This window comes from Pseudopodoces humilis, chromosome 15 (genome assembly GCF_049639895.1).
Source record: "Pseudopodoces humilis isolate 2021_Gansu_Grassland_sample_001 chromosome 15, ASM4963989v1, whole genome shotgun sequence".
NCBI lineage: Eukaryota > Metazoa > Chordata > Aves > Passeriformes > Paridae > Pseudopodoces > Pseudopodoces humilis.
Window position 1 is genome coordinate 6570393 of NC_142214.1, and position 121171 is coordinate 6691563.

The following is a 121171-nucleotide window of genomic DNA, read 5'->3' on the forward strand; positions in this document are numbered from 1 at the left end:
AAATCAATTTTAGTTGCCTATTCTGTTTGCAAGCATCCCCTTCAGTGGGATTGCTCTCATGCCAGTTGTCTCATCTTTCTCAGAGGAACAAAAATGTATAAATAGACTCTGACCCCTTTTATTGCACAGCGTGTTAAATGGGAAAGTTAAGGAAAATAACTGTAACCTAATAAAAATTCAGAGGCACCTCAAAATATTAATGAACACTATTATTTCAGATATGGAAGTTACAGATACGTGTAGTACAGCCCCATAACTAGACATTACTTTGACCATTTTTCATACCATACCTATTGTACTTTATGCTGTTGAGAATGAATGCAAACCATTTTGGAGATATTTTCTGATAGCTGCTGATTAAAGGAAGATGGGAAAATACATGGACACAGAAAAAGGAATCAAGAAACCTGGGCCAGGCTTCTTTGCTGTGCTGTTTTGTTCATGACATAACCAGAGACTTTGATTTCAGTGACTCAGTCTTCTCATCTGAGGAAAATGAGGATAACATCCAAATGTCTCTCAGGGGAATGGTGAAATTTGATTTCACCATGTGTATAAAAGACATGGAGACTGCTAAGTGGCAAGGTGTTATTACCAAATGTTATAAACATAAACCTGTGAAATTTGGCATTGAATGTGTAGGGGTTTTTTTCCCTTTTAGCTGCCCTTTTGTTTTAATACTACTACTACTAATTGACATTCTATTAACACTGAGAGGAAACAACAGACAAAGGATTCTCTGCACATACATATAAGCAACATAACAAAAAAAGAACAAAGAACAGGGCAAGTCTGTGGTCTGAATATTCAAGCTAAAATGGAGCCTTGCTTGGAATATTTAAAAGGTTCCTTTTTCATTCTCTTGAAATACTACCTGATCTTACTGCTACTTTTTCTGCATTCATCACATTTATGGGATAATTTTTTGGCCCACTGGCAGGCAAACTTTCTGTTCATGATTGCAAAGGGAGTTTCCTTCACAAGGCCCAAGGAGCCTGCCCTTTAATATGGCCATGGATGCTGCTTTACCTTCACTCTTCTCAGAGCATAAACTCAAAGGCAAAATGAGATTATTCCCAAATTTATAGATAACCAACTAGAGCAGCATGTCTCCTTGAGAGTTCTCTAATGGAAGACAATTTATCATGGTTAACAACACATTAGTTTAGGTTGGAAGGGACCTTAAAGACCATCCAGTTCCAAGTATCTTGCAGTGTTGAGATGACATGTGCAGTTGTGGGGACACAAGTTACCCCTGGCCTATGAGATATCTGGGGAGCTGTCCTATGTCCACCCAGTTTGGAGCCGGCCAGCGGTGCCAGGCCCTCAGCACCGGCCATTGGAGACCACGATGGCTCCTGTGGGGAGGCCAATTCTAATGGCGCCTTTGGCAGATGTTCATAGAATATTCAAAATATTCAAGCCCTAAACCAAAGGCATATTTAAGAGGTTTCTGGATCTGGCACTGGGTGATGTGGTTTAGTGACTGCAGTGCCAGCGCTGAGTGGAGGGCTGGACGTGATCTTGAAGGTCTCTTCCAGCCTTGACAATTCCACGATCCCAAACCACATCACTCAGCGCCAGATCCAGACACCTCTTAAACACCTCCAGGGACGGTGACTCCACCGCCTCCCTCTGCAGCCTATTCCAAGACCTGGCCACCTGAACATTTATTTTTTTCTAATCTGAATCACTGCTGTGGCAGTCTGAGGCAGTTTCCTGCAGCCCTCTCCCTGCAGACACGGGAGACGAGACCGGCCCCACCTCACTACACGCTCCTGTCAGGGAGTGATGAGGTCCCCCCGAGCCCCCCGGTTCCCTCAGCCGCTGCTCCTCAGACTCGCTCCGCAGTCCTTGCAGGAGGCTCGGTGCCCCCGGCCGGACCCGCTGCAGCACCCCGGTCCCTGTGGCAGCGCAGCCCGAGGGCAGCGGCCGGCGCGGCCGCCCCGGATGGACGCGGGAGCGCTCCCGGTGCCGGCAGGGCGGGAGCGGGCGGAGCCTGCGCACTGCGCCCCGCGCTCCGCGGCCCGCCCGGCACTCCCGCGGCCCGGCGCTGAAGATGGCGGAGGGCGGTGCGGCGCCCCCGTCCTGCGCTTCCTCCTCCTCCTCCTCCTTGAAGGGGCTGCGGGAGCAGATGGGTGAGAGCGGGCAGGGAGGGGTAGCACGGGGGGTGCGTGGGGGGGGGTCCGGCGGCCCAAGGGCGCGGCTGGCGCCGGCTGCCCCCCCCCGCCGCCCCGCTGGACGTCCGGCCCCGTCCCGGGGCGGGGAAGGGGCACTGCGAGTGGAGGCCGCCGGGGCTGCCCGGCCCCGGCCCCGGCCCCGCTCGGTCCGTGCTTTCCCGCAGCTCCGGGTGGCGATTGCTGGCTCGGGACCTCCCGTAGCTCGTGGGCAGCAGCGGAGGCGGCTGCGGGGAGGCGGCGTTCCACCAGCCGCCCGTTTTTCACCGGTTCTCGAACTTGTCTGTGTTTGGGGGGGCTCTTGCTTTCAGAGGGTTTGTGTTCGGTCCCTGTTACAGAAGGCAGAGAGAGCCCCTGGCACTGATTTTTAATCAAAGATTGAATAATGCCCTATTTATTTTTTACTTTATTTTGTTTTTCTGGTCTTATAAAAGGGCTGAAGAAGCTCTGCTTTGGTTTTATCTTTGGCTGTGTTTATGTGCCTATTTATACTTAAGGTCCTTAATAATATACTCTGGACCGAGTATTGTGCATACATGATATGTGTTTGCAGCATAGTTTCATGGTACATCTCCACGCAAGAGCTTTGTGGGTGAGCCATTAGAAAAGATAAATATTTTCTTATCCCAGTCACAAAAAAAATAAGTAAAGAGGCTTGCGGTTTGGTCTAAGCTGACTAACTAGGACTAGGTGCAGAAACTACTGAGAGCCTCTTGCATGATTGTTTTCAGTGTGGCTGTGTAATTACATAAAGAAGAGTGCTGGCAAAGGATCCTGAATGCACAACTCTCATTTGGCATTCTTCAGTGTGTTGGGTGTCAAAAATACTAGTTAATTACTTCTTGTTTCTGTTTCAAAATTAAGACAATTTAGTGCTCCAGAAGGATGAAGATCTGCCAAAAGATAGCACTTCTCACCTACACAGGCTACGTGTTTGAACTTTAATCTTCCTGTTAGAGCTGCTGAATTTCATTTTGCATATTGGATGTGCTTACATGGTGGCTGCTAAGCTTTTCTAAGGATGGGCACCCATATCTGCTGATAGCTGTCATGACCTAGATTTAGTCCCAAAATCAGAGAGGAAATGCTCCTTGGGCCAGGCAGCTCCGTCTCCCTTCACATATGCACATGCTGTAATATGCATATCGTGTTGCAGAAACAACCCCCCTCACTACATCCTGGAAAGGCTAGACCTTGAATTTTTTTCCCCGAGGGGGTAGAAGTCACTGAACCAGAATCTGAACTTCAGTGTACACAGAATGCATTTGTAGCAGTTATGTGCTCAAAGATAAAACTCAGTGCTAAAGTGCAGTAAATCAATGCTGTCTGTGAGCTCACAGGCTACTCTGCAGTTCTGCTCCTGACTTCTAGTCAGTAGCACTCCCTGGAGAGAGCAAATGATGTTTAGAAATCATCCTTGCAATCCAGTGGTTGACAGTGGAATTTGCAGGATAATTTGCCACAGTATTTGCTGCTCTTTGGAGAACTTGTGAACAGCAACCAAGTCTGATATCGCAGCTGTTTGGAGAAGATGCAGGAAAAAAAAGACACCCGAAGGAACCTTGACATTCAGTCCCACGCTACCCTTTGGTGTGTTTGGGGAGAGATATAACTTCTTGCTTCTCTGAGCTCAGTTGGCTGCGTGGGGGGACTCCTCAGTTCCAAAATACCTGCTAACTAGAATGCTTGGATCCAGTTTGTGCTGCTCTGTGGGCAGTTGTGTACTTTACTGTCTTAATCAATCCGGAGAACAAACATCTATGCAAAATAAATAGTGTTGTGTGCCTTCAGCCGTTTGTCAGTTTGTCTGGGAAATCTCACATTTAAAGACAATAAATAAAGAGCATCTTGCTGAGAAACCACAGGCTGCTCTTTCTGGCAGCCTGGCTAAGACTAGTATTCATGCTGTTTGTATAGTCACCTTCTGCATAGGTATCTTTGTGGGTCTGTATTAAAGGACTCTTCTGGGTTCACTTCTGCTCTCTGTGACCAGCCTCTTGATACTGCTTTTCTCTATGGGTGATTGGTGTTTGTTAATTTTAGGCCTTAGACATGTAGAATCCCATAGTGCCACTTGTAACTAACTTCCATATCAATTTGGTACATTTGGCAAGAAAAATATTCTCTTAAAATCAGTCTGGTATTGAGGTGAGGAAAAGGTGTTTCTCCTTCTTTGAGTATCATCTGTAATTAAGATTCTGCAGGCCAACTCATGTCTGCCATGCCAGTTCTGCAGTTCCTTTGTAATAATTTTCTGCCCTGACACACTTGTCCAATCTTATTTCCTTTCTGTGGATGTCAAAAAGCAGAATTTGCTACCACAACTAGAAAGCAGTTGAGGTGCAACCAGAAGGCAGTTAAGGTTTCTGAACATCACTTAACATTAGAAATGAATTAGATTTGTACACTGAACCAGCAGTGTATAAGTGGCAGTTGCTTACCCCATTTTTGTTATCCATGCTTGCTGCTGTCATCCCTCAGGGATGAAGAGGAATTTTTGATCCTATTCTAATGCCATAAGTACTGCTGAGCTTGTTAAGATGTGAGAAGAGGGGAATAGTCGGGTACTTGTGGTTTATCCAGTAAGTGAGGTTTTCCTTGAGTGGTGTGAGTAATCAGAGGAAAAAGACCTGTAATTTAAGCTGCTGTAGCCTACATTTATTGTCTTGATTTTCACTGGAATACTGAATACTCCTGTCTTTTGTAGTATGGGTGGTAAAAAACATTGGGTTTGGTTTTTTTACCAGAGCTTGGTAATCCCGCGCTTGTTGACAGTGTATTTAAGTGCTGTTCATATGTATTTCCCTTTCCAAGACCTGCATCATCTTTTGGGAAACCTGTCTCAGGTTTGGGGAAAAAAATAAAGTGACTTTTTCAACAAATCTAGCTGCAGGCATAAATTCCATGACCTGCGGGTCCCAGTTTGGTCGGAAGTTTTCTAATAAAACAACAGCTCCTTTCCATGTAATCAGTTTTTTCTCCCTTAGTGACACTGTCCAGCTTTGTCCACCTTGCCCACAGTTCTTAGCAACAGCTTTTTACCAAGTGCATGTACGCAGAATTGGCATGAAAGGAAGGATGGGTAACTGATAGCATGTACCATCACTGCTCAAGCAAGTAATCAGGGACATGCACAGATTTACTTGGTCTCTAGGTAACAGTTATAAAACATAACTTAAGAACACAACCATGTACCAACACCTGTAGGAGTACTAGAGAACTCTTGGGTACAGTCTTGGTCCCACAACAGAAGATGGTCAGAGCTGTCTAGAGGAAGTTATTTGGGATCCAAAAGCATCTGTCAGTCTGACAATTGATGAATTGCCCTGTGCATCAGAGCTGCTTGCTGGAAGAGAGGAAGAATTTACTTACAAATTTGGATCCTTGAAAGCCTTTGGGATTTGCACTGTGGTTGTCAGTAGAGGTGGGCTTCAGATCTGGCCTGGGAAGCAGCAAGACAAGGAAACCATTCCTTTGCCAGGTTTCTCACAACGTGGGAGTGCTACATGAAAAGCATCTTGAGCATTCAGTTGTTGTCCTACTTGGTGATGTTTGAATGAGTGACTGCTGGTACAGGTTCCATCTGCAGAGCAAAGGCAGCCCATGACTGGGTTATTCAGCTGATGATCCCTGGGGCTGGCTTCAATTTCTTGTTTTGTCAGACTCCTCAGGACTTTGGAGAAAGCTTTAAGGGCTTTTTGTGCTTCATCTTTTTTTCCCTGCATGGAAGTGGTAAGACTGCTTTGCAGCATACCAAGGTGATAAATGCAAAGAGCTGCACAGAAATTTGATTTCACGTAGATCTCAGCAGTGAGAGAAAATTCCCAAATCAGGCTGAGAACTGAGTGTAATTGTATAGCTATGAGCCCTAATTTCATTTTCTTCTTGTTCAGGGAAATACAGTCGTACAGAGTAGGGATAATTTCATGCTAATTCATAAAGATGAACGCTATGTATTTAGGTGCTTAGCATTCTGAAGATTATTTCCAGTTGTAAGTCATTTATAAAAGGTTTTATTCGAATTTAAAACTTTAAATTCTTGAGATTTCTCCAAATGCATTTGGGAGAGATATCCTCCTTGCTGTAAGGAGAAAAAAGCAAGCAAGCAAACAAAACACCCAAACTATGTGCATATACAGCATATCTTTTTCATTTTCTTATGTAGAATGTTCCATTCTCTACATATTTTTTTTCATGTGTTGAAATTGCAAAATATGAATTTGGCTTCCATGCTTCAATTCAGATGAAACCATTTAGCAAATAATGACTTGCAAGGGTCATCAACTCCAATGGTGAGAGCCCAGAGATGCTGTGCCTTCCACTATCCCTAACTGTGCCTAGTCTTAAAATGTGACTGGAATTAAGGACTGCTACTTCTTCATACAGTTGTGTTTTTCAAAAAGAAAACAGAAATATTTAGAGGACTGATACGCTATTATTAATTTTCAGTTCTTAAAGATGATAAGAGAGTAAAGAAGGGTTACTCTGGGTTACTATAAGATAAATGCAATAAATAATCTAGGTTAGTCATAATAATAGGGGTATCAAAAGCTCCTGGTTGTCTTCAAATTTGATTAAATAATTGGAGATGCTTGCAGTCCTCTTGTGAAAGGACATCCTGACAAATAAAATTCTGAGCATGCAATTTTAATGTCTTCTATGAATATGACTTATCGGATTACTTGTGGTACTTTAAAATCCAGCTGGGACTGCAAATTTCTTGTCTGCCACAAATAAATTAGTGCCATTTAGCTTCCAATTACGCAGCTTACAACCAGGTTAATCTTAATTGATTATATGCTTTCAGTGTGTTTGCATATGCCTGTCCAATAATCAAAACCTTTCTAGATGCTGGTGTTTTTTGGAGTGCCGGGCTCATGGAAGGAAAAAATGTTGCTCAGAATTGTTTTTGTTTGAAAGAGAAAGAAACCTCCTCTGTTCTGCATAATGCCTGTGCATAAAGGGACACAACCCTTTGCATTTAAGGAAGGCTAACCTAGTGGCTTGACATTTGTTTTCATCTAAATTATTTTTATATTCCTGTCAGTTTGTAACTTCCACTTTCTAGGTGAAGGATTCCCAGCTGATGTTGCCTTTGAAGAAAACAGTTACTACTGGCCATGCTCAGAATACATCTTTCTATTCTCATAATGTTTTTTGCCTGCATAATTCACAGGGAACTTCTAAAATACTCTTTTATGAGTACTTAACTGACTCTTAATTTACAGACACTCTCTGTTGTTTAAATGCACTGACCTGAATCTTGGGAGGGAGCATAGATATTGTAGTGGCTTGTTCTCTGTGCAAGTGTTTCAAAGCTTCCAGGTGTTAAAATTCTTCTCCCAAGCCCAACAGAGCTTGGCTGCAAGAATATAGAAACACTGTAAGGATCTTTATACTTAAAGAACATAATATAATTTATTAATTGATTAATTTCAAACCTTGTCCTCTGTTTAGTTTTGCCAAGAGAAGTTCTTAGAGGAACGTTTTTGCAGCATAGAAGTGATTAATAATATGTATACTGTGTTCTGGACATTAAAACCAAGGACAGTCATCTCCAGACCAGATCAGTGAGTGTCACCTTAGAGAATTTCAGATTTCTTTAAAAAACTTTCTGCCACTGGGCAAGGAATTCAGAAAAAAAATATAGTCTCTTTATTTGTCTCTTTAGCTCTTTTTTCCTGCTTGCTTTTTTTACACCCTTTTGCCACTTTTCACTTATCCTTCAAGTTCTTTGGAGCAGGGACTGATTCATGGTTACTTTGCTGCAGTCTTACATTGCACGTAGTGGAGTGTCCCAGAGCCTTCATTTTATAATTAGCTGGGTGAACTGTACAGCTTTAAGAAAATCTGGAGTTTATTTCCTTTTACATTTTGCACCCCCTGTTCTGCTTTAGACAGAGGGTTTGCTGCATTAAACACTCTGTGGACCTGTCAGTGTCCTGCAGCACTTTTCTCTATTGAGTGATTGGATTTGAGACTGGCCTCTTGGGCGTAAATGCCGATACCAGTCTCTCTTGCTCTGAAACAGGCAGTGTTTGAATGAGCTCTAAATTTTCCATGAGAAATTCATCAAGTGTAAAAGGCAAAAGCAGTAGTTTTCACTGCTTTCTTGTAAAGGAGCTGCTATCTTTCCACCAAAAGAAGGCTCAAAATGGTGTTTTCACAGGGTTTGAAGAGTCCGTTGTGACTCACAGTGCTAGGCTGTGGTCTGGGCTGGCATTGTTTGGGCTGGGTGAATTAAACAATAGCCACAGCCTGCAAACAAGAGGACAAAAGCGTTTTCAAGGCCATGCTTCTAGCAAGCAAAAAAACCCCAGACTGTTCAGGAAAGAGGGAAGTGTTGGAGAGAAGTTAGCTATTGCCAGTGTTATGGATAGTGCACTGTAAGAGAAAGAAACAATACAATGAAAAAAACAGATGTGAAATAAGAGAACAGAGCAAGAGTTTGTCTTAAAGTTACTTTTTGCCATGGCTGAGCAGGAATGTGAAGAGGAGTCAGTGTTAGGCAGCCTCTGGAGTTGGAGGAGTAAAGCAAAGAGCTGATTTCTGCCTGTAGCTTTTGCCAATGCTTGAGCTAGAATTCCAGTGGGAACTGAGCTGTGCAAAGGAGGTTAAAGTGGGGCTGCTCTGGCATCTGTGAAGCCAGTCCAGCATTGAGGGACAACATACAAACTCCTGAGGCACTGCACAGTGCTATTAAATAGAGAAAATTTGTACAGCAGACTGGTTACTAATAATATTCCACTCTGTTTAAAATTCCACCATTTTACTTTTTGGGTCTTTCTGTAGCTGTTAAACCTATGTCTAATCCTGTCCAGTTGGGAGTATTAAATCTGTATACACCTATATATAAGCATTTATATCACATAACTAGGAAATTTCACAATTAATCCACTTGAAATTATGTAAGGGCATATTAATTGCATAGACTGCTTTCATTTTAGTCCTGTGTTTTAGGACACTTTGGAATTTCCAGTATGCAGAAACAGGTAAATATTTCTGCTAAACTTGAGAAGGTTCACAAGGGTCTTTGTAAGAGTAGAGTTTTTGCTATCATTCCACTCAATTTCTTTCAAGAGATGAATAATAATATACCTCACTAATAAAGAACCCCAAATTGTGGAAGCCAGGTGTCTTTTCCAGAGAAGGGGATAGATTTAGCTTGTCAGCCCTGTGTGCACAGTACAGACAGAGCTTCTTACTAACCTTGTGATGGCTTCTGTAAGAGTTGTGACATGTCTTTGTCTTTTCTGAGCATTGTGCTGGCAGTTGCTTTTTCCATTAAGTAGCAAGAGGCATAGCTCGTGGCTGAGCAGTGTAAGTGAGGTTGAGAGAATATTGTGTGAGACTCCACAGGTGTATTTTCAGTTGTGTTCAGACAACTGAAGGGTGGTACTTGTCTGATGTGGCTGTTGAGCAATGGTGTAGCATCTCTGACTGTAGAAAGTTTCTGGAGATGGCTGCCAATTCTATTAAGGACAGATTTCAATACCTTGGTCTGTGCTTGTGTTACAGTCATGTTTGGTTTAGATTGTGTGCTTCCCCTAGGGCAAAGTGTACAGAGATCAGTGCAAAAATCAACTAACAACCTTCCTGGTGCCTTTCTAGTCATGCCTTAGGCTGAATGAGTATCATAATATGTCTTTGAGATTACTTCAGCTGTATCTTTTCAGGTTTCCTTATAAGAAATAAGTAATTTTGATAATTATGTGATTTTTTAAAAAAATATTTCTAGGTCTTAATCTGAATGTGGATGTTTAAAGGTAAGTAAAAACTTAAGTTCTCACAGATACGTCTTAAAAAGTTACTCATGGAGTTGTTAATACATGTGTTGCAAAGGAATGCTTGTGTTGGGTTTTCCAGTGGGATCAAAACTTGTGATGAACTGAAGAAATCATCCTGAACTACCTTGAACTTCGGGAGCAAAACCAGATTATTGTACAGAATTAGCTGCAGAAGTGGTCTTAAAGGGAGGAAAGCACGTCAAGGTAGTAAAATAGGTATCCCATGTAGGGAATAAATTAGGACAAAGTCTGCAAATAGAGTCTGGGGTAGGGATAAGACAACAGGAAGCTCTTGTAGCCTGCTGAAGCTGAGAGCATGCACTGCTTTCTGGAGATCTGTGTGCTTCCCCATCTGGTGGCTGCCCAGACAAAACAGGAGAACCATCTGCCTTCCAGCTGGTCTGTCAGAAGGTGCCTACCGGGAAGCTCACGTGTTTGCTCCACCACGTTGTGGAGCCTGCCAGTCCTTGCAGCCCAGAGATAGGATGTGAGGATCAACAGGGAAAGACAGAAAAGGGAAAAACAGGGAACAGAGGAATGCACAGAGACAGGGCTCTCTTCATCATTAGAAACTTTCTATGTTGTCCGCTTGTTTGTATGAAGGTGCATCTTTCCACTGGTATCATCTGAATAAGCAGTGGTATGAATCCCAATACCTAATTTTTCTTAAATCTTCAAACATACAATCTTGCACCTGTTTGTTTTAACCTATGTTAATTAATGAGTGGAAATCAGCTTAAAAGGTGGTGCATGGAAATCTCAAACTTGAATGCTGACTTTCCTCATCTTTCCTGAAAGTATGTACAAAACTTATTAAAAGGATCTGAACACTCACTGGCAAACAGTAGCTCCCTGTAGTGGAGCAAGACAAAAATGGTGTCTTGCAGGTTTGTCAGTTTGTGATAAAATCAGAGATATTTTGCTGGAAAGTTCACTTTAGATTCATGGATTGCATATTGGCTTCTTGTTGCCACTTTAAACTTTTATGGAAACACTTAGAATCATAACAATGCTTAACATTCAGAAGCCCTCCTAACACCCTCTGTTTCAGAGGCTTAGTCTGGGATTTTTTTGTTTGCTTTGCATAACGAGTCATTAAATCATAAGAAGCAGAAGGATTGCTGTGAAAGTCAGCACATTCTGCTCTTCTCTGTAGTTCTGCAAAGGGAAGGGAAGAGCGAGAGAGGCAGCGCCCGGCCGGGTCACAGACCCTGGGGAGGAGACGGGATGGAAGCTGAACCTCGCTGGGTAGAGGGACAGAGTCACTTCAGTCCCTAATGAGGTTTACTAAGAACAGCATTGGGTTCTTTGCCAGTCTTGGCAGGGGCCAAGGGTATTAGCCATGTGCAGGGGTTGAAATAGAAATCAAGGTTATTTTTAGCACCGGTCTCTTTAGGGCATATTGGAAACCTGATCAGGGAAGGGAAGTACTGTCATGCTCAATGTGAGGGAGGCTCCTCAGCACCTGCACTGTCGGTGGATCGTGAGCTGGAAGTGAAATTGGGAGAGTTGGATTTATATAGAATGTCACCTCCTGGTGCTTCTGTGCATTTGGTTTATCTCTGATTTGCTTGGCCAGACCTGGGGTGCTAAATGGTGATGAGGGCGCAGAAGGAAAACCGCTTCCCAAATTACCTAATCGTTTCACGGCTCAAATAGCTCTATTTTATTATGCGTTAATGCAGATATTATTATTGGCCTGATGCATAGCTTATACTTTTACTAATTTTACCTGGAGCACTTAAAGATAGACTACTGTAAAATAAACATGCACATTATGCTGATCACAAAGTATTGTTGTGAAAGACTACTGTGGGAGGGCACACTCAGAATAGAAATGAGATTTAATTTGACTCTAAAAGAATTTTTCTTCTCCAGGGAGTTTGCTGAATATGTCCATGAAGGCACCCCCCCCCAATAATGCAACATGTGACACAGATTCTAGTGAAATGGTTGTTAACTGGTTTCCTGTTCTGGGGTATCCTGATTCATTACAGCAGTATTAGGCTTATTTTACAGAGATATATTTTGTGGAAAATTGTTTTCCATGAAGCTTCACTCCATAGCAGACTGCTACAATCATTATGGAAAACTAGGCAAAGAAATTACAGGTCTCTGTGCCAAAAAATCTAACTATATTATTTATTAAGGTTTCTTTTATCATATTTAAGCAAAATAAGATAGGTATTTTTTAAAGATTGCATAGCGCAACAATATGCAATGCATTTTCTTTTACTGCAGTAAAATGTGGACTTAGAAAATCCATTTGTATTTGTATTGTAAATTTACTATGAAATTGTCAAGGGCCATAGAACCTGTGTGTTGACCAGGGACTTGGTGAAATTGAGCTCACATTTCTTAGAGATGTATCTAATGCAATGTCCATTCCCTGTTTATTAATCTTCTGTTCAGATCCTCAGTTCACATTTGATTCTGGCTTTCTGTTGGTTAAATGGATCACATCCATGTGACACAAAGGTGCATGCCTTGTGCCTTAAATCTGCCACTTTCAAATGTGTAAGCACATTGTTTCGGTGCAAATAATGAAGCATTGAAGGAGTGAACATAAAATATTTTATGTGACATACAAAAAACCTTGATATGCAAAGTCATGTGGCTGGGTATTTCTAGAGTTGTTTCACCTCTGTGTCCTCTGCAAGCTGAACTGTTTCTGTAACCCACTTCCCTGTCTTATAGAACCCCAAGTAATCTTCTGCAACCTTAATTAATTAAAATAAACGAATTGCTTTGCAGATGTGACACATTTTTAAATCCGTGCCTTCTAATCATGAACATTATTCCAACTATATATTTATTTTTGATTGAGTAAATAAATACATAATCCCTCATATCCATTACGGCTTGTTTGTTCAGCAAGACTTCTAATAGTAAAATACTTCTGCAAGTAAAATAAAATTAATATTGTACCTGTTTGATTGCAGGTTGCTTCTTACTATAACTTCGTTATGGAAATTTGGGGATTTAAACTTGAGAGCTGAGGCAAAATTCCAGTGTTGGTCTTAACTGAAGCTGGTTCAGGTGCAGAGTGAATTTGTTCTGTTGTGATAATTTCCTGCCCGGGTTGTGTTGGCTCAAGCTGCCTGGGCACTTCTTTCTCCTCTCTTGAGGAAAGATGTACCTGTATTTCTGTATTTTTCTGAAATTGAAATGGTATTTGAAGAAGCTTAATGATCCTTCAGTCTTTGTGATGTACAAAGATGTCATTGGATATGAATGCCCTGGCTGTACATTTCTGCTCTCAGAGCACCTGCAGTGGGCTGCTTTTCCTCTGACTGTTTTCACTCCAGTTTGTGTTAGAATAGATAATTCTGTTGTTCTCCACTTGGTGTTTTTTTGGGCTGGATTCCCACCCATGTGACACGAAACAATGTACAAAAATTGGATTTTTGTCTGACTTGTCTGATCTAGATAGTGAAAATACAGTGAGCCCTTTTTAAGCTGTTTTTTTTTGCCAATTGCTAATCTCATCCTGTTGTAGTATATCTGGTCTCTGACTTGTGTGAAAGGAGCCTCAGAGATGTATAGGATGGGGTTGAGGAAGACTTTTGTTTGCTGCTGCAGTGAAAAATTAATTCAAGACATGGCAACAGCTGCGGGTGACAATTTAGAGTTGCTGAATAAGTATTGTAATCAGCATTTATCACTGAAATCACATGGGATTAAATACTTTGAGGCGATTGTTCTTGGGCACAGCCTTAGGGAGGGTTATTACCATGACACAACTAGTTGTCATGGCAATGCATGGAGAAGAGGGAGACTCTTCCTTCCTCTTTTGCATTCTGCACTACTCTTATTAAAGGGAAGTCAGATCATTGGCAAAGTTGTAGTCTTCTTTTTAAAAATATAACAGCAGTTTGTACTATTGGCCCTTCATGTTCTGGTTGAGATCACAGCACGTTACATGTTCCTTTTGTGGATTTGCCTTTTCTTTGTGGATTTTGCCTTTTTGAAACTGGCCTCAACTTTCTCATGTGTGGGTGGTTGTTTCGTTTGTTCCCTTGCTTCCCCTGAAGTTGGGCTTTTCCCTGGAACCCAGCTGAGCTCCCAGAGTCTGTCACAAGGTCAGAACAAGGTGGCAGCGTGTGAGGATGCTGTTGGAGCTGTGCAGGGCACTGGGGTAATGCTGTCTTACAGGTTACCCTGCCTGCTTTCCCTGCAATGCTTCACCTTCACACCCTGTCAGGTGATAAGTGAAGGTTGATACCAAAACAAAGAAAATCTGGGGAAAGTGATACAATAAATTAGTCTCCCTGACTTGTTAATGGGTTTTGTTATTCAGTGAAATTAATATTTGGTAGCATTTCCTTTCTATGTGATGATATGTGAGTTGTAGCCCTGCATTTTGCTGAAGTCACCTTGGTGAAACTCAGATAAGGTGAATGGGTCTTTGCACAAATGCTCAAATTACTGTTTTGGAGTCTAATTTATAATTAAAATTTATTTTTGAAGATCTAGTTTCAGAAGTATGTTGTAAGCATCCCTTAATGGTTTATTTTATGCATCTAAAGCCCTTTCTCTTTCATGTCATGAAGTAATGACAGGTCTTCACAGACCTCTCCCTGCTTGGGTCTCAACAGAATATGATTCTAGCAGTGCTAATGGACTATTACATATGTGTGTCCAGCCCACAAATGCTCATGTGGTAGCAAAGAGTTTTTATTAACTGTAAGTCAGACATAACTTTGCAAAACTGTGGTGTTTGTCTTAGAAGAGTTAATAAATAAGTTTGATCTTTGAAACTCTGTAGTCTTAAAACATAAAGTTTGGTAAATGTTTTTGCAGTGAAAAGCTATGCCAGCTCTCAAGTCTCATTTGACAAGTTTTTCCTTACAAGTTGAGCAGCCCCCAGTTAGTTTTTTAGTAAAAACATCAACAACCTCAAATAGAATTTTATGTATTTATTTTAGATATTTATTTAATGGGTGTCAGTTGTAGAGTTTTGCTTAATGTGGATTGATTTTTTTCTCACAGTTGCTGCAGCCCAAGCCATAGCAGAAGAAAGAAGAAGCCAAAGTGGCATTAGCCCTCTTGCAGTCCAGACCTCAATAAAGACAGCAACTAAACCAGGTATAATTACAGGTTATTGCTCTTAATGAAGTGCTGGGCTCACAAGGGAAAGTTAGTAGGGATTGAAACAAACATATTTAAAGAGAAGTTTGGTGCTCTTTCTTCAGGAAGCATCAGAGCATCTGGTAGATGGTTTGTAGGTCTGGGTTTGATGACAGATTTCTGCTTTTGACTGGCTCAGAATCCAGCTGAAGTTGCCTGTCTTGTAAGTAGGGTGTGACAACAAAGATAAATGATGGTAACTGGGCAAGTTACCAGCTCACTTCTTGCTGAAATTCAAGTTTTTATACCTGCAAAGACTGCTTAAGTCTTGGTTCTGCTTAGTCTGCAAATGAGCTGTCCTACAGTGCTCTGAATTTGTCATGACAGGTGAACTATTTGTTCCCAGATGACATTTTCCTAAATTCCTGTCATTCTTGTTCATGGGAGTTAATATGTGCAAGAATGAGGATCAGAGCTGAATTTGGAATAGGGTATATTCTCACATGTCTGACTTCTTAGGCTTTCTTTTGACTATACCTATTGAGCCTTTAATATGATGTGTGCTTTCTCTTGCACCTATTAAAAATAGAGTTGTGAGGGATTGGAAAGAGGGAAAAGGAGGCTGTTCAGCTTTCTATGAATTTTTCAGATAGTATCTTTAATCTCCATATAAAATGTGCAGTGATATGGGGGTGTGTGCATCTCTTAGGAAGTTTCATTCTCCTTTTGATAATAAAGACTTTTGACTTTTTGTTTCAATTTGAATGTTCAAAGTCATTGACAATTATGTGTCTTCCAATTTTTTTTTGACAGTGATAGATGGTTCCATGCTAAGAACAGAAGAAAGGCAAAGACTGGCCAGGGAGCGTAGAGAAGAGCGGGAAAAGCAACATGGTATTCTCATGTTTCACTTAAAATAAAATTTTCTAAAATGTTTCTGTTAAACGAATTACTGTCCCTCTTACTCCTTGTTCTGTCACTTTTTGTCAGCTTGCTGGTGACAAGAGACAAGGTCTGCTCTTGGTCTTCCATCAGTGTCCATCTGTGAACCTGAATGAGGAAGTTTTTGATTTGAGAGGAAAACACTGTAGAGAGATTTAGTTTGTTGAAGCTCTATGTCACTTCTGTCCTTCCATTTCCTAGTGACCACCCAGCAAATTTAGCCAATTCCTTATTGAAAGCCTTAACAAAAACACTTTGGAAAAGAAAAATTTTAGCTTAGAACTCCTTCCTATAAGCCTGAAGACTGACATTTGGAGAGTGCTGATTCAGAGAAAACCAAAAAAGATTTAGCTACTTGAATGGCTTGTTTGCCTTGAACACTGCTTCCCTTGTTACCCAGCACACTGAAATTACTCCTGTATTGAAGTGTCAGCAATATACACTTTATCTTAGCAGGGAGTCTGAGACTAGAGAACAGCAGAAAACTCTTGCCCAGCTTTATGCTGTTTGTGATGTGAATCAGTGCATGTGTGTGTAGCAGGAGATGAAATGGTCACGGTGGGCCCTGGGTCTTGGGCTCCCAGCTTGTGAGAAGAGATGTCTCTCTGAGCTGTATGTTTGTTTCTCAACATAAAAGCAAAGACCCCCAACAACAGGAATTATTGTGTCATCCTGATATGGGAACAGGGTAGTATTATGATGCATATAAAACTCAGAAATATTTTGGGGGCCCTGTGTGTAGATGCTGCCTGTGGTGTCATTATCTGTCATTATTGTTGGTGTCATTATCTGCTCTCCTGCTTCATTCTATCTGTCTGGCCATGGAAAATACCCTGTGCATTCTAGCTTTGTGTCACAGGACCTGAGGCTTCCTGTTGAACTGCACACAGCTGTTCCTTGGTGAAGGCTGCAGAGAATAGTGATATCACTGTTTTGAACTCCGATGCAGGAACTGTAGGGTCTTCCCATCTTGTCACTCAGTGCCTTAAAGATTACTATTTACTATATTTTGTTCTAAAAAATTAAATAAAGATACAACACAGAAAATTCAACTTTTTGATTTTTAATTTACTGCTTCCTTTCAGAGACATCATCATTATGTTGATAAGAAAAGTATATGCTTAATGTAGGGAATATACATATCCTGATATTCCTGTCTAGACAGTAGGGCCTAGTGGCAGGCAAAATTCGAATTCCACTTCCAACCTGGGGACATAATTAAAGATGAGTCTGACATCTGTGATGTCATCCACCTCTGCAAGCTCATCTTCCTGTACATTTCCATTTCAAGTGGTAAGAATTCTGCTTGGATAGTCTCTTGCTTGTAAGTTGCATTGCGATATCAATGAATGGCTAAGTTTGATTTTAGTTTTTTATTAAAAATATTCTTACAGCTGCCAAAGAGACACAAATCCTTGAAAAGGAGAGAAAAGCAAAACTCCAGTATGAAAAACAGTTAGAAGAAAGGCAGAGAAAGCTAAAAGAAATGAAGCAAAAAGAGGAACAACGGAGGGCAGCAGTGGAAGAAAAAAGGAAACAAAAAATAGAGGAGGAAAAGGTAACATTCATCAAAGTTCTATAGTTTAAAATAACTACATTGTTTTCCTACATTACCGTGCTCTGAAGTGGTGTGAATGAGAGACTTAGGGAAATGATGAATGTGTTAGAACATAAAAGTACTTTCCATGTCTATAGTGGGCTATGTAGGCGTATGTCCACGTTCTCCACAGAGCTTTAGCTACAGCTGAGGCACTTGGCATTTCACGAGCTGTGGCTGTTTGACTTCTGGCTATTTTTCACATGAGCAAAAACCCCACCCCATATTCTTAGATTTCCAGATGCCTTCAGAGCACTTTGTAGAGTATGTCTGTAAATCACCATGGGTGACAGCTCTTGGACTTACTTCTCTTATTCTGTGTCTTGCTTTCTTGGAGCTCTGCTGTGGCCTGAGACTCACATTCTCTTAGTTCTTCTTCATCAGAATTCATTCCTGTATGATGAAAGGTGGTGATGTTATCTGTGTGTTTGTCATTGGCTGCTTTGAACTGTGTAGTGACTGTTCTCATTGGCCTTTGCTCTGACTGCACATGGACAGGCAGAGCAGTGTGTGAATTTGGGACTCAGTGGATAGAAGCTGATAGCAGAAATAAATGCATGAAGTTATCCCATCCTTTTGACAAGTCACTCTTTTCGTGCATATTAAATGTGCAAGTTCTGAAAGGATTAATTTCCAGGGTGTCAGCAGTGGAAGCATCTCACATCTGTGCTTTCATAAGCTGGTTGTAAGAACTTGCTGTGGGTCATTGGTGAAGAGCCTGCAAGCCTGGCTAGCTGCTCCTTTGGAGTTCAGTGTTATGCTGTTCTAGCAATCCATCTTTGCTGCCCTTTTTGACTGGCAGTATTCTACGCTGGTGTTTGGTTTTCTGTAATCAGCTCCTGGGTATGATCAGATTGATAGTCCGTTTGAACTTCACGGAATGGTTTACATTGCTGGAGAACAGAAGTATTTGGGTGGTCTGTGACTGCAGTCCAGTGCAGTGTCATTTCTTCAAGCATCTACCCTGTGCAAACAGCATCCTTTGTGCTTCGAAAAGATGTTACCTTTAAATTTATTATATTTAGTCATGTAGTTTTGGGGATGGTAGATATGTTTTAAGTGGCCACCAGGACGAATAATCAAGGAAGACAAGGACTAGCAATGAGGTGTTAACCTTGTCTTTTACTCAGTCCCTGGAGATGACCTACATAGAGAATTACAGATGCAGAATCTGAAAGGTGGGAAGACAGTATGGATTTGACCTGTAAAACCTTGCCTTCAATCAGAAAGTGAAAACAGATCTTGACTTTGGTACTCTGACACGAGGAAAAGATACCAGCAAGATACCATCTACAACTGTAAATTTGGTAGATAGAAGTGCATCGGAATATATAGTCTCGAGCATTATTGTTAACTTATTCAGCCAAGTCTTATTTAGTTATACATCTAATAAGGTAGAAGCAGCAGCACAGTAGCAAATACTGTGGAAAAGGAAGTGGTTCTAAGAATCTTGAAGACTACAAGCCATGGTGAGGATTCAGATCCCTGTCTCCCCACAGCTCCTCAGTTATTCTGTACATTTCTGGAGCTCACTGTACTGTGACCTTGAGCTCATTTGTATGAGTGATAAAGTGAAACCTATGTCTTTAACTCTGACTGAAGAATTACTGCACTGCAGATACCTCCATGGAAATACAATCTACAGATTACATAATGTCTGGGTACTTTGGCACCTTAGGTAAACTAGTTCAGGTTTCTCTAACAGAGGGGAAGCTAAGCTTTTATTTCAAACAAAAACTTTAAGTTTTATCTTTTGTCAGTGAGCAGAATCCTCCCTTCCTTCCAGGTTTACGTTGTGTGTTTATCACGGCAACTTTTTTATTTTGTATTGTGAAATAATAATTGGTGTTGAAAGAAGGTGAAAGTCTTGTGTTCCCAAGTGGGACAAATGGCTGTATAATGAGTTCCCTTGACATCTTACTGCAGTGTATCTGCAGCAAATACTGCTTCAAAAGATCACTTGGGATATAACTATTCCAGAAGAGAAATGTGTTGTTGACACGTGTGGAAACCTGGCTGGCAAGAGAGTCTAGCGTGGTTACGGTTCATCTTTATGCACAAGAGCTAAAGCTCCCCTGCTGGCAGTTACTAGTTCTGGAGACAGCAGCAAAAGCTTCTTTCAGCCCCCTTTGTCCTGTCAGCAGTGGTTGCTGAGGCCTGAAGTTGATTTTTCTTCTTTTGCAGTTTTGCCTTAATGTCTTGGTGTTCCTGGTTTCATCGCATCTCTCATAATGTCAGTGTCCATTAATACCTGGGTCATTGTTTTTATAGTTCTTTGAAAACACAGATAACTTTATTCTTGGTATTTTATAATGGAAAATTTTTATCACCTTTTAGAAATAACTTCACATATAAATAGTTTCAAGGGTAATCAATTACTTTTGCTCAGTTTGGGATCCATCCCTATTTAGAAAAGAAGTAGTGCTGTTTACTGAATAGGAAATCTGTTTGGTGGCTATTTTAAGTAAAGAGTAGAATAGATTATCTGTGCTTTAGCTTGACCTAATCATGTTTGCAGTGTTTTGAAGCCATTGATTGCCTTCAATATTCTTTGCATGATAATTTTTGTAACAAAAGCCCGGTAAAACAGATTATAAATCATACTGGGGAGGGGGGGGGTCTATATTTTGCTTTCTGGTGTGGCTGTGGTTAACTGTTACAAGCTTCATGGAGATGTTGTCTGGTAGGAGCGCTATGAAGCAGTTCTGCATCGCACCTTGGAACGGAATCAGCGGCTGGAAACACGACAGAAGAGATGGTCATGGGGGGGGTCTGTAACTCCAGACTCAGAAGGCAAAGCAGGTAAGCAACACTGTTTTTAGCAGGACTAAAATCACAGAATATTCTGTGTGAATACTGGCAGATGTAGCACTATTCATAGGAACCTGGGGATCCTTTCCTATCTTGGATCTTAAAGCAGGATCCCTGGGTAGCTCATGGGAAAGTGTCATATCTGTACTTGCCCTGAAATGCTGCTCAGAGCTATTTTTGATCTTGGGAAGAGCCAGAGAGAAGCTCCATGGGAAATACAACACGTGACAGCACTGCCAGCCCTCAAACATCAGATAAGGGGAATTACGATCTTTAAGATAATTCAGAGTCCTTCAAATGCAGTTCGTGTAATGGAGTGCTAAGACTGGTGATAAAACCAAAAATACCCAGTTGTACTCTAATATCACATCTAAAATATTTTAAACACACCCATGGAGTTACAGAATGCTGACTGATTATTTGAATACCCAGAAGTGGGTAAGGAGATGCAGTGGATAGACCAGACTCCATGGAACATGGATTCTGTTCTGGATTTTAGCAGTCTTTAATTTGAACTCAGATAATTTCCTGTGTCACAGTTAATTGTTTCTGCTTGTAAACATTCTGAAATCAGACCAGCAAATAAAGATTGCAGTGGAAGGAATCTTTTCATGCACTACCTGACCACCAAAAAGTAACATGAGTTACTGGCCAGGAACAGAATAAATCAAAAAATGCTTCAATTCAGCCTATCTTCTGTATTGGTGGAATTATACTGAGTGTGGTACTGTCGTTTTCTGTCAGCTTGAGTGTGTGTATGTAGCATGTTTGAAAGTGCTTTGATATTAGTTGTCATTATGATATGCAGCATCCCCATTTTTGGGTTAACTTGCATTTTTTTGTTATTTGACCTCATGACTTAGCTTACAAACTTTCTTCTTCTTCAGAACAACAGAGCACAGATGAAGGTGGAACTGGTGGTATTGATTTCTAAAATTTTCTTCTGCTGTTGTTTTACACTCACTACTAACCTTTTAAGCTTGAGTTCTTCTCACACTTAGGAAAACCATCTTATAGATCTTTTCCTGGATCTTGGCCAGCTGTGCAACAAATGTGATCCCGAAGTAGAAAGCAGCCCCCCTCATTTTGGCTATCCTTCCCAGCTAATTCAACTACAGCTTAAGTCATGGCATCCTGAGGGAATTTTCAGGGAAAGGCTATGTGCATTTGGGTTTTTAAAGAGGCTTGAATACAGTACAGGGAGAAGAGAATTTCCTACTGGCAAGTATTTGAATATAAATTTGTTCAGTGGTCTAAGATTTGGAGGGTTTAAGGGCAATTTCAAACCATTTCATTGCTTCCTAATTTGCAAAAAGTACGTGGTAGGGCTTGGTTTGTTTCCTTCTTGCTTTGGTTTACCAGCAGTTGAAGTAACATTTGCAAAATCAAATGATATTTTGGTGAAACTTTGTCAAAGGGAATGGGTCTCTTGCTCAGTTCAATACTGTTTCCATGAAGGGTTTTACAAAATCAGAGCTGTCCCAATTATTTAAAGGTAATTCTATACATGAATGTGTTTTCATTGGATTTCCAGCACTTCCCAACGCACAGACTGAGCCATTCATAGAAATGCTTTGGATCACTGATACATATGTTTAATAAGCAAAATTATTTCTTATAGCTAGATTGAGATGAAAACTCTCAGCTGAGACCCAGCAGAATCTGAATCCTCACAGTCTGTGCGTGCCCACAACGTTACTAATGCAGTGCAGCTGTCTGTGACACAGACAAGTGAGGCTTGAAAATGCAGTGAAGGTCTGACTGTGATTTAACTACTCTGGCAGCACAGCAGAAGCATGTGTATTTTAGTTAACTTTTCCCTTACCCTGCACATCATGAGCCCCTAATTTTCTCCAAAATCAGCCAGTTTGTCTGGGTTGGTTTATCTGCTTTACATGTGTTCCTTGGATACAAATATAAATCCATTTACTGTATCTCACATTACCAAATATTATCTAACCTTGAAACTGGGAAATCACGTTTGCCTTACATGTTTAAGAAAGCACTGGGTTTTATTCTAAACAAACACAAAATAATGGTTTTTGCTCTCTTTTGATTTATATGAGGAAATGAGCCTTGTCTGTCCTTTCTGTTGTGGAGGAAAATCTTCAGTGCTGCTGAAGCACATTTAAGATAAAAAGTCTTCCAACACAAATGCTCCTGATATAATAATAGGTGCTTAAACTGTGATTTATGCATCATTAAAGTAACTATGCAGATAGTTCAGCAACAGTAGATCAATTTGGATAACTTGGCACAAATCTAGAAAAGAAATTGCTATGGAGATAAACAGGTTATGCAATGTCCTGGTCAAACCCCGGTGCACCCACATTGTTTTAAAATTGTGTTTGGTTTTATGTTATTGTTTCAAACGTTAAGCTATGATGTGTGGGTTGGATAATGTGGAACCATGACTGGCTTTACATTTCTCATATTTATTCCTATTTCAGGGTAGTTTTTTTTAACTTTGAGAGCTCATTATTTATTGTTAAAAATCTACCTAAGCCCTATGGGATACTAAAGTCCAACTGGCTTTCTAGAAAATCCTTATATGGTCCATTTTGCTTTATATTTGCATATTTTCTGGAAAGACAACAATTACCTTTTTTTTTTAACTCTGAAAAATGACACCATATGAGTTCTACTCCATTATATCATTGTGGCTGAATAGTGCACCTTCTCTAGCTGCATGCCTGGAGCAAATTTAAATGCAATATTATATTTCCACTATCAAATTCTGTGGCAGATATGGGATTAAAGCTATGTTTCTTAAAATGAGAACCATTTGGGGAACTGATTTAAAATATTCTTTAATTATTTTAGGACAAAAAGTGTTCATGTCTGTTGTAGTGCTGTGCAAAAAAATGCTGAATTAGATATGTCTTCCATGAACTGGGTGTGTCAGCAGTAATATTTAAGAACATTGAGTGGCAGAGCAGAAGTTTTGGGTGATGGTATGTTCTGGAAAGTGAAATCCATGTAATGGAACGTTTCCCCAGCCATTTCGGTGGTTCTGTGGGATGTTGAGTGTGATTCATGAGACCACAGCAGGGATCCTGCTGATGGTGAAATGGTAAAAATGGATGAAAGCCCCAGAGTCAAGTGTTACATTAATGGCATTGCTGTCAGTGCTAAGATGAAGCAGGCAGGGTGTGGCTGTGCCAAGAGAAATGGCCAGGCTGTGCAATAAAGCATCCTTGATGACAGTCCTGGTAAAGGGGGTGTTTTAGTGGTGCCTGCTGAGCAGAACTTGAGGTTCAGGTGTATCAGGACTGGAGATGTGCATTTGGGATAGAAATGGGGCTGCCAGAGTCTCTTCTTGCTAAATAAAGTGCTTCCTTGTTCCTTGGAAGGAAGTGAGAGACTGAAATAAGATAATCTTATTTCATGTAGCCTAATGTTATCAAGCCTCAGGCAATGCTGCAGCACCTTCTCTCAGTGAAACCCTGTGAAGATTGAAAGCTCCTCACTCTGAGTGATTTTCTTAAGATTCAAGCTTTCCCAGCTCCTTGCTGAGTTCCAAGTCCTGCTGTATGGCAGACGTGCTTTCTTCAGCTCTGCTGCAGTTTGCTGTCCCCCTTCCATCAGCAAAATAGAGAAGTTGATATCACATGGGCTGTGTGCTTCTTGCATTTCAAACTCCTTGATGGAGGTTTTCTGACTTTCTCCCAAAGAAGATATTTGAGGTACTTTTTCAAATGATGTTTCGTAAGTAGCTACATAACCAGACTGACTGGCTCAGGAATATCCTGCCTGTCTTCTAAAGCTTTTTCTTCCTAGAGAAAGGAGCTTTAAGTTTGCAGAAGCTGTTCTGTGAATGAGGTAGGGAAAAAGTTGAGGTCATCTGATTATGCAAATGTATTGATCAAAAAAGCATCAACCTCTGTACCTGGGTCCCAGTAGGTGACAGACCAAATCTCAGACTTCATGCAAGTGCAAAAGTGCTAAATTGAACCAAGAAAAATTTGTGTGAAGTGTCTCTGTGATGTTTGGAGGCCTTGGACGCAGTTGAGCTCAGGCAGGAGCCAGGATTTCTTTTAAAGAGCAGACACTAGAGGGTAGCCTTCCCCTTCAAAAGCACCTGAATGCATGAGTTATGAGCTTCCTGATTTTCGTATATGAAACCTCTTAAGATGTTTAGTTATTCCAGCTCTCAGACTCCATTCATAAAATGCCCCCCCTTTTTTTCCTTTTTCTTCTTCTTTTTGTTATGTTGGGAAAGCATCCACTAAGCTCAGATCCTAATTTCTAAACTAGATTCAGTAGATCTCACACTTATCCCATGAGGACTTTGCTCTTGTTCTCTGTCAGAAGAACTTCCCATAGGGCCATCCATAGGAATCCTTATGTCCTGGCTCTGGCTATAAGGAGCTGTTGTAGTATGCTGGCAAAGGGAAAAGATGTTGTCTCTGTGGTGAGTAGTGCTGCTGTGTCCTTTGGTACTTATGCACTAATGAGTTCAGATTAATCATCTTTGCTGTCCAGTATGTCAGTAAAATAGATTACTTGTGTTAGATGTATAGAATTTTGTCTGTTTGTTGAGCTGGTCTGTGCCCTGCTGTGTACATTAATGTTTTCTGCTTGCTGAGTTTCTATAGCAACAGGTACATGCTTCTCCAAGGCTTTCACACTCTGGAGTAGTTCCATCCTGAAAGTACATTATTTGAAATTAAAAAGCAGGTGTTTCTCTGCCTTGTAATAAACTTGCAGTTCTGCCACATGAGATGGGATTTTTATGTGTGTGTATGTGTCTGTATACACATGCAAAAAAAGTTAGTGCCTCTTGTGGCAGGGTTTTTTCTGAAAAATTGCAGATTTGATAGGAAACATTAACTTAAGAATAGTTTTTAGAAAAAAATTGGCAATTTCTAAAATACAGCAACCTTTGTGAAGCAATCAGAAATAGGAGTGCTTTCTTGCCTTTCCTTAGGACTTGGTTTTATCCCTCCAAAATAACTTGTTTTGATTTGGATTTATTAACTAGTGATTAAAATAACTGTTTTGACATACCTATGTGGCAGGAATGAAGAAAGAAGTTTTTTCCAGATTTTGTGGTTATTTTCTGTGTCTTGCCAGTCTGGTAAAACAGACCACCTCAGTAGCTTTTGTCTTTACATGTTGGGGGTGCATGGGTTTAAAAATCCCTTGTTTGCACACATATGCATGAATTCTGACATGACATCACTAAGCTCTACCTTTTCTGTCCCAACTGGTGCTAATGGTATCAGGCCTGTTCGAAGGAAAACAAAATCATTTGTGTTTCTCATCAAACAAAAGCGGAAATAGCTTTCAGGATGTAATACTTGGAGAGTGAGCTCTCAGCAAGGTGTGAAAGGCTCAGTATGAAGGTGTTTTCTAAAGTTATCACTTCTCTCCACAGCCAGCAAACGCTCGCCCTCCACAGCCAACCTCAAACAGGCAGAAGCTGCTGTGAGCAAATGCCTGCCGTCATCTGCAGCTCTTTCAAATGCCTCAGATCGAAGTAAGTGTGGGTGTGGGGCTGCTGGGAGCAGGGCACTGCTCAACTGTGGCTGGGGAGGAGACAGGAGGTGGAATGAAACTCCTTCCTCCTCCTCTGCTGTGTGACTCACTTCATATTTTGATCTCAGATGCATTTCATGCAATTTGTTAATCCAGCTTGACTGTTCAGGGCTTTGACCCAGTTGATGTGATCTCTGTTAGAGGAGAAGAGCAATGGTAAAAACTGTTGATTTTTTATTTTTTACTTCTGTAATTCTGTTACTAAGGTCAAATCTTGGTAAATGATTCACAGATAATTTCCCATGAATTTGCATGCCTTAATTTACACCTTAAAATTTCAGCAAAATAGAAATAGTATGCTAATAAAGTTTGCCTTGTTCTGTTAGACAGCTTTAGTAATTTGATTGCCAATGGTAAGGAAAAAATCAATTTTGACAAGGAATGTCCTAATACACTTGTTAAGATAAACAAAAACTATTTGTGGGAGAACATATTTTGGCTTGTTTTAGCATGAGATTTTGTTATTTGGAATCTTCCCAGAATTTCATAGGAACCTGCCTGCATCACAAATATGGAGGTTTTTGCTTTTGCTTTTGTTTCTTTGTTTTTCTAAAATGATGAATAAGCTAAAAGCTGTCTAATACAAAAGCAGATTCAGCTAGGTCTGTGCTGCAGTGTTCTGCCAGTTTGCAGCCTCTGATCAAGCAAACTGTGCTGAAAGAATCCCTGACACAGAAACAGCTAAAGGTGGTTTTGCTGGTTCATGTTGGAAGGTGATGCAGCAGAAAAAATTTGTGCTCATACACTGTATGCCTGGTGGGGAAATCAGCGACTATATTTATACTGGCAGGGGCTCTGAGTCACTGGAGGCTGCTTGTGATTTTAAATTATATTTATATATTATGTGTCTGCAGGGTTCAGCTCTGGATATGAGTCAGAAGCAGGGCTGCAAAGTACAAATTAAACCTCTTACAAAGGAAGTCACTAATTATCAACTAATTAGGATTACTTTCAAACTTATTGTCATACTCTGAAATCCTTTGTGAATCCTTAGTCTCTTTGGAGAAAATATTCTCAGGTTACCTGAAATAGAACAAATTTGGACAGGACTCCAAGTGATGTACATGGTCAGGATGTAGAGGTTGACTTAGAGTGATCCTGTGCTCTCAATCACAGGACATTAAATAGTTACAGAATTGCTTCTGTTGTGTGTGTGTGCCTGGGAGGGTGAAGGAGCAGAATGTGGAAATGAGAAGATGATGCTTGTCCTGGATCAGTGGAGTATCTCCACTTAACACTGTGTTCTGTGTTAATTCTAGGCTCACTCATACTCACAGGGAATGTGAGCAATTGTCTTTTAAAATTCTCTGTCGTTCTAATGAGGAACGGCGAAAAGAACGACATAGACTCTCAAGGGAGTTGTAACAGGAGAATCTTTTTGTTTATTGCTTCAGGACTGTTTTATAGACAGATACGTGGAAAGTACAGAAAGGAAACTCTTATTGGTTAGTTAACTGCTACATTACCATCATTGGTCAGTGGGGCTCACCACCCCCCTGACTTTCTCCTGCAAGGAAAACAAGGAATAGAAAACAACACCTGCAAGGCTGTTTTGTGTCCCTGAGGATTGTTTTAATTCCTTCTCATGTTTTTCCCAGACTACTTTCTCAGGCAAGCCTGAGGAGCTATGTGGCCTGTAATTTATACAGGCACTCTGGCTCAGATTTAGCATCCATAATTCTCATGTATTTTAAAAGGTGTACAAGAATGGCCTCAGTAGGTCAAACAAGAATTTGTTGTGGTTGATATCCTGCTGCTGTGATCAGAAACATGCAGAAATAAAAGAAATTATGCTTTACATAAAGTGGTTCTTCCCTGATCCAGTTTTTCTGCTTCTGAAGAACTCAATATTATAAAGCAACTTAATCATTCCTCTCTCTCTTAGGGAAGTGGGGCAGGTGTTGGAGGGGACCTCTGAGCTTTTCAGTGTAATTAATCCATGCACTTTCACTTCCAGGTACCACAAAGAGAAGTGCCTCATTAAACAGACTGAATAACAAAGTCCCTCCACATTCCCAGCAATCAGCACCCAAAGGTTTGCAGGTGGAACAGAAAGGTGCTAGAAACCAGTTTGTTTTGAGAATTGGGAGGCAGTAAATGGGATAATTGAAGATGACTTTAAACCATGTCCCACTTCCATTAGAAATGTTTTCACTCAGGCATTCATGGAGTCATTGTGGCATAAATATTATGCACATTGCAGTGCCAGATATTGGGTAACTGTCTCTAAACCAATCTTATTCCTCTGAAAAGTGGAAGGGAGGGGGGAAAGTAGACAAATGGTAGCCAAACCATCTCATGAGAAAATAGTGCTTCATAATGATATGTTGATGGTTTTAGCTGATTAGTAAAAGCAAAGCATGGGATGGCAATTTAGAAAATCATATCTTGTTAAAAATAATCTTCCTTACACTTGGTCTCTAGGAGGAAACGAAAAGAAGAGGAGCACATCTTTGAGTAGAATGAGTAGTAAACCCCAATCCTCTCCAGAGCTAGAAAAAGTGAAAAAGGAAGAAAAACCAGGTGGTTGTTTCATAAATCTGAGTATTCTTTTAAAGCCTTTGAAGTTTGGATAGGCTTGATTTCACTGGTTTCCTAGGTCCTTAAATTTCTAGGACTTTTTAATGGCGTTTTAGTTACCCAGTATTAAAGTGGTAAAAGTTAAATTTTTACTTCTGGACAAAAAAATAAATCATCTAAGAAGGCCTGTGTCTTTGTTAAATGGCACTGCAAGCAGATAGCAGTATGTCTCTCTGCTTAAGAAAGCAATCTGTTTGAGAGCTGGTAGGTTTAAGGGTCAGAAATGGTAAAAATGTCGCTGATCTGTCCACTTCTTAGATAAATCTTATCTTTGCTTTTTTAAGTTCCCTTTCATTATTCAGTTTAAAAGCAGCTTCTCTGTTCCTGCTGCTGGCATTAACTATGTGCATGCAGAAGGAAGAAACCTGTTCTCACTTCAGGCTCTTTTGGTCTGTGTATTCCCACTAGGTTACAAATAACCTCTTTCCCAGGAGCTCCTAAACCTGAAGAACAGCACCTTGTCTAACATGTTTTTCCCTCTGAGTTAACAATTCTGAAACTTTCCTTTTTAGCAGCTGTTGCCAGCAGTTGAAATTATTTTTGCTTCAGACTCTTTCCTGTATGAGAGAATGATGGGTGCTGTCCATGTGAATGTGTGTGTGCAGGCAGTGCTTGACCATAACTGCTCGCTTTGACTTGCAAGTCTCTGTTTATTACGTCAAAATGCCCTTTCCTGCAATCAGAGAATGTAGCTCTGAAGAGCTCAGTCAAAAACATCTCATACTTTGACTGGATTCAGCATTCACCTCTGTTGTACATGTGCCAGTCTCTGCACATGAAAATGACTTGTACTAAGCAAGACAAGAACAAGAAGTGCAACAAAAAGAGATTGCAGTGTTTAACCCTTCTGTGCTTTTAGTTTGGAATTCCCCCTCCATGACTTCAGTATTGCTCTTCCAAAACTGTTACGATTCGCAACAATGCTCAGTCTTCCTTTGCTTTGTACTGCTTGTCTTTTCCACGATATGATTTCATGTTGGATCCTTTTTGATTTGTTCCTGTCATCCAGCTCGTCGCTCCCAGCTCAGTCCCCTGGACAGTAGCGTAATCAGCCGCCTCCTCGCCCCCACACAGGCCTCCCTAGCTAGGAGTAAAAGTGCTGCTACCTTGTCGGCTGATGGACAGGACCCCTCAGGTAACAGGAGGGCAGCAAAGCCTCTGAGTCTTACACAGTTGCTCTTCAAGCAAGAGCTTAGATGATAGCTGCTAACTGTGCTACACTTTTGTCTGAATCAGACAGTTAATACATGGTTGTGTGTAATTTTACTTACCCAGTATTTTCTGTGGTCATTAATACCCAATTCATATGCTATGTTGCATGTTTACTTTACAAAACCATTGAGTAATATTGGCTTTTAAACTCCAGTGCTGGTTTACTTGCTCTGCAGAGAACCAGATGCTGGTGTTCGTTCTGGGGCTTTTGTGTGTGGTTTTTTTAACTGACAGAGATCTGCTTTTGTACCCTTAACTCAATCTGAGACACTCTGGTTAGAGTAGTACTAGGTAATGAAAAGAAAAAAGAACCCAAACAAACCTATAATTTCAAAGTGCAAAACCTAAATTTCTTTAGGGGAAGAAACTCTTGCAGGAACATGACAATAGGTTTACCTTAAGATAAGTACAGGAAACCCTGAGCTGGCTTCATTCTGCTGATAGGAGAAGTCAGGGTATAATAGGAGAGGAGAGAAACCCTGGCTAACTCAAGCAGTTTTGTGTTGGTCCAGACTGACCTGATATGTCCACACCAGCAAGGTGTGGACAGGCCCCCCAAGCTGCATCCCACATGTCCTGGAATTGTTACTGGTTAATTTATAATGCCCTAGTAAATGCATCTCTGGAAACGATGTGGAGTCATTTCTCTTTTACCTTCCAACTTGTGTTCCCTGTTTTGCTTGTTTCTTTTTAAGTATGAAATCCCATCTTTATTTTTTATCTTACACCATTTCACTTGGTCCTTGCCAGTAACGGTGACATTTCCACACGTTACCCCTTGTCTAATGATCAGTTTTTATTTTTTGGTTTGTAGTCAATAGTCGTATTTTTACATACCTGTGTATGTGCTGCTTTTATTTTACCATGAATACTTCAGTTCATGTCATGTGGGGAAATGCCATCTTTTTTTCTCTTACTGCTGGCGTGTGACATTCACTATTGCTGAATTAAAAATACATTTTTATAAGTTTAGAGGTACTTCTTTCATTTCAGTAGAAAAGTACCTGTGCACACACAGAATGCAACCTGTGCACAAACAGAATGCAGGTCTCCTTGCACAAATGCTGCAAATACAAAAATAAAATGTATTTTCCATAAAGTTACAAAACTACGTGCTGCATTTGTCACAATTTACTTGAATTCTAGAAGAATCCAATATCTAGTTTTAGAATATATTTGCATCTATGTGTGCTTATCTGTCTGTGATCATGTTAGTTAAAAAGTAATAAGATAAAATTTCTTTCAATACCTTATATGTGAAGAGATTGACACATCAGGTAGGAAAGGTATCATAGTTATATAGTTGACCTTTTTCTCTTGATAGATCTTTTATACCACATTTGAAAAGAAGGGCAGTTTCCTCCTTGACTATAGAGGAAACATGCTTAAAATCTGAACCTCTCATGAAGAAATTCTCAGGAAATAAGCTAAGCCATTAAAACTGAAGCATTTGTGATCAAATGCAACTTGACTAAAATTAAAGTAATTTGGTCAATTTTTGGAAAAGCATTTTATTTTTATCTACTCCAGACTGCTGCTTTCAGAGTGTTTATTCTTGGTGCTGTTGCTTCCCAAGTACTAATGGTGTGGTGGTGTCTGTCCGTGACCCGTTGCACTGTGCACTGCCTGCGGTGTTTCCCTTTATGGTTTCTAACACACACAATCTCTCTTTCTCTTTTTCTCCCTCTTCCTTCTCTCGTTCTTATGCTATGCACTTGGTTCTCGTTTTGTCTTGTCAAATTCCTAACTTTTATAGAATCTCACCTCTGTCCTCGTTCAGCTTCAGCCAGTTCCATCAATTCCCCAGTCCCAGCTCCTAAAGTGCCGGTGCGCAGCCGTAGCATCGACAGGTTGAAGTCCTCTGTGTCTTCATCTGATGCAAGTTCACCTGACTCAACCCAGGTTTGTTGGAAACTCACAGGAATTAAGTTTCTAATAATCTGGGGGGCTGGAACAGCTCAGGATGGGATTCTGTTTCACCTCTTTGCTGCTGCTTTCAATAAGCATTAATGAAATGTACCATAGCATTTGCCTGAAAAATACAGAGTATTAAAATCAAATTGGAATTTAATGATCTCTCTTGCATCTTGAAGGCATATTGTTTTCTGCTTATGGTTCCCGAAGTTTAATTTATGTGAAAATTAAACACAGACCAGTGTTAACCAGGTCTGTGTTTTGGAACATAAAGGAAAATTCAAAGTGCATCTTGTTAAGCACTTGCTTGTTTGTTGGAATAGCAGCTCTTTTGTCTGCAATGTATTCTAGAGAGTCAGCAGTATTTTGTTTTTGTGTATCTTCTAGAAATCAGAGACAGAAAAACCATCTCCAGGTTCTGGTTTGAGGCGCCCTCCCTCACCGTCCTTGTCTGCCCGTAGAAGATCCCCCTCTCCGGCTAATTTGGTGAAGCGTCCTCCATCCCCTTCTGCAGTTAGGTACGTGTCCAGGTTAAACCCTTTCTGCAGTCAGGTATGTGTAAACACCTTTTATTCTGCACAAAATGAAGGCTTCTTCCTGTCTCAAGACAGCTGAGCTGTTAGAGTTTGGGTGACCTATGCTCTGCCTTGTTTGTACAGAAAAGACTTAATTTTCAATCCAATTTCCCTTTCCCAAAGTAGGGATGCATCTTTTACTTCAGCCTTTGTTGTGCAGACAAAACACACCCTAATTTTCTATGTAGTCTGTGCACTAAAATGCCTGGAAGCCTCTGAATAAACTGATCCACCTATATTAGCATAGCAAGTTTCTTGATTGGAATCATCAGGTTCATCCTAGATGGGGAGTAAATGGAGATCTGGGCTAGCAGTCCTGTTTTATTGTTAGCCCCAAGTAGCAAGGCTGGGTGCTCAAGGTCTTGGAATTCTGGTTTGAGTTTTATGAGAAAGGCACCAGTAATTTGTGGGTGGCTTTATTTTTAAAAGTGAGGTATATAATATAAACTAAACAAAGGAGGCTACTCTCCTCAGATGCGTGGTTGAGGTTTTCATTGTTAGTTCTGAAAAATATTCTTTGTTTCAACAGACAGAAGACTCGCCCACCTTCACCTGGTGTGTCGAAACAAAGGCCACCATCTCCTACTCCAGTCTCTAAATCAGCACCCATCCAGCGTCCATCTCTCACACCAGGTGTTATAAACATTACCAAAAAGAAAACTGAAGCAGAGAGCAAACCAAAGGATAAGAGCACAGAAGGAATAGGACAAGAGCAAGGTGCTTCCCCAGCCTTGGAGAGGGATGCAGGAACAGCTAGCACAAAGACCAAAGAAGGTGGGTGTTCCTCAGTGTCTGACTCACTCCTGCTCGTGGCCTCTCCAGTGTATTCTAGGACTGGGAAAACAATTGGCTCGTGAGGCAGAGCACTGGAGGGTAGGATGCTTTAAGGCAGAAGCTGCACATTGCTGATTATATAATAATTCTACATGGTGTGACTCTGGGATGTGAATTTTAATGTAGTAGTTGGTTTATTTGACTTGGAGATTTAAGTCAGGAGTTTTCAATATTACTAGTTGTATGTACTTTTAAGAAAAGCAGAAATCCTCTGCCTTTTGGGCTTCAGCTGCTCTAGCTGAGGGATCTACTAGCTTAGATTTATAAAGTCAGTAGTTAAACTACAAAAAGGTTTTTCAGTTCAGCTGGTAGTTCTTAAAATGCTTCTGTAGAGACCTTCTTGGAGGACAAAATCATCTCCTGGTCATCACAGGATGAGAGAGAGTTTTCACAATGCTTGAAGGCTGCCCTGGCCTAAGTTCCAGTGAATGTGTAATCATTGCTGCCTTGGGAAGAGTGATCAGTTCACAAATCACACTGAGAAATGATCCTGGTAGATTAAGGAGAGCCATATACCAGATAAGCAATTAGTGTTCTAGTCCTCTTCATTGTGCCATGTGAGCCTGGCCTCTGTCCCTCACTGGGAAAAAATGCCATCTGCCATCTCCAGCAGAATCTGGGAGAGCCTTCTGATGAGGTCTGGCAGGCAGTTCACTGTGCAGAAGGACTTAGGGGACCCTTGACAGGAAAAGGAGGGATCTTTAGAATGTAAGTTACAGCCAGTGGGCAGTACGGGGGGTGAATCCCTCAGACACACCAGGTAAGTAGGAACATGTGCTTGCTGCACGTTACTGCATGTGTGGTTCCTGTGTGCTTTCCTGGGCTGCTCCTGTTCCCTGCCACTTCTGAGGCTCCTCCTGGTACTGCTTTTGTTGGATGTGAAGAAGTGTCATTCAGCTGAAGAACTTGTGGTGCAGCTCTCTGGGTATGTGTTCCTGTGGAAGGAAGCCTGGCTGTCAGAGGTGGATGTTTGTACGAAGCCACACATCTGTCTTTGGTGTCACGTCCTTTGTCTTTGCAGTCAGAATGTCCATCCCTCAATGGATGCCATACTACTGATAAATGTCCTGTGTGCCTCAGAGAATCATCACTTCTGATCAATGTTGTTGGTTGGTTGAAGCCTCCATAACAATGTGTCCTAGTCCTGTATCTTCCAGTTGTTCTGGAACAAGAACATCTGTCCTTTTTCCTTGGATGCCTGATCTGTCTACTCTTTACACTGACTTCTGAAACTGTATTAACCCAATTTATCTGTTTCCCTTTTAGTTTATTTCTAATCTCAAATAGTCATATTTGTGGTGATTCCTGCTGGGGCTGGGCAAAGCTCTTTTTCTTTGACACATAGAACAGAAGGAAATAGTGGGCATGTTCTTCAAAATAAGATATTATTTCATTTCTCTCTGAATATTTAGGTACACTGCTGTATTGCTATGTGAGGCAAAATCTTTTTTCTTAAAAAGTTGCTTTCAGTTTTCAAGGCAATTTTCATTTTACACATCTGTGTCAGCAGTTCACCCCGTGGGTTGGTGCAATTCCCTGTCCCAGACAGCTTCTGAAGTCAGAGCACACCAGTGAATGGCATGTGGCAAATCAGTCTCTAGGTCTTCTAGGTTTAGCCTAATTCCAGCTTTGTGCACTTGTATCTTCATCCCATCTCTTCTTCAAACTGAACTTGTTTGCCTGTTGCTGACAGCAATCAAGTTTTTGTCTTGTTTTTTGTGTCTTCCTACTGCAATATACTGTTCCGCAGTAAAACACTTTTTATTTTTCAGTGACTGGAGCAGTTGTCATTTCTGGCAGCAGCCTCTCGCAGCTTCTCTGAGAATTAAAAGGCTTGTTCAACTTAAAGCATAAGAAGTGCTCCTTCATGAGCTCTCACCTTATGCATGATGATAGGTAATAAACTATCATGGAGCCTCACATTTTGTATCTGGGTATTGAAGGCTTTGAAATATGATTCCTAGATTAATTGTGAATTAATTACTTACCTTCAAATCTGTTGGAATCTTCCCTCCATCCAGCTAGTACTACATTTTGCACATGTTCAGAGATTGTTTCTCTTGCCTCTTTCTCTTTCCCCTTCCCTTACAAAAAGATCCTTTGATAAAATGACTGTTCTTACTGGTATTGACTAGGAGTACAAGGAAAGGAAGCTGAGTGTAAAAGACTGTCAGAATTTTCTTAAGGCATCTTAGCAATCATGTTGGGAAGTCTCGTATCCTGCCCTGTGGAAAAAGGCTGTACAGGAGTACATGGAGATTAAAACAGTATTGAGGTACCCATATGGAAAACATCAATAAAACTGCAGAAGTGAAAATGCAGTGGGAAGGTCCCCAGCCCTTTCTTCTTGTTTCCCCCCACTTTCCATATCTGCAGTGTTCTGAAGTGTTGTGGCTAATTTTCTTCTGTCAATACTAGATATCTTATTTAAGCTGTCATTATCATGTTGTAACCCTAGAAACTTAAAAGTCTAAAACCTTTAGGCTTCTTGCTGAGCATTAGGTTGTCTTATTTAGGTTCAGTTTTGGGGAGGAGAAATAGGTTAAACCTGACATTAAATGTCAACCAGATTTGATACTGCTGGGAGAGATTGCAAACACGCAACAGAAAATGGCCTCTGCTGTAAAAAGTGAGTAGTCTGAGCAGAAAGTACACTCATATGTCAGAGGAAGAAAGACATTTTGACTTCTTCATGGCTGTACAATGGCAACAGCAAATGAAACCTACTAAGTTACAGAATACAGGAAGAAAAGCATCTGCCTGTCTTGTATAGGCAGATCTGCTGATGGATTTTATAAATGCAAAATGGTCTTTCTTGCTCAAGGAGGAGGAGAACCCCTTTTGACTGAGTTCAAATTTGGAACAGTCATGCCTGATTTTTGTTAGTACCAACATGACTGCAACTTTTTCCCACAACAGAAGCGATGTGTTGTTGTCTGTAGAGGTGGTGTTTCCTCAGCTTTGGATAAATCTAAATGTTAGAATACTCTCTATGCCTGCACTACATCGGTGCTGAAATGCTTTTCCTAGGACTGCAAGAATAATTGTTATGCACAAAAGACAGTCATGATTCAGCTGCTGAGACTTTGCTGTGTGTAATTATACCCTGCAGCTGCAGGTAGCGATGATGTGTCCATGGGACCTAAGCAGTTTTTCAGGTATTAAAGTTCCTAATGATGACATTGTGTTTTGAATAATTTGTCTTCAGGTCAGAAGTAAAACAAGTGGTCAAACCCTGATGTTACAGTTCATTAAAATTACCTTGACTTCAAGGCTTTATAAATCTTAAGCAAACATATATGTGCTGATTTGTGAAATGTTTGGGAGAAGGGCAGGTCCTCACCAACATTATGATACTGCTGCTCTACTGACATCAAGAGTTGATGCTCTGAATATTCAGATGATGAATTCCTAAATCACATTCAAACAAATATTTCTAGGGAATGGGAATAACTAATAGAAATCAGAGTTCTTTTAATATTTATATTGAGAGCAGCTGGATGGCAAGATGGTTCTGTTTTGACTTTTTTCCTGACATTAATTTGTAATAGTACCTCTGAACACCAGAACACCAGGCATGCCATGAAGAGACATAAACAGCAGGACCTGCAAAGATCTACTCACCTGGTGGTTGAAGCTGTTTTGATCTCCATGTAATTTGGAAATTGATTTTTTGATAATGTATAGAAATACGGTATTAGTATGTGCCTTCAGGGCCAGATAAAATGATGAGTATTTGCAGTCTAAGATACTCTATAAATATAAAGGCATGAACGTTAATGTTATGAAACAAGAAAAATAAAAGAAAGATAATTTGTTCTTTAGGGTCCTATGTGTTCAGTTTAATGAGAAGGAAGTGAAAGATTTTCCTAAAGCAGTTTTTTTTCCAGTTTTCTTCTCAGTGTTCAGACATTACAGAAATAAGGGTGTCTTGTCAGAGGCATGTTTTTAAGCACGGTGATAATTGGAGAGTATCTTTAAGCGTATCATCTGGAATATGGCTGGATCAGTGTTGAAATGAGCTGTTACTGTTTCAGTGGCAGGGAGATACTGTGGCTCTGTATCTTTAGGGCTCCCCTTTGACTCTTGGTGGCCTTTAGATCAGGGTGCAATCACTGTGTGATGAGCACTGATTGAAAAGATAGTGAATCAGTTGGCCATCTCATCTCACAGCAGTAACATCTTTCATAATTTTAAGTTCCTGGAGCTTTCTAACAGCAGATTCTTTTAACCTTTGCAGAATCAGGTAGCAAAACAGTAGCAGGGACCACCACAGCTGAAGAAGCTGCTAAAATCTTGACAGAGAAACGACGTCTGGCACGGGAGCAAAGGGAGCGTGAAGACCAAGAAAGAATTCAGAGACAAGAAGAAGAAAGGTAACACTTGAGGGGGAAAGGAAGGGATGCTTTCAGTGGTGGGGAAGGAACCACTCCAGCTGTTCATATTTTCTAAGTTCCTGCAAATGTTAATGCAGTTCCTGAAGCTGAGAGGCACTGGCACCAACCTGGGACAGGTTAGTGTGTGTAACATTAGTTTGTATCTCAATATATATGTAATGCACAGTCCCTGTGAAATCACTTTTTCCTTCCAGACACCAGTGGGGCATTTGTTTCAAAACTAGAATGTGCTTTTTGCACCACTTGTGTTTGGTTTGTTTGTATTTGGTTTGAAAGAGTTGACCTCTCTGTATTAAACTTCCCTCTGATCAGCTTAGGCAGTGGTTTGATGGTACATTAAATCTCACTTTAGTGATATGAAATATCAATCAGGAATGTTGCAGGCAACTAATTGAAAGTATTAAATCAATGTGCATTTGGTTCACTGCATAGAAGTTGTTAAAAATAAATGGCTAAGTTAGTGCTGACTAACTTTATTCCAGATCAGGGTTCACATGTCTGCTGTTAAGAACACAGTGGAATGTCAGATTTTGTCTGCTTCACAGTTGTGAATATGAAGCTGTCAGAAACTTGCATGTAGTCTTCTCTAGGTTTTTTATCAGAAATATGTCATCAGATCTGTTCTGTATGTCTACAAGAGCTGGCAGTGTGCACCTTCAGTGTATCTGTGAATTCAGGCTGTAGAAGAAACGGTCTTTTAGGAAATCCCGGTAAATTTATGTTTGACAGTCGTTATAAGTTTCATTCATGTCATGATTGCAGATGGTTTTTATTAAATGGTCGTTGCTTAATCCAGTTCTCAATCAAACATTCCATTATTGGAACAACCTTGACTTAATCAGCAAAGAGCATTTACTCACAGATAAATTTCTTCCAAGTTATTCTGATTTTCCTTTTGACAAGTCTGGATGGTAGCATTTGTAAATCCACATCAGAAATTGTCTTTATGCAGTCTTTTTTTGATTGGACTGCCTAGAACTTTCTTGCTTTTCTACTCTGTTATGCATGCACACTTCAAAAGAAATAAATACCCAGTAATCTATACCTTGGAAATCTAGAATCAGAGAAGAAGAGATGGCCAGGAGAGCAGCTGAGGAAAAAGCACAACAGGAGGAGGAGCTCCGGAAGCAGGAGGAGGAAAAGAGACTGATTTATGAAGAGCAGCAAAGACAAGCTGAAGAGGAGAGGATCCGCCGGGAACAGGAAGAGCAGGAAAAACTTGCAGAGCTTCAACAGCAGGTCTGTTCCTCCAGCTGTGCTTCTGGGAGAAGCTGTTGCTGTGGCTCCAAGAGGGTTGTATTTGATTTTTCTTTCACAGAATGGTTTTGACAAATCTCTGTCAGGCATGACGTGAGGCTGAGTTCATCCTGTCTGAGATGGATTTGAGGCTGGCTGTAGGTGCTTTCCTTGCCCTGGTCTCTGTGATTTATATTTTTTTCCTATCAGTTAATAAATTCAACTGTGGGCAGAAGCAGCTATTTTGGAATACCTTCTTTTAGCCATCAGGGATGCTCTTTTGCATATGTAAAATATTTGCACTGAGCCCACTTTATCAGCAGTCTGCTATGAGTTACAAGGAGATGGTCTGTCTGGAAAGTAACCTGGATTACTCTGATTCTTCTCAAAGAAATATTGGTAGCATTTCCAAGTCTGCTTTTCCTGTTGTTGAATAGTCTTCCACAGCAAGTATCTGTGTACCTTTACAAAGGCAGCCTTTGAACTGAAGGGAGCAGTTCTGCAGAAAGCAGGCTTTCCTTAAATTAGATTAATTCTGAAAACAAAAGCAGTTTTACACTGAAGTTATTGGTGTTCAAAGAGCTCTATCTTAGGAATGGCTTTGCCATGTGTCTGGATATTTTTTTAAATGTTTCTTAACAACAATTACTCAGAGTGTTAATTACGTTTCTGTCTTCTTTCCAGTTATACTGGAAAAGATTTTCCAGTATAGAAGGAATAGATGTTCAGCACCAAGTGTCTTGGTAGCAATACCCGATTGCCAAGATTTTTAAGTTAACCTTGGCACATGTAGAATTTAATTTCTGTCTTGTTACTTTATAGATTGTTCTTGTTATCTAAATATTCATCCCAAAGCGCGGTCTGAACAAGAACATTCAGTAGCTCAGCAGCATTCAGAACATTTGCATTATCTCAGTATCGTTGGTTTCAGTTTCTGAATGTCATAGTGATATGTATTTCATGTCAGTAACTGGGTAATTGACATTTAGTTGTAATGTGTGGTCATATTAAATAGCGATTGTCTGGTGTTCCTGTCTGTTTTGAACCAGATTCTGGAACTGCTTTGCTTTTTACTGTTGGGAATGAGTTATGCACTGGGTGCTCTCTTGTTTTTGTTTTATTTTCAGAGAGAAGAAGCTGAAGCAAAAGCTCAAGAAGAAGCTGAAAGACAGCGCCTAGAAAGAGAGAGGATTATGCAGCAAAATATGCAGGAAAGGCTTGAAAGAAAAAAGGTAGCCTGTTTTGAATTCTCAGCCTAAAATGAACAGGCAAAGATTCTCAGATGTGATTAAATAGAAGTGTGTTTTTTTAAGCAACTCTGCTTTTTTTGCCAACTCTGGTTTGTGAAATTTAAAAACAGTGATGAAAATAGCACACTCATGAAATATGAAAATATATTATGACAGATAAATTTTAACCAGAATGCTGAAGTGTAAAGCTCTGTATGTCATTGTAAATGTTCTCCATGTTTTAACAGAGAATCGAAGAAATAATGAAAAGAACACGAAAATCGGATCAAAACGAATCCAAGGTACTTTTTTGATTGGTTCTGTATAATGACAGAATAGGACTTTTTGCCTTGTATCCTGTCTTCCTATGTTATCCTTACACAAAATGGCTTCCACAGAAAGTGCAAAGTTCTGGTGCACCAGAATAATTTCCAGTAGCTTGCCACTGCACACATTCTGCTGCTTTGCTTTCTGCGTGAGGAGTCTCTGTTACATTTTTGTTTAAGGCCTATAGACACAATGTTATCTGGTGTTACCACTTCCAGATTGATTTTTAAACCTCTGTTTTAACCAAACACTGGTTAGTAATGGATTTTTTTTTAACTGCGTGCATTCTGCCAGGACTGGTTTTTCCCCAAAAACTTAGATTTCTGGCATCATGTGTTTGCTTAAAGCAAGTCTTGGGTTATCTTTGGATTGCTGTTGCTACAGTAAACTGGATGTATTTTTGTTAATGCAGTGACCTAAGCTTTGTGAAAAATTGTGCATATTGAAGAACAGTTGTTCTTCTTTGAACATTAAAATATTCAAGTCTTCCAATAGCTGAAAATCAATAAAAATTTAATACACACATTGGAGAAACAACGGGAAAAGGAACTGGGAAATAATAGGTAAGAGGTGGAAGTGGGTCCCACAGACTCTGGCTCAGCAGTTGCTTGGTGACCTGGTTGTCTGTGAGCCTTTGAACTAATGTGGCCTCACTTCTGGGCACAGAATGGTCTTGTGTGGGAGCTGTGACTGAATTTGTGAAACTGCAGAGGACCGGGAATTGTTCCAAGTAACACTGTGGCAATTCAGTTGCAGAATGAAGGGAAATCTACCTTGGAGGTGATGGAGGGAGAGGATATTGAAGAGGAGGAAGAGTTAGGACTTGAGAAGACTGACCAACCAGGTAAGGAAGCTGAGTGAGTCAGGCCTGGGTGGCAGTGAGTCTCAGTGATGTTTAAGCTCTGTTGAAAAGGTCAGTCCTAACAGCACTGGGATGGTCTGAGACACCAGTCCCAGAGATGCCAGGGGGACTCCCTTCTTGAACAGAGAATCAGTCAAAATTATTTGAGAGTGAAACACAGGCAGCATGCTTTCATTTTACAAGTGGATTTTAAAAGATGAACAAATTTCATGTTGGTTTAGTCAGCTTTTCTATAGACAAATTAATCTATTGAAGCCAAGTGCCTTGGGTTTTGGCTAGAAATGGTTATTTCGATATTTTATTCATTTAGAATAGCAATTCTACTATTCTTGCTACTCAAGTTCTTCTTTTCCCTTGTATTTCATTTTTTCTGCCCCTACCTCCCCCAATATTCAGGAAAGCTAAATGGTGTTGACTTGCTCCAGGAAGTCAAAGGGGAGACAGAGGATTGTTTAGAGACTGCACAAGGCATGATCTCTGCAGAATCTGAGGCACAAGCTGAGTCAGAGTTGAAGGCCAGTGAAGTGTTCATGAATGGAAGTGACTTGAAAAGTGACGAGGGATCTCTGTCTGTTACTGAACTAAAGGATTCCAGGTGAGTCTGCTGTACTGTGGGAGCACTTAGCTCTCACACAATAAGGCTCTTCTTAACTTGAACATAGGTTCAAGTTAAATGCAGTGCTGTCTGCAGCACCTTGCTGGCTTTGTGGTGTCTGTGTACCTTTCTCCAGCCATGTGGTGTGTGCTGTCAGCTCACAGCCTCACACAGATCAGCTAGCTCAGGATAATTCTTTGTTTAGATGGCACCATGTTAACCTTGCTGCCTTTGCTGAGAAGGGAGACACACAGCCAGCACCATGGCAGTGTTGATTATAAAAGCTGACATTGGCTTGAAACCTTTTCCATTGAAATGCCCAGCAGTTCTTCTCATTAACACAACATTAAACAAGAGGGAGGAGGATAACCCTGGAAAGGAAAAATAACTTACAGAAAGCTCTAGAGCGCTTTTGGTTGTACTGGAGCACCAGATACAATGCAGAAGCCTCCCTTAGTAAGGAATTTGGGTTTTTTACTATTTCAGATTTTAATTTTTTGAACGTAAAGCATTTTCATCTACTGCTGGAAAATTTGTCCTCTGGTGCATGTTCCATTTGCTCATCTAAATCCTAACAATGGTTTAGAAATGACATTGTGAACACTTTCTTAGAGTGATGATAGATGAATGTCATTCCTCCTGATCGAAGTTTGTCCTAGGAATGAATGAAAATTGATCTGTAATTTGAGTTTAGCTTTTAAATCTGTTTTAAATATTGCTGGTCTTCTGAGACCTAGTTTTGTGTGTTCAAAAAGTCTTAGCTGGAGAAAAAAAAGGAAAAATGCACCCTACAAAAATCAAGACTTAATGATCAAGGCTTTAAACTTGTTACTTTCTTACATCAAAATTCTAGAGCCAGAAACCTTACCTGAGAGCTGTTAGTGTAGTAAAAAGTGGGTATATATTGCTGAGTTTTTCTTCCCCATTGGCTCTTGGAGGGGAAATCTTGTGTGGCAGCTGGAGCTTGTCTCAAAATGCCCTGTGGGATATTCAGTGCTTTGCAGAGTATGCAGACTGTTAATTGTCTGTCCTGTAATCAATGTAAAGGTTAAACATGTGGAAACTGCAATACAAGTACTCATTCTCTTTTTTTTTGTAGCCATCCTGCAAAAGAAATTGTTTTCGATGACTCGGGGAAGCTGGATGTTCATGAAGCTGATCACACAATTGGACTTATTCAGAATCTTAATGGAAAATCTGGTTCGTGGACTTTTGAGGAGTTCATTGACGTTGGAGTACATTCCAAGTCAACCAAACTGAGCTCAGACAGCATCTCTGCTGGTAACTGTAATCAAAACTTGAATGATGCTGCTACAATACCTTCTAGTCCCAAATTGGCTTTTGAGGAAGATGGTGCAGTGAATTCATTGACCAAACCTATAGATGCTTCATCAGGTAATCCAAGCTGACTTCCCTGTCTGTCTCTTCCCCTGGCTAGGCAGTTCACTTCCTTGCATTTTGTTCTCCTTGCCTTAACTACAGCTTCTTATTTTCAAGGCACTTTTTCCAATGTGTAGACTTGGAGGGAAGGCTCTTTCTTTAGTACTTTTAACTTGAATTCTTTCAAAAGGAGTCACCAACTGATGCCTTTTTAGGGACTTGCTAAGGCCCAACATTAAGGCTCTTCCAAAGACACGGCTGAGCCCTTGTGAAGTTCCAAACAGCATTGAAGCTCATATATTGTACTTCAAGGTTTTTCTAAGATATGTTAAATGGCACATGTTACTTTGCAAGATACAGAACAGTTCAAAAGGTGTCTGATGTAATGCTACACACCAGACCTTTCCACTCCTAAGCATGTTATGTTTTTGATGCTGACCTGCGTGGTCTTACAAGGTCTCTTCAGACTCTTAGCAGTGTATTGGCTGTCCTCTCTACTTACTGTACAACACTCTTTCACTTCACCAAGGCAAGTAACACCAACCTGAAATTCCACAGGTGGTTGTGTTACATTTTGGGAGGAGTAATAAAGCTGTACACACACAAAATATTCTGAGTTTTCTGGAAGAGGCAGGGCTGCATCTCAAGCCACATGTACTTGAGAAGCCAAGCCCTGATGCAGTACAGTGCATAGAAGAGATATGTGTCAGAGAAGCTTCAGGAAGTCAGTTTGTGTAAGAATGGACTTTCTGGTGTTGGAGGCAAACCCCAAAGGGCCATTTTCAGGAGATCTCTTTCTTTGGGATAAATGACTGTGTGATCAGTTGAAGTGAATGCTAGTGGGAAAACAAGCCTTGCTATCCATATTTCCTTCCAGTGATGTGTAGCACTTTCTTTGATTAAAGTGTAGCACTTTTCTAGACTGAGCTGTATCCTGAGTCTCTGAGTCTCCTCTGTCGCTCTGCGTCTTAGGAATTTTAGTTCCATGGGCGTGCCCTGATGGAGGTTTCCCTTGAGGCCACAACAGACTGGGCCATGGGAATAGACAAATTTATTGTGGTTCTGCTGATCCCTTTCTGTTGTGATCAGACTCATTAACTTTTTAATGAAGGAAATGTGGCCTTTTAATTTTGAGCTTGAAAATTTTTAGACTTAATGCAGTTGAAGAATTCTGTACATAACTTTGGAAACTAATATTCCTGTAAAAAGAAAGAAAACCTACAGTGCTAGTTTGGACTGTAAGTGGCCAAGTGGTTCTGTGCTCACTCCTGGATGTAGACTGACAGTGATGATGGATACATGTGGCATACATGCAGTTACGATGGTTAAATGTTTTCTTCTCTTTGGACAGAACTGTGAACACTAGAGACCTGGAAATAATCTGATTGCACTTCAGTAATCCAGTGTTTTGTCAAGTACCGAAGGCCTTGTTTTGAAAAGCTGCTTGTTTACCTTTATCCATCTTCAAGTTTGCAAAAAACACCAGGGGAGGGATGATAAACTAATTTGCACCTTGAAACATTTCAGGGAAACTGTTGTGCTAATGTTCTTTTTCCGTTTGTTTAGCTATTGTTAGATAAGGTTTCCTAGTTCAAATATTCCTTGTTTCCCCTTTACAGACTTTACAGTAACCTGATTGAGTCTTTTTTTTCAATTTTCCTATCAGTATCATGTAGAACATGCCACTGGAGGCTCCCCACTTAGCCCCAGACTTTGCATATTTCTAAAATGATCTTGATAAAATAAAAGACTCACTCAGTGTATGTTAAAGCTGAACTCCCTTTTTAATGTCTAGAAAAAATGTTGTTGCTTGTTGGTTCATGTGCTATTTAAAAATGCAAAATTGAGTATCTTCACTTTTGAATGGAGAAGAAAAATTCCTTGTTATCTAATATGAAAATATTGGCAGTTTCAAAATGGAAGTGTTCATCACTAATATGTTTTAATCTATTGGCAAACATCAAAACATTTTTCAGCATGTGCTCTAATATATTACAAAAATGTTGAGTCCATAGATTTGTCTGTCCGTGCAGTTTAAGGTGTCAGGCTTTTAAAAAGTGTTTTCCTTTTGAATTACTTATTTATCTACACTTACTGAAGTATTATTTTATTGTGTACATAACAGTATTAGACCATTGAAGTCACATTTTGTTCATGTTAATTATTCTAAGTGTTCCAGTTCCAGCTCTATAACAGCGGCTGCAAGCTGCATAGATATTTCCCTTCCTTTAAAACCTGCATTAAATAATCTATTTAACCTGAACTTGCCTGCTTTTTTCAGCATGAAGAGATTAACGAAGCATCTTCTGAAAATTGCTACTAAAAGTAATAATGCAGCCTTGTTCTGATGTCTCCTGTAACAGATAGACTGGATAGGTGATTACTTTAAAGAGTAGCTGTCTCAAAACCTGCTACCATTGGCTGATCCCTCAATTCCAGTGATGCATCCAAGAGCAGCTGTGTTTGCAGTGGGTTTGCTGGAACTACACCCGTTCTTTCCTCAACACCTCATTGCGACAGGAGCCCTCAGCCTTCTCCCTCTTGCTGTTCAGAAATACCGTAGAACTGTTTTAGACTTTAGAGCAGTGCCTTAGGTAAAAGGAGAACTGTATTTTTGTATGATAGCTGTTTGTTCTGGCAGAGACAATCATTCTAACAAAGATGCCGATATTTTTTTCTGTGCTGAGATTTGTTGGATGGTCTGATCCAGCCCTGTGTAAATACGTGCACACAGTTAAATAAACTTTGCAGTTGAACAATGCTTTATTTCTGTAATGTTCAATGTGACCTTACTAAGGCCTCTCCACCCCTTGCCATGCTGACCTGCCTTGGGATGCAGTCTGGTGCTGCTCTAACTGCTCCAGCTGCGGATTCCCAAACTAGCAGCCTCTGTGTGGTTGAGAGGGGATTTGCACTAACACCTTCAGCTCTTGCTGTGTTTGTCCGTGCTTATGGCATGTTCTGAACTGAGGAATTCTTTAACATGCTTTTCCCTGCCAGCCTTTGCCTGTTCCCTGCAGCAGCAGCATCTCTGTGTTGTGAGGGTGAGTCCAGCAGTGGAGCAGTGACCAGCAAGATGCTGCCTGTTCATTTTCTTGCAAGGGTTCTTTATCAGTAGTTAAAAGAGAATGGCTGGGCCAGATCCAGTTGATAAAGTATTTCACTACTGTGGAAAAAACCCCACCTCCTTAAACCAGCATTCAGGTTGCTGAAGCCTGGTAGATCTGTGCACGAACAGTGGCTGTACATATGCTCTCCAAAAGGCTTTTTCACACAGGCTGTTTCTGGCAGATGGTCCAGTGTCAGTTATCTATTTCAAAAATTAATTAGTTTATGGAAATTGTTGCTTTAGTCCTCAGATATTTAAGGGTGTAATGACAGCACAGCTGACTCTTACTTTGCCAGTATCAGTGTAGTAGACTTGGTTTCAATAGCTCAGCCCTTAGACACATCAATCATGTGAGATGGCACAATGAAAAAAAAAAATAATTTCCAGACTATAGATTCCAAGCAGGCACTAGTGTCACTTTATTCAGTCACTAAACATACACTGACATGATAGGAGAGCTAGCCTTGTCTGAGCTATTTTTAAGGCACTTGTAAATGCATGTGCATGTTGTAGGTGAAAGATTTACTACTTGTTAATGGATTAATAATTGTACATAGACAGCCTTGTTTAAACAATGATATAAAAAAAGCTGATGAGGAAAACTTGCAGGCAAACCATGCGGAAATCAAGACTGAAACAAGTTTATGGAAACTTAACTAAGTTAAATGTCACTGCCAAAACATTGTTATCTGTAAGATGAAGCCATTCCGTACATATGCTGCAATGTGGTGTTGTAGAGTAAGCTAAGGTATTTATTACTTATTAGTGGTGTGGGGTTTGTTGTGTATCTGTACTTGCAGAAGCATAACAATGGATCCCTCTGATCCCAGGTGCAATCTTTGTATCTCTGTGTCGGAGGTGCATGCCTTGTCAAACCCACTTCAGTTAAGTGCCAAGCTTAATCATATACCAGATTAGTTTAAAATTAAATTTGTTTAAGCCACACACAGATGATGCAGTGTGTGGATCTCTAAATCTAACAGCATTTCAAGACTTTATACTAGGAGTTACTTGGAAACAAGGTTAGATTTTTGCAAGGCTACGTGCTTTTGTACTGCAGGAGCTTCAAAAGTCAAACCCAGTATATTGAGGCTAATTTAGTTCTTACACTAAAATGGAAAAAGTTAAAATTCTCAACATGCAAAAACCTGCTCTTTTACCAGGACTGTTTGGGAAAGCAGGGCTTTAAAATCCATCTTACATCTGCTCATTTACAGTCGTTTGGGACACTCAGCACAATAAATTTTTCCATTATGGCAAACAAAGCGCTTGTTGGCCAGACCACGGGCACACTTTGTGCATTTGAAACAGTAATCGTGCCAGGATTCATCTTCGTAGTTAACCACACTGGTTCCTCTTCCAAATCCTGCTAGGAGAGAACACAATTATAGGACGGCGATAGTAGCTTTGCCTTGGCTGGGTTATCCCACCAAACAGCACAGCTTGTTCCTGCTGCCCCAGTGCTTCCCTAGGCTTGCAGGCCACAGGGGGTGCCTGAAACACCAAACTGGCAACTGAGGCATGGTTTTGTTGCATCTCCTGATGTTTCTTGGAGAAGAAACATAAGCATAAGGCTTGTATAGCTTGTCTCTGCAATAAACTTTTTTCTTTGGCTCCTTTCTCCAGCAAACAGTCATGGAGAGAGGTGGAGCAAGGACAGGTTGGGCTAAATACTTCTGGGCTCAGATCCGTGCTCCAAAATGCAGGATGGAATGTGAGCCTCATGAGACTGCCAGGACAGTGCCCACATTTCAGGGCTGAGCTCTGTAGCCCAGCAAGTTTTAAGTGTAAAATACGTCAGAAGGGGTACAAATGTCCCTTTGGGACAATAAAACACCACTTGTTTTAGACTTAAGGGTCCCAAACTAAGATATGGGTGGGAACAGTTCTGGCTGGGGGAGTTTTGAAGGTAAACTTGGGACTTGCAGAGGCTGAAGAGCTCAGTTACTAGCTCAGCCTCCATCCAGCACAAGCACATGGCTCAGAGTCAGATCACATGTAAAATCCTAGGATTGGGCTTGGGTTACCAGACCTGCTTCTGATGTTACCCATCCCTGGGCTCCTGACTTTGGGGGATCACTGTCCTGACCTTCAGCACCCACTGCCCTTGAGCTGCATGTAACCCAACATACCTGTAATAGGATTCTTGCATCCAGCACACTTCTTGGCAACACACTCCTTGTAGCATTCAACACAGTAAAACTGATCCTCCACAGCTGTGAAGCGCTTCCCACCCAGTTGCTTCTTGCAGTTGGAGCAAATGAAACACTCGGAATGCCAAGGCTGTTCCTGGTAAGTGAGGCCTCCAGAAGTGATGGGCTGGGAGAGAAAGAGCAGAGGTGTGGTTTAGAATCAGCAAAGGAGAAAAGAGGTGACACAGGCATGGTGTCTAGGGTAGGAAGTCTTTGTCATGGAGGAGATCTTTCTGAAGTTTGCATCAAAATTTAGTTGCACAGTGCAGTTGAGTCACTAACCTGAAACCCCACATACCTGGCACTTTAATAATACTTTATTTTACCTGCAGTAACTGAAATTCCACAATAATCAGTTGCAGAAGTTGTAAACAGTTACTGTTTCACTTCTTGAATATTCAGTGCCACTACAGAGCTTAAACTATCCCCAAGGCAAGTGCGAGAGTGGTATCACTTGGTTTCTGCCATCAGCTAACCCAACCACCGCTGCCCAGATCCTGTAATGTACAGGAACCATTGGCTCTCCCATAACTCCCCCAGCTGCTGGCACCAATATCTCAGGGGAAGAACATCAGCACTGGTACAGCTTCAGCATGGTCTGTCTGCTGGTTCACCCTCCCAGCTCCCAAAAGACACACGAGGGCTCGTTCTGGCAGCTGCCTCTGCAGAGGGGAAGGACTTACATTCTTGCACTTAGCACAGGTCTTGGCAAACTTGTGCTCATGGCAGGAGACACAGTAGAATTCATCACCCTTGGGGAAGAAGCTTCCAGATCCAATCACTTGCTTGCACTGGCTGCAGGTGAAGCAGTCCTTGTGCCAGACCATCTTCTTGTACTCAACATTTTGGTCTCCTACAACAGATAAAAATAACTTGTCCTGTCAGATTTAAGGCCTGTGGCAAACCCTTGCCCCTGTGCAGTCTAATGTCTGTGGGCAAGACCTGTCCATAGCTGTGCCCAGGATTCCACTGGAATGCAGACAAGGGATGAGCTGTAATTTCTGTATCTGATTTTACCCAGGGCCTGCAAAATTTTCTTAAAATAGTTACCAGATCAGCTGCCTGAGCCTTTTAGGACTTCAATTTACCAAGCAAAGCTTTTAGTAGAAATGGTTTAAGACTGACATAAGAGTTAATTATCCATATGAGGGTTAACTGCAAAGCAGTCTTTCAACACTTGAATAAAATGGACAGGTGAGAGCGACAGTCAAAATGTACTATCCTGAGGTGCTCCAGCCTTCCACTGTGATGCCCAAACCCCTAACTGCAGCCTCCACAGCCTGAGAAACCACCCTGGTTATGCCCTAAAGCAGAGCATGGCCCTCAGACCCCTGTGACTGGCACAGTACCTGCAATAATGGGCTTGAAGCAGCCCTTGCACCTGGGTGCATCCGCAGCAGCAGTGCAGTTGCTGCACCAAACCTTGTTGTTCTCCCGCAGCATGAAGGGCTCATTGACCAGGGACGTGTAGCACTTGAAGCAGCGGAAGCAGCTGTCGTGCCAGTAGCGGTTCTTGAAATGCAGCTCCTGCAATGAGCAGAAAGGGAGGAAGGGAGTGAAAAGTTTTTCTCTCCCCCTGAGCAGCTCTAAAGCAAAGCTCCTGTCTCACCTGCCTGGGCAGTAAAGGATGGATTTGTCATTTCTAAGTTTGTCTGATTCAGTGGGTAGAGCTACAGCTCCTCTTCAAGCACTTAAGGGAAGGACATTTAACCAAAGTCACTGACACAATCACATTCACTTTGGAATTTCATGGGGGGCAGAATATTCTTCAAACCAACAGCTTGGAGATTTGAAGTTCTGCAAGTGTGGGCTTCTCTGGTTCTTACATTCCCTCTAGTTCAGGTGTGCATTATTATTACCATAAACATTTGTCAGGCCCTGAAGGTATATGCTAATGACTTCTGTAACATCATATTTCTATACATAAGCAACAAGCCAATTTCCAGTTTTCATGGAGATCAAAACAGTTTCAATCACTAGGCTTGCAAATATTTTCAGGTCCTGTAATTTGTGTATCTTCATGTCCTGCCTGGTGTTACAGTGTCTGAACATCTGAGATATTATAAATTAACATAAAAAAAACAAACAGCAGAACCATCTTACCATCCAGCTGATCTCAATATATATATATAGATATATATAGAGAAAGAACTCTTGATTTCCATCATGAAGCAATAAGCATCTGACAAACTGACAAAAATGAGACCTCAGTGCTTTGCCCAGAAGATGAGTTTTGCAGGCCCTGTGCAGGCTGGCTCCCTGCAATTCTCTCTCCAGGGAATTCAGCATTTGTAGCAGTTCGTGTGGCTGAATCTAGACCCTGAAATGAGATCCTGTGCCAAAGCAGCCCACCATGAGCATCCCTGTGCACGCCCCTGCGCCGCTCTTTGCCCGATGAGCACACGGCTGGCAGCCAGAGGACTCCCAAAGAACTGCTCTTTCACACTAGCTCAGAGCCAGACCAGGGCAAGCAGGAGGGTGATCAGCATCTGCCTCTCCTCATCACCCACTGAGGTGCTCAGCACTGACCTTGGAGTCGGCCCCGATGGGTTTCTTGCACTCGGTGCAGGTGTTGGCGCAGATCTTCTCGAAGCACTTGACGCAGCAGTGCCGCCCCTCCTTCTGCACGTACTTCTTGCCCTGCAAGGGGTCGCGGCAGTAGTGGCAGTCGAAGCGCTCCGACATCGTGCCCACGGTGTAGCTGCCAGGCCCTGCAAGAGCACAGCAGCTGAGGGGACAGCACTGAGGCCCTGAAAGCTGCTCCAGCTTCTCAGGGCTGTGTGGATCAGTAGGGGGAACGTGGGTCAGGAATGAGAATGTGGTGGCGTTATCACACTCCTCGAGGGCTCCTTGATAGAGAAAGCAGCTCCAATCGGAGTGGAGTCTCAAACCAGACTTTTCCCCCTTCCCTTGTTAAGTGGAAGGATGCTAGGCTGGTTTATTTACATACTGCACATCGAGCAAGGGTAATGACACCTAACCACTCCCTGGGAGTCCCTTAGCTGATTACTGCAGGCCTCAGTGAGGTCCTGGCTGAGGCACCACATCCCTTGTGTGCAGAAATCACCAACAAACATGAGCAGAATGGAACTGTTTCCATGTTTCCAGTCTGGACCCACAGCCAGCTGCAGCCCTCCAAGGCCTTTTGTGCTGGATAGTTGTGCAGCTTCCAGCTGCCTCTTTTCACCAGGCTTTCACATATAAAATCATAGGGGGAAAAAAAAGAAAAAGGAAAAAACTTCCTCCATGAAGAGATATTTTTCAGTTCACACCATCAAGGCTCTGCCAAGGTCTGATGCTCCACCATGGCCAGGGAGCTGTCAGTAGGTGTGGGGAATCTTGACTGGAGCATTTTCCGCTTTGGCTCACCCTTTCTCTTCCTGCACTCCCATTAGTCTCAGGCTAATGGCTCACTCCATTCCATGCACCTTTCCTCAGCAGAAGGCACCAGCGCTCCTGTGAGGGGATTACAAGGGCTCTGTCAGGATTCAGAGAATCCTGGACTGGTTTGGATTTGAAGGAACCTTAAAGATCATCTTGTTCCAAACCCCCTGCTATGGACAGGGGTACCAGTCACTACATCAGGTTGCTTAAAGCTCCGTCCAGCCTGGTCTGGAGAATTCCAGGGAGGGAACATAAGAGTTACAGGAGCCATGGAGTCCCAGAGAGGCAGCTCCATCCCTGTCTCTGCCACTCATGTCCCCAGAGCTGCAGCACTGCAGAGCCCATTTCCCTGCATGGCAACACCCGGGGACACAGCCTTGAACTCTGCATGATCACCAACCGGATGGGAAACGTGGCTGTGCTCAGGCAACAGGGACTGCCAAGAGGAAATGTCCTCTCTTCCTGGCAGAGCAGCAGCATCAGCACAGAGCAAGGAAGGGAGAGGACAGAGTCAGGCCATACAAATTGCTGCTGCCTCCATCGTGGCCTCGCCTTGAACCACCCCAGCCAGCCCTGGCAGCTGTTCCTCACAGAGCGCAGTGGTACAACAGTGCTTATTCCTGCTGTGCTGCTCCAAGCCCAGCACAATGTGCCTTTATAAACCAAACCAGTAGGGGTTTTGGGGTGCAGAGAGGGTGTGTCACTCCTGCCTGTGCCCTCACAACAAAGCAGAGTCAGTGGGGCCCTGTTGGGCTCACCCGTGGCTGCAGGATGCTCTTAGTCTGCCCTGCTATGGGCTAAGGGCCTGTTCATAGAATTTTCATGGACACTTTTGACCCCAGTAATTCCAGATGTATCATCAGCTACAGGGCTGAACCTCACCAGGCCACTGCAGCACACCAAGAGCAGCCCAACACTGCTGGGTACAAAGCCAGAGGAGCCTGTGCATGACATTACTATCAGAGAAGAGCACCTGCCTCATCTGGGCTCAGGAAGAGAGGGACTCGCGCTGTTACCTTGCAGGCTTTAAAATCCAAGAGTCATGACACTGTCTCCTCTTTGTCACCCTCTCAGTAACACGGGGCCAGAACAAATTGGAGGATTTATATTTCAGAAAGCAGGACAGAGAGTCCCAAAGAAATGTATCATATGGGGAGGCTGCAGCAGAGGTGGAGGCTCTGTTCACACCCTATTCCTTCCCCTAAAACTGACAGAGGCAGGCTGGAGGCCAAGCTGGTAGGAACTGTACTTTGTGGGGGGACCAAGATCTGGGAATATTCCCTTGGCAAGGCCAGGGGCTGCCATGTCCTGCTGACAACTGCACCAAGGGCTTTGAGGTACCTGTTCAAGCAAATGACACAGATAAACAGCTGGAAAACATGGAAACTGTGTGAGCCACCACTAGGTCTGCAGAGCTCTAGCAAGCAGTTGGGTTTTATTTGGAAGAAATGCAATTGCAGGCTCCAGGGCAAATGGTGTTGAAACATCCCTGACCTCAGGTTTAGGGTTGTTTTCAACCTGAACACATAGTCTTGAAAGCATGGCTCAGGGAGCAACATAACCCGGTGTTCCCATGTAACACATCACCTGCTAATGTGAGACACATTTATCACAGCAGCTTTGGAGCTCCACAGGCAAATTAACACTGGGCCTGGCAGCCCCCAGACAGGGCTGTGCAAGCAGCTTCTGCCTGCCTCCTGCCACCTCACACACCAGAAAGCCCATCTCATACACAGGGAGGGGCAGGAGTTTGCTTCCAGGTTTTCCAGAGGCTTTCTGCCCTCAGCGCTATCATTCCTGAATTCCTGATCTGGAGCCAGGAAAGGCACCTCTGTCCCCTTGCCTGCAGTGAAGATGCAGTGGTCTCATTGTCCCTGCAAATGTGCTGGGCTCTGCTCACCTGTGCCATGGCTAGAGCCCACATCAGCCAGAGCATCTCCCACGACCCTCCCACAGGAGCAGGACCAGCCCACACAGGATATGGTGCAGAAGAGCCCTAAAAGCCATCAGTGTGTGGCAAAGTGGAGCCCCAAGCCAGTAGCAGCTGTGCTGGGACCACCAGATTATTTTCCCCAAATGGAGCAAACATCTGTGGACACTTCACAGCTCAGCTTCATTTAGTATCCTACAGCTGGTCCCCTCAGCAGTCCTGTCCCCTATCATGGAAGGCAAACAAAGCAGATATTTCCTGTGCTCTGTATAAAAATAAATGTATTTCTAAAGCCTGCTTGACAGAAGGTCATGGGTTTGGTGTTATCTCCTCAATAACCTGTTCACCCTCCAGCTGCACTAAGTATCCACACCATAACTTTCCCAAGCTTCCAGGTGTATTAACCCTGGCCTGTCTTTACTGTCTGAAAAGCAGGCAAGTTATGAAACAAAGGGTACACTGGGTATATGGAAAAATGGTTACTTCCTCGGGGTCTTTATTTAGTGCCCTCATCATCACTTCCCGTATGAGCAGTGCAGCAGCTGCTGAGCACGGGGTAGGGATTCACACCAGGGGTGCAACAGTGCTACAGCAACACAAAACCAGGGAAAGCACTCACCAAACTACCACTAAAACCCAGAGCACTGAACTTCTGCACTTCTTTTCACACTGCTCTGCTTAAAATGAGAGCAGAACATGCAGATGTTTTAGGTTGGAAGTCACTTGAGCACGAGTTTCTGTGGCTGTGCCTTTACACCAAGCTATGGCATCTCTGAGGTGGCAGCCTGGTCAACTGGCTCTTGCTTAGCACCAGGAGAATCACGTACCCTGAGGACATGCACTGATCCAAACCCCATGTCAGCTTGACACAAGCCACAGAATAGGATTTAGAAGGCAGAGGAAAAGTATGGACAGGCTGAAACTATTCCCCCTCCCAGGAACGTGCAGAGAGTTGTTCTTCTGGAGAGAAGCAGGTGAAAACAGCAAGCACAGGCAGCTGGGGAGAGGGGTAAATGCAGAATGTGTCCATCCTTAAATAGCCTAGAGGGCCCTCAATAAGAGATGAAGAAAAATACAGCTTTACTTCCAGAAAGTAATCTCACTCTAAGCAAGGGATCCCTGTCCCACCAGCCCTGGCAGGGTGTTCTCTAAATGTAGCTCCCTGATGGATTTGGCTACAGCTGGAGGGCAGAAGGCCAGGCCAGTGGCCTTCTCAGATATCAGGGTATTTGGCACAAAGACCCGCTGGAATACAACCCTAATATTTACCTGACCACAGGGGTGCCAGTCCACCACTTGTCCCCTGAAAGCATCTTCTACTTTACAAAAACAGCCCTTGGACAACCACATCTTCCATCTTTCAGAGATCTCAAACACTTGGGCCCCAGGGGCTTCCACACACCTCAACTGGTACCAACACCAAGCAGTCACAGGGCTGAGGGTCAGGGTCACATCTGCACCCTGCAGCATGGCCAGCTTTAGGGTGGAAAGGGTACAGACCTAAGAAGTGTCACCCCACAAAAGCTGCTGCATCCACACAACCCCTGCCTCCCCCTGGGCTCCTGCCATCACCCTGGGCTGGGTCATCCCAGTTCAGCCAAAAACCCAAAGCAGCATCACAGCGGTTTGCACAATAAACGGAACCAAAGCATCCAGAGAAGGGAGCTGAAGCACAGCTGATAAGCAAAGCACTTAGCACAGGCTGTGTGCTAATGTCTCTGGGGAATATGTTTAAATGTGATAAACCACCAAGAAAGAACTTGAAGTGTAGTCTCTAAACTCAACTAGAGAAACTGCACTTACACTTTACAGATTATTCTGCCACTTAAGAAAGGAGATGAGGTTGGAGTTGTTAACCCTGTGCACTACACACAGTTGCATATGGAAGAAAAAGAGCTATTGCTTTTCAACACTCCATTAGTTTTATTTTTTCTCAGCAGACTGAGTACACAGCCCCACACTGCCAGGCACTGGCTACACCTGCCTGTTTCAGATCAGTCCTGGCAGTCCTGGTCTGTCACCTGAGTTACTATTCTCAGCATTCCTCTATGCAATGTAGCATGGTTTGCTATAAATACCTGGGAAACCCTTAAAAGAGGGGTCCTGTTAATCCCAAATGCAAAGTGATACTCAGGACTGCACTGGCACAATGCCCTGGGCAACAAACATTTGCAGAGCCCAAGGAAAGACGGAAAAGAAATCTGTAGTAGGCTGATTTTGCTGGGAGGGCTGAAAATACCAGAGCTGTGCTCTCCTATTGCCAGGCTGGGGCACGTGCAAGGCTCATACTCTATAATTCAAAAATTAATCTGTTGATAAAATGAAAGCTTCTTTATTTAGAGCAAGAACAGCTCCAAGTTCCTCAGGCAGTTGCCAAAAACATTCCCTACGGTCCTATTGCCACCACGTCTGAGCACATCCCAGTCATTACTAAATCTTCACAATTCCCCAGGGAAGTAAGGACATGCTATTTATTAAAAATCACTGGCCCAGCCCCACAAACACTTTCCCCAGGGATTGCTTTGGCACTCAGTGCAGAGCTCAGCGAAGGCTAACAAGGCACCACTGCCTCGAGTGAGGCTGAGCACTTTAGGCAGAGTTTAAGCAACAAAGTCCAAGCCTTTCAAAACTTAACAAATCCTGTTCAGTAACCAGCTCTGTGGCTGCATTAAGTTCTGTCCTTTGAGACTCTCCTATTATGTCCCCAGCTAAGCACTGGTCTGCCCCACCAGCAGCTGGATGCCTTTCTCACACCCAGGTGCTCCCAAGTGCCAAAATGAGATTTCCTCCTGCTCTGGAGGATTCAGCCCCACCCTGAGCAGGCACTGTCATATCCCCACAGCTGCCCTGGGCTTCCCAGTGGTCTGCAGGATCAGACATCATGCTGTGACTGTTTGGCAGCAGCACTCCAGCCTCAGTGTCTGCTCAGAACACGCTGCAGCATTTTATATTACAGCACAGAATCAAGTCTGTGAGTTCTTACCCCAGGCCACATCCCCTGAGGAAGATGAGAAAGAAAAAATTATATAGCTGGGAGTATAATGGAAGGAAGCTACAGCATTGATCAGTCTTGTGGGCCAAAGTTAAACATCTTCTTACATCAAATTATACCAAAGAAATCAGATTTTACTCACAATGGTGCCCTACATAATGTATATGTGCATCCCACAAGCAAATCCTGAGCAGTTACGTGCTGTGCAAGCAGCCCCACCTGTGTGCCTTGTCCTGGGAAGTTGAGCAGGCAGCTGAGCAGTGAACTGTGCCTTTTCTCCTCAGTTTTGTGGAGTCTCTCTGTTCCCAAGTCTCTGTCTCCCAAGTTCTCCCAAGTCTCATGAGCAGCCCTAGCCCCTGGTGTGCAGCAGCTCAGTTTGATGCCCACAGGACCTGTGCCCCAAACTGACACCCTCTGCCCAGCACATCTCCCCCAGGGCTGTCTCACCAAGAGATGTAGTGGCACTGCCACTGTACTGAGCTGTAGGGCTGTGAACACGCCCTGGATATGCACAAAAACAGCCTCTAAGAGAGAAACAGGCTTTCAAAAATCCCAGAGACCTTCTGATTGTCTTCAGCTGCAGGGCTAGAGGAATGAGTCAGGATGGGAAGACACCATGGAGCTGCATGCCATGGAGACATGTAACATGTGATCTCAAGATTCCTGTCAGTGTTAATGGAAAAATGAACATTTTCCTATCACTGGTAAGGGTCAGCCCATCTGAACTAAAAGACAGACAAGAGGGACTAACCACAAACTTCCCACCAGAGCAGAGCAAACCATCTGGGTTTACACGCTGGTCTCACCTCTGCTCTGGGTTTCTCTGCTCACTGCAATAAAGGAAGGCTCCTCAATTGCAGCAAGGAGGAGCACTGTCCCCCATTTTCATCAAGTCTTGCTCAAATAACAGCTGAGCCCCAGCCCTCCCACAGCAGCAGAGCAGATACAAAAACATTTACCATCCAATGCATTTTACAACATAAAGGAGTCCACCACCACCACCACCACTCTGCTCCAGCCCCAGTCTCCCACACTGGTTACCAGCCCATTTGTCATCAGGAGTTACAGCTGCAGATTGCTGAGGTTTAAGTCTGCATTCAAAGGTATTTCTCTGGCACAGGAGCCTTTTAGCAAAACCTTCCTCCCCATTTACCAGGCCTACTCCCACAACACCTGGCAGCACATCCACTTTACCTGTGTGCCTGTGGAAAGCCATGGTCAGCAGCCCAGAGTCCCCAGGAGCCCCTCAGGTAATGGAGTTCACAGTCTCTAGGCTGATAAGGAGCTGCCCCATTTGATAACATACATTTAAACGGAGGCTATTAATATGGACAGGACTCCTACCAGATGTCCACTCCCCTCCCCAGAGATCACAACCTTAATCCCCCTTGGAAATTCTTACCATTTTAGGTGATCTGAGGGAGAAGAATAGGATCCTGAGACCTCTAGGTCTCTGCAGGCAACAGTCAAATACCTGCCCCGCTACTCAGCACCCAAATTAGTCCCAAAGGCAGAATGAACTCACGAACTTGACCCCATGCTGGTACTATTTGGCCTTGGCTTTAGAGTAAGGTTGTGTCTCGTAACAGTCCTGAGCTGAATTGCAGGCCCAACATTAATGCTGCTCTGCCATGGCTGAAGGGAAGAGGTGGATCACAGCCCTGTGGGGGCTGCAGCCCCAGGAACCAGCAAGAACCTGTCTTCTGGCCCAAAAGGATGTGGCTGTACCCCAGGAGACTCAGCTGACAGCCCACAGAAGTACCAGCACATACATTCATGGGTGGGTTGGATTTGCTCTCAGCATGGAGGTCACGCTGAAGTTTCACTGCCAGTAAAACTACCATCCCTGGTCCTTCCCCAGCTTCTCCCTTAAGGAAGCTCACAGCATTAACTGCTCAAAGGGAACAAATCCCTGAAGAGCAGCATTAGAAACATGGGTGTCATGATATGGGCTTCTCTAGCATCTAGCATGGCTTCACAGGCACTGGCTCATGCCTCTGTCCTCTTGACTCAGGTGTCCACAAAGCTCTCAGGAAGATCCCAGCTCCATGGCTCCAGCCGAGCTGTTTCCACCCAAGTCACAGCAGGAGGAGTGGGAGCTCTGGAGTGTCACTCCTGTGGGGACCCCCAGGCTGCAGCAGCTCCACAGCCCCACACTCACTCTGGGTTATGCAACTGCTGCCGGCGACGCTCAGGGCCGGGGGCCAGGGACGCCCAGCTGCTAATCCTGCCTCCCCACTGACGCACTGCACGGCCGTGGGAAAGTCACTGAACCTCCCTGACAGCCACTGGGAAGAGCCAATGTTTATCATTCCTTCCAGGGAGCCCATCGTGGTGGCGTCTGGCCTCTGAAGAGCAACCCTGCTACAGCCAGGAACATCTCTGCTTCCTGCTTGCAGAGGTCCCAAGAGCTCCTCAGGCACACACACGTGCACAGCCTCCAGCCTCAGCACTGGGCTTGGTGAGCCCCTGAGCCTTCACACCCATCTCTGCCCCCCAGGCAGCACGTGCACAAGCTCAGCATCTCACCAGCATCCTGACATCTCCAAGTTTCCAATGTGGCCTGGAAAAGGCCACTCTTGACAGCACGCCACTCCAAAAGAGCACAGCATGGATCCACTGGTGCAGCAGATTGAGGCTGGGAAATGTGCTAAAATACTGATGCACTGAAACACTTTGGCAAGGAAAACTCAATGTTATTCTGCCCCAGCTCATCTATAAACTCCAGCAAATTGTTTGCATAATTCAGATGGCAACAGGAACCCTAACAACTGGTATTTTCCTGTTCTAATCTTGCCGTGCACAGTGTAATATTTACAGACATGAGTTCATTTTTTGGCAATGCACGTAGAGCTTCCACCATTAACCATTCTCATTCCTTTCTAGTTCCCTACACAAAGCTCTGGCACCCTCCCACCCAGCTGTCATTTCCTCCTTTCCCCAGAATTCCCAGGTGTTTCCATCAGAAGCCTTTGCTCCCATCCTGGGTGATGGAGCAGTGTCTCTGCTCGGTGCCAGCGGCTGCCACGCCCCGACTGAGGTGGCTGCAATCAGCAGCAGTTTGGCAGCTGCAGAGGGGTGTGGAGAGCAGGGATGGACACTTGGATGTCACAACATGTGCACAAACACACGTCTGTTCACAGCACAACAGGCCTGGGGGGGAGAGGAGAGGGATAAAGCTTGGCCAAGTTACACAGGAAGGCCCAGACCTGCAGATGCCTATGGAGCTCCCTGGCACAGCTCACCCTGCAAAGCCCCTGCAGATCCCCAGAGTAGACTTTAATTAAAATGCCATTTTGTTTGAATCTCTGGCCTCCTGGCCCAGTAGCAGGAATGGAACAACCTTACTGCTGCTCTTGGTTTCTTGCCTGGTTTTAGCCAGATAACTTTGGACAATTTTCCGTTCCTTCCCAAGCCCCTCCTCATCCACACAAGCCCAGGTGATTAAACACAGCGGTGGTGCAGGTGTAGCACAGGTGCCAAGGAGAGACATCAATGCTCCATGAAATGTGTCAGGGGGCAGACACCACCAGGTAGGAAAAGGTGCCCCAGAATGGAGCTATGGCAGCCCTGCCTGAGCCCTTGTCTATACACCAGACATCCACAGCTCCCAGAGGGAAGAGTGCTACACCAGTGAGTGCACAGCAGGGCATAGCAAGCTTGGGATGTCATGTTTTTAACATTAAACCTGTCCTGTAGGTTTTCCAGGGAACTGCCCTGGACACACTGATCCCACCCAGTGGGTCTGACTGCAGAGCAGCATGGCTGGGGCATAGTGTCATCCACCCGGATAAACAAATGATTCACGTTCTGATTTCCAGAGTATTTTCTTGTCCTAAGAATCCTGCCAGAAAAGGTCTGGGTCTCTCAGCTTGCTCACACATCCTGCTGTCATTCAACAGGCAGAAACTCCTAAAGAGAGCTGCTCTAACCCAGGCATTGACGAACTATTAGTCACCATCATCAAAGAAAGCAGCAGTAAATACCAGCAGCAGAGCACCTGTGCATCTCCTAAAGTAATGTTGTGCCTCCTGCTTCCATACATGCTGCTGGCAATGCACAGTGCACCTGCACAGAAGAGCACACTGCCATTCACCAGGCTCCCCACAAAATGAGAGTCACACATTTCTCCCTACCCTTCCTGTCCTGAGGGCAGATCAATTTTTTAAATTTTTTTAAATTTTATTTTATATGTCTCAGGTTGCATGCATATGTCTTCCCACAGCAGAGCATTCCTGCCCAACAGATCCCAGCTATAAACTTCCTTGTCTCTTCTGAGGCAGAAATAAAACAATTTTTAAAGAAATGTTTCTTTGTTTGTTTCAGTATAAAGACAAAGTTTTCAGGAAGACCACCAATAAGAGTGTTGGGTTTGAGAGGAGAGAGTACACAGATACAGCTCTCTCCAAGGAAAACATCTTTGCAGTTGTAGCTGATCCATCAGAGAGAGAGAGAGAGACAGCAGTCCCCATGTCACAGAAATGCTGGTTTGGCACGAGGACTGACACTGGGGGCTGATCCAGATCTCCAAGCACTCAGTATCCAACATGCTTCCTGCTCCCAGCACTGGCAGCAGGCACTGCAGAGCAGATTTTGTGGATCATGTGGAGAGGGCTGCCAGGGGATGGTGGCCCCCCTACCCCCAGCCAGAGACCCTGCGTGACACAATCACACCTGAACGGGAATTTTCCACCTCATCCTATCAAAACTGGACAGCTTCTCTTTGAAGTATCCCAAAAATGCTCAAGAAGTCTCAAATGCAGCTCTGTGTACAAGGACGAGCCTCTGCACCCCTGAAGCATCCCACAGGCACTCACAGGAACCTGAGGCAGAGACAGCTGGGATGTTCCCACATCCAAGGGACTGCAGTGGCAGGGGAAAGAACACCACAGGCACCACGTCAGCCCCTGGTGCTCTCAGTGAACCAGCTCAGAGGGGCAGTAGAGAAGGAATGAGGGAAGACGTGGCAAAGGCACAATCCTTGCATGCTGAGCTCCAGTTCACAGCTGGGTCACAGCGGTGAGCTCAGCTTTTCAGTGCCAAGGGAAGCTTTTTGGAGCAGCTGTGAAGGTCAGGGTAAAGAAACTGGGAATAGATTTATAAGGAAGCATTTGCAGGGTGGGCAACATTCAGGAGCTCAGATACAGTATGAGTAGAAACAAAAGGTTTCTACTCTTTCTTTCAAAATGGAAAGAAGTCAAGATAAGAAGAGAAATAAAATGGGATAAGAGCATAGTAATAGGAAGGAATGATCAAGAGATAACAGAGCTGGAAATAAAGGCACCTGAAAAAAAGCAAAACCAGGAAGATATATAAACCAAGTCTTTCCCCATCTTCCTCCATACACAGGCTGGACTGTCTCCAGGACATGGCAGCTCCAAATTTATTTCCCTGCTGCCATCTGCTTTGTGGCTCCCCTCCACACATGCTCCTGACTGGCACTTCTTCCCATCACCTGTTGCTGACATGGCAGACCTCTCACTGCTGCTGAGAGCCAAGTGACACCGAGGCCTGGGGGGAGTATCTGCACATAAATCAGGAGCTGCTTTGTACTCCTAAAGCTTTGTTCAGCTCCTGTTCCCCATCCTGGCTATGGGATGTGGTGGGGTGGAGGCATCAAAGTGTCCCATGGTAGCTCCACGCTCCAGAGGAGACTGGGGAGAGAAGAGGCTGCAGCAGGTGCTGAGCAGAGCTGGTTTTGAATCAGCTTCAAAATAAAGTCAATTTCCTCCTACCCCTGCTTCTCTTTCTTGCATTTCAGATAAGATGCCAAGGCTGTATCTCCCAGCACCAAGGATGCTGAGTGTCTGCTGTAGTCCCAACAGTTAGATTTAGACCTTCAGTGCAAACTCAAAAAGGGATAGCCCCAAAATGCTGAGTATTTTTAAAAAATCTCTTAGAAAGACATATGTCTTAGTCTTTAAATGCACTTGATTAAACCTGAGCCATGTTTCTCTTCCCAGCTCTGTCTCCCACATCCTTCTGCTGTGAGTGTGCAGGCAGTGGACTGGGAGGCTCAGCAGGATGGGTGATCTTGCCCTTCATGATCTGCAGGATGAAGACCACAGGTGTGAAAATGCCTATGAAGGTCATACAACCCTAAAGGGAGACAAAGACTTCCTCTACTCCTCTTGGGAGACAGGTCCACATGTACTGCCAAGTCTGGTCTAATTCAGAAGCCTCATAAGAGCACCAGGCCCATAATTGGGCTAGAAATCTTCAAATACTGCATTTACCTCTTCCTCCCCGGCAGCCCTACAGCTGGGTCATGCACAGACCCACCCAACAGGGCTGTGATTACTCTCAGTCACTTCTGCCAGGTGATGTGTCCTGGGAGGAGCCATGGGGCTGACCAGCTGCACCACAACCCAGTTATTCCCCAGTTTATTACCCCAAAGCTTCACACTTATGGCAGTGGAGCTCCTCAGGGCCATCTTGGCCAACTTCAGATCTTTCTTGGTTCAAGTTTAGTTGCACTCATGTGCAGGGGGAATAATCAGTAGAGCCAAACGTGAGGCAAATATTTGCCAGTCACAGCTTTCCCCTCATGGCTTAGCCCTGGCTTCAGAGCTGAGAAAAGTAACTCAAGTCCCTGTCAAATAAATACCACAGTGATCCAGCTGGGCAGCACGGCAGTCTTTCCCAGGACAGATGAGGTGTGAGGAACAGGCACAGCAATATAATCCTGCCATACCCACACAATAAATGCTCATGTCATGGCTTCACCAAGTAGTGAGTGAGCTATCACTGAAATAATATTTCACAGTGTCCATCAGGCTCTTTGCACTTCTAATAGCTCCCAATTCCTTCTCATGGGCACAGCAGCTGGCTGGACAATGCTCTGCCTCAGTGAGGTTAAACAGCTCACTGTGGAGCTCATGGAAGGAAGTTCAGCTACCAGTTTGGATCATTCCTTGGAAATCTACCCACTAGGAGTCAGAAACTAGCAGCTACCCAGACATCAGCTACAGCACTCTCCAGCATCTCCTGACACTCTTCTGTGCTCATTCAACAGGACCTGGCAGCAAGGAAAACTCACAAAGTAGGTGCTGCAAGCTCTGCCCAAGCTCTTCCTCAAAGCCTGGGAATGCTTTCCATGTGATGTTTTCTAGCTAAATACCACATTCCCAGGAAGCTGCTGGGCAGATGGTTCTGCAGACCTCTGTACTCTGCCCATACAGGACAGTGGCCAAGCCAAATCCCAGCAGTGCTCTGTGGCACCAAGGAGCCTTGGTATTTCTCCTTAAAGATCTCGATTTTCAAGGGAGGAGAAGAAAGGGCTGTTTGTGGATGAAGTGTGATTCTGGCAAAACATTCCTCAGAAATTCAGCACGTGAGAGACACTGAGGATAGAAAACTTCAGCTCAGGTGGTCAGAGAAGGGCACAGCAAAAGCCCTCAGAAAAGGGCTGCCTGGCTAAGGGTGAAGGCAGGCCACCCCTTCGATGAGGACGTGCCCTTCCAAGCATTGGCACGCCAGTTGGGAAGACTCCCTGGCATCCAGCACACCATCAAAGCACTGCCTGAACTTGGCACAGGCCACAGGGCCATGCCCTCAGCACTGATTTAGAGCTGACTGAGCCAGCACTGGCACATGCTTTAGCAGGAGAAGCAGCCCAATACCCTGGACAGGACAGTTGCCTCGAGCAAGATTAACATTTGGCTGTCTGCACCCTCAGTTGTTAGCCAGAGCTGGTGGCTGAAAGGACCAAATCACCCTTGTTATGTGGCCATTTTAAAAATAACCTTTCCCAAAGCCCCACAGTGCATAACCCTGTGTCTGTCTCAGCTCCAGGAGCTGAAGGGGATCAGCTTGCAGGGCTGACGGGTATTTTTGGGCACTCTGACTAATTGTCAGGACATATGCTGAGCATTCTTTACAGGGAAAAACAAAGTTACAAAGTCTCCTCCAGCAAGGCCTGAGGGGTTGGATTAGTCTCAAGAGTTATTTTCATAAATCTCTGCTTTAGGCAGGTTTGATTGAACTTCCAGCTTCAGATAAGTTCAGTTTAAAATGGAAGAAGAGGTCAAATTCCTTGCACCCCAACACTCACCACAAAGGCCGGGCCAGTCTGGGCCACATTGCAACAGCAAGGGCAGGAGAAGTGGAAACTCTTCACCTTGGAGTGACTTCAGATTCACAAGTGCTTCTTTGGCACCACATTGAGTATTTTGCCAGTTGTGTCCCTCTTCCTCCCTCCGTTCTCAGGAGCAAGAGCTCCCAGCTCAGAGGCTCCAGATGTCCTGCAGCCCAATGTGAAGTGCTCCTCAAAGGCCACAGATCAGCCAGTTCTTGCAAGTTTATTCACCACTAAAAAGACTTTGTCATAAAAGCAACCTGTTTTGAGTGGGTTTCTTTGTTGCAGCTCCTTGCTGCTTCTCTCACCAACCTGAGCCCCTCAGCAGCACTTCACTCACATGCCAATTTAAGGCAGCACTCATCCAGTTCCCTTTCTCTACACTTACAGCAAATAAAGCATCTTTGTGCAACACCTCCACAACACCCTGTGACACACAAGCCAGAGCAGCCCCTGTATCCCCACCACTTTGCTCTCCCTTCAGCCCAGAGGATTTTTAGGATGTCTGAAACCCCACTGCTGTCTCAGCCCCTCCTGTTGGCCCATGGACTTTCCCCTTTCTCTGGCATATATCAAATCTTGCTTTTCTCATTCAGCAGACACTGCACCAGAAGCACACATATCTCAAGATGACAAGAGCTCTCTGAAGTCTCCACCAGTGCTCTCTATACATTTTCCCCTGAGCTGCAGAGAAATTTCCACTGAGGATAAGTGTTGTCAATTCAATTTCTAATAACGGCATTAAAATGTATGAGCCATTTCTCTGGAGTCAGGGATAATATTTTCAAAGTGCCTGTGTGATACAGGAATGTAAATCCTGTAAATCTCATTTTTCATATAGTGATAATGATCCCAAGTCTCTCTGGAAATACATCACATCAGAGCTGGGCCACACAGGAAAGCTTTACCTGTGGAGTCAGTCAGAAAATAGATTCAAATATTCAAACAAAAGGAACAAATATCTTTAAATCTTTCATCAGGGTTAGGTTTCAATTTCAGCCAAAACCAGAGAGCCCCAGCCCAGAATGGTTTTCAGAGCCCTGCCCTGGTTTGTGGTATCCCAGCTGAGTGTCATTATCTCCAGGATAGAGGCTGTTTTGAAGAGGGAAGTAGGGGAATTCTCCTCCCCAGCATACTCCCACTCCAGTTTTTTGGTAACCTAGCAAAATTTGAGTTCCTTTAGTGTCTTGGAAATGTTGAGATCAGTAGACTAATACTTGGTAAGAGACAGCTTGGGCCAAAGGAGGGTGGGGTGGTGAGGTTACTGAAACTGCTACATTTAATTCCTTCATCCCCCTCCTCCACAAGGCCAGGGCATTCAGAGCCAAGGGAAGTCTCTCCAATGCTCCTCCAAGGGTCTCACAGCAGCTCTGCATGTTACAGCATTTCTACCAGTGCTGACTCTTGAAGCAATGGGCAAAGTCTGTGTGTAGATACGTTAATTAAATATAAACTCTGGAATAAGGGAAGTGAGATGCTTAGAAGAGTGATTTTAAACATAGAAATAAACCAGCTGGAGTTGGTTAAAGTGCTTGTGTGTTTGATTAAGCCATCCCCTGCTCTGGGGCTGGATTCAGGCCCAAAAAATTATTTTGTTTTCAAGTAGCAGAGAGACAATAAATTCGGACAACGAACAGCCCACAGCCCTTCTCAATACAATCACTGGAAGCTCTGCAACTGCTGCCCACATCCAGCTATTAGAGGATGGGCTCCATGTGACAGAAAAGCAGTACTAATTGCACACAAATGCCAGAGAAAACTGTCAAAAAGCTAAACCAGATGTGAAACAGTGGTTTGCTTTCTTTTAAAACCAGCTTGTGCAAACGCACTTCATGAGAGCCCGCAAGCACCGCGTCCCCCTGGGAATGCTGCAGGACAATGGGGAAAGGGTGAGGTTTCCAAATCATGGAGGGCTTTTCCTGCAATAGCAAGGACTCTGCTGTCCCTTTGGTAAAGTTGTACCCCTTGAGACAAATTCTCAGCTGTGCTAAAAGGAGGCCTGTTAGGAGGCCTTGCCTGCTTTGTGCCAGTGCTCAGCAAGGTTAGGCTTGGTCCTGGATCTGCAAAGAACAGCAGTGGGTTTAGTCACCCAGAGACAACCAAAAGGCAAACACACCTTGATACCAAGAAGGTGAAACACCAGGGGAGGACTCAGGGAAGACCTGCAGGGATGCCTGTCCTGCTCCCAAATGTTATCCAGTGCTGCACCCCACAGAAAAGAGGCGACACAAAGGAGCATCAGACACCACATGCAAACAGTTCACATCAGACAAGCAGCATCTCATCTCCAAAGAGATGCTGGAAACAGAAGATAAAATGCTTTCACGTGGCATTTGTAGGTTTTAAAGTTTCTTAGCATCCTGCCCAGCTCAGTTATGGGCAGTTTGGGGTCAGAATGGCTGGGGCACAGGGCTGTGCTGTGCAGCAGGGTCACACAGACTCCACCCCAGGCACACCAGAGCGCTGCCCACCCTGCAGCTATAAAAGGTGAACTAGTGTCTGTCTCACCCAGATCTCACTCAGCTCTAAGTCCTCACATGAAAATCACCTTCTTTCAGATGCCAGACTGCTCCATGGACCAGTCTTTCCTGACACCTCTCCCTGAAGCTTATGGCTGAATGCACTGGTGGCACTGAGAGCTGCCCGTGATGCTGAGGGGCTTGGTCATGTCACCAAAACATTCCCCACATGGATCCAGAAAGGATCTGGAAAAAAATCCACCCACAGCCCTGGAAGGGACTTGCAAGAACACATAATTTACAGATCTCAGATCTCTCATGATTGTAAAATTATAATGAAAGACTTCCAAAATACAAAATACCCATGGTGAAACCAATCTCTTTTTATAGATACAACCTCCATGCCTTGTTTCAGAAAACTATGAAGTTAATCCAAAAAAGGATCATGTTTTTCATCATGTGAGTAGGTTCACGGATCACTTTTCAGGGGCTCAGCTTTTGTTTGCATTTGTGCTGTTGATAATTGTTCCCTGTTTTCACTCACTGGTAATTACATCTTAAAAGATTTGCTGAAATCTATCAGTGGGCCTCTGGTAAGGGGCTCATACATTGCTTCATCAAGACAGCTGCCAGGTGATGTTCTCATGTATTTCTACACAACTTCATGTATTTGATAATTCAACAATGGGGAGGAAAACCCAAGCAGAGACCACTGCCACAACTTTGTCAGCCTTCCCCCCTGCAGCACCATGGTGCAGAGGGACAGGCAGTGCTTCTTCCTACAGACAGAGCTTTTCAATTAAAAGTTGTACTTCTTCAGAAAATGCTGGTCCATTGAATGAAGTGCTTCTGGAAACATCTCTGTCCTAGCAGAGAAAGGTACAGGATGATACAGGAGCCCTTCCTGCCATGAGACTGAGTGCAGCACAGCCTCCTTATCCTGCCTTTCTCAGGCACAGCTGGCACTCCACGAGAACCTCCTCCAGCCCCAGCCTCCATCATCCCAGAAATTGCATCTCTGCCCCCACAGAGCCCTGGCAAGAGGCTCCAAAAGTCCAGTCCTGACCTGCTTAAACTGAGGACATCTCAGTACAAAATAATGCCAAGTCCAAATTTTCCATCTCCTGCCCGAGGTCTGTTGCAGAAGAGGGTGAGGTTTTTTCAAGCTCTTGCTCCAGCCCCTGGGGCAGCAGCAGGGAGAGGCTTGGCCTGTCAGTACTCCTGTCTAACCAGCTGCTCAGAACCAGCCCTTACCTACAAGTCAAGCATCTCAGTATCCCCACAATCCTTTCAGAGGGAGAAGTTCCCAGGATAGGGGAGATGGCAGAGAAGGCCACCTTTGCAGTGTCTGAACCCCCCCTCCAAAGCTCTCCAGCCCACACCCCCACGAGGAATATCATTGCCACACTTCCAGGAATTGTAAAAGCCCTGTCTCAGCAGCCAGCTTCAGGCACCATTCCCTGCCCAATCTCGTTTACAAGTCAAAAGTTGTTTGGCAAAACAGCTCCCAGAGCATCCAGCTGTCGGTGGAGCAGACAGCATTCCTGGCACTGGCTCCTTTTCCATCCGGCTGCTCTGGCTCAGGCACGGATGCTGCTCCAAGGATGAGCTCATCGCTATTTCAGGTTGAATTTGCACTTGGCAATCTCCCTGGTAACCAAAACAAGTTACTCCTTGGTCTGTAAGAGATTTATTGGTTGTTTGGTTCAGTGTCTAGCAGAGCACACAGAGATTTCCCTGCACTGAAGCACGGGCTGGGGCAGAGCTGGGAGGGCAGGAGGTGTTTGCACTCCGGGCGGTGTGAGCCCTGCAGGGCAGAGGGAAAGCTGCCTTCAGGCTCACCCCAGCGACATGGAATTGAGGAAAGGGGGTGTGAGGCATGGCTTTCACTCACACACACCACAGGTGAGCCTTTATGGCAGCCCCCTGCCACCCCAAACAAGTTTTACAGCCTCTCCCGCACAGCAGAGTAACTGCAGGGATGCTGTTTGCAATCTTCTCCAGCCAAAAATCAGCAAATCTATCCCCAAACACGAATGGTGTGTCCCTCACCTACTGCAAGAAGCCCATCCTACCCACCCATCCCTACAGGGACAGACCCAGAGTCGAAGTTTCCACCTTTGGCTAGAAATCATTATGGTGATAATGGCACAAGAGAGAAGGGAATATTATGGCAAGGTGTGGATGATGTGTTCTAGCATCCACCAAAGTAACACCAGAAAGAATTAAAATTGGCATCCCCACTGGGTGTCCTTGTGCTGCTGTGAGGTGACATGGGCTGCTCTCCAATCCTGATCCTACACTGTCATCCTGGCCATTTCCAGAGGCAGCACTGAGATACTTGTTTTACATCAAGTGGCATTCACCTGGCAGGCTGTCCCCTGGGGAAGCATGACTGGCTTTCAGGTGGCAGAGCAAGGGTAGACAGGAAACTCAATTTGCATGTGTTGAGTGAAATACATAGCTCTGTGTATTTTTAAAGTGAGACCAGAGAGAGAGAGGGAAATCCTTGCACCCTGGGCTGTTCATTAGTGCCTCTCTCCAGTACTGTCTGAAGCAAGATCACACCAGGACAATGCTTACAGATCACTAGGGAATTTCTAAGTGGAAGCGAAGCCACTCAATCTCCAGATCACAATCTCAGATTGCTCAGTCCAGATGAGGACCACACACTTGTGTTCAGGAGGTGCTGTCTGTGTTTGCATTCCCTCAAACCACTGACTGCCCTGTGGTTAATGTTGTACCAAAGAGCAGGACACGCTGCCAGGCCCCTGGAATGCTCTTGGGATCCTGACACTGCCTCTCTGGGCTCTTCAGCTGAGCAGCCATCAGTCAGAAACTCATCAAACTCATCCACTGGATGAGGTGAATCAAGGTAGAGAAATCTCTGCACAGCAAGAGCCTTGTGAGTGCACACAGCTGTCCCAAGGCAGCGGTTTGCTGGGATGCTGCAGCCCTGGGGATGACACACCTACCAGGAATTTTAAAGAGCTCTTTGCTATCTCAGTGCAATGAGATGAGGGGAAAACCAACAGGCACAGAATGAAGTGAAAAGACTCAAGAGTCCAAAAACGGGACTATTAGACAGAAGCTGGAAAGGGAGGCAGGCAGTGCCTCAGAAGTGACTAATTCCAAACCTTTGCTCCAGTGTTTATTATAGAAAAGAACAGATAAGAAAGGCTAATGGTAACAACTGCCAGGGGCAGCCAGTCCCAAGGCAAACAAACAGCAAATGCCTTGTGAGCAGCCAGCCAAGCCCAGATGGTTCCCACCTCTTGGGGCATCTCTTTAAAAGAAAGGACATTATTTTCTCCCACCCCAGCATCCTCCAGCAGTAGGGAGGCTATATTTAGGGTAGTGTTCTAGTTAAGGGGATCTTTGGTCAGAGACCCCTGGAAGCACATGAAAACTGAATATTCCCATACCAAGATCTCTGAGGAAGATCTGGGAGCCAAATCCCTGCAGGAAAGTCAGCTAACAACCACTGTGGGCTGGACCAGTCATGGCTTTAGTGTGATGAGCTGTTTCTATTTTTCTTAGCACAAGAAGAAAGGCATGTCCAGCACTATGGTTCATATGAGAGAGTTTTGGAAGATTGAGTGGATTTTTTGCTCTGTCCAAGCAAAACAGCAAGAGCAATTCTTGCTCTGCCAGAAGCTCTGAACTCCTCTGCAGCTGAGAGCTGGTGTAACACAAGAACCCACACGCTCTGGGGCAGCTGCTGCAGTGCTAAAGGGCCCTGAAGCAAAATAGGTGGATTATAAATCCCTGTTATCAACTGTGCCTCCCTGCAGGAGTCCCTTGGCATATGGAGCACACGCAATTTCTTGTGAACACGGGCCTTATACCCACCATTTCAGCAGACAGACATCACTGGAGCCAGCCAGTATTTGATTTGAAGCTCCTTCATATGTCAAAGCATCAGAAAGAATGAAGGTTTCTTATGTCTTGAAGACAACTGGGCAGATTTTCTAGGAGAGTTTTCTATTCCTTTCAGTCATTTTAGTTATTTCTCCTGTTATTTACCTCCCCATCCACATCACAATAGAAACAGGAGAACAGATTCATTTCCCCGTAGCTCTGCAGTTCACCAAGTTTCAAGCTCTGAAACATTTTGATCCAAACTATTAAATCTCAAGCTCTACCTGTTAGACAGCCTCCTGTGAGGCAGATTTTAGTCTCCTCTTTTCCACTCTGCTCATTTCCCCTTGCCAGGGATGGAAAGGGATTAGAAACAAGGAAGCCCTGCAGTGATTCTTCCCAGCAGGAATAGTTTTTCCCTGTTCTTCATTAGACATCTGGGTGACAAGTAGCATTCTGTATTTGACCCCAACAGATCACAAATGCAGCCGTGTCCCACAACTTTCAATCCCTCACAGTTATGACCTTTGGCTGCCAGCTCACACCACAGACAGGGGGATGCATCCCAAATTACTGGGGCCACCTCAAGGAACAGAAAAAAGATGAGGCACATCTGTGGAACAAGTGGGTCTTCTTAAAACATCAGATCTAAGTCAAGAGGGTTTGAATTTTGTATTTACAAAAATGATGCAACTCTGTAACAGCATCCAAACCAAAATTGTAACTCTGCCTGAAAGTTTCCAGTCAGGCACACAGCAAAGTATCTGCCCTTCCACCCTGGATTGCAGCTCCAGGAACTGCCAGGAACCCTGCCCTAGCTCTCCAACCTCTTCCTGTGAACTCTAGTTCAGCCTTTTTTGAAAGAGTGCTTCCAACCCTGTCTATACCATTCCAGCATGGCTATAATGCAATCCTCACCCTGCCTTGATTTTCTCCAAAGACTTAAATGTAATTTTATGAATATAATTACGAATTTTATGAATAAATGTTTTGCCACAGGACACAAACCCCATTTCCCATCTATTCTGATGGAGATGAAAAAGCTGGAGAGCATCCCTCCATCCCTTTGTCCCACAGAAAATGCCATGCTCTCTTGCTCTGAGAGGAGGAATTTACTCTGGCAACATTATTGGCACTTCACACACCTGAATCACTCTGGAAGTATAAAGGGCCAGCTCTTGCCTCAGTGTGTGCTGCAGGGAGGGCAAGCACTGCCCCATCAAGGGCTTTTCTGTAGCTTTCCAACAGCAGCTGGGAGCAGAGCAAAGCCTTTGCAGGAAACACTCCGAGCAGCAAAATGAGCCATTTCTGGTAGGAGAGTTTTGCTTTACAGTCCTGGGAATGTTTTGCAGAGAGAAATGCTCATCACACACCAGCCTCAGCCTACTGGCTCCAATTCATTCCTCCAGAAGCCAGCTGGGGTGATATTCCCAGACCCAGCTCTGGGCTGCTCAGCTACAGAAAGTCCCAGTTAAAGCACACTGGGGAGAGGAACAAGCTGGGCTATGTCCTGTCTCTGAACCCTAAGGAAGCCCCAGTCCCTTGGTCCTACACCCAGCCAAGAGGCTGCAAACAGGACTTTTAGTGGACAAAAGAACTGAAGCCAGAATATATGGCACAGTCCTTCCAAAACCACACTGCAGAAATGGAAGCATGCATTTATTGAAATAGCATTTAATTCTTTAGAGTCCCAGTGTCTCAAGAGCCATCTGCTTGAAACTCCTCTCCAATCAGAGTATCTAAGTGAAATATGAGGTCTCTTTCTTCCTCCCACACTCACTCTGCCAAAATCAGACACAAAATGACTGATCTCAGACATTTCTGCTTTGTTACTTTCTCTGTCTTCATTTCTATAACAGAGAAATTAAATAAAAAGAGATCCCAAGGAATCAAGCTGTAGTATTTTGACTTACAATACCTTTTTTTAATGAAATCACAGGTCAGTTCTGGGAAGGTTTATTGCATGGACACGATTTCCATTATCTTTTCAAGCAAAAGTGGGTCCATCCTGCTCAATAAAATTGAATCTGAAATCTCAGCTTTGCTACCTTTGTTCTCCGACCAGCCCGGCACAAGATGACAGTGACTGGGGACCACATGGGTGACAAGCAGGCATTGACTGCTTGGCTCAGCCCTCCACACATCTGCATCTCCATGTGATCCTTGTGGAAGCCTGGCGCCAGAGCGTGCCCATGGCTCTCCAGGGAGCCGCTCTGATTTAGGAGCAATCAAATCAATACCAATCAAAATCCTCAGCAAACTTTTCACATTGCTGGTGGTGAGGCTTTTCCTGCTGCATTTAATGCCACTGGGACTTCAGGGCTAAGCAGCACCACAAAGAGGGAAATGCTAAACACAGGCTTGTGTGATCCTTGTCACATCAGCAAAGATCAGGGGAATTTTCCACCTAAATCCCCCAATGCTTCCACTGGCTGGTGAATAAACTTAAAAGAACACAATTCACACAGGCTGCTGCTGAGGGGACAGTATTATTCCTGGCTCTCATCTGCCTCTCTGCTCCATTTTGTGAGGCCTCACTTGCAGATGCAGCCCTGGGGTCCCAGCACAGGAAGGATATGGAGCTGTTGGAGCAAGGCCAGATGAGACAGGGAAGATGGGCTTAAAGGCATGGAGCATCTCTCCTTTGGAGACAGGCTGAGAGAGCTGGGATTGCTCAGCCTGAGGAAGAGAAGGCTCTGGGAAGGCCTTATTGCAGAATTGTATTTCAGTTCTTCAAGGAGGCTCACAAGATAGGAACAAACTTTTTAGCAGGGCTACTGCAACAGGACAAGGGCAAAGGTTTTAAACTGAAGCAGGTTAGATTCAGACTATATACAAGGAAGGAGATTTTTACACTGGAAAAACCCGTAAAACACTGGCATGGATTGCCCAGAGAGGTGGTAGATGCCCCATCCCTGGAAGTGTTCAAGGCCAGGCTGGACAGGGCTCTGAGCAACCTGGCCTAGTTGGTGTCCCTGTGGACTAAATGGCCTTTAAAGCTCCCTTCCAACCAAACTATTCTGTGATACAGAAGGAAGGAAATTGCTTCCTGGGGACAAGGAGGTCAGTCCCTTAAAGCTTTTGTTACATCCTAGTGCAATGGGTGTGGACTGCATGCCATATTCATGTGATAAGGATTTAGATTACAGATGAAAGTACATCCTACAGCATCATTCCCCTCTGCATGGACATTAACAGGCACCTGACTGTGCTCCCCCAGCTGCTTCCTACCATATATCTGGATTTTCCATTCACGGTACAGTTCGATGGAAAAGCTGCTTCCTAAATAAAGGCCAGCCAAGACGGGCAGGAGAGTGTTTATTTTCAAGTGTTTGAGTACCCTAAACATTGCCTCCTTTTGAACAGCTGCCATTGTTTACATCCAAGCAGAGAATTATACCAGCACACAGGGAGACAAGCCATCGCTCACAGCAGGGAATAGCTTCTGCTAGAAACAGCTCAAGGGCCCAATCCTGAAAACATTCCCCAGCCAAAATTCCTGAAGAGCAGTGCACATCAGAAACCAGGTAAAATCCCAGCCCTGAACTTGTTCCTCAGAGCCACAATCCAAAATCTGAGCGACTGGCTTTCTGCTGCACTGACATCTGGAGGGGTTTTTTGCACTTGTGCCAGCTCTGAAACACCTACCCACATTCTTCTCTCAGGTATTAGTCAAGAAGGAATTTTTATATGCTGAGCTCCTTAAGGAAAAATTAGGAACTGGTTTGAATTCAAGAATGCTGTTTTTAAGAAAAAAGAAGAAAAGGGTGTTGTCACTGAAGTATGTGGGTGCTTTTATCATTACAAAAGAAAGTTGACGTTTCAAAGCCATATTTGGTTGCTCGATCAGCTATTTGCTTTGTACATCATGGCTTAAGAATTTAATCAGTTTCCTTTTGGAAGTTTTTTTGTTGTTGATTTTCAAAAAACACTCTTCCTCTGAAAACAGGGTAAAAGGCTATTTGGTAGGTGGATTGTTTTTATAATTTTCCCCATTCCATGTGCTAGATTTCAGTGGTTTAAAAAATAGTCATATCCCTTTCTCAACCACAGACAAGCTCCTAGTTACACAACACAAACTGGACCAGAGTGCCATGCATTAACTTAGCTTTTGACCAATTACTAAAGAAAAGATTAATGACAGAAACACCCATCTTGCAAACACTTGGGCAAATACAACTTCACTCATGCAAGTGACTTCCCAAATCTATGTTGATACAGGGGTGCAGCATTTGTACGAAGCTAAAGGTGTTTGCATTCACATGGGGGCAGCTGCAGGAACTCTGCAACTGCCTGATATTCCATAATACAGAAAGAAAGAGGAAAACGTGAGAATTATTAGGTAAAAGCTTGCATTTCCATATTCCCCAATTCTGTTACTGCCAGTCTGCTCCCAGGATTGTTCCTCCATCACCTGAGAGCCCACAAAACAGCCTCTGCTTCAGTTATTTCCTCCCCAGCTCTCATTAAAAGCCTCAAAGAGGCACATCTGATCGCCTGCCCAAGAAAGCACAGAGCTGACAGCTCTTACACAACTCAGTACCACTGCAAATGCTCCCTAAGCACCAGTTCAACTTGGAAGCAAAGAGAAAAGTTGTATTTATACCCCAGAGCCTGCCGGTACTTTCAAAGCAACCACCTTCCAGGAGGGAATATGCTTGTCAGAAAAAGAGGTTGCAGGAGAAATCAGAAGCAAGAATGTAGATAAATCCCATTTCCAAAACTACCCATAAAACAAGCAGTTTCTGAGGCTAACTCAGTGAACCACGGAGAAATTGCTTGCTGGAGAATGTTTCAGAAGCACATCACACACCCACAGGCTTCCCACTCCCCATCCCTGCTCTCACAAACCCTTCTCCGGCAGAGCAACCACTAGGCAGAGAAAAGACCAGCACCAGCCCTGAAATCCAAAGATCTGCGAAGCGTGGGATGCTGAAGCGCTCCCTGCCCGGCGATTCGATGCTCGAGAGGGAGAGGGAGGCATGTGCTTACGGGCAGCCGGAGAGCCGGGGATGCTGCGAGGCGGCCGCTGCCGGGAGGAGGGAAGGGATGGAGCTCTGCGGGACGGACACGGGAGCGCTCTGCTCCGGGGCTGGGCTGGGCTGTCCAGCCACAGAAACGCGGCTTCCACGCTTATAGCAGGGAGGTGCATGGCAAAAGAAGGGAAAAAAAAAAAAAAAAAAAAAAAGTTAGTCCAGCCCAGAGCACCGCTCCTGCCCGCAGAGCAGCTGGAGGTGGGAACTCCTCCCAGGGTCACTGCACCATCCGTGGGGGTAAAACCCCAAGCAGCGGTGGCGCTTTGCCAGCAGAGCTGTTCCGAGCCTCCCCGCAGCAGCACAGAGCTGCCATGGGAGCCGTGGGACGGTTGTGCCAGCAGCTGCACGCCAGGCAAGGAAAATGAGGCACAAAATCTTTGCAGGAAGATGCCTCTCCGGGTTCCTGCCCTGTCCAAACAACCCTCTCTCGATGCTAAAGCCTTTCCTGGAAGCTCAGTTACACATCACCTTCAGGTTCATAGATAGAGTTTGCAGGACACAAAAAGAACATCAGGGATGTATTTTAAGTGAGAAGTCTACAGGGAAGGAGAGGACCCAACTGAAGAGAGCACAGAAAAAATTATGCCAAAAGAGGAGCATTTCTTCAAAACAGACATGAAAAAAAGTACTGTCAGGTAGCAATTCATTCCTATTTTAAATAAATCTGCCTCCCTGTGCTGCACCACACCAGAAAAATCTGACAACATTCACATCTGTTTTCTTTTCTCCTTTTCTCCATCCCTTACTCTTTTTATATTCTTCTGAGTTTATCCCACTTTCTTCTATTTTTCTGCTATTGGACACATGGCTCAGCAAGTAACTAAGTTTTTTAACAAGAGATGTTTGTGTTGGAGCTTTTGCTCTACAAACAGGCTTTTGTGGTGCCTTGGAGAGCTACCACAGAGCTCCTGACTAATGGCAGGAGAGGCTGGTAGGTGTGCTGGACACAGCACCAGTATCCCTGGAAAGCAGATCATTATGCTTGGGCCAAGGAATTTCTCTTTGCTATTAAAACAAAAACATTGTGTAAGAGCAAACACACTCTCTTTACAAAAACATTCATATTTCTCTGTGTCTCTATTCATTCAACAGGTAAGTCCCACAGATTCCTCCAACACTGCATCATCCATATTAACAACATCCCAAGCAGGGACAAGAACATCAAGGCTCAGACCGCCACCACTTGCCAAGAACAACGTCAGGCATGCATAAAACACAGATGTGAAACACCAACATCGTTTACCACTATGGACTGAAGTTTACACTTGATTTTCAAAGGAATCCAAACACCCCATTTCCAGCTCATTTTTCCAACAGCTCTCCCAGCAAACATAAAACTTACTGTTAGTGAGAGCCTTTCTCTAATGGCTGTAACCAACCATCAGACCTACAAGAATATTAGCAGAACCCCCCTGCCCCTAAGATGTGATGTTTGTTAGGTGTTTGCAGCTGCAGAGCTCCAGGATCCATGAGAAATTGCAGAGATGAGACCCATCAAGGATGGAACATTCAGACAGAGCATTCCCACTGAGATAAATCAAGCCAAGAACTCCAGGAGAAGCCAGAGTTGTGGAGTGTGAGGATACAAAGATAACCCAGGTGTTGCACAACTGTAGGAGAACATCACCAGGGAAAATTACCCTGCAGGCAGCTCCTGTCAAATAGAAACAAAATCAGGAGTTCTCCTGCCCTGGCCATAAACAGAAATAGGAGGAGAGAGGAGTGGGAAGGGCACTGCTCCAGAGGCATCTGTACCAATGGAATCCCTGCACCAGAGACCAGCCATTGCCTCTGCCCCCACAGGAGTATTTGGGGACTCATCCTACACCTCTGCAGTTGCATCTTTGAAGATTCCAAGCAGATGATGCATCCTGGAGAAGTACAAGAGCTCTGATAAGTGCCTGACAACCCTCACCTGCAGCCCACCCACAGCATAACAAGCACCCCATATCTGCAGGGAATGTCATCAGGCTGCTATCAGGATCCTCTGCCTCTTATTTAAAGTATTAAATGCCTTCCACATACAACACAAACTAGAGATTTCATGGCCAAATCCTAAACACCAGCTACCATCAAAAGCAAATCCTAGGCCTCATGTCCGTCAACTCAATAGAGTAGCAGCTAAACATTAAATTCACCTCTTTAATGTGGCTGTCATTGGTTACAGCAGAACAGGCTGTTATTTGAGTAATTCATTTTTCTCATTGGATTGCAGCTCAAGGCCTCATCCTGCAGTTGCTGCATCCTTTAGATCCCTGTTGGATTCACTACCCAGTCCCATGAGCACGATGCCACATCTAGGAAAAAAAAGCAGAATAGTCTGCAAAGGCACGTGGCACAGAGCAAGTGCTTTACCCCATCTTCAGTTTGGCTGCTCCTGCCAGAATGTGAGTGTGTGCAGGATCAGACCTTAAATCAGAGCTTAAAATGACCAGTATACCTGACAGAAAAGAATTTAAGCACCCCAAAGCTTGCACTTATCACAGCAGCAGCTTTATTCTGTTTGGAAAAGAGCACTGGATGATTTAGAGAGCAAGGACAGCACATAACCAGAGTCCAGGAACGGGCACTGAGGCACTGCCACATTACAGATATGGTAGAGCACTATAAAAATCTCTGCCAAAGCATCAGATTAAACAAGAATAAAGTGCAAGAATGACACAACTCATTGCAAAGGACTGAGTCAACCCTGAGTCAATCCCCTGCTACCACCAGTGCTTGTTAAGGAAGATAATCAGTTACCCTGCAAATTGATTTTTGGCAAACACAGTAAACAAATCTAAAAAAGAAGGACTCCAATGATCCAATACATCTTTGACTAGTTATCCAAACAAAATGAATTATAAGCAGAAGCACTTAAAACCGAGTTGGTTGAATTACTCACTCAAATCTATCTGCTAGGAAACTTTATTTGGAGATGGTAGAGCTTGCACAGGGTGTGCAAGCCAAGTGCTCCAAGAAACCCCAAGGGCAGGACACCCCCAAAGCCAAGGGCTCAGCCCAGAGTAGGGATCATCTGCACCAGTGGGGAAAAAGATGTGTTTTGATTCATCCTTTGGGTCTCTGTGCTGGTTCCATTAAATCCCTCTGAAGCCACAGAGGGAGAATCCCTTCCACACCATGGGGCCTGCTTTTGGCAGTGGAAGGAAGCCAGCACATCCTGGGGTGAATCCATGCAGAACACCCTTCACATGCCCCATGGGTGGCTTTGGCTGTCCTGTGTCCCACATGCCAAGCTGGGCTGGGTGTGACACATCCTATCCATGGTGTCCCCGTGGTGTCACACCCCAGTCCAGGCTGACAGTGGTGAGATATCTCACCCTGTGTGAGATAGAGCTGCCCCACTCACCTGCCCTAGGTGGGACACATGGCCACAGCAGCTCTTCACACCAGCAGGGAAAATCTCCACACACAAACCCTCCAGAGCCCTCCTCTCCCAGTGAACCACTCAGCCCTTCCCTGAGCTCCAGGTGAAAATAATCACCAACCCCTCTCATTATAGTAATTACCAGTCCTTATCCCCTCTCTCCCCTTTGTGCAAAACAGCTGGGAAGGGTTCTTTTCCCTTCCCAACAGTCCAAAAGAGCTGGGAAGGGTTCTTTCCCCCTTCCGAGTTGCAGTCTGAGGGCTGCAGCTATTTTGGGCTTAAGGTACCATCACAAAGCCTCTTGACTCCCTATTCACACCGACTCCCCAGGGTCACTGTCCTGTTAATTCCCTAATTGACAGGCTCCATCCTCCTTTCACCACACAGCCACCTGCTTTCACCAGCCTCTGAGATCAGGAAGCCTTCCCAGCAGAGGCAGCCCCAGAGGCTGGCTGCTCCTGTGACATCCATGTCCCTGACTGTGTAGGAGCCATTTGTGCCCTGTTTTGGATGGGTTCCTTTCCCACTGGAATATAAAGCATCCGTGGCTCACACAGCCTCCCTGCTGAAAGGAGAACTATCATGTTGGAAAGCTGATCCCTTGAGGCCCCAGTGATGGCTCCCTCAATCTGTCCTCTGACTTTTCCAAAGTCTGTTTTCAGCCCCAGGTGAACACCTTGCCCTACAGTGAATCATTTCAAGAGATCTGTGAGAGAATAAAGAGAAGAGAAGAAATAGGGAAAGAAATCCATCAGTCTCCACACCCTCAACCATCCCACCATTCTGCTGCCCTGGGGGATAACTGGTGGCCAGATGGAGCCTCAGGCCTGCAGGCAGCTGGAACTCACCTGACAGCAGCTAATTACCTCACAGCCATCAGCACTAAGTCTCCAGGCAGGCAAAGTAATGGAAAAGCTGAAACACTTCAGTCATTCCTCTCTGGGAGTAAGTAAGGGAGGGGTTATGGAAGGTTTGGAACGGTGTGGTTAAAAATTCAGTGATGCAAAGCCTTTTCCATGGAGTTTGAATACACAACACACTGCTTTCCAAATTGATCTAAAGGAGAGCATCACAACCTGTCAGCCACAAACCATGGGCTGTGATCCTCGCTGGGAGCAGCCAGATTGCCAAAAAACAGACATCTCTGTGTTTCTGCTGCAATCCTTCTATCAGTGTGGCTTGGAAATCATACACACCCAAGGGGGTGAGGGTGAAATTGCTGAGGGGCATCAGTGGATTCCTCTTCATCACTGGTTGAACAAACCAGAAAAGGACCAAGTTGTTCTGGCCTCAAGTTGCACCACGGGAGGTTTAGATTGGATATTAGGAAATATTTCTCCACTCAAGGGTGGTCAAACATTGGAACAGGCTGCCCAGGAAAGTGGTGGAACTGCTGTCCCTGGGAGAGCTCAAAAACCGTGTAGATGTGGTGCTTAGAGACATGGTTTAGAGCTGGGATTGGCAGTGTCAGGTTAATGGTGGGACTCAATATCAGCTTTTTCCAGCCTTTATGATTCTATGATTCTTTTAATCTAGAGGGCAAAACAGCAAGCCACAAAAAAAAAGGGATTATGACTGTATTAGGTGACATGCACAAGACTACTCAGCTTTCCCCAATTTAGTGTCAAAGTATTTCTGTGGCATAGCCCTAAGATACCATCAGCAAACCTGGATCAAGGGATCAAAAGAGATTTCCAAAAGCTGGACAATCACCCACTGAGAGCCTGCTAGTGAATAAGCCCATGAGTAATTACAGTGGCTGTGTTATTTGTGACATCACTGCTACTCAGATTTTCCTGAGTGACACCAGAATCTGCACATGGAGAAGGGCTCTAGCTAAAGATTGTTCCCACCTTTAAAAAGCAGCTGCAGGGATGGCTCAACTATCAGATTAAGAGGAGCAGCCGTATCAGCTCTCTTGGCGTCCTTTGGCAGAGTCCAAAATGCTTCTTCCAGAACAAGTTGCTCCTTCTGTGCATGGAAAATTACAAAGGTGACTCCCATTTATAAAAGATGATGCACCAGAGCCCCACAGGAGTGGACCCATCTGTTGACTGTAGCAAGGCTACATTTGGAAAAGGCAAGAGAAACTAAGGTTTCCAACTGCCTTTCCAGCAACAATTTAAGTTTTCAAGGAATGTTGGCAGCAGTCACAGCTATTTATCTACAGCCTGCAAGGGGCTATTCAAACATGCCAGGTTTTCTGCCAAGGGTAGGGCTCGAGGTTTTCTGCTCTAGGGTCATTTGAACTTCAGCATTTCCATCCACATTCATGTGCTGGGTCCTGGTGTTTTTTCCTGCTGGCCCACGAGCAGGGATGCGGGAGCAGCAGGCAGCTTGTGGCCACGGGCATCGCCCCAGCTGGACCCACACCCCTGGGACAGGGCACAGCTCTGCCCCTGCATCCTCGACCTCCTGGGCTGTGCAAACCCTGCCTAACCCTGAGCAGAGCCCACAGGCTGAAGTGTGGGGAGCAGCCTGGCCAGAAAAAGAGCTTTGCTCCTGCACAACTACTGCTTGCTCTAGAACTTTTCAGCCACCCTCTGCTGAAGTCAAGTAAATTTCCATTGACTTCAAGAACTGCTGGGGCACAGTTTGCTTAAATGTTTCCAGACTTTGGCCCTTCCAGCAAACACCTTGGCCAGACATTAAACAATAACAGGAATCCATCAAATATTTGAGTATTTACATAAGCCAAACAGATAAAATTTGAAAAGAGGTTTGGTTCTTGGTCCTTGTCAGTTATCAATTCCTGGGTGGATACCTATTGAGAGAGATTTAACAAAGGTTTCTAATAGTAATGAGGTAAAGAAATAGCAATATAATATAAGGTTTTCCTTTAAACAGAGCAAAGGCATTTGTGACTATACATATTACAGACACATGTATGTCTCTGTCTTACTATACATAATTATCCTAATGTTGGAGTTTTTCCTTGGTGGAGACTCACAAGGAGTTTCATGTTCCAGATTTAAAAAGATGGCTTTCAGGCACCAGACCAAAATTAAGCTTCATTACTAGTTTTAGCTTTAGATTTTAGTCTAGGAAAAAATTTGTTTGAGGTACCCACAGACTAACATAAGTAAAACACATGTTTTAATAGCAGAGGAAATTTTCAAAGCATGACAAATTCAATTTTCCTTGAGTCTGCAGCTAAAATCAAATCAATTAGAAAGCTGAGGACCACGAAGAAACACATACAACTGGATTAGACCATTCCATGAACATGAGGAACAGCAGGCATAGGCTCACAGTGTTTGCTGTAGCTCAGGGCACCGAAGTTCAATTCCCCATCATGGTACAAACTGGTTCCTTGCCTTGGGCTGAGTCACAACATCAGTCCCTCAGGCAACACCTGCCTGGCTCCAGGGCTGCTGGGAATGCTGTGGACACGCTCCAGAAAGGAGCAGGGGTGCTCAGTGCCTGCAGTCCCTTGTTTGTTCACCTGTCAGCATGAGCACGATGGAGGGATTTGCCCAACGTGCCTCAGGTTCCTGTGTGTACACAAAGACATAACAGCATTTTTTGCTCCCCTCCTAGGGAGGCAAAGATACATGAAAGTTTAAAATGCAGGCTTTGCAACAACAGACAAGTGGTAAGAGAGCAAGCTTTCAGACTCAAAAGTACCCCATGGAGAAGATTCTGGTTCCAGAGCAGAGCTGGCCACATGGACTGCAATAGACTCCCACAAACCTCCTCTGCTGCCACAGCATCTTGCAGTCCATGGGATGGGATGCAGAGTCACACCCCAGCCCCATCCAGCACCTGCCACCAGCATGTCCTTGTCTCTCTGGATGCAAAGCCTCGAGCTGGGGAGTCTTAATAAATGCTCTTCTGGCTCCTACATACAGATTTTGTGTGACTCACAATTAATGCCAGTGAAAAATCATATTTAGTGTCATAGTTAATGGCATCTGAATCTGTGCAGAGGGTTAAATTTGGTGTACTCCAAGGTTCCAACCTAAGCAACCCTTATGGTGCCTGGGGTTACACCAGGACCAAAGTGCAGAAAGCAGCCACTTGCCCAAGGCTCTGGATGAGCTCTGTCCCAGGGCTGGAACTGATCACCAGCCCAGCTCACCACACCCAGGTGTCTCTGCATAAACCAAAGCCTTTTTCTTTCACATAAAGACACTGGGAAACATACTGATTGCTCAGGCCTGGGTGATGTGGAAAAGCCAGGTCACACCTTTCCACCTTTTCTGCTTTCTTCTTCTGTCCAACAGCACTGGCTAGGTAAGTATTTTGAATTTCTATATCAGATTAATTTTCCTTTGCTTAAAAAAAAAAAAAGATTGTATTAATATCATAAGACTATCAATGGAAACCTTAACCACAAATGAGGTTGGGGTTTTTGTTCTCTATGCCAAACAAATCTAGGGAATGGTATCCTATTAAACTATATACTTCTTCTTAGCTTCATACTTAGGCAAAAAGTAAATTTCTGCAAGATTTCCAGAGGCTTTGTTTCACAAACAAAAAAAGAAATAGTCATGGGAAAATTACAAACCATTTGGCACTAAGGAAATTATGAATGCAATTTCCTGAGCTCAGTGTGCTGAAGGAGCTGCAGTAAATAGCTGTCAGGCAGCTTTCTTGAACAAAAGATTTTAGACTTGATACCCAGCTGTGAAGGAGATTTGTCTGTGCTGGACTTTTGTTCTCCTTCCAGTCAGATGGGATTTTCAACTGGCTTAGTTTAGCTGGCACAAAGGGAGCATGGGTTTGTTGCCTTTGGTTTAAACTAAATTTTCTGGGAATCGTCTCTTAAGTAAAAATGACAGAACTCACCTCTTTGCTGAGTTCTGCTGAGGAAAAGTGATTTAACAATGGTTTGAAGTCAAACTGAGAGACCCAAGAGAAAGATCTCAGACATATGCATGGCTACAGAGAAGCTGTCTTCCTGCCACTTCCAAACTGAAATAAATCTCTTCAGTTAAAGCAGATTGGGATTTTTTTTTTTTCCCTCAGCAGCTCAAGTGAGAGTTGGGAACAGAAGCAGGAACTGAACCAACAGCAAGAAAAAATATTTGGCATTAGACATTCTGGATCTGAGGAAGAACATGAAAATTGTGCCCAGACTGCTTAGATTTTGATGAAACAGCCCCTCAGGAGAGCAGCTCCCTACCATGAGAGGTGACAGAGGCATGTCCCAAGACAAAAAGGGTGCTGCACATTCCCTTTCCACCTCCCTCAGGGAAACCTCGGCTGCCATTTGGGGGTCTGGTCAGTGCCTCGTGTCCCCCTTCCTGAAGCTGCTGGTGGGTGCAGAGGGTGCTGCTGTGATGTGGCAGCGCAGCCAGAACCAGCCCTGGCTGCAGGAAAGGTCACTCAGAGCCCTGCTGCCTCCAAGTGCCACAGCATTGCCCCTGGCTCCCTGCCCCTGCCAGTGTCCTTGGCAACTCACAAACATCAAGTGGTAGGAGCCAGGAGGGACAGAGGGATTGGCCAAATATGAAACCTGGTAACTGGCTATAAATATTTACACGCTGCGCCTCAGCTTTACTCGTTCTGCTGCATCAGAGGCACGGCGGCCTCCAGGTATTAACTGTCCTGCTTCTTGTGCTCCAGGACTGCCAGCAACACCATAATCTCCACTCAGTGTCCTGAGTCAGTTCCTGGGGAGGCCAGTGGACTCTCCTTTTCCCAGCCTGAGGAGCCCATGCATCCTTCTGTGATGGTGGTGTAGCCATGGCAGCCCAGCCAGCTCTGCAAACAGAGCTGCTCCAGTGTGGGAGCTCAGGACCTCTGATCAATATGATTACACAGAAACCATTTATTGTTTACATTATGCACTAATTTATAGATTCTAAAACTACTGCACACACCAGTCACACATTTCTTGACTGGCGCCTCTATTCTGTCCACCTGTTCAGGAGATGTGATTGGTCACAGTCCAGGTGTTTGACCACCCTCTGTTATCTGGTTCTTGTGGTCTTGTTTTTCTGTTTCTCAGCCTCTTCTTTCTTATTTTAGAGCAATTTATCTCAGCAACCTTAACGAATTTCAGATAGTCTGGTAAGAAATTCTACAGACAGTTTAGCTGGAGCACACTATAGCCTGGGTTGTTCAGATACATTACTACACTCCAGCGCCATCCAGGCAGGACTGCCTGGCCCCTAGCTGGGCTCTTCCCCCTAGAGCAATGGAATTCAGTCTTGCCAGCATTGCTGAGGCCAAATGCCAGCTATGGAATCTCAAACTAAATATCTGTAAAGCCAGGATGATCCATTTTTTCCAGGGAGTTTTTTCACTCAACCCCTACACCCTTGTCACGAGCATCATCAGTCTATTATCAGCTCTGTCACTGGAGCACAGATTGCAGCTGAAGCAACAAGTCTCTGATGGAGCTGAGTTTAGGAATGTCACAGTACCACTGGCCTGGCTTCTCTTGAGCAGGACAATAGCCCTGAGCCCTCTTGGGCATCTGACCAGGACTGAGGTATTTTATCGACAGCAGATATCTCAGCAACAAAGCTACAGAGCAGAAAGCAATCATAAGGGACATCTGTTCAGCTTTTGTAAGAATTTGGACATTTTTGTGTGAGTAGCAGATATTGGTCTGGGTTCCCAGGGTGGAAAACATACCCCAGACATACCTTGGGCAGTTTCAGAACTGTGTCACTTGAGCTGTCTCATCAGAGGAATCCTTGATTTAGCACTTTGAGAAGTGGGCACCAATGCAAATAGTGACCTCAGACCACTCAGACATCATTTAGCTAAACAGCTTCAGGGTGTTCAGGGCTATTTCAAAACTAAAAATGGCAGAGTACATGGAGAAGGGAAGAAATTTGTATTAAACCTGGCCCATCTGTCACTGAGATACACAGGCATTTCCAATTCTCTCTTATTGCAGATCTCAAGAGCTTCAGAACCTGGGAGAATTCACATAACATATCCAAAGCACCAGTGATTAATATTAACCACCTGAGAAAAGGGAAAAGCAACCAATGCTGCATCTCTTGTTCTCTTTCCTCCTGTACGTCTGGGAATTCTAAGTGTGAGCCGTATCACAGAAGAGCAGATTCAGCCATCCATCATCAAAGGGTGCAGAGGAGATACTTCAAAGCACTGCAGAGAATGAGTGTGAGGATGTGGAGACCTGCTGTCCTTAGCTGTCTTTAAGGTCATACCCTTGGAGCTACTGCCCAGGAAAAGTGCATTTTGGTTCAGACTGGTGCTAGAGGAGGAAGGGCAAGAGCAAATCTTTGCTGTTCTCTCAGCCCAGAAACGTTTACATTGTCAAGTGTTTCCATGCTCAGGCAGTTGGTGTTTTCTATTCTCAAAGCATCCTTTGCCCTGCAGTGCCTGCCCTGCCCAGTACAGCACCCATGGGGGTAGACTGGCATAACTACCCTGGCTGCTGCAGGTGGAAGGGCTGACAGACTGTACAGAGCTGACAGCTTTAATTTATGCACATTTTTAATCTTTTTCCACATTCCTGGGAGCTTATGCACACAGGAAAGGGAGCAATGTTCCCACATATCCTTAAAAGTAGCCATGACCACACTATTGTGGAACATGCAGGCTTAGGAGATTGCAACCATATATGGGCTCCTTGGGGCTGGAGCATCCCTGGCACCCCTGGGAGGAGGACAGCTGATGGAATTTCCTACAAAAGGACAATTAATAAAGACCAAATCCTTTTGTATATACACATGTCTAAATATTGGACAACAGATTCAAGGCTTTGCTACCCCGGAATCCTGAACCTTACAGGACTCTTGCACTCATTAAGAGATTTGTAGCCTCTGACCCAGGTTCTAAGTGCAGGGACTGTAAGGGCTGGAGACAGGAAAAGCACCAGGAGGGGCTGTTTAAGGACTGCAAGTCCCAAAGGAACATGCTCCAGAGCCCCTGGTCCCCAAACATTGTTCTGAGAGCAGACCTCTGGCAGCACTGAGTGGTGACAGGCTGGAATTCTGTTTTCCCTGGGGCTGAGCTCTCCAGTGACAGCCTCACCCTGACACCTCACCTCTGCAGCAGCCAGCACCCCAAGAGTGCTTTTCTTCCTATCTGTTGGTCCAGAAGCTTTCAGGGACATCAGAGCCACTGTGCTGCTGTGCCTCTCCCTGCACATGGCAGGGCACCAGCAGCCAGGCTGTCCCCAGGGCTGCCCCTGCCAGCAAGGTGCAAAGCAGCCTCTGATGTTAACCTGGCCAAAGGCACCAGGTGAGCTGCAAATGCCTTTGGGATAAATGAGACACAAGGGCTCCCAGCTGAGCAGGGGAGGTGGAAAGCAGTGTTTGTGCTGGGCAGTGCTGCTACACCTGCACTGCACACAGAGAGTACACAAACACACCCTGGCCCTGGGTCTCCTCGTTGGCTTGGCAGATTTTGTTAGGGTTGTCAGCAAGGACACCATTTCTCCATTTCCACATTGCTCGCCTCACCTTCCAATTATTCTCTAATCACAGACACACGTGGCCAAAAGAATATTTTGCAATTGCCTGTTGTGAGATTTGGGCCCACTGGCTTCTTCCACCCTCGCCTCTCCACCTCACCAAGAAGTTTCCTCCATAAAGCTCCCCACATCTGGTGAGAAACACTGTTCTGGAGTTGTGACAAGATAAAGTCCTCTTGTAACAGTGCAAACAGGCACGATGAGCACAAATTGGCTGCAGATGTCAGCAAAGCCTGGTGCTAGGAACGGCCTGGTGCCCAGGTGATGTGAGACACACCTGTGAGACACACCTGTGAGACATGGGGAGCTCAGGGGGGAAGGTGCCCTTGCGGGCTCAGTGCTGGGGGGAAGGTTTGAACCAGCTCTGAGATGCATCAACAGCTCCAGCAAGGGCTGCATTCATCTCTGAGCAAAGCTTGTCCTGCAGGCAGCTTGTGGCCACTGGCCTTAAACTCCTCATTCTGAAAGCTTAATGGGCAAAAAAATGGCCAACAAGCAGCTGTGCTTGAAGGGAAAAATAAGGCACAGGGGAGATGGCTGTGAGCAGCTCCATACTCCCAGGTGTGAGAAGGTGGTGGCTCCTGCGAGGGGGCTCAGGGTGTCAGAGCAGTGCTGCAACAGGGTTTCCTCTCCTTTGTGCTGATAAGGACTCAGCTGGATGGTGCATGAGGTGTGGTGAAGCCAGCAGGGCATGGGGAGGCTCTGTGGAGCTGGGGTGGGCTGGGCTCTGCATGGCCCGGATCTGCAGGGACATATGGTGATGGACAACTGCTGTCCTTCCCAATATTGCCATCTAGAGGACCCAGCAAGGACCAGAGCTCCTTGCAGACCACGATGAGATAAGAAAGAAGAATCAAATCCTTGTTTTTTTTAAATTTTACCTCGTATAAATGCTATCCCAGCATGATGTGGAGATGCAGAGCCAAGGGTGCAGAACTGTCTGTGGCTTTGGGCACAGTGATACAGGCTCTAAAAAACAGCCCTGTGATTTTTTTGAGGCTGTAGATACCCAGTGCTGGCCCCTTTCCCAGGGCTTCACTGATCCCCATATGAAGGTGGACAGATGGTAGTGACTGAGCTGCCCCTCATCAGCTCAAACTGAACAGAACTAATGAAACAGGGACTAATCAGCAAATGACAGCTGTGTGCACCTAACTGCAGGGGAGATCCCCTTCCCCAGACCATGAAGGGAACTGCCTTGTCCCTGCTTGCTGTGCCTCTGAACAGCACCCATCCAAAATATGTTTGCATGGCTGATAGGAGATGCCAGCTCCTGGCCCAGCGAGCCCATCACAGTGGGTGTCCAGCTGCAGTTTCCCGTGCTGGGGAGGGTGGATATGGACCAGGGGATCCCAGCTACATTTTGGGTGCTGGGGATACCACTCACCAATGGTGAGGGGCCTGAATCATACCTTGTTTCAAGGAAATACATTTGAAGGGGTCTGCTGTACTTCTTCTGAGGGTTTGGGAAGGTGAAGGGCTGACAAAAGGCATTTATTCAATTGCTAAATGATGTCTTTGTTTGTTTTAGTTACGTGCCCAAGTCCAACCCAAGCTGGGCTGGACAGCACGTATGCAGTGGGATTTTTCCGACTGTCAGGATGTTGAGGTGGGAGAGTACAGCAGAACTAGCATCATTTCATAGCAAGAAAACAATAGAACACCTTTGTCTCCTGTCCCATTGCTGTGACTTCCAGTAGCACAGGCCACCCATGATCAGCCAGGCAAGCCCCTCTTGCTCAGTTTTTGTGAGCTGCAGCCTCAGTTTTGGGACAGCCCAGCAGGCCAGCTCAGGATTCACCGCCCCACACAAAGACCCCAGTCCCTTTGGAAAGCAGCACAGACACCAGCTTGGCTGCCTGCTGCTGTGGGTGGGAGATAAGTGTGTTAAACAGGTATCAGGACTACCCTCCTGCAGCCAGGCAGAGCTGTCACAATGTGCTTTTACACCATCCAAGGGATGAAAGTTGTCCTTTGGGAACCAAAGCCCTCAGAAAGAGATTCCTGAAGTTGCTGAGGCGCCCTATGTACCGAAGGATTTTAAAGCATTTGAACAACTTGTCTTTTCAGCACATGGCCCCCCAAAAAAATGGTGTGGTGGGAGTCAGAGGGCAGAATCACCAGCCAGGAGCCCAAGTGCAAATTCAACAGTCCCAGGGGATATAAAAGCCTGGGAAAGCTCAGGAACCTTGATTTTGCAAACACCCCACAGTGATGTCTCTATGCAGATCCACTCACTGCCCCAGGGCTGGGAGTGAGCAGCACTATCCCAGCTCCTGGAGGAGGTTTTGGCAACCAGCGTGGCTCTGCTCCCAGCTCCCAGCACTGTTCCTGCAAGGAAGGCTGGGCTGAAGGCAGAGCGTGCACCCCAACCCAGCTGCCCTCCCATCCTCGGGGTCCAGCATCCGTGGCTGCTGCCAAAGGCCGTGAACAAACTGCTCTCAGAAGGCCACGTGGCACGTCGTCACTTTGCTACAGATTTATTTCTGTGGGAATTAATGAAACGGTACACACAATTCCAAAAAAAAAATAATAATCTTTTATAGGCCCATAATCCTTCTTTCACAGTACAATGCAACAGTAAAGGATTTAGTCAGTGTAAACAGAAGGTCCAATAGTGATCATCAGCTATCACAGATCAGCTGCACAAACACCATAGCTACAGGGTTAATGCCATTACCACACAAATCGACAGTACCAGTACAAATCATAACTTTACCTACAATGCTTTTTCATGTGCAAAAACCATGAAAATTCAATTTACAGAAGAAGGGCACCTTCTCTAAATCTTCATGGGGGCTGTAAACTGCCTCCTCAGGGCTGTCTTATCTATTTGGCATAGGTGTCAGGCCCTGATTCTCCAAGGTACCCTTAACTCCATCTGCAGCACAAAGCATCAGGGCTCTGCCTCTGCACACCAGGCATTCCTGTGTGCTCTGCTGCAGCCTAGCACAGAAAATAATCAGCTGAGGATGAATCCCATGAATTTATGCTTAGACTCATTTACTGATTAAGGCTATTCAAAATGAATCATAAGGTAACCCATAAAATCATCACCGGTAAACTTTTTCTCCTTTCATGTACTAACTGAACTGTTATTGGTGTCAAATGTTGAGGCTTATGGGCAATGTGTTGGCAAGTTTGCAGTGAGTAGATAAATTAGTGAAGTCAAAGGGTCAGAATGCTACCACAGCCATGGAAAAACATCAGCTGGTGGCCACCTCGAAGCAAATTTATACCTCAGCTGGGAATGCCTGGGAGGGAGCCCTGAGGCAGCAGAACTGTCCTGCACATCCAGCTACACCAACTCTGTAAATTCAATTCATAGTCAGGCTATACAGGAAAAAACAAGAGGCAGTTATTTATCATACCTCTTCAAAAAGGCAGAACAAACAAAAAACAGGATGTAGAAGTGATGCAGTAAACCTAAAATCAACAGGTTCCTACTTTTTTTTTTTTTTTGCTTTTTTTGTTTTTTTAAACACATGAAGTTAAGTTACAGACATCATATAAAATGCACACTCACTTTATGGAATTCCTGCATAGTAGGAAACAAAGGCCAGTGCTAATACAACAGCTTTGTTAACAGCGGGATGCCATTTACAGGTGCAAGGAAGATGCCCCAAATATACCCAAATATAAACAGAGCATTACCCCCCTTCTAGGGAAGTCCTATGGCAACACTTAAACATTTTGTTCAGAAGTTAAAAGAAAGCATTTTCTTGGGGATAAACTGCCAAAATAATTATTGTTTCACATCCATATATTTAAGGCAATGTTACTTAGACCTGAGAAAATGAAGAAAAAAAACCCAAAAAATGTGTAGATTTATTTTCCCAACTATACATACACACTTGAAACTTCAGTATTTTCTGTTTCCTCCAACTCTCAGGTGGTGCTGGGGAAAACAGCTGTGGGGACACTGCTCTGAGGTCCCAGGGTCAGATCCTGAGAGATGCAGAGTTTGTTCCAAAGACAGCTAATGGGAGCCATGAGTGCTCGGACTCACCTGCCTCTCTTTCATGTATTTTCATTTTAAATACCTCTGTTTAAGCCCTCTGGAGAGGGATAACTCCAGAATGGGCCTGTAGTATACCAGTAACCCTGAAAGGTTTGTATAGCAAAACTGTAGATAAAATAGACAGTAAAATTACATACAGTAAATTTCCACTATTCCCCCTTTCCAGGAGAAAAAAGATGTCAGGGTTAACAGTTTCACTGCACCTTTAGCCATTCCCATAACTACAGAATAAATCCTTTAACACTAGTGTGAAATCGCAAATTGTTCTGTGCTCTTCCTTGAAAAATAAACACGTAAATTAAAACCAAAAATCAACTCGCAAACATTTCTCATTAAATGATAAGAGACACAAGAAAGGTTGGGTGGGGACTGCAGACACACAGCATGCTAAGGAGTGACCAAACAAAGTGCAATGGTTTCCGACTCTGTGGGAGGACGGACGGACGGACGGACGGCTCCCCTTCAGTACCAGCTGGATGCCTCTGGAGAGCTCCGGAGGTACCATGTGGATCTGCAGCCCTAAAGCTCGAGTTTGAGGTTGGCTGGGCTCCACAGCCCCGTGTGCAGCTGCAGCAGCTCTGCACACCTTGGCTACATCTGCGACTGCAGGACAGGGATTCACCCGCGCAAAGACACGGCCACTTCCCAAAGGTGAGATTTAGTTGCCAAAAGAGGATTTGATGGCTGGTTCTAGAAAGCTGCTTGAGCCAGAGCTGAAAGATGGACTCAGACCTAAAATCTGTGCATGCCTGGTGTAGTTTCTGTGGGATCGCCTCCTTCTCCTGAACACAACTACAGACACCAACCATCCCTCTCTCCTGCTCCCATCCGAGCAGCCGGACATCCACAGCCCCTGCTGTCAGCTTTGGCTGGGGTCTGCCATGAGCCCCCTAAAGCAGGGCTTGGGCAGAAGGTCACTAAAAAGCAAAAAAGTCTCTGGGTTCCCACAGTGAAACAAGTTTATCACCATCCACTGCCTGGTGAGAGGGTCTGTGGGCAGATTTTTTGCTGATATTTCAAACGTGACTATCCAAAGATCAGAGACCAAAAGAAACTCAACAATCCTCATCAGACTAGAAAGGAATTTCCACTGCTCACCAGCAACTCCCTACCCTCCTCTCCCAGGTTCAAAGGATGAACAGGGAGTCACAGCTCCTTTACTCATCCACTGGGAACTAAACCCTTCATCAAATCACACATTAACAAAGCTCACTGTGTGCAAAAGACTCTTACGCTAAAACAGTTCCACCCTACATAGTGCAGTCAACACAGTTTTTAACTTAAATTTGCAGCTTGTTCTTTACAAGTGCTTGGCAGAGAATATTTATATTCTTTTGACACCATATAAATAATATTTATACAGCTTAGACATTTTGAGACATGCATTAGACTTTAGGTAGTACATACTTCTTGATCATATATGCAAATATTACTGTCAATTAAACTGAGCAACCTTATGCTGGACCGTGTCTCGCGTTATCCAGGACGTTTGACGGGGGCTCCGAATCGTCCATGGGCAGGACCAGGCGTGTTCCCCGGATCACGAGTTCATGGTCCCCAAAAGCCAGCTCCCGGTCCAGGGCGTCCTCCGAGCTGTTCCCCACGAACCGCCGGGACGTGCCGCTGGACGCCACCGAGTCGGTGTTCACCGTGGAGTCCCCGTACGTCAGGCTGATGTCCCCGTCGTTCAGAATGAGGTCGGAGTCGTCGTCCTTCAGCTGCTCTTGATTCTGGGGGACAACCAGGAGGAAACCAGGAGGAAAGTGCTGTTAAACTCTTCTAGAATGGCTGTTTACAATCGCACGGTGATGGTGACTGAGCTGAGACAGAGGCACCGAGTCACAGGCTCTCCTGCACCGTGACCAGAACCAGACGTGGCACACACACATATCAGAGCCCAGGTGACTCACACTGCGCAGAGCTTCTCTGCAGCCTGCCTAAAAGGGCATTGCTAAAGCTCTCCCAGCTCTCTTCCTTCTGGTGCCATAGCCAGGCACACAGGGAATGCAGCATTGAGTGGCTTTGACCAGACCAAATACTCATGAGCACAGGAATTGCATTGCTGACCCACCACAGCCATTGCTGGCTTGTCAGGGAACCTGATGCTGACACTGTGCAGACAGGGCAAGAAGACTCCTGGCATGGACAGCTGCCACTGCAAGGGGCCCCTGGGTATGGCAATGCTGGCTACCTTTCTGGTAGTGAGTGATGCAGCTGAAAGGGCTGCAGGAATGACTGCAGGAATGTAAGGCTGGAAGCAAGCAGGGGATAGGGAATTGTGTGTCCTCCCAGCTGGGCTTGTGGAAGGACACCTGTGACAACTTCATTGAGCCAGTCACTGAGGAACCACCATGAATACACCACAAACCCCTTCATGACCTAACAGCAGGCTGGAAAAGCAAAATGCTCATGGGAATTAACTCATCCATCAGCCCCAATATCTGACTTCCCTCATGCTCCCAGCTTGACGCTGTAGAGCAGCATCCAAAAGAGAAACATAAACAGATCACAAACATAAACCACAACACTGTGACAGAAAGGACACTAAAGGACTCACCTCGTACGCCTGTGGGCTCGTCAGGCACCGGGCAACAGGCCCACAGCACCCTGGGAGTGTGGTGGTCAGCGGGGGACCACTGTGTGTCAGGAGAGGCTTCAGATAGCTACAGAGAGGGTTAAGGAAAATAGAAGAACAGGACCATGTAGGCAAGTCAAGGGCTGGGAGGGCAGCACTGAAGGACTCGTCACTGAGAGGAAATCACAGAAAGAAAACGAACACAAATGCGTGGAAGCGCAGAAGCTGTCATGGTGTGCAACGAGAATGCAACCAAACACAGCAGGACAGTCCTGGTAAGATGCTCAGCAGCATCACTTGTCCCATCACCCTGTGTCCCTCAGTCTAACATTGCCCCACCGCTAAGTCACAGCACAGCACCTGGAAGGGAGGAGAGGCACAGATCTACCAAGAGGGACTGCAAGTAAAAAAAAACCCCATCCCTTTCTGCCCACCAGCCCCTGGGACTAAGGACCCCCAGGACTCCAATCTTGGAGAGCCCAGCTTTGAACAGAACTGCTGCTGCATTCTCACAGACAGAGGGTGAAAATTGTCATTTCTCACAGCCACAGGCTCAAGTAGATGCAAACCAAAGCACAGCAATGTCACGGGAAAGCAAACACTGGCTCCTCTGCTAAGCAGGGAGCAAGTCATGGTCCCAGTGAGAGGTGTCTGGGCAGTGGGATCTGACACAGCACACACCACCTGCCGCCAAAGGATACTTGTGGTCGAAGTTGTACCACATGCGGAAAAGCCAAGCACTTTCGGCCTTCGTGCTCCTCCTCTCGCTCTCCGGGACACCCTGTGGGAAAGCAAAACAGTAAAGAGGGGCAGGACAACATGCCATGACCTGGATCAGCGTCAGGAGACCCCATGGAACACTGGATTATCCCCAGAGAACACAAAGAGACAGACTTCCCCACTGCCTCTTCAGAAGAAGCCTTGGGGTTGCAGTGTGTATAAGGATGTTCACACCACAACAGGATGCATTTGGCAGCATTCAACTGCTTCAGGGAGATGGTATCAAAGCACAGAGTCACCATTCTGCTTCTAGAGCCTTCCAGTGTCTGGCCCCAAGGTTCAAAGTGCCTCAGAACCAGCAGCTGCACCCAGACATCACGTTTAATAGTCACTGACAGGTCCAACCTCCATCAGATCTCGCCTGACACTGCTGCATGCAAATAATTGTGTGTTCTGGGAACTCCAGGCTTCCTTTTTGTCAGAGAAAAAAATATGAAACTGTTTGGAGGGGACTATGAGTACAATTACATATTTCATAGAAATCTGGCTCACAGATTTATGGCCCTGGGCTGCCTGTCGCATTTGATGCTTTCTCTGCAGGAGGTGAACAGCCCAATAAATGACTCCGAATAAAATGAATCTCCAAGGTGCAGAATCCACACTGAAACCAAGGAAAGCCACAGCACAACCAGGCTGCAGACATGTGAATGAGACAGCTGGAACTACCAGGCAGGAAAACTCCCAGGGCTGTAGCATGGATCTCAGTGTGGTCAGTGGTTCTGGGGCTGTCACATAACTACCCTCAGGAAAAGGTGCAGTAAGGGTTGAGGGTACCCATGGGGAAAAGTGGGGCAGAAGATGCTACATAAAATGAGTCCGTAAATGGTGTTTCTGTACTGCCCTGGACACTGGGATGAGGCAGAGCCTCCATGTCATGCTCACTTAGGGATTTATTTCAAACCCAGCAAGGGAGAGACTGAATCTATTGCAGCAGAAACATGGACTAAACAGTCCAGCATTGCTTCTGTGCCCTTCTTTCCAGCTGAGTCAAAACAAGGCTCACAAAAACCAGAGAGCACAGAAAAGCTGACTCCCACTGACTGCAAACTCTTTCACAGGGGGAGCAAAAAACTCCTGCAGCTGGAAGGAAGCAGAGCACAGACAGACATTCACAGGGTCAGGATGTAACCCCTGCCCTGAGGGTGCAGCACAGATTCCTCTGCAGAGGACACTCACCACGTTCTCCTGATCCGCGTCCACGCCGACCCTGTGAGGAGAGAACACAGTGTCACACGCAGCAGCAGGGCTGGGATCCGGGGCAAGGACGGGATCTGCTCTCTGGAAGCCCAGCAGCCCGAGCTGAGAGCAGCCCAGGGGGAGCCCAGCCGAGCCAGGGGAGCCCCGCACTGACCGGATGTTGAGGCAGGACAGCATGGCCGTGGTGCCCCCACCAAACACCCACACGGTGAAGAAGACGATGAGCAGGGTGGTGCTGAACATCATCTGCCGCGCGTACGTGGCCGTGTCACGGATGGCCAGGGCGAAGGCCATGGCCCCGCGCAGCCCTGTGGGAAGGGAGAGCAGAGGAGCTGGGTCAGCCCCCAGCATGGCCAGCTTCCCACCTGGGTTTACATCCTGCGACCCCTCTGCTGGGACATCCCCCCCAGGGGAGAGCAGTGATGATTCTGTCACCCCTCTTTCCGAGCCCAGAAAGGCAAACTCTCCTCCTGCCCCATGTCGTGTGCTTGAAGCAGGACAGAAGGAGCTCATTCCTACATCCCAAACCACTGAGTCCCTTCCCACCCAGCCTCCCCTGCAGACATTGCCCATAAGGGATTTCGAGCTGAGTAAGAAATATTTCCAAGTTCTAAGGGGCAAGGAAGTGTGAATAGGCCACATGGTCAGAGGAAGGATGCAGTAACATACCAGCAAACATCATCATGTGCTGCAAATTCGTTCCAATTTTATTTCTTCTCCCCAAATTCAGTAAAAATGACAATGGGTAGATATTGGCAGCTCTTCCAAGGAAGATAGCAAGCTGTATTTGCACATGTTAAGGAAATTGCTCTTCCTGTGTCTCCCATCACATCCCACCTGCACAGAGCCAGTTTCTACTGCCCAAATGAAACCGGGAGCTGCAGAAACGCCGGTGCTTTGGCTGCAAAGAAAATAACCCAGCTCTGAGTGCTACAGCACCGTGGGAAGAGCAGGCTACTGCCTCGCTGAAACAGCACACACTGCATATCACAGAGAGACTAGCACAAATAAACAAGGGTAATGATGAAAGGACATGTTAGACAAGTGAGAGGAGAGAAAAAACACCATTTCCCACAGTATGCTCTCCGCTGCCAGGTCCATTTTGCACCCCAAGAATTATTTGTCTTCTGTGAAGCTCAAGTTATCACAGCTATGACAACCCCTCTGACATTCTCCAGCATACCACACTTCACAGCTGGGTTTGAAGCTTTAAGCCAAGTCCCATTCCCAAAGATTATTCAGCAAAATGAAAGCAGCAGCCGTTGAGAAGGAAAAAAAAAATCCAATACTCTTTCTGTTTTCATAGCCTGCGAGATACAAGAATCACCAGCCCCTTCATATTGCTTTTTATCTTTGAAGCTGTGTCTTTTAATACCAGCACCCAGATGGCAAAAATAATCTTGGAGCCAGTATTCAGCACAGCCTTGAATAATACGGAAAATGCTTCTAGCTTTTATGTTCTTTCCTGAACATCACAATTTGCATAAGAGACGTATTTCATGATCTCGCTCATGAATGAGCTATTTCATCAGTGAGTTAGCCAGTTCCCACTGAAGAGGCACAGCACAGAATTCCAATATAACAGCCCAAATGGCATTTCTGTGCTCTTCACCCCTTCTGCCCCACTGTGACCCCACAAAAGCTGAGCAGGGAAATTCAGCCAAGCCTGCTGCAAACCCACGGACCAGCACTGGCAAAAACATTTTGTTTACTGGTATAAACTTACATCAGTGCTGGCAAAGGGTGAAAATAATTCTGCACCTTTAACTGGCTTCCCTGTGGTGTGAAAAAAATTCCTTCAAAATTCTTGTTTTTCTGAGACATACCAGGGCCCTTGTTCCTGTTAGCATCAGCCTGCAGAACAGGAAATCCTTTCTCATGACATCATTCAGAGGCATCTACTGTAGCTGTAACTGTGCTGTTTGACCAAAAAAAGGCTTTTTATCAGGGTTAACCAAGTGCACTAGCAGAGAAAAGAGGAAATAAATGGCTGAACAAGGCAGCCCCCCTTTGCAAAGCCCCTCCTGGTGCCACATGACAAGGCCTGGCATTGGCATCATGGTCACACTGAATGATGAGTCCCTGCAGCAGCTGATTTGGATGCCCACAAGAGGAGAGAAGACAGGGAAAAAAAAAAAAAACAAACAGAAAAGCTGGAAAAAGAATCTGTCTTCTTAAAATAACCAGCAAAGGCACCACTACATGGCAGAAATCCCCTTTTAAAAATAAAGCTAGACTGATTGAAAAAAAACAAACCCACTCATTTGAATGAAAAACACAAATTAGGAATGAGGCACCTCTCCCTTTCTTTCTGTTTTATAAATTGGGCTCCAAAGGATACGAAGGCCCCCACCACAAAGGTAGGGTTAAAGACATGGTTCTGGAAGGTGAACAGTGCAAGTCCCATGTAGGAGAAGATGAAGTTTTCTGCCAAGAAATTCAGAAGCTCAAACAACTGAAAGAGAAAAAGAAATTACAAGTCATTAGACATAATACAGATTTAATAAGAAAAGCATGTTAGCCCATCCGTCATGCAATAAATACTTCTGCAGAAGCAACCCTAGTGAAATGCAGCTGTAAGAAGACAGATGCACCTAATTCTGGCTAGAGGGAAGGGAAAAAATATTGAATTTGAGATTCAGAGAGGCTGAAGGAGTCTGAGGAGTTCTCACCTGCTTAGTTCTGTGTTGGGACTCTGTAGATAAGTTGTTATAGGTATAATGGGCCTGTGTGATCCCACAGAAGAGCACAGCCACCACACCTGGGGAGCAGAGCATCACATTAGACTCCTGGTCAGGAAAAGGGAGTTGAGCTGCACCCCAGGCCTGTAGGGAATTTAATGCAGTAACCCCAGAACCCACAATCATTAAACTTCTGCAAGCAGAGGGAGAGCCCCGGCTACAGTTGATACTGAGAGAAGCAAAACTCAGTGGTCCCATCATCCCTGCAGAGCTCCATGCCAGAGGCAGGGCTGTGCTGGGGCTTGCCTGTAAAGCCACACGCTTCAGCCAGCAGGAACGTGCTCCAGGACATCAAGAAGAACAAGCCGGTCTCCAGCAACGGGAACTCACGAAGTTTGGTGAACTTGGTGACGTTGCAAATGGTTAAGGACAATTTGGAGAGACACTGCAGCCTAACAGCATACCAAATCCTATTGTGTATGACAGCTGTTTGAAAAGATTCACAGAAGTTGGCTGGAATTGGCTCAGTCCACCCCTAAAAAGGCTATGGCACTGTCCTTCGTTAATTTAGGGAAAAAAATTTAACATCTGGGTGAAATGCAGTGCAGCAAAAAATAAACAAGCTGTTATGCAAACACTTGGGAAAAAAAAACAAACAGTGAAAAGGATATTAAAGCTGTCACAACTCCAGTAGCTGCTCCCATTGCAAAAGATCCACTAAATATCCCCAGGAAGATCCCGATGGACTTGAACATCGCTGTGACATCAAACGTGTGGCTGTTGTCACCCGCTGGCTGATACGCAACTATTGAGCTGGAAGAGAACAGAGAGCACAAGAACAAAACTGCTTAGTCTGGAGGGAGAGGCACCTCACAGTGCTACACGAGCCTTGCAAAGTGCTACAACTGCTGCAGACACCGAGCCCGAGGAAGCAGGGAGACACAACACACTGCAATCCCCTGGGATCACAGCGCGCAGTGGCTGCACACGCCCCCTGTCCTGGGGAGTTTGGGATCAGCCACCCCACCCAGGCCTGGATGTGCAGTTACTCCTGGACACCAGAGAGCAGGGGCCCAAAGCTCGTGCCTCGTGTGATATTTATGGTGGTATCTGGGGGGGGTTGGCACCAGCTCTCTGTAATGCCAGGTGCTGTGGGACCACAAAGCATTCGAGCAGGAAACCTCCACTTCTCCACTGAGGCGGCTGATGTGAACATCCCCTGGAGAGCTGTAACTACTCCTGTTCCGCCACATTTAACATGCTCAGCTCCAAAGTGCAGTACCGCAGGGCAGCCACGCCAGACTGTGCCATGCACAGCAGCAACACCATTCCCTGCATCCACCAGACCTCAAAAGACCTTTGTGGTGAGATGGCAAACAGGTCTGCAGTGCTGATCCCATCTCTCAGTCTGCTCCCTCCTAACTCCTGATGAGCTGAGCCTCGCATTAGTCATTCCATTGCTCTACCTGGAAAGGCTGAAATACAGGGGGGGCCTTATCTGGCTCCTAAATCCCATTTATCAACTCCTTACATCACTTTCCTTGATGTAAACTTATCAAAAACATTAACTTCCTGGTTAACTATCCCTTGGCTCACTCTGTTAAAACTCCTGGATGTTAACTTTAAACGTTTGCTGTTTAATCTGCTGAGAACTTAGACTGCCTTCCACACACATCTTGCAGCTTTCTCCCCTAACTATACACCAACATTTTTCTGCAACACAAATGACAAACCTCCCCTTTCCAACACATTGCGGGTAATTTCTCTTGCTAAACTTCCCTTCTTTTAATACAGCTCATTTTTCTGCATTGCCTTTTACACTGCAAGCTGCAGATTTCTCCATAATTTAATTCCTTTCATCAATTCCATCTTATGCTTCTAATTCACCAATATGTTCTTATTCTGGGTTTTCAGGTTTCATTCTTTTTTTAAATCCAGACTGGTTTCACTTCCCCTCCATAACCAACTCTTTGAATGTTGGTTTTGCATTTTAACCTCTCACAGTTCTCCTGGTTTTGATTTTTGCATTACCAATAAGACATTATTGCCAGCTGCTCTTTATTTCCCCTGTTGCTGTTCATGGGGCTTCTCATGGTGTTTAATCCCTGTGAATCCTCCCTTTGGAAGAAGCAGGCAGAGATCCTGTAGCTGCATTTACCCCTCTGCTCCCAAACTGCAGCTCTGGCACCTCACTGCCCACCAGTTTTCAGTTCTGGGTTCAATTCCTCTTCATCCTGCAACAAGTTCCTGCTGCCAAGCCATGCCAGACCAAGACAGGAACAGAAAGGCACAGATCCTGCCCCTTAAGCACGGGAACAGACATTTGCTCAGGGCTGAAAACAGACATGAGAGGAGCCTTGGGGCACCCAGACTTGGCAAAAGCCACTGAAGAGCTCAGCTCCACATCCTCCCCTGCCCACATTGCTGAGGCAAAATAAAATAACTGCTGAGTGAACTCAGAGCTGCTGCTTGGTGCAAATTATCCTGTTTTGGGGAGGAGGGGGAGTGAGCTCAGCTTGTGGAGAGAGGGAAGCAGGAAATCAGAGCAACAGCTACAGAGCTGGCACTGAAGCAGAGCAAGAGGCAAATCACTGCCGTCACCCACACGTGCCAAGATCCACCACAAATTCCATTACTCTGAAGCTGAATCCACCCACTCCCACCCAGAACCTACCAGCACAGGCTGGAAGACCCCATCCCCTCCTCACTCATGACCACTTCTGAAACACAGTCTGGCTGTGCAGCATTTCCTCTCACACCAGCAGTGGCACATCCAGCAAAAAAGCCAGAGTGAGCAATACAAAGAGTTCCAGAAACCTCAACAGAAACACTCAATTCAGTAAATACAACACACGGCTCACAGTGTGTTACTTGCTGCCTCCAGTGAAACCCACACAACCAGCACACTGGAGTGACAAGTATTCCAGAAATATTTTCTCCATTAGTCTTAGCTATATGTTAAGCTGTCACCATTGCTGGTATTATATATTACTGAACAAATTCCCATGATGACAACACAGTGAAAACGCAGATAAAATACGTCCTGCATGCAAAGGACATAAAATATTAAAGAGTATAAAACATTCTTTAGAAAGGCAGCAAGTTTCCCATGTGTTCAGTCAAGGGCATTAACTCCAGCTGTAAGAACATTAACTCCTTAAAGTGGGGAGAGAAAGGAAACAGCTGCTTCACCAGCTATTTCCACCCAAACAAAAGCAGGGATTTGTGGGTGGGAAGCAATGCAGGTAGCAGCAAAGCCATCAGCAAGGGGTTTCAGTGAGATCTTGTGGCTGAAAAGCAGACATGGAGCTTTTCCTGTTTCAGAGGGACATAAAAACTTCCCTATGGATGGGTCAACTGACCACAAAAGCAAAACAAAACCATCCATCATGCAGGGGGAAGCTGTAAGGGCAATCCGTAATCCCAAGCAGTGGTAAGCAATGAGGACATGCATCAGAATGTCACCACAGCTCTTTGGGACACTTAAGATGCTCTTGCAAACACCTATGTTCCTATCTCACAGGGGCAAGGCCAAGTGGTTCCCCCCAACTCCTGACATGTAACACATATAACAATTCTAAATAAAAACAGAAGACACTTACGAAGACAGCACTATGGCAACGGCATCATTGAGGACGCTTTCGCCAAAGAGAAGGGCATACAGCTCAACATCGACCTGGAGTTCATGGAATATGGCAAGGACAGTCACTGACAAATAGAAAAATAGAGAGACATTCAAAAAAGGTGCTGTTATTTCGATGTAATCAAAGACTAAACATCCTTTTTAGAAAGCTGCCTTCCTGCATATCTGTGCCACTGCTGTGACAGTGCCAGCTGCCCCCCGTGCTCTCTTTGATAGTTGTCCTGCTCTTTCAGATTTGGATTTGATTCATCATTTCTCTCCTCCTTTTACTAAAACACATCTTGGCCTATTGAATCTTTTGCAAGCAGAAATAAACAAACTTCTCTGAGCTTCCCAGGGTCTGAGCTCATGGGCTGGGGCATAGAACCAGGCTGGCATGAGCCACCCAGACGTCGGGATGCCACTACCTCTGAGCATCGGGGAGAGCCTTCCTTCACCTGCAGAAAGCCAGAAGGATCAGGCTTGTCCAGGATGATGACTGCCTTTTTCTTTCCATTCCTGATACTTTGAGAGAAATCCTTGGATTCAACACATTCTAAGTGCCAGCACAGACACACAATGTTTCAGACCTGACTAGAAATAGCCAGGCATGAGCTCAAAACCCATGTAGGGGTTTCTGTGATCTACGGCCACATGGCAGAGATCAGAGTTCCCTCAAGCTCTTCCATGATCCAGAAGCTCCAAGAAGATAATGGAAAGCAGCAGTTTTTGCATATCAGCCTCACAGAAACATCACAACATCCAAAGCAAGCAAGATGTAACACGTGGTGCGTCAGGCACAGCTCAGGCTGAGTGCTGGGCCAATTCCAGCCAACTTCTGTGAATCTTTTCAAACAGCACTCAGGGCACACTGGCTTTAACCCATTTAAGCACAGGTAAATGCTCCATTTCTACCTGTGAAATCTTCTTGTTGCTATTTCAACCCCAAAGAAGGGACACAACACCCACAGCTCATCTGCAGCATTTCTAAGCATTAGAAGATTTCCAGCCCTGCTCAGCAAAGGGCAGGAGCAAAGAGAGGCCTTTCTGTGGCCCTGTGTTTTTACATGAAGTGACAGCATGCAAGTAAACAGCTACCACATACAAGCTGTCATGAACTAAGTTCAATTTAGTTGGGAAAGGCAAGTTTTTCATAGTTTTCATTTATAAAGTGCATCAGTAAACCAAGGTGTCACTACTGTCCTCAGAAGTGCTCATTAAGGTGTCTCATTAATATAATTTCAATTAGATTAGCCCCTGGCAAGATCCAACTGAACTGGAAGCAGGAGAAAATAGCTAAACTAACTAAAACTATCAACTGGACCCTCTCCACATGGCACATCTTGTTCTGCAACAGTTGCTGGCACAGGGTGGCAGAGACACAATGCCAAACCCCAGCAAAGTCAAGAGAGAGGCTGCCTAGGACTTCACTGCAAACAAGGACTCAGGAAAGCAGAGGTTTGGAAGCTGTATAGCACAGAACTGAAGAAAACTGAAAGGCACAGAGACAAATCTGACCTCTAAGGATGTCACAAAAGAATTAAGTTCCAAAATTCAGGAGGGAACTCCCAGGGGTTTCAGACTTTCTTTCCCTCTGCCCCATAACTCAAACCAGGCTAAAATGTAGGGAAAGCATGTAACATACCTGGGTCAGTGGCTGACACAATGGCCCCGAAGAGGAGGCAGTCAGTGAAGTAGAAATCTCCCCCGAGCTGCCCAGTGACTTTCATCAGCGCCACGCAGCCATACACGACAGAGCTGGGGATCAAAAGAGGCAGTTACACATCTCTGTAATGCATTAAAACAACATTCATATGGGCTTGGTTTCCCTGAATTTACCAGATTAAAGCTATCCAAATGCCAGCACATCAGAGAACTGGATGGGATGCACTGAGCCTGGTGAAACCTCGGGGCTGTGATCTTGGAGGTGAATGCTGGACCATACACACCAAAACACCCTCTGAACTGGAGCACAAACATGGTGCCAGCAGGGAACTGGGACCAGAACTCCTCCAGGAGCACAACATGGCTAAAGAAAAGCAGCAGCCAGGCTTACAAGGTTGCACAATCATTTTGCACTGCTGCACATTAACACAGTTCAGTGAAGTCACCTTGGACTGACTCTGAAATGGCCAAAATTTTCAGTGAGGAGCAGATAATGCAGATGCTGAATTTGCTTGAATCCACTGGACTCTATGGAAAACATCCTATGTCAGCCTGTGTGCTACTATCCAGAGTGGGAACCATCCAGCAGCCTCTGCACTGGGGGACAAACAATTCAAACACATCTGTGCTCACCAGACACATACCTTTATGATCCTGCCCTTTACTCTTGTGCCTCAGCTTTGAGGGCTTATGCTCTCAATAACCTTAAGTTGCTGATTTATCAAGACAATTTTCTCTGAAGCGTGAAACTTTCCTTGTCATGAATAACTATTCTCATGGGATGGTCAGATGCTGAGAGAGCACTTTGCAATTAGACAGCAACCACCTTGTCCATGCAGCAGGAGTTTGCACAGTAAATAGTATTATTTGCTGCTGCTGAGCAGAAGTAGCAGAGCCTGTGTGACCTTTCAGGGCTGGGATTAGCAGCTTCAGCTCCAGGCTCAGAGCACTTCTTCCAAGCACAGCTCAAACCCCTGTGGAAGAACCAGACCAGCTCCATTGACTCACCCAATCACCAGGCAGGAAATGGCAGTGCCAAGGAAAGCATATGCCAGGATGGATCCCAAGTTTCTGAAGAAGTGCCTCTAGCAGGAGAAAAAAACCAAAAATTGAACTATATTTTGCTAACAATTTATTTCAAGCCTGCACAGGCACCCACAGTGTCCACAGCAACTTGGACTCAGCTCAGACACCACGAGCTGGACAGGCACAGGGTGCCCAGCATAGTCCAGTGCCAGACCAGCAGCTAATGAAGCATTAATAAACATGAATGTACCATTTTCTCATACCTGGGTGTTTAATAAGGCCTGGGAACCGATTTCCTAACCCAGCAGCATTTGTCCTTCCTTCTCCCGCAAGCTAAACTGCATCATTCTCCTCTCCTTCCAAGTCAGCATTTCAGAGCTGCTGCTGCTTTCTAAAACCTTCCCACACTCCCATGTGCTTGGAAAGCTGAGATGGCTGAAATGGCCTGGCTGACCCCAAAGACCCCTGCTGGAAACAGCTGAAGTCGCTGACCCTTCCTGAGACTGAGGAGCAGACAAGAATGACAGGGGCACTCTCAGCTCTGCTTCACACAATCCCACATTTGCTGGGTAAAACCATACCCACCCCCGCAGCCTTGGCCTGCTGAGCAAGCATTAAAGCCCTCACAAGTATTAAAAATTCTCTGGAGGCAGAGGAACTAAAAACATCGGCACTGTAAAGGCACGTACCCTTTTCAAGCTGTAGCCTGCATAAAATATAATGGGAGGAAGCAAAATGTTGAAGAACACTTCAGGATCAAAAGTCACCTGTTAAGACAGAAAAAAAACAACCCAACAGTAAAATTATTTGTTAAAATTTTGCAAAACAAAACACAAATAAGAAAGTAATACATGGAGGAAGCCCTGTACCCCCACCACGTGAATTGTGTTGGGTCAATGCTGAGGATGTGTCTGGGGTCTTCTGGAGACAAATCCCAGAGCCTAAACAGCTTAAATTGAGATAAAAATAGTTTCATTACATTGTGTTCAACATATAAATTACTGCTCATCACAATCACAAGTTAAAAACCAAATTAAAAACACTCAGCAGGTCCAGGGCCTGTCCCCATGGAGGGAGTGGGAAGCACCGCTCACCTCTCCAGTCACTGCCTCCCTTACCTTTCTCAGCATCTCATTATCCTGGACGTTGTTGAGCTCCTGGGCGCTGATCTCCCCCTTCAGGGTGTACTCGTAGAACTTCCCACTGACGTTCACCAGCAGCGTGGCCGGGCTGGTCTGCACTTGGCAGCTCAGGGTGACGTTGTTGACGTCGCTGGGGACGTGGATGCCGTAGCGCAGGACCACGCCAACCAGGACACCTGGGGAGGGACACAGGTCTGTGAGACAAACCCCAGCAAACCCCCAGAATGACCCCTCTAAGCATGGGTGCAGCACCAGGATCCTGAGCCCCTGCTCAGCTGCTGAGCATAACCACAACCCAATAATTGCCCGTTGTCAATTGAACCATCCTCGTCCCTCGTGAGCCAGGAGAACACTCCGTGCCCATGGGGAGTTCCTAACACAGCCATGGACAAGTCCTGAAGGATTTGAACCACCCAGCAATCAGTCAGACCCCCACTCCAGGGCAACAAACAGCCAATATCGAGGGCGTGCTGGGTTTTTTAAGGAGAGCATCTCGCACTGCTGGGCCAGGTGCTGCTCACATGTGCCCAAACTGTGCCCCATGCACCTTGGAACCTGACACCACCACAGTAAACTCTTCATTTTGGCAGGGATTAAAGATGATACCCAGCAATCACTCTGTATGCTCTGAGACTGGCAAGCATCCTTCCTAAGGTGCTGCAGCACCATACAGCCTCCTCCTATCCCTCCCTGTTTTCATAAAACCACATTTTGAAATATAAACATATAAATACACAAAACTGTTTCCCAATCCAGGCTGACCACCCAGATCTACTCCTCATCCCTGCAAACTTCAGCTCTGCACCACAAGCAGCAGCCCCAGGGCAGCCCCATGAAGCAACTCTGCCTCCAGTTCAGCTTCAAAGTAGGGGCATTTTGGGGTTAATTTGCAAGTCAGCAATTTATAAGGCATTTTTCTTTGATTGTCTGAGGTCTCAAAATCCAGATTCAAGTGTGTTGAGCGCTCTCCTGGCAGAGTGTTTTGACATCTGCAGGCTGGGAAAGAGGGGTGTCCCACAAGACACCTTTCCACGTAGCCTCCAGCACAAAAGGGTTTGGAAACTCCTTGATTAAGGTGGCCCCAAGCCGCCACAGAAATCCTGGATCTTAACCCCATCTCTGAACCACACATTTATGAAAAGCTTTCAGACACGTGGGAACTAAACACAGACCGCAGCGCTCTGAAGGCTTCTCCATTTGCCTCCCAGGACGCTCTTGTTCCTTATTGCTGCCTTAATTAAGGCCTTGGCCTCTGCCTTCCTACAGGCAGGGCACCACCCCGACTGACAGGAACACCCAACACTTCCCATGCCACCACCTCGTGGGGAGCAGAGCCTGGGCAGGACACTGTGGGGCCACAGCTCATTCAGCATCTCCTGCAGCCAGCTCCTGATCTGCCACCCACTTCTTGACTTCTCCTTCCTTGGCCACAATTTTCCCAGGACAAGATTTGCTATTTTTCCTTGATGGTGAAAAGAAAAGCCCCCACCTCCCGTCTCAGCAGGGCCACCAGAGCACACACCCAGGCCACGAGCACAGGCAGAGGAGGTGGCTGCACACAAAGTCACTGCTGGTCTAGGACAGCTCAGCTCAGAGACTGGACAGACCCAAACCCCTGCATGCAGCACTTCACAGCACAGGTGAGCTACTACAGAGGTTTTTGAGCCATGCAGCATCAGAGTGCTCACCACTCTGGGCTCTATCCTGCCTGACTCACCCCAAGAGGCTCAGAACAGTTCCCTCTGGGCACAGCCAGGCACCATCAGCTCCAGCAAGGAGAGTTCAGGGCACGTCACACCCCAGAGAGGCAGAGGGCTGCTTTTGCACCACCCTCGCTTAGAGGGGACACCATAAGTAATTCTTTAGCTTATTCTTCTGCCAGCCTCTGCTCCTGTGACCTTCCAGTGCTCCAGAAATAAAAGTATAGAATGAAAGCAAGTATGTCAGGCACATAATGATGCCACAGCATGTATTTACAGGAGCGTGTGGCAGTGGCTGCATGGCACCACAGCAGTGGGACAAAACACTCCATTTTCCTTTCACCCAGATGATCCTAGAGGTACCACAGGAACCAAAACCTTTCACTGGGATAAGAAGAGTTTCAAAGGGTTATTTACATCTGCTTATGGCTATTAAGGTACACCTCACTTTGCAGCCCTTGAGAACTACCTGGAGTGACTTCTAAAAAGTTTCTTCTTAAAAAAAAAAATCAGAACTTCATGCAGGAATCAGAAACCAGCAGCTGCCTGCCCTTGCTCAGATGGAAGGAAACCCACCCAGCAACCCCTTTAACACTTGGGCTAAGCACTGTGAGATGAGAGGCCCCACAGGAGGAAGGAGGGACAGACAGGAGTCACTTCTGTGAATTCAGAAGGGATCCTGACTCGCCCATCTCTTGACTCGTAATCCCTGTCCCAAAGCAGTGCTACATCTGATAGCACCCCTGCTCCTCTGCCATCTCCTGACAGAGGCAGCTGTTCCTGGCCCAGAGTGCCAGCCAAGCTCCAGACAAGGCCAAATTCCCACTCTGGCCAGGAGTGGGGTAAGAGAAAAGGGACAGATAAACCTACAATATCTACCAAGGAGTCCCAAAATCAGACCTTTTGTCTTGCTCAGTAATAGCCTGCCTGGGAGGCTGCCCAGTGGGGAAAGACACCCACGTGCAAATACACAAATGCACAAATTGCTGCTGGGCACTGAGTGTGACCCTGCCAGTGGGCCTTACACAGAGACACCTTCAGAGTTACCTGCAGGGAGGGAAAGCATCCTGCTGCTCTGCTGGAAACCAATTATTCCACCAACATTAAATGGCTGCACTGCAGCCTCTCCTGCCCCATGGTGGATCTGATCAACCCTCCTTATCCAATGATGCTCACAGGAGCCACTTGGGACAAACCTGACATGGTTTTCCAGACACCAAGCCCAGTCCTGAGCTCAGGCTCCCAGGGGACCCTGTAGGTGCTCCTGGTTCTGACAGGCTCTTAGGAAATGGTTCAGGCTCTCCTGGCACTCACAGGGCTGCCCCAGCAGCAACCTGTGAGCCAGTATCGACATGCTTCTGCTGCCAGCTTTATAAAACTGAGCCCTGGGAGGGAGCTGAGCTGAGCAGAGGGAACCCAACACCGAGGAAGCTGCCAGCTGAAAGCTGCAAGGAGTTAGGAAGATGAAGGCAAAGCTGGCAAATTAATTGAGTTCTTTTATGCAAAGTGCAAGAGATTATTTTCATTGCATTTCTCCTGACTTCATTAAAAAGGACAAAAGCCCATGGGCTTTTTTTTAAGGTGCTGTTGAACATTTCCGAGGTAATGATTTAAATGAAGACTAATATATTACCAAACCCAGCACTTAACAACAATGGAAGCAGACAGGATCCCCAGGCGAGCATTAATCTGGACAGCAAAAGGAAAGAAAAATGTAACAACTGAAGACATCCTGACAGCAAGCAGTTTAGGCACACACAGGGGCCAAGTGGGAAACAAGTACAAGGAAACTAAACTTCTAGAGAAGCTCCTGCACATCCACCATCAGACTCTGAGAAGAACTGAAACAAACTGAAACAAAATTGTTCAATTAATCATCCTAAATGCTGAGCACCTCAGATGTGGGAACCTAATTTTAAACACTGAAATGAAGCTTAAGGGCTACTAAGCACCTACTGTCTGTCCCTGTGAAATTACTCCAGTCAGTGTCCAGCTCTTGAACATCAGCTCTGAGCTGACAGTGTGATTTGCATGATAGAAATCCACCTGGAGCAAGAGTTTATAACTCCTAGTAAAAACAAAGACAACAAAGAAACTGATGTGTTTTGCCAAAATACATGTATGTGAAAGTTTTGACTTAGTTGTTATTGGGTTTTTTTAAACAGAAAAAGACAAGCTTTTGCAAATTGCTTCTCTTGTTCAGATTTCAGGGTCTGTTTTGCAGCCCCTTCCACGTTTTCAGTGAACTTCCTTGGGGCAAAAAGCATTGCAGGGAGCCAGGGACAGTGACACCTCCTTTCTTCCCTGAAGATTTTAAGTTGGCACCATAAAACAACAGCATCTCACTCACCACTCCGTGGGAATTACACATCCCTTTTCCTATGTTATCTGCCACTACCTGAGAAGCAAATGCCAAAAGCCTTGATACCGGGAAAACTTGGGATTTTCTCCTCATCAGACAGGTGACATTGCCGATTTCACGAGCAATTCTCTAAGCACAGTCTGCAGAAGAGCAGACAGAAAAGGTGCATTTTATGGATCAGCAGGAGACTGAAACAACCCAGGTTGTGCTCTGAGAGTAAAGTGAGCACTCAGGCAGGTCAGGGAGAGAGGATAATCAAGAGGAAGAAATGTCCAGGAGAGGAAGAACAAGGTTAAGGGCAAGTGTGAAAGCATGAAAGGAATAGAAAGTCACATGTCAGGAGCTCTGGGCCAGCAGGAGAGAGAAGATCTTCCATGCTTGGAAGCATGTCTTCCCCCAGCACAGCTCCTGTCCCAGGAGGTGACCATCCCCACCCTGGGCAGGAGGCCAGAAGCATCTGAATCCCCCTGAGCGGTGGCTAGAAGGAATCTGAAAATGCAGAGCAGTATTCTGTGCCCCTGAAAAAGCAGACAAATATTTCATGCCTGTGGGCTGATGCAAGCATCTCCACCACTTCATTTGGAAGGACACTTCCGATTAACTGGAACTTGGGATCACAAAAGCCAGTGGCCCAAACAGGTCAAGTCACAGCCTTCAGATCAAAGCTTTCTGCTGGGTGGGAGATTCGGCCACGTCTGACTCTGTGTGGTCACACATCACCCCCAGCCAGCAAGGGCCAGAGGACAGACACTAACTACAGCGTGCAGCAGGAGATGCCTTCTCAATCCTAAATTCAACAGATCTTCCCTAGATACAGATCCAAGACCACATTAATCACTTCCCCAGCACACCTCTCAGTCCTACTTTGGTTGAACTCAAAGTCATGCCAGATAACCCAGGGAGGGCCATATATGGCCCCTCCATACCCTGGTTCAGGCCACTTCATGAGGCCATGTCACCTCAGTACATCACACGCCACCATTAGAACCCAAATATCAACAGCCACACTCCACTGACCCACAGCCTTGCTCCACTTCCAATGGGAATACAGATGGGGCTCCTCTCCGAGAGATCCTGTCACAGGGAGGAGGAACTCCAAAGGTAGGGCTTGTGCACACAGGTCCCCGGGCAGCAGGATAGGAGGCTGCTGGCTCTGCAGGCTCCTGAGCTTGGCAAAGGGTGGGAAAATCCCCCAAGTCGCCCCTCCACTCTTCTTGGGCAGCTTCTGGAAATCTGGAAGCTCTAAACACACATTGGAAACACAGCCTCTGGCCCCAGCATGGGATCACAGGATCACAGAATGGTCTGGGATGGAAGGGGACCTTGATGATCATCCAGTTCCAACCCCCCTGCCATGGGCAGGGACACCTTACACTAGACCAGGTTGTTGAGAGCCCCATCCAACCTGTGATGCACGGCTCCTGGCCAGTGTAACAACAGGTTTGTGCTGCCCCAAGTCCCCACTCTCGATGCTGGAGCAGGTAAGTGGGACCTGCCAGAGCTTGGTGACGCGGTAGCCCATGACCCTGCCAGCTTCACCCTGTCAGGCCGTCTGGAAAAACCCAACCAGTTCCTCGCTGCCAGAGATTTGGGAGTAACTCTGCCCTCGAGAGCCCTCCATATCTGGGGTTTGGAAAACAACCAACCCTCCCTCCAGCAACACGCAGATAAGGCTCAGCACGGGACACAGCAGGACGGGGCTGTCCCGGCGACACGGCAGCGTCCAGCTGCACCCACGAGAGGATGTGTCGTGTTCCCCCGCACCCGTTCGCCCACCAAACAAGCCCTGTCGCAGCCCCTCGGCCAGGGGCCACCAGGCACTGACCGGGAGAACGATGCGCTGCTGGTGCCCACTCGCGCTGCCGTGGGAGCGGGCGGCCGGGCAAGCAGCCAGCCCCGCAGCTGGCCCAGCGCGGAGCCGGGACTGCTCGGGATGGGGCTCCCGGCGCTCGGGGCAGCTCCCGCACGGCTCTCCCAGGGAAGGGGCGGCGGGGCGGGGGATGCCCGCCTGGGGCGGGCGCCGCTCACCGTAGATCATGGCCAGCCCGGTCTCGTGGAGGAAGCGAGCGCGGCGGTGCTTGAAGAGCCAGATGGTGAGGATGGTGAGGGTGAGCAGCAGGATGAAAACGAGCAGGTTGGCGCTGTCCTGACGGTGACTCTCCTCCGCCGCCTTCTCGGACACGATCTCCTCCTCCAGCGCCCCGGGACGCGCCGCCGCCACCTCGGCGCCCGCCGCCCCCCGCGCCCACAGCCCCGCGGCCGCCGCCAGCACCGGCCCCGCCATCGCCCCGGCACCGGCCCGGCCCCGCCGACACCAGGAAGCGGCTCTGGGCGCAGGCGCCGGGGGCGGGAACAGCGCGGGGAGCCCGGATAGGGACGGGCCGGCAGCGATGGAGCGGGAAAGGGGCGAGGGGGAGAGGGGGTAGGGGACGGGGGAAGGCGCTGGGGAGTTCGTGAGGCGAGGTTTGGGAGGGAAAGGGGTGCCAGGGGCTGCCATGAGCCCTGGGGAGGCTGGGACGAGCCGTAAAGAACGGGATGCGAGAAGGGGGAAGGTGATCAAAGGGAAAAGAAACCCCCAGGCAGGCTTGGTGCGAGGTCAGGAGCGGGTGGTGGGTGTGCGCAGGGTGCTTTGGAGGGATGGCCTGCAGGACACACTCCGGACCCGGCTCTTGGGGAGACGGGGTCCGGGAGGATCCTGGAGGCTGGTCGTGCCTTCACACCGTGCCAAGGCATGTGGATGGTGCCAAGAGCCGCCGTCAGCCCCGAAGTGGGATCAGGGTAAACTTCTCTCCTTTTTTACCATGAAACAGAGGGGGGACGCGTGAAGCCGGTGGGTCAAGGGTTGCAATAAATGTCAATGATCAACTTAAAGGTGACTTGTAGCAAACGTTTTCAAAGAATTGCCTTTGTACCTTGGGGGCATGGAAGACCCAGGATGCTTGGTTGTGTGGGACCCTGGTGCTTTCTTGCCTTGTCCCAAGCCTGGCTCGGCCAGGGGAATCCCTCTTGCACGTGTTGTGTACATCCCTTTACCCGTTTTTTCTTCCACCGGTTTCTCAACCTTTGAGGTTAAACACGTGGGAAGGGAGAATTAACTCGGGCATCACTGGCTCTACGCTCTGTTTTCGGCTGGAAGTGATCCGGCCTGGCCCGGTGGAGGGAGGGGGCCCGTTCTCCCTCAGACGCCCCCCAAGACCATCCCTGGCTCCCGGGGTCCGCTCACCCCCTCGCATTTTATCAATGGCCCCGCGTGGGAAAGCAGCGGCGTGGCCCCGCCCCCTGGCGCTGAAGCCACACCTCCCCGCAGTCGGGCGTTGTCTGGCCCCGCTCCCTCGATGACGCCATCATCGCGCGCCGGGGCGCCCTGGCGGCGGCGGGCGGCTATGGCGGCGGGGTCGGTGTGGAAGGGGCTGGTGGGGCTCGGCCTGTTCGCCCTGGCACACGCGGCCTTCTCGGCGGCGCAGCGTGAGTCACCGCCGGGAGGGGCGGGCCGGGGCGCCCCGGGGTACCGGCACTCCCACACGGCCGACGGGGAGCTCCCGGGGCGGGGGCCGGGCCGGGCCGGCATCATCATCGTCCTCAGCCGCGATCCCGGCGGCGGGGGCGGCCCTGCCCTTGGGGCCGGGCTGCGGGGAGAGCGGCGCTTCCGGGAGGAGCGCGGGGCTCGGCTCGGGCGGGCGCCGCAGCAACTGGGAAGGGAGGGAAGAGTGAAGGGTGGGAAGGGGGAACTGGCGCCCGCCGGGTCGCGGCTTCAGCCTGGCTCCTGCCGTCCGGCTGCCTCCCGCCCCACGGCCCGCCTCCCTCCCGGCTGCTTGGGGTAGGGCCAGCCCTGCTCCGGAGCAGCGGAGCCTCGCAGCGGCACCAGGAGCGGCCCAGCTGCCCGAGGAGGCTGACACGTGTCTCTGCAGCCGATTCTCTGGGGGTTTGTGCTGCCGGGCTGTTTATTTGTATACACAGAGCGTTTGACGCGTGCGTGTGTTTCTGTTTTGTAGATCGTTCTTACATGAGGTTGACAGAAAAGGAAGATGAAACGTTGCCCATAGATGTAAGTTTTTGCAATGTGTGAAAGGTGTGACTGTGGGGTGGTTTAGTCGCTGAATTGCTTCCTTTTAATGTGCTGGGCAAGCATAAAGGATAGTTTTTAAGCTGCAGTTTCATCGGATCTCCCACTGTCAAAAAGAACCACATTTTTCATCCCAATTTCCTGAGTGTGTTGTAGTTGTCAGTGAAACCAAACCCCAGATCCAGACCTCACAATCTTTTAGAACTACCCTGGAGCATCTTGTCCAGGATTCCCTGAATGTAGCTTTTGCATCCATCACCTCCTTTGCAGCATAAACATCGTAAACCCTCTGGCTCTGGTTGGCTGACACATGTTTATCCAGTGTGACTGTTTGATCCCAGCACAACCTGCTTCAGGAGGGGGACTTTTATTTACTTTATTTGCTTGCTTTTCAAATTTCCATTTCAGTTATCTGTTCCCTCTCTCCTTAATCAGAAGGGCAGGGAGATCAGGTGCCCAGGACAGCCAAGCACGGCACCTGGCCTGGGGCTCCAGGCGTGTTCCTGGCAGGAGTTTGGATCCTGGAGTGCACAGAACACAGTGTTTGGTCTCAGGCTCTTGCTGAGGAGCTGTGTGAGTCCATTCAGTTGGTGCAACCCAGACCTGTGCTGAGGCAGCTGGAGCTCTGCCAGAGTTTTGCTGTGCAAATAGGAAGGAATTTTAATTTTCCTGTGCCTGGATTGCCCACCTCTATTTGCTGTCACTGGATGAAAAGCTCAAGAGATACTGTGTGAAAGCTGAGATTTTTTGGTAAACATGCAGAACACTCAGTAATGGATGTGTTGTACTGTGCTCCCTCTGTTGCAGATAGTCCTGCAGACTCTGCTGGCCTTTGCAGTCACCTGCTATGGGATCGCACATATTGCAGGAGAGTTTAAAGACATGGATGCCACTTCAGAACTCAAAAATAAGTATGTTTTATTTTTCTTCTTTTTGTACACACCTGTATCTGCTTCTCTGTACAAACTGAAATAGTTTGTCCTTAGCTCAGTCCTTCAATGCATGCTGTAGGCAGTGACCCAAGGGGAACAGCCACACCTGTGAAAGCCAGCAGTGTCTTGAGTTTTAGGGAGAGTTAGGTAAGAGTCAGAAATCAAATAAGCTTCCTGCTTTTCCTCATCTGAAATGCTGCTGTGCAGACTTGGTAGAGGAATGAAATGTGCAGGTGGAAGTAGAGCTCAGGAATCACCACCTGCTGTTGTGACATAGTCTCAGACTGCAGGGTCTGGCTCACACCCTGCTTGTGTTTGCTTCCTCATTGAGTGTTACACAGTATACTCAAGGCAGGACATCTGAAAGACTTTAAGAAAATAAGGGATTTTGTATCAAGATTTTGAAGAGGATAGTTGGTTAGAGCATGCCAAGATCGTAGGTTCAGCTGCTTTATGAGCCATTCACTTCAGAAATGGACTTGATGATCCTTGTGGGTCCCTTCCAATTCAGAATATTCCGTGAGTCTGACAGGAAATTGAATGGGCAGATGTTGCCTCTCTGACCATTTCCAAAATCACAGGGGAATATGGGAAGTGAAAAAGTTGACATAATTGTATTTCAGAGTGTTCACCTAAAGCCTTTAGTGTGAGGCATCCAGGGGGATGGAAAGCTGAGCATCATCAGGGTGTTAACACAAGTGACAGCTGAACAAAGGCTGGCATGTGGTGTGTCTGCAGGCAGCAGCCACAGGCTGCTCCTGAGCTCCAGAAAGGAAGGGGAAGTTGGTGACGTGGACATCTTGCGGTCTTTTTCACAACTGGTTGTGTATTTCCTCAATGTTTAGGAAACTTAAAAGCAAGCAAGAGTTTTGGGTTGAAAACTTGTATTTCTGTGTCTAAAGTCAATGCACCCCAGACTGACTGTTCTAAACTCCCTGCTCTGACAAAGTATTAACCTTGGCTTTTTACATTTATTTTGAAGGACATTTGACACATTAAGGAACCATCCGTCTTTTTATGTATTTAATCATCGTGGTAGAGTATTATTCCAGTCCCCAGACACAGTGAATTCTTCTTCAAACCAAGATGCTTTGTCATCCAGCTCGGCACTGAAATTTCGAAAACTTGAACCTCTGCGCCGCTAAGACTTTTACAGATGATACCAATAACCCAGGACACTGAGATGTAATATTCAAGTCGGGGATGTAAACACTTTTTTAATTTCTGGAGCAGTATTTATATTGATCTTCCAGACTTTATAGAATATATATATATATAAATATATATATATAAACTAATGACCTTCTTTGTACACTGTTAATGAGAATGACCGAATTGTGGATTGGCAATGCAGTGTAAATTCTACAGTTATGCTGTAAAACACATCTTCAAAGTTTCAGATATTAAAATGAGTTGCAGCTAACTTAACTTCAGTTAAAACAAAAAGCAAGCTAGTTTTTCCTGCAATTAATGTTCTTTGACAGGAGGGAATGTTTGAGTGTATTTATTTTCTCAGTTTGCTTGCACTACAGTCTATGGACCCCCTCAGAAATGCTGTGTGCACTGCATCACTGAACAGCAGGAAAAGGGGCAGCATCTGATCCTAGAATGCCTGTGGGACACCAGCACGGTGTGGCAGGGGAAGTCAAAGAGATTGCTTTCAGTTTTATTTTTTTACAATGCTGAAAAACAGTTGTGTGAAGGGTTATTCTTTTTTTCCTGATTTTTCACTACCACGTTATTTCCTTGTTGCCCTCCTTCGTTTCATGTAAGTTGCCCCAGGTTGCCTGGGCTGTGGCTGTGCATTGGTGCTTGTGTGGGGGAGGCAGCTCACGTAGATAATCTGCCACGCTCCGTGTTCTCCAGCTGTGAGCCAGGGAATGTTGAACGTTGTGTACGTGCTGAACATGGTGTTGGCACCAGGTACAACCTCCAAGTCATCTTCATGTTTAAGTATCAGTAAGAATTGTTCCTTCTGTGAATGATCCAGGGGTAGAGTCCAGCAGCTTGCTCTGTTTGCTGGCACTAATCCAGGACAGCTACCCCTTTCCTGCCAACAGAGCCTTCCACCTTGATTTTTCCAGCTGAGCCCTTCGTTGATTTAAGATTACTGTCTTGATTTCATGTATTAGAACTGATCATATTGTCCTTAATTCTTACTTATGTCTAAATTCTTATCTCCCCTCAGGGGCTGAATCAATGCTAAAATCTCTCTTAGTCTGGCTTTTCACCTCCCTGATGCAGCAGAGGGAGAGTAGGTCGAGATACTGGTGGGGCCAGCGAGAATTTGGCCTAGTTGGAGGATGTTTCACTGGCACAATGGAAACTCAGCCTTTTGTCCTGGCATATGTTGAGTTGTGTTTGGTATTTTTTTAAACTGTTAAGAACTGTCAAAGGCAAAAACTTGGCAAAAATACTGTGTAAAACGAAGCCTCTTTCTAGCTCTGCCCGTCCTATGGAGTGGGTGCCCCAGTGCTCAAGCAATATCCGTGGCTGCTGCTCTACAATCACTCCTAAGCATCTGGGTTTGATTAGAAAGGGTTACTCTGCCAGCTGAAAGCATCTGAGCAGCAGGATTAGTTCCTAAAATGTCCTGGTTCCCCTCTTGCTGGTGTCACAAATCAGCTCCTGCCAGCACCAAAGGCCTTGGAAATAGTATTGGGTCATCTCTCCAATGCGGACAGAGCTGTTCCCTTGGGGAACAGGGCTGCTGTGTGGCAGCTGCTGCACAGAGGGGAGGCTGAACATGGGCCAGGCGACCTTGTGGGGCAGAGGAGGGACAGAATTAGCAGGGGAAGGGAGAAGCACAGCAGGAGCTCAGTAACCACTGCAGTAGATGGGTTCTGCAGCCGTGGTTGCAGCGAGCCCTTTGCAGAGGGTCTTGGAGCAGAGCTGCTCACGAAAAGCGTCTCAGAAGCCCCATTTGTCCCCATACAGGGACCTGCCCGAGGTGGGAGGTGCTGCTGGGACAGGGAGGTGGAGAACATCACCTGCTGCTCAGAGCAGGTGCTGCTGGGAGCACCCTGTGGCTGAGCCAGGGCCCTTCTCGTGAGGAGTAGCCTCACTCTGCAGCAGCAACGGTTCTATCACAAAGCTGTTCAAATTATTTTTTCTTATTGATCTCACAATGTCAAATAAAAATTGATATCCTTATACTGCTTGTTTGTTAATTTCTGACCATCCTGGAGCCTGATGCAGCAAATCTGGTGAGTGACTACTTAAAAGTGATTGCCCAGCACTGACATGAAGTGATTGCCTTAATTATGGCAGTTCTGTGTGAAAGTGCTGTCTGCCCTGCTGTTCATTACTGGGAGATAAGATCAGAAGGGGGGATCAAAATAGCTGCAAGTAGCTGAGTAAAACACTTAGGAGGGAAATATTACCAGCCTGGGAAATCTGCTTGCCTTTGAGGCTCCTTGTCATCCTCTCTGGCAGAGCTGACATATTTTCTGTCTTCAATTTAACCACAGTAAAGGCTTTTCTACCACATGCTAATCCCCTGCCAGCCCACAGACAGGCTCCTGCAAGGTCTGGTGTTGCAACAGCCACTGGAGGAAACACTCAGGCTGCTCCTGGGGCTGGTGATAGTTAAAATCCTGGACTTGAGCAAGATCACTTTTCTCTCCTTGCTCTGCTTTTCCACTGGGGGAGGTTGAAAAGTTAGCAAAGCACTGGAGGAGTTTGCTCAACTACAGCATCCATCAGGATTGCACCAGAGACCAGCAGACTCACCCCATCTGTTTTCTGTGCTGCTGCAGTTCTGCATCCAGCACAGAATATAAGAGGAAAATACCAATAAAACCAGTGCTTTGGGAAGGAGCACCTTAACTAGCTCCCAAATCCACCTCATGCTTACGTTGCAGCATGGAGTTCTTCACAGATGAGTTTCTCTTCTTGAAAAGCAAAGCAAGAGTTGAGCCAAGAGATTCTTGAATTAGACTGGAGAGTTTCCAGCCTCGCCCAGTGCACATTTACAGCCGTCACATCTTGAATTGCTTTGGCTATAAGCCATGATATTTCTACTACATTAAATAGTAAAATAAAAAATATGTGCTGATAATTTCCATTCATTGCTGAAGTAGCAGGTTTAATCTGCATTATTTTTGCAGGGTTTTTGAACTATTCCAGTGAAAGCTCAGTGGGGAATTGCTAAGGAGGGCAGTAGTCATTTACATCCTTGCAGGTGAGGAGATTTGGTTTGTTTCAGAGATTGGTCACTTGTGCAGCCCTTCCATGTGAGGCCAGAATAGGTGTGCAGCTGGCAGAAGCACATTCTGGAGGTCAGTAAGGGCTGAACTGCAGCACCATGTGTGGAAATTTCCTCCTGGTCACCCCCTCTGATGTGTCCCAGATGGAGCCATCGCTGCAGTCTGGTGCCAGGACCCGTGTGCTCCACGCCCCACTGCTGCCCAAAGCTGGAGCACAGCTTTCTCAGGAAGGCTGGCAGCTAATGGCCCCTTCCAGGTGCTCTGGAGCACCCACAGTCCCCCTCGCTGAAGAAAGGAGGGAATGACAATTACTTTCTAACCATAAAATGATTTTTGGCTTCATTACCACTTGCTTCCCATGGTTTGGGTTCTCTCGCACTTCAGCACACTGCAGCAGATCTGCCCTTCTCCATCTCTGACACCTGCAGCAAGGACATTATTGTGGGGACGTCCTCCAGCTGGATACAACGCCCCCACCAAGAGCGGCACCATTTCTGCTCCCTTTTGCCACCTGCACCAAAGAGCAGCAATTTTCCAGCAGACAGTTTGGGAAGGCTGAGGCTCACCCTGCAGCATCGGGGGCCATGGCACTGTCCCTGGGCTCCCTGTGGGAAGCCCCCCAGTTGGGCAGGGAAGCTGCAGCTCTGCTGTTCCCTGCTCTCCCGGCCATGCTGTGCCAGACTGGCAGGCTGCCTGCAGAGGGGAAGGGCAAAGCAAAGCTATTTTGAATGTTAAACAAGCAGAAAAGACTTTGGTACCAGCTTTCCACAGCCAGTATTAACGGCAAAGGCAGAACACTCCTTGGATTTGGCCTTGAGGTTCACCTTGAAGCCATAATCACCAGGGGCAGAACCCCAGTGGAAATAAATCTGATATTCCGGCAGGTAAAAGCCTTTTAATCAACCCCAGGTTGGTCTCAGTGACACAATGCCATTTCAAAACACTTTGGACTGCGACGAAAGCTACATCCTTAAAATGGCAGCTAATTAATTTTCCTGTCCTGCTAACTTAATCCTTTTTCCAGCCAAGAAAGGCAAATGGGAGTTCACAGAGCAGCGAGGCAGCCAGGAGCCTGGCAGCATGAGCAGGAACACAAGCCCCAGGGCTCCTTGGCAGAAGCCCAGGCTGTGCAGTGTCACAGCTTCCCAGGCCATTTTAATAGGAAGGGAGATGGAAAAAAAATAAATAAAAGGTGACATGTGGATTATCAATGGCTCCCCCTATGCCAGTGGTCCTAGGGAATCCACAGCCCCCACACAGAGAGATGTGGCTGTTTATTCCCAGTTCGTATCCCAGTGCTGCCAGGCAGAGCACCCAGCC

At 45.6% G+C, this 121171-nt stretch overlaps 4 protein-coding genes across 13 annotated transcripts; 2 read left to right on the forward strand and 2 right to left on the reverse strand.

Annotated features, from left to right (window-relative positions):
* Positions 1-2018: 2018 nt before the first annotated feature.
* Positions 2019-45827, forward strand: MAP7D3 (MAP7 domain containing 3). Of its 8 annotated transcripts, XM_014255296.2 has the most exons (21): positions 2019-2138; positions 14957-15052; positions 15848-15928; positions 17371-17534; positions 20261-20375; positions 21272-21304; positions 25765-25866; positions 27883-27981; positions 28350-28448; positions 29515-29640; positions 31474-31619; positions 32019-32149; positions 32736-32980; positions 37281-37416; positions 38496-38676; positions 39801-39905; positions 40151-40204; positions 40980-41073; positions 41488-41686; positions 42786-43081; positions 44418-45827. In XM_014255296.2, exons 1-21 carry the CDS (start codon positions 2060-2062, stop codon positions 44423-44425), a joined length of 2589 nt encoding a protein of 862 aa, XP_014110771.2. In that variant the 5' UTR covers positions 2019-2059; the 3' UTR covers positions 44426-45827. The 8 variants fall into 8 exon arrangements, with proteins under 8 accessions (XP_014110771.2, XP_005526216.3, XP_014110775.2 ...); XM_005526159.3 differs by having other exon boundaries at positions 42786-45827; XM_014255300.2 differs by having other exon boundaries at positions 31498-31619; positions 42786-45827.
* Positions 45828-46570: 743 nt separating this feature from the next.
* On the reverse strand, positions 46571-76195 carry FHL1 (four and a half LIM domains 1). Of its 3 annotated transcripts, none has more exons than XM_088062475.1 (6): positions 76063-76195; positions 50897-51078; positions 49717-49894; positions 49051-49220; positions 48308-48494; positions 46571-47544 (listed from the first exon to the last, which is right to left on the reverse strand). In XM_088062475.1, the coding sequence occupies exons 2-6, from the start codon at positions 51050-51052 to the stop codon at positions 47387-47389; spliced, it is 849 nt and encodes a 282-aa protein (XP_087918601.1). In that variant the 5' UTR covers positions 51053-51078; positions 76063-76195; the 3' UTR covers positions 46571-47386. The 3 variants fall into 3 exon arrangements, with proteins under 3 accessions (XP_087918601.1, XP_005526217.1, XP_014110782.1); XM_005526160.3 differs by lacking the exon at positions 76063-76195 and adding an exon at positions 57868-57999 and having other exon boundaries at positions 46571-47541; XM_014255307.2 differs by lacking the exon at positions 76063-76195 and adding an exon at positions 57868-57999.
* A 14146-nt stretch (positions 76196-90341) lies between these two features.
* On the reverse strand, positions 90342-112932 carry SLC9A6 (solute carrier family 9 member A6). Its single transcript, XM_005526163.3, has 16 exons — positions 112677-112932; positions 106563-106762; positions 106134-106211; positions 105427-105503; positions 104399-104511; positions 102734-102839; positions 99803-99944; positions 99438-99543; positions 99123-99211; positions 98792-98905; positions 97120-97231; positions 96605-96758; positions 96430-96460; positions 95175-95254; positions 94456-94561; positions 90342-93628 (listed from the first exon to the last, which is right to left on the reverse strand). The coding sequence occupies exons 1-16, from the start codon at positions 112930-112932 to the stop codon at positions 93353-93355; spliced, it is 2040 nt and encodes a 679-aa protein (XP_005526220.1). The 3' UTR covers positions 90342-93352.
* A 1078-nt stretch (positions 112933-114010) lies between these two features.
* MMGT1 (membrane magnesium transporter 1) lies at positions 114011-118796 on the forward strand. The gene is made up of 4 exons (XM_005526164.3): positions 114011-114113; positions 114641-114693; positions 115519-115622; positions 116626-118796. The coding sequence occupies exons 1-4, from the start codon at positions 114032-114034 to the stop codon at positions 116786-116788; spliced, it is 402 nt and encodes a 133-aa protein (XP_005526221.1). The 5' UTR covers positions 114011-114031; the 3' UTR covers positions 116789-118796.
* Positions 118797-121171: the final 2375 nt, after the last annotated feature.

Bases quoted from the DNA above. Each gene is read 5' to 3' on its own strand.
- MAP7D3 (XM_005526159.3), top strand. From the start codon at position 2,060: ATGGCGGAGGGCGGTGCGGCGCCCCCGTCCTGCGCTTCCTCCTCCTCC. The intron at 15,053-15,847 runs GTATAATTACAG...TTTTTTTGACAG, and splicing joins AAAGACAGCAACTAAACCAG to TGATAGATGGTTCCATGCTA. The intron at 21,305-25,764 runs GTATTGATTTCT...TTCTCTCCACAG, and splicing joins AGATGAAGGTGGAACTGGTG to CCAGCAAACGCTCGCCCTCC.
- FHL1 (XM_014255307.2), bottom strand. From the start codon at position 57,889: ATGGCTTTCCACAGGCACACAG. The intron at 49,895-50,896 runs GTCAGTGCTGAG...TGCTCATTGCAG, and splicing joins CCATCGGGGCCGACTCCAAG to GAGCTGCATTTCAAGAACCG. The intron at 47,545-48,307 runs GTATGTTGGGTT...GTTCTCTCCTAG, and splicing joins ATGCAAGAATCCTATTACAG to CAGGATTTGGAAGAGGAACC.
- SLC9A6 (XM_005526163.3), bottom strand. From the start codon at position 112,932: ATGGCGGGGCCGGTGCTGGCGGCGGCCGCGGGGCTGTGGGCGCGGGGG. The intron at 99,945-102,733 runs GTAAGTGTCTTC...GTTCTCTTCCAG, and splicing joins GTTGCCATAGTGCTGTCTTC to CTCAATAGTTGCGTATCAGC. The intron at 96,759-97,119 runs GTATGTTACTGC...CCCTTCCCACAG, and splicing joins GCACATGATGATGTTTGCTG to GGCTGCGCGGGGCCATGGCC.
- MMGT1 (XM_005526164.3), top strand. From the start codon at position 114,032: ATGGCGGCGGGGTCGGTGTGGAAGGGGCTGGTGGGGCTCGGCCTGTTC. The intron at 114,114-114,640 runs GTGAGTCACCGC...TCTGTTTTGTAG, and splicing joins GGCCTTCTCGGCGGCGCAGC to ATCGTTCTTACATGAGGTTG. The intron at 114,694-115,518 runs GTAAGTTTTTGC...CCTCTGTTGCAG, and splicing joins ATGAAACGTTGCCCATAGAT to ATAGTCCTGCAGACTCTGCT.